The sequence below is a fragment of the Euleptes europaea genome, chromosome 3, assembly GCF_029931775.1.
Source record: "Euleptes europaea isolate rEulEur1 chromosome 3, rEulEur1.hap1, whole genome shotgun sequence".
In the NCBI taxonomy this organism is placed as follows: domain Eukaryota; kingdom Metazoa; phylum Chordata; class Lepidosauria; order Squamata; family Sphaerodactylidae; genus Euleptes; species Euleptes europaea.
The window spans coordinates 66896205-67040383 of NC_079314.1; the positions used below are offsets into that span (position 1 = coordinate 66896205).

At 41.9% G+C, this 144179-nt stretch overlaps 1 protein-coding gene across 1 annotated transcript; it reads left to right on the forward strand.

The window, feature by feature from the left end:
• The first annotated feature begins 8401 nt into the window (after positions 1–8401).
• On the forward strand, positions 8402–68815 carry ANO6 (anoctamin 6). The gene is made up of 20 exons (XM_056847137.1): positions 8402–8433; positions 13487–13566; positions 21124–21252; positions 24206–24271; positions 26694–26972; positions 34151–34264; positions 36667–36782; positions 38703–38837; positions 42087–42192; positions 44154–44214; positions 48920–49065; positions 51191–51268; positions 56353–56578; positions 57395–57564; positions 60349–60446; positions 62541–62671; positions 63384–63589; positions 67162–67361; positions 67532–67637; positions 68593–68815. The coding sequence occupies exons 1-20, from the start codon at positions 8418–8420 to the stop codon at positions 68797–68799; spliced, it is 2670 nt and encodes an 889-aa protein (XP_056703115.1). The 5' UTR covers positions 8402–8417; the 3' UTR covers positions 68800–68815.
• The last annotated feature ends 75364 nt before the right edge of the window (positions 68816–144179 follow it).

Genomic DNA, 144179 nt, shown 5'->3' on the forward strand with positions numbered 1-144179 from the left:
CAATGAAGGATGGTAACTGACAGCGCATTCCTAACCGGAATGCCTGTGCCGGGCTTAGGAGGCAATGCAGCAGTGCTGCCTCCGCCCAGCGCCCAAAATCCATGCAACCCTCATAGGGTTGCACGGGGGATACACCTAAAAGGTGGCTTATCTCAGCTGGGGGGAAAGAGGGTATTCCTGAGCCATAACGGCTCAGGAGGCCACCTAATGGCGGCCCCAGCCGGCACCATGACACCCCAGGGACGCCTCCCGGGACGCCTGCAGCAGGCTCAGTCGGCGTTCGGGCCCAGTTCTGCCACGGCAGCGTCCAGCGACTGGCGTTCGGCCCTGCACGCCAGCACTGGGGCCACAAACGCCGGCGGGCACTGCCCAGACACTGGTACTGTGGGCCCTTGTGCCGGCATAGGCCTTTGCCAGCCTCCAAAGGCCTTTGGTGCTGGCCACCAGCACATCTCAGGAATGCTCTGTGAGGGTATCTGCCTAAAGAAGAAAGGTGAAAGAAAGGTGGAGTTTGAGGAAGGTCTGGGGAAAAAAAGAAGCAGCAGCTTGCAGAATTACACAGATTGAATTCCAAGTACATGAAGCAGCAAAGGACCATAGTGGAAAGTGCCATCAAGTCACAGCCAACTTATGGCAACCCTGTAGTTTTCAAGGCAAGAGATGAACAGGATGGTTTGCCATTGCCTGCTTCTGGGCTTTGTTGGTGGTTTCCCATCCAAGTACTACGGTAACCAGGGCTGACCCTGCTTAGTTTCTGAAATCTGATGATATCCGGCTAGCCAGGTCAGGGCAAAGAATAGGTGGAATTATTTGAAAGAGCGGACATCTTCAGATAGCTGAAGATGGTGGAGCTGGAGGAATATGGCCAAGATTATGCCATGATGACCTGGGGATCCCCTGGAATTACAGCTCACCCCCTGACTGCAGAGATCAGTTCCCCAAAGCAAGGGTGAGTACTTTGTGCTGAATACAGGAGCAGACAGGAAGCCTGTGTTGGTGCATCATTACAGAGGTGAATTATCTCAATTGTCAGAGTGCTGATAAAGATCAGAGGGGTGAGGTATGAAAAACTAGACAGCAGAAATTTTCTGTAGCCTGCTGACCAGATAGTGAGGAAAGAAAGGGCCATATATTGATATGTTATCTCTTATCAAAATAATCAATATTGTACATGTAAAATGGGGCATCGTTGCCATATCAGAATATGAGTTCTTTCATGTTGTGGGGAATGGCTGTGTATGCAGATACAGTTCAAATGTTTCATGGTATAACTTCAAAGGAGCACCACTTGGGTGTTCTCTGTATTGAGTGTGGAAGGAGCACCAAAATCATAGTTCTGCTGTGTGTGTGTGTGTGTGTGTGTGTGTAAAGTGTCGTCAAGTCGCAGCCGACTTATGGCGACTCCTTTTGAGGTTTTCATGGCAAGAGACTAACAGAGGTGGTTTGCTAGTGCCTTCCTCTGCACAGCAACCCTGGTATTCCTTGGTGGTCTCCCATCCAAATACTAACCAGGGCTGACCCTGCTTAGCTTCTGAGATATGATGAGATCAGGCTATCCTGGGCTAGCCCCGTAGGGCACCAAAAAAACTTTGGGCTGGCCCTGAACGTAGCTGAAGCTTTTACTGGCCACCCACCGTCATGGTACTTCAGCACTGTTATGAGGTTAATGTTATGTATGCCACCCTGAACTTTTTGGAAGATGGGAGGGACATAGGGATGCCAACCTCCAGATGGGACATGGGTATCCCCTGAAATTACAGCTCATCCCCTGACTACAGAGATCAGTTCCCCTGGAGAAAATGGATGTTTTGGAGGGTGGACTCTATGGCATTGAACCCCATTGAGGTCCCTGTACTCCCCAGACTCTGTCCCTAAATCTCCAGGAGTTTCCCAACCTGGATCTGGCAACTCTATCCCCCCATCCCCTGCTGGTGGCCAGGTGGGACCTGGCAACCCTAAAGGAGCATAGATATGAGATACAGCAATATTTCCTGTTAAATGTCTCACACGTTGAATATAAATTTCCCCTTATGATCAGCTTTGAAGGTTTTTTTTTTTTTTTACATTCTCTGTAGAAATCATCTACCTCTTTCCACTGTTTTTAAAATGTGGTATATCTTTCCCCATGATTTTCAGGATTGCCTAGACCTAACGCTCCTTGTTCTTGCCATCATTCAGCTCATTAAATCCAAAGTAAACAGAAAAAGGAATTGCCCAAAGCTAGCCTGGTATCTGGGACTAAATCCCCATTCTAACAAAGGATTCTTTATTCTTCCCCCACTTCCTTTATCTTTTCCTTTTGCTTGTTCTTTATCTGTACAACAAATTTTAATTCTCTCCAAAAACACAGGAGCATTTTCAAGGTAAATTCATTAAGGACTCTGAAGTACTCTGTTACTATAGCGATTGGTGCCATGGAGAAATAAATTGTACTAATTATTCAGATCATCTTTATTACTCTTCTTTAATACTGGGCTGTCTTTTTGGTGTTTTATCAAGAAGTTTTAATCTGCAGTCGTCAAGCAACTCACTTCAGATTATGAGTTACTGCTCTTTCTAGAAGTAGAAAAGAGAAAGAGTCCAGTAGCACCTTAAAGACTTAACAAAAATTTCGGGCATGGTATGAACTTTCGTGAGCCACAGCTCACTTCTTAAGATACAGCTAAAATGTGATTCCATCTCCCCCTCCCCTGCACCCAATCACAGCCCCCCGTAATGCCTTTAACAGGAGAGTCAGCTGAAGGCCAAGGAGGATGTCCCAGAGTTCTCTCTACTAGGCTGTGGAGAGGCCCAGTATGGGAGAGAAAGGACACAGGGTGATTTTAACTCCCTTCTATCCCAGTACTGGCACCACAAAGACCTCCTACAAAAGAGACTGGAGGGGTCCAACCTGTCAGCCCCAGCTTCCCACATGATGTAAGCCACTTTGGATACTCATTTAGGAGAAAGGCAGGAGATAAATGGTGGGGGATAAATGTCCATGAAACGTTGGAAATGTGGACAGGTTTCAGCTCATTTTTTTTTTACATAGGTGGTAGCCAGAATTCTGGGAAAATGTTGTTTTAGAAATTAAATGACAGGAGTTAAAATACCAAGAAATCCTAAAAATATTTTGCTGGGTTTTTCAAATAATTGGGTAATAAAACCACAGCATCATGTGGCATCAGACTATAGGCTGGATCCCATGATCCTTCAGCAGAAGGCACTGACAGTAACTAGTCTTGCCAGCATTCCCCCCTCTACCCCCAGCAGCAAATTCTGACCCCAGGAAAATTTACCCTGGGGTTATGGGACCTGCATGGAGTAACAGCTGCACAGATTGGAAAGCAGCTGGGAGGAGGGGGTGAAAGCAGTCTCTTCTGCCTCTTGTATGAGCAGAACTCCGTTGATGGAAGTGGATGAAAGGAGTGACTTTGCTCTTCTCCCTCCCCACTGCAGCCTTCTGACCCATGTAACTGTTACTCCATGTGGATACCACGATCCTGGAAACAAGGTCACAAATACCTGTTAGGGGGAGGGATCCTTGCATGAATTTCACATGGCCCTTTTTTCTGCAGTAACTTCTTTGTCCTGTTGAGGTCATTGGCTTGTAGGCCCCTTGAGTCTGATGTCTGAATTGTATGTAGTGCTGTAGAGGAGCTATGGGATACACTGGGTACCTCATAGGGCCTGAAACGTGCGTAGGCCCTTATGTGAATGTTGAACAGCACAGAAGACAAAAATGAACCTTGTCGTACCTTCCAGAATGATTCCTTTCGTGAGAAACTGCAGATTTCTAACACCATTATATCTATTTTCTTTCATTAGGACACTTACAGTGCCATCTTAAGGAGAGTTACCCCTTTCTAAGACCATTAACCTAAGCATTCATAGTGTGTTTATTCCAGAATAGCCCCCTTTACGCCAGTGGGAGTTATTTCAGAAAAAAAAATTGATCTGAAGTGGTTTATAGAAAGGTAAGTACTATGCAGCTCATTTTAAGTGAGTTTCTTGTCCTCAAGTAAGCTATTGTTTCTTTGTGCTCTGCTCACATATAATTGTAAGCAAATTTTTCTTATCTGCATTAAATTTTGGGCTTGGACTTGACAAGTTAATATTGCATCTGGCCTTTTCACGTCAGGATCTTTTTCAATTTTATTTTCCTACTGAGATGTTTCCCATGTGTTTTATGGGTGTACGTTGGGCTCTGGTTTACCAAAATGCCTGTTCCATCTCAGTAATGTCACTGTTTTTCTTCAGACCTCTTTCTCTGTTTAGTAACCAGTTACATATTAATATGGAACATTTCAGTCATCTGTTGTCTTGAGCAGCAATGCAGAATGAATTTCTGTTGATGAATGATTGCAGATGGACAAGAGGGTAATTCAGTTACGGCTCAAGCAAAACATATTAAACAGAACATATGCACAGGGGAAAGGCTCAAGGGTTAATAGTCATCTTCCTCTACCATAATATTACAATGCTAGGCCCACGCTAGAATACTAATTGGAGTGACTTACTGGCACACAAAGCAAAGGCAAGAGCCAAGAAAGGAAACAGAAGGAAATCCATCTGCAATGCACTTTTTAAAAAGTATAGTAGTGGTTTCTTTATATTGAACATTTGCCTTTTGCTCAGGGCCATTTCACACATGCAGTGCAGATACAGAACCACAGGGAAGAATGTTTGCATCACGGAGAAACAGCCAGCAATCATTTCTAAGACTGTTGCGGAACTTTTCTCCACCCATTGTAATAACATAAATCATAGCCTCTCTCTCTCAGTCCTACACAGATGTATTCCATTTCAAGTCAATTGATTTCAGTGGTTGTACACTGGAGCAACTGCACAGGATTGCACTGTCTGCATACTGCCCTGTACTAAGAATATCTAACCCAGCATTCTGTCTCCAGCAGTGGTCAGCCCAATGCCAGAATTGATAGGGATAGCCATCTTCCATTGTTTGTCCATGCAGTTTGGTACCCATAGGTATACTACTTCTAAAAATGAAGGTTTCATTTTGCATTTATGAACTAATTACAATGAATGAATCAAAATTTTAGGCCACTTTCTATACCAGTGAACGATGTGGTTTACTGTGCTTAAAAGCAAACAGTTTAAAACAATAAAACATTAAGCAATGCAATTAAAAACAGCACCATAAAGGCAACAATATAAACTAAAAACAAAGAAAGCATCAGCATAATAAACATTAATATAATAACCCTGCAAAAAAATTTTTAAAAAAACCCTTCACCATCAAATATTATCTAGGTCAGTTTTTCAACACATTATTAATGTGTACCAAGAAAGAGCAGGAAACATGTACATATTGCCTTTCTGTACATTACATTAGCAGTGAGATGCTTCTTTCTTTTTTAGCATTATTATTTTTTCTCATAACATTTGTAATGTAAATGAAAAGTGGTGTCTTGGGATTCAGCCACTATGATTTGTAGAGATATTCCAAAACAGAGAAAGTAAATAGATGCCAAGGATGAGGTTCCTACTACCAGCACAAGACACATAATATTCTTTGTTTTCTTCTGTTGCTTCCTTGTTGATTGAGGGGTTGAGATGCCTGTTTGTAATTAGGAAAACATGCAGTGCTGACCGAGCCAGCACAAATGGGACTATTTTTATTGTGAGAAAGTTATGTATAGAGCTACAATGTACTTGGCACTGTAAACCGTGTATTTCAAAGTGGGATTAAAGGTTTGCTTTAAATCCACAGAGTATGAAGCTGCAGTGGATATATATAATTTAACAAGCCATGTATTTAAAAGTGTGTGAATCTAAGCAAGATGTGTAAGGGGTTTGTGATGGAGCTTCTGATTATTGATTCTCCTGTATTTTGTGGCAGGCATACATAAGACCCAAGCAGAGGGAAATTTCCTTAAAACCAACTGCTAATTCCAAGCTCTATAGCACAGTCAAAGAAAAGCTGTTTCATCTGTTTTGTAGTGCAGCTGTTTCCTCTGTGTATATCCGCTGGCAGGGAAACTTCTATGAAGTGCTGATCTATATTACAGATACATTATTCAATGGATTCCTGGCCCATAACCATTTAAACAGATCTAAAATGTGAGATAGTTCCCATGGTAATGCCCCGAGTCCACTTGCAACTGGGATTATTATTTTGGGCAGGTTTACTTTTCTAAATACAACACTATCTTTTAAAAGTGTTGCATATGGCATATGAGAAATATGATGAATTGTTCCATATTTAAAGCTTGTCGGGGCTCTGAGATACTGTTCACCAGTGTATGCTCCTCAAACCATGACAATCTTCCCTTTCACCAGCCATGCATACACATAGGCAAAGAGCCTGAAATGTTCCTATCCAAAGCCAGACTGAATTGTTCTTGAAACTTACCTCAGAGATAGGATCTTTATTTCTTTCTGGGGGCCAGTGTTTAGCATTATCATGATTCTACTACTTCAGGGTCTTTATAAATGCAGTTTTGACAGGAAATTAACCATGCAATTGTTGTGTGATTTTCCCTATGTGGTCTGATTTATACTCAACTGAGGACCAATACAAACTGGAAGCATCAGAGCAGATAAGAGAAGGGGGAGGGAAGGAGTTGAACCCCATCATACATATTTAGAAGAAGAAGAAGACTTGGTTTTTATACCCCATTTTTCTCTACCTTTAAGGAGTCTCAAAGCATCTTACAATCACCTTCTCTTCCCCTCCCCACAACAGACACCTTGTGAGGTAAGCAGGGCCCAGAGAGTTCTGAGAGAACTGTGACTAGTCCAAGGTCACCCAGCTGGCTTCATGTGTAGGAGTGGAGAATCAAACCCAGTTCTCCAGATTAAAGTCCACCACTCTTAACCACTAAACCACACTGGCTCACGGAGTCTTCTGTATAGGAAACTGTAATCCATATCCTATTTTATGGAAGGGTGACTAGATAACTAAGTGGTTGCTCCCTTTGTATTATTTCATTTATCGTAACTGTGAGGAATATAGCTTTGGTTCCCGTTTTACAGGTTGGGAGACAGTGGATGCATAACCTCACAGCGGGCCCAAGGAAAGACTGGATTTGTAATGCTGGCTGCTTCCGCACAGAGGTGAAAAAATCCAACCTCAGTGTGGAAGCAGCAGCCAGCATGGTGGAGGCATGCAGGGATGGTGTCACTCACTGACGTCTCTGCCCCCACCCCTCTGTTGCATTGACACAGAATTGCCAGTGGATGATGGTCATTCTAACGCTCCTCCCCCCCTCCCCCCACGCAGACTGACAACCCCTCTTCCCTCTTCACAGCTCAACTGTGGTATTCAAAACACTGCAGCTCGTTTTGGGAAAAATAAAAGCCTGTTTAGGGGCGTGTGCAGAGATTAGCTTTCTGGACTAGCTGCAGGGAGAGCAGCCATATGGCAGCTCCACCTGCAGCCATCCTGCAGTTCCCTTTTGAGCCAGAGCAGCGGGTGTGGTGCTTCTTTGCACTGTTCCAAGGGGAAAAGTCCGGAAGGCACAACCCTCTTGTTTTTTCTTTGTGAAGACATCAGGGCATACATTAATTTAAAATCCAGCAATAAAGTGCTCAAATGCAATTTTTTAAAAGAGGTTTGGAAAACAACCTCTTGTTTTGTATGGAACAGCTCTGACTAAAATTTGCATGGCAAGTTTGTTAAGGGCCGCCATCCTTCAAGGTTTTGGAAGAGTTCTGTCAGCAATTTTATGGGAAAAGCCAGCATTTTAAGTGGCTTCAAGGGAGATTCATGATGCAGCATGTAGAGTCTGTTAATTGCTAGATGTCCAAAATTGAAAACATAGTAAAAAAATACTTTCATACCATAAAATGAGAAGAGGTTTGGGGTACAGTTACACATATTCATAAGCATAAGTAGTCTTTGGTGATGCTGTTTACACTGTTAATTGATTTCATATGGTTCAAATGATTTTAACGAAGTTGCATTGGAACTAACACTTCCATTTAGCATCTATCATTAAATTTTCTCCAGCTATACTATTTGTCATCATACTGAATTCTTCTGAAAGCCTTGCAGTAACTGTTACTGGTTGAGCAATGTGTTCCTCTTTTTCTGTGTATTTTTAATGTTCCTTTTAGAACAGTTTAGCCCATGTTAATGTGGTCTGTCAGGTTCTTCAAGATTTTTTTACAGTTGCTCAGCACAAAGGAATGTGTATTTACACAATAAGTTGGTTGGTTGAAAAGGAATCTCTTGCTCTCTCCATTTGGCAACGGGTGCCTCATTCTCTCCTCATCCTTCACACTTACACTTTTAAAGTGTCGCTTCATGGCACTACATGTTTTGGTCTTTTTATATTTTGAGGTTTGGCTCCTTATGTCCATTTAGGACATCTTGCTTTCTATTCAGTTCTTCCATAAGAGCAGAGGGGAGCTCTCAGAGCTCTGTGTGAGAACCTGAGGCTGTAATTCAGCCAATACGAGCTGGAAACTACATGGAACAATTGCCAGGTAAGCACAACAGGTAAAGGAATTATAAAGGAGTACTCAGAAGACAACCCATGTTGTCTTAAGAAACAACAGACCCTTTCCTGTTGTTTAGCCACTGTGGTGTCATGACTGTAGCATCAGATGAAAACAAAGCAACTCAACCATGAAGCTCACTATTGTGAGCATAAAATGCATGTGGGAAAAACTGCCCTGAGCTCCTTCAAAGGAGGGCAAGATAAAAGCAGGCAGGCAGGAAGGCAGATTGATTTACATCTGTTCCAATGGGCACACGTGTTTATGAAGTGATTGCCTTTGGCAGGAGAGCAATGTAGAAGAGAATTCCAGATAGGTGGTCATTAATCTGTAGAGAAATAAAACAGGAGTCCTGTGGCATTTTAAAGACTAACAAAATTGGGTGCTTTTCAGTGGGGAAAGTGGCAGAGAGAAGGGGCCCCCACTTTTCTTCCATCTGTTGCTTTTCCACTTTAAATTCCCTTCCCAAAGCGGTAAACATGATAGGGATGGGAAATGGGTTTGGGGCTGGAGGAAAATTTGTGAGGGAGAAAAGAGAAGCAGCTGCTCTGTGCCATTTTTTCCGGCTCTAAATCTTTCCTTTCTGAAGTGGTGTTCTCTCACAACTTTTTTGGACAAATTGCAAATATCGTGTACTTCCACCCTTAACCCACAACTCCGTACTGTGTGATTCGCCATTACGTTTTTAACCTAGGTCCTTCACAGTAATGACCAAGCTTCTAACTCTTGAATAAAGAAAGAACACAACTGTATACATTGAATATAAAGTTACAAGCTTAGCATTCCATCTCATAAGTTGTCTTCCAACCTGCAAAGACACAAAGAGTCCTAGAAATAATGAACAGTGTTTATGCATATATTACATTTCTTTAACTGGTTTCATGTTGCAGGTATATTGAGCTGTTGCTACCATCGATATAAGAGGTCCATTGCTATAGTTACCAAACATGTATTTGTGTAACCAAAGGAAGTAAAATGCTGCCTTTTATTAAGACCACCCAGACTTTAAGTATATATCAGCTTCACAGAACTTTTCAGCACTTCCTTTTAAAGTGCTAGCAATATAAAATTTCTTAGTAGTTCAAAGCAATAGTTTGAAAGCACGAAAGGCAAATACAGCAGATATGTCACTGTGCTTTGAACATCCATTTTAAGATCCATTGACCATGTTAGCCAAATTCCCCTTTAACTTGGGGAATTATCAGCAAGATGGCAAATTACAATATTTATTTTTATAGCGGTATCACAACCTTTGTATACCAGAGCCGGTAACTGTGACCTTTAAATCAAGACAGAAGCAATGGATTCCAGATTAAAAGAGTTTATGCAGTTTTTCAATCAAATCAGTGTTGCATACACACATAAAAGAAATCTAGGAAAATCAAAGAGAGGAGTATAAGCACAGATGTCAATGTGGCAGGAATCGTTGGTGGGGTAACATCTACCTTCTTGAAGCGGCGTTGTCCAAGTTCACGTAGACTAAGACAGAGTGGAAAAATGAGCAAGATGGGGCAAGGGGTTCCCGTGGACTTGACCAGCAAGGCGGGAGGGAGCGTGGTCGGGCTGCGCAAAACCCAAACCAACAGAGTAACGGCAAAGGTGCCAGGAAAGACCTAAGGTAATATAATGGGCTGGGGGCACCCCAGATATACTGTTTTTCTGGGGGCGGGGAGAGGGGGTTTACTCCGCCTAGGTTCCCAGGTGACAAAAGGTGACAAAAGAATTAGTCTGTGGCTACCGGGGTGGGGTAGTGAGTATTTGGAAATCTATTCTAATTCCAATGGCTTTTGCAACCCGGGAGAAACCGGGAGATCTCTACTGAAGTGATTAACATTCTGGAACAATGGGTGCGATCTCTGCAAACGTCCGGGGATCGCTGCTGCAGAGCTGGAGGAATGACTCATCGCTCTTATCAGGATCGCTGCTGACTGCCCATTAAGCTGCAGATATTGCAATAGGGAAGGGGGGTGTTGGCACTGACTACGTGACTGTCTGCTTTCCACGACATGGCTGCGGCTGGAACAGTGATTGCACAGGAACATGGAGTCTTTCAGGTTCGCTGGAGGTTGTCCTTGCATTGGTTTCCTAGCTGCTGGCTGCACGGTGCTCGCAGGAGCAGCCGTGTCCGTTTCAACGGAGGGCGCAGTGACCGTCCCGTAGCGTTTGGGGCGGGCGCGCGGCCAGAACAGTAGTCGAGTGCCTGCATATGGGGCTGCCAAGTCCAGTCCGGGAGTTTAGGCGGCCCGTATGCTATCAACTGTATAGTACAGTGAAAAGTTTTTTTCTTGCATATTTCAAAAAATAATATGGCTTTCAAAAGGTTACGCTTTTTAAAGTCTTGCTGTAATTTCACCTTATGATCCAAACTCCACTCTTGTTCTGAGCACCAAGCAATTATAATCACTCCGCTGGGCCAACATTTTAAGTTATGACTCACATATTTGCAACTTGGGTGTTGGAATCAAGGGTGAGTGTAAGGTCTAGGCCTCCTTTCTTAAAGTGCCCCTCACACATCTTGGTTTAAGCAAAACAACTGTACTTATTGCAACTGAGGAAAATATAGCGTACGTTGTTGGTTATGGTATTCTCGACCACCAAAACTGCTTTCTCTTCCCAAACCAAAGGTCCAGAGTCTTAGGACGAGTTATCACTATCAAGGCCTATCAAGTCAGGGCCTTAAAGAGGGCAACTCTGCTAATATCCTGGGGTTTGAAGGTATTCATTTGACAAAAACTGGTGTGGGAGAAGGCAGTTTATGTGGTCCTGTAGGCAATGTTATGGAAGCAGTGTTTTGTTGTAGAAATGTGCCCTAGCAGGACCCCAGGAAGTGACTGCAGCCAGCAGAGTCTAGGAAGGAGGACCCACACCAGAAAAAATCAGCTTGGCAGCAAGGTTCTGAGTGGGAGTCCAATGAGACTTGCTTTCTCTGTAGCTCCTACCTACTGCTTCTTCAGCTCAGGCCTTTCAACAACAAAGCAGTCACTTGGAATAAACACTGGGGGCTTCTTAAAAAGTCTCTCCACCCCAGAATCATAGAGTTGTAAGGGGCCATACAGGCTATCTAGTCCAACCCCCTGCTCAATGCAGGATCAACCTAAGCATCCCTGACAAGTGTTTGTCCAGCCACTGCTTAAAGACTGCCAATGAGGGGGAGTTCCCCACCTCCTTAGGTAGCCAATTCCATGGCTGAACTACTCTTACTGTAAAAAAAAATTTTCCTAACGTTCAGCCGGTACTTTTCCACCCATAATTTATACCTGTTATTGCAAATCCTCCTCTAAGTGACAGCCTTTTAAATACTTAAAGACAGCAATTGTTTCCCCCCTCAACCTCCTCTTTTCCAGACTGAACATTCCTAGGTCCCTCAGCCTTTCCTTGTAGGGCTTGGTCTTCAGGCCCCTGATCATCCTTGTCACTCTCTTTTGCTCCCACTCAATCCTATCCAAATCCTTTTTGAAGTGACACCTCCTGAACTGCACACAGTGTTCCAGGTGCAGCCTGACTAATGCATTTTACAACGGGACTATGATATCTTGCAATTTGTACGTTACGTCTCTGTTGATACACCCCAATACCACATTAGCCTTTTTTGCTGCTGCATCATACTGACTGCTCATATTCAGGCTACCGTCCACCTGTACCCCAATATCTTGTTCACACACACTGCTACCCAGAAGAGTATCCCCCATTCAATATGCATGCTTCTCATTTGGATTCTGGGACCACAGCTGAGGTTTTCTGAAATATGACCTACTAGTATGTGATGGATTTCATCTATCAAAGCTGGGGAAGAACGTATTTGGCAGAAACCTAGAGAGATTAATCAGGAGGGCTTTAAACAGGGTCATAAGTGGTGTACAGGGCATATAGTAGTTATGTGGCCCTTTTGGGTTTTGGAAATTGTGAATGTGGCTCTGCAAGCCACTGAAAGAGTAACAATGAGTAAGATATATGGTTCATTTAACAATAAAATAACTAGTTTTTCTAATGTACTATGCCAGCAATTGTACCGTGTAGTTGGAAAAGACATAGTACAGCAGCCTTGCTGAACCTAAGCTGGTCTGGATGTGATGCAAATGCAGTCTTGGGCTGCATCAACAGAAGTATAGTGTCCAGATCATGTGAAGTGATGGTATCGCTTTACTCTGCTCTGGTTAGACCTCAACTAGAGTACTGTGTTCAGTTTTGGGCACCACAATTTAAGAAAGATGTAGACAAGCTGGAACGTGTCCAGAGAAGGGCAACAAAGATGGTGAGGGGTCTGGAGACCAAGTCCTATGAGGAAAGGTTGAAGGAGCTGGGTATGTTTAGCCTGAAGAGGAGAGGACTGAGAGGGGATATGATAGCCATGTTCAAGAACTTGAAGGGCTGTGATATAGAGGAGGGTGCTGAGTTGTTTTCTGTTGCTCAAGAAGGTTGGACCAGAACCAACAGGTTGAAATTAAATCAAAAGAGTTTCCATCTAGACATTAGGAAGAATTTTCTAACAGAGCGGTTCCTCAGTGGAACAGGCTTCCTCGGGAGGTGATAAGCTCTCCTTCCCTGGATGTTTTTAAGAAGAGGTTAGATGGCCATCTGTCAGCAATGCTGATTCTGTGACCTTAGGCAGATGATGAGAGGGAGGGCATCTTGGCCATCTTCTGGTCACTAGGGGTGTGGAGGGGGGAGGTAGTTTGGAATTTCCTGCATTGTGCAGGGGGTTGGACTAGATGGCCCTGGTGGTCCCTTCCAATTCTATGATTCTATGATCCATGCCTCGATAACAGACCTTCTGGAAAACCTACACTGCCTTCAGTTTGATGGTGGAAGAAAAGCAGGATAAGAATATGATACTTTTGCCAGTGCAGTGCCAAAATACGTAATGCGACACTAGTATTGTTGGCAGATGTGCAGTCCCAGGGCTATAGGTCATAGCCATAGATAAATGTGTTATTATTTCAGCATCAGGGTCATAAGTGCAAAGAGGAGGATTTCTTCCTCAGATGAAGAAAGGTTGATGGCTATAATCACTAACCTGAACATTTCTTTTGTGCTTTTCTAGTATTAGAAGAAGTGCAGCAAAGTATTTTCCCCAGCTACGGAACAGCAGCTAACCAGCAAGCTCTTCATACACCAGAATGGGTAGGTAGTATTTCACCTGACAGTATCTTTGCTTTCCTGTAAAAGTCGGTGTGCTGGTCCAGAGCCTACCGCATGCTATAATGAACTCACAGAGCTCCGAAACAGATTTTCTTCACATTTAATGGAAGGGACATGTCTGTATAGAAACAGTACCTTTCATTGAAATGTACTGGTAAGTCTTTGTAGGCAGCAAGCAGCGCATCATATTGGGGTGGAAGCATTGTCTCTGATGGATTAGCAGTCGTTCTCTTTTTGTAAATGAAATTTGTGCTGTTTTTCAGGAACAAAATAGATGTGGGGTCAGAAGACCTGTGTCTTAGGATCAGATTGCTACCCATTTCTGGTAAAGCAGGGCGGATGGGGGCATTAAACTCAGCATGATTAGCCAGGAGTGCCAATATTTTCAACAGTCCATAATTTTGTCTTCCCAAACTGCTGTGCCCCAGATATTTTCTCCCAGTGGGCTTCCAAGATTTGATTTAATTCGTACTAGAGAAATTACCTGGGAAGAAACAGTTTGGGGGAAGAAGCAAATTAGTTCAACACCCACTTCCACCTGCAGTGTGCTTCTAATTTCTCTCATTCCCTGCCTTATAGAAATTTTCACCTTCACACTTTGGTCTCAGATTGCATTCAGAAATAAAGATAATTGCAGACAGATAAAAATGTATATATTTCAGATGGCATTTGGAAATTGAGACTGTGATCCACATAATTGATTCCATTGACCTTCAACCTGGACTGTTTTCTACCAATTTTTGAGTTTTTTTAATGACATTGTGTATAATGTTTTAATGATCAGAAAACTTTAATGATTTTATAACTTTTATGTTTTTCATACTACTTTGAACTTTTTAATGAAAAGAAGTATATTATTTTAGCTAATAAATGAAATACATTTAAAGAACGACAACGTAATTTACAAGAATATAAATTAGGACACACATGTCCTGATAAATTACACATTAGCATGCAAGAGTTGTTTAAAGAAAAATTAAAGACATTGTGCCAAAGGTTGCCATGGTAATTAACAGTTAAATCCTAAACAGAGTTGCACCTTTCTAAGGCCATTGACTTCAACTCTGTAACTCTGTTTGCGACTGCTCTGTAGTGACCTTCCCATAAAACTATCCTTTTTAAAAATGTACTGAATACACAACACAAATCAATCAGGTATTGGGTTGGGCTAAATTTGTGGCATTTGAACATCCATGGCTGTCATTTTAATCTCAATTATTTAAGATGATTAATGGCTAGTTAATTATTCAGGGTAATAGTAGCTAATATGTGGTATGTAATATTCACAGATTACATGGCCTGTTCTCCTATAATACCTCCAGATGCTAATTAACCAATCCCTCACAAGAGCATATTCATATAAACATACAATGCCTGGGTAATTAGCAACTGGTGTAAATTACATTACATGTCAGCAAGCCCTAATTAGGAAGGAAGGGGAAAGGGGAAGCAAAGAGTAAGGTTTTGTCTAGGCTCAGACATAAACTAATTTGCTTCCTCCAGTGTATATAAGAGAGTGGTGAGGGGTTCTTAAATCACTACATTTCACCCTTCACATAATGCATGTTATAGAATTAGCCCTTCCTTTCATACAACTGATTGGATTTCTTAATAGTGTAAAAAGATTTCAGTTCTTAGTACCTACTTATTAGGAAAGAAAGGGTATAGTTCTCTGTGGGCAAAGAAGTTTCACATAATTTATATTAAGTACAATTACATTTAATGGGTTTAGTACTATAAAGCCAGTGCAGGCAAAACTGCTAGAGACAATAATGCCTTCAGCCAGAATCTGTGACTGGAATTTCAGCCTAAAGCACTGAGTATTTTAAAACATTGAGATTAAAAGTGAAAACATATTAATGAAATAGTCTTGGAAAGGGCGGGGAGAGATACCACATATACAATCGTCTGTTTGGTTGCCTGAAACATGTGTTCGCAATAAACAAATCATTGTCTTCATTTTGTGCTCCCAGCCCAATCTTCCAACAGTATTTTATTCTGCTTTGTTCCCTTCTTTTTACAAAACTGAAAGATGAGTATTCAGATGGGCATTCCAGTCACCTATAATTAACTGCACATCTTGTTCAGGTGTGTGAATCAATTTCTTCCTGGATATTTGCATAAAAGTTTTCAATTTCATCCTCATCGGCATCTGTGGTTGGGGTGTAAACTTGAATGATGATTGATACTATTTGGTCAGACTATGCATTACAGCCCCTGACTGCTTGTTATACATCTTGCCTCACTATTAGAGCAACTCCGTTTCTTCTGTGTTTGTCATTTCCAGAGAAAAATACTTCGTAATTTTCTGACTGCAAATGCCCTAATCCAGTCCACTTTAGATCATTCCCTCCCAGGACTGCAGCGTTTAAACATTCCATTTCTCATTTTAGGATCTTGAGTTTATCTTGATTCATACTTCTCATATTCCGTGTTCCTATTGTATGTATCAAACAGCTTTGGACTTTCCTTTGGATGTCAACAACTGAAGCTTTAGTCCAGCTGCGTCATTCAGAATAGTGCTATTCATAGTTGTCCTCAGCTCTACTCCAGTAGCTGACTGCCATCCATTAACATGCTTTCACCAATTTGTTTGCAATATTTCTTTAAAAATATTAGAACATAGGGAGAACAGTTAGAACATAGGAAGAGCTATACTGGATTAGGCGAAAGGCCCATCAAGTCCAGCATTCTGTTCACATAGTGGCCAGCCAGTTGCCCCTAGGGAGCCGACAAGTAGGATAACTGCAACAGTATTCCACTGCCCGTGCTCCCCATCAACTGGTATAAAGCATCCTCTTCCCTGTGCCCCTCAGCAACTGCCTCTGGTACTGGTTGGAGATAACTATCAAACTAATAGCAATTGTGACTAATAGCCATAGAAAGCCCCATCCTCCATGAATTTGTCCACTCCCTCCTTTTAAACCTTCCTTCCAAGTTGGTGGCCATCACCACATCCCATGGCAATGACTTCCACAATTTAACTATGCATTGTGTGAAGAAGTAATTCCTTTTGTCTTCCCTGAATCTCCCACCCTTCAGCTTCAGTGGATGAAGGATAAAAACTTCTCCCTGTCCACTCTGTCCGCACCATGCATAATTTCATAGACCTCTATTATGACTCCTCTTACTCAGGGCCGTAATTAGCGGAGGGGAGGAGAGCAGCTGCCGCCCTGTGGCATGCAGAGAGGGCGGCAGAAGTGCCCCCTCTTACCTGGCCTACTCCTCCTGTAGGAGAAGCAGTTCTGCCACCCTCTCTGCATGTCACACGGGCAGCATCTGTCCCCGCCACCAGCTACGACCCTGCTCTTACTTTTTTTCTAAGCTAAACAGTCCTCACCATTTTAACTGATCTTCATAGAGCAGTTGCTCTAGCCCTCTGATAATTTTGGCTGTTCTTTTCTGCACATTTTCAAGCCCTACAATATCCTTTTTCAGGAGAGGTGACCAGAATTGTACACAGTATCCCAAGTGTTCTCTAACCATGGATTTATATCAAGGAAGTATGATGGTGGCAGTTTTATTCTCGATTCCTTTTCTAATTATGGCCGGCATGGGATTTGCCTTTTTCACAGCAGCCACACACTGAATTGACATTTTTATTGAGCCATCCACTACCACCCTAAGATCCCTTTCTTGGTTTGTCTTTGCCATCTCAAATCCCATCAATGTATATGTGAAGTTGTTAGCCCCCTTGGATTTCTTTGTTAGCCCCAGATAGTTATTTTGAAAAAGAATGATGGAATATAGTTTAAGAAATAAATATAAGAGGTGGGGCAAAATTATGTCTGGAAGCAACTATAATTTGAATATTGAGTTCCGGTGAGTGGACAGAGGAAGAAACATTGGCAGAGTGAGTGACTGGGGCATCAGAACAAGAGGACAAATAACAGTTTTATTTTAAAACTGAGTTTTGCAATATGTAACACATCGTATTCCCTATTACTATGTATGGGTGTGAAAGCTGGACAGTGAAGAAAGCTGATAGGAAAAAAATAGATTCCTTTGAAATGTGGTGTTGGAGGAGAGTGTTACAGATTCCGTGGACTTCCAAAAAACAAATCAGTGGGTTATAGATTAAATCAAGCCTGAACTGACTCTAGAAGCTAAAATGACTAAACTGAGGCTATTGTATTTTGGTCACGTCATGAGATGACAAGTGTCACTGGAAAAGACAGTCATGCTAGGAAAAGTTGAGGTCAGCAGGAACAGAGGAAGACCCAGCAAGAGATGGATTGACTCAATAAAGGAAGCCACAGCCTTCAATTTGCAAGATCTGACCAAGGCTGTCAAAGATAGGACATTTTGGAGGACTTTCATTCATAGGGTTGCCATGAATCGGAAGCGACTTGACGGCACTTAACACACACACAACACAAACTATCTTTGCTGTTAACCTCTTGCCCAGGCTGAGTAACAATGCTTTACAGTTAGGTGGTTTGACAGAAGCATTGCTCAAACCATCTCTGAAACGTCATGTGTCTGGCAGCCATGTATGTGTAGATAAAAAAATTGCAAGGGGAAAACATAGAGTTAAGATAGATATGACTGCAGATTTGCAGTTTTTTCAATAATAATTAGACTGCAGGATTAACCCACCCACCCCCAAAAGAACTTTAAGCATTGCAGAGAGGAAGAACTTTGGGCAGAATTTTGTTTGCACTAACAACCCAAAATGGTGCCAAATGACAGAAGAAAGTATTGGTGGAAGCAGGGGCAGGGCATGCACTTGAATGGGAGTGAACAGCAGGGCTGTGGGGCAACAAGGGGGGAGGAGATTAGGATCTGACAAAGATGGAGAACACATGAAAGGAACCATAAGAAGGGAAGTGAGTTTTGCAGTGGAGAGGGGGAACAGGTGTGGGGTAGGGTTGCCAGGTTCCTCTTTGCCACTGGCGGGAGGTTTTTGGGGCGAAGCCTGAGGAAAATAGGGTCTGGGGAGGGGGGACTTCAATGCCATAGAGTCCAATTGCCAAAGTGGCCATTTTCTCCAGGTGAACTGATCTCTATTGGCTGGAGATCAGTTATAATAGCAAGAGATCTTCAGCCACCACCTGGAGGTTGGCAACTCTAGTGTGGGGAGAAGATGATGATGAAGAAGAAGAGAAACTGCAAGAGGGAGTAGGGCTGTTGTGAAAAGAAAAGACTGGGCAGAGAGACAGAGAGGAAGAAATATTGGCACAGGGAGTGACTGGCGCTGGAGTCCTAAGAACCATTTTCTGGGAATAAGCCATGTTGTTTAAAAATGAGCATTTCTGTTTAGACCTGCTCAAGATAGCTCTCTAGAGGGTAGAAAAGCATAGGTAGAAAGGAAATGGAGCAAGAATGGGGTGATGGGGCCAATGGGGAAGGAGAAGGGGATTTCTCCCACTTGTAGAATTTGAGAGTCCAACCACGGGATCCTCTGGCTCAGCATTTTCTATTCTTAACAGGCAGCAGCTCTCCAGGTCTGAAGGCAGAGGTCATTCACAGGATCTGTTACCTAAGCTCCTTGTAACTAGAGGTGCCAGGGACTGAACCTGCCACTTTCTACTTGCACACTTAGCTCTTTCCCAGTTCCATAGGACAATGCCAGTGAGAAGTAAGCTACACATATTGATGATGATTGAGCTAGGCAATTTTTTGATGTAAACAAACACTCCACCAATACAGTGAGGGGGAAAAGTATTTGATCCCCTGCTAAATTTGCCTGTTTTCCCTCTGACGAAGAAATGACCAGTCCATAATTTTAATGGTAGATTTATTGTAGCTGTGAGAGACAGAATAACAACAGGAAAAACCCCAGAAATCCAGAAGACAAAAGTCAGAGATCGATGTGCATTATAATGCGTGAAATAAGTATTTGATCCCCTATCAACCAGCCAGATTAGGGTTAGGGTTCTGCTGTCGACAGAAGCAATCAATCCATCAGATTCCAAACTAGCCACCATGACCAAGACCAAAGAGCTGTCCAAGGATGTCAGGGACAAGATTGTAGACCTGCACAAGGCTGGACTGGGCTACAAGACTATTGCCAAGCAGCTTGGTGAGAAGGTGACAACCCTAACTGTCAACCTCCCTCGGTCTGGGGCTCCATGCAAGATCTCATCTCGTGGAGTTGCAATGATCATGAGAACGGTGATGAAGCAGCCCAGAACTACACGGGGGGAACTTGTCAATGATCTCAGGGCAGCTGGGACCATAGTCACCATGAAAACAGTTGGTAACACACTACGCCATGAAGGACTGAGATCTTGCAGAGCCCGCAAGGTCCCCTTGCTCAAGACAGCACATGTACAGGCCCGTCTGCAGTTTGCCAATGCACATCTGAATGACCCAGAGGAGAACTGGATGAAAGTGTTGTGGTCAGATGAGACCAAAATCGAGCTCTTTGGCATCAACTCAACTCACCGTGTTTGGAGGAGGAGGAATGCTGCCTATGACCCCAAGAACACCATCCCCACCGTCAAACATGGAGGGGGACATATTATGCTTTGGGGTTGTTTTTCTGCTATGGGGACAGGACACCTTCACGGCATCGAAGGGACGATGGACGGGACCATGTATCGTCAAATCTTGGGTGAGCACCTCCTTCCCTCAGCCAGGGCATTGAAAATGGGTCGAGGATGGGTATTCCAGCATGACAATGACCAGCATGACAGTGACCAACATGACAATGACCAGCATGACACACGGCCAAGGCAGCAAAGGAGTGGCTCAAGAAGAAGCACATTAAGGTCCTGGAGTGGCCTAGCCAGTCTCCAGACCTTAATCCCATCGAAAATCTGTGAAGGGAGCTGAAGGTTCGAGTAGCTACACATCAGCCTCGAAATCTTACTGACTTGGAGAGGATCTGCAAAGAGGAGTGGGACAAAATACCTCCTGAGATGTGTGCAAACCTGCTGGCCACCTACAAGAAACGTCTGAACTCTGTAATTGCCAACAAGGGTTTTGCCACCAAGTACTAAGTCATCTTTTGCAAAGGGATCAAATATTTATTTCACTCATTATAATGCACATCAATCTCTGACTTTTGTCTTCTGGGTTTCTGGGGGTTTTCCTGTTGTTATTCTGTCTCTCACAGCTACAATAAACCTACCATTAAAATTATGGACTGGTCATTTCTTCGTCAGAGGGCAAACAGGCAAATTCAGCAGGGGATCAAATACTTTTTCCCCTCACTGTATTTGTTCCCAAGATCTATAATGACAGATTTATATAGTTCATTAGCTTAGTGCAATATTTGCAGTTCCATGGTAAACTGAGTTACACCCTTCTAAGTCTATTCAGTTCAGTGGGCTTAGAAGAGTGTAACTCCGTTAAGTATTGTACTGTTATTCTGCTATGTGTGGGATGGATGTGTACAGTGTACTCTATTTTTCTCTTAAATATTTTACTCCTTTTGTCCTGACCTTATCCACTATCTATATGTTATTTCATTAACTGTTCATTTTAGTTGTGTTGCTAGTACTGAATGTGATAGTTCCATGGAATTTATTTATGACAGACAAAAAAATGATGGACAGATATTATGTTGAAGATACTATGCTTTTTTTACAGGCAGAGTTTAACCAGAACCATGAATCCTTATACTTTAATGATGGCCAGAGAAGAATTGATTTTGTTTTAGTGTATGAAGATGAGAGCAGAAAGGAAAATCGAAAGAGGAGCTTTAATAAAAAGCAAAAGGTATGAATTGCCTTCTGTTTTATGTGGCCATTGATCGAGGCTTTGCTTTGGGCGTGTTTCCAAGGTTCTGTTTTCAGTGCTTTTTAAAATCTCTCAGTCAAAACGTCTCACAGCTTCCAGGATGTGCTTATTGTTTTAAAAATGTATAAGCTGAGTCATCATGTATATCATCTCCATTGAAAACAGGACTTGCTGTTCTCTTCCTTTGCTCATTCGTTCACTTGAAGTTAAAAGATATTGTGTTAAAATATATTTGGGGCTGGCATGCTTGGTTTCTTTTCTTAGCACAGGCTGCACAGAGACAATTAAGGCTAAAGATAGCAGCAGGAAGCTTTGCGTGTTATAAGATCTGCATAACTGTCTAAACCACAACACTGTTTCTTCTTCCTATTTTACTTTCCTGAGTACTAGAAACAATCTACACATTCAGAAGAATCACAGGATGTAGAGTCACATGATAGATGTAGTCCTGGAAACCACACCTCTTCAGAATACACATTTGAATCTCTCCTCCCTCCCCAAGCAGAACCTCTACACATAGAGACTTTGCATGGCAGAAAGAATGTGTACACTTGTACACCATTCTAATATAGCCCTATTACCTGTATAAAAATGCGCCCCCCGCTCTATTCTGTTTTACAGAATGCCAGAAACATGGGAGTCCTCCTCTGGCAGGCCATTCCACAAGGTTGGGGACCACTACGAAGAATGCACCTGTTGTTGATCTCACCCATTTGCATTTCTTCTTTATGAATTTTTTTCTACTCTATGTATGCTGTAACTTGCTCTTAGCCTTTGATAATAAGGGGTGTATTACCTGAGCCCTTTTCACTCATGCTTATGGGTAAATGTGCTACATGTGATCCTCCCACACATGCAATCACTATTTTGTGGGCAACATACATACTTTCAGCCTAAGTATACGCATACCAGAATCCTGCAAGGAAGACAAAATAATGGCCACATATATTGGGAGGTTCACTTTTAGCATGCGCTTCTGATATGTAGAGTTGTGGGGGGCTTCCAGTATGCATGATTACAACAACTTAAAAGCTCCTGAAATTCATGTTTGCCTTCTTGTTAGTCTAATCCAGTGATGGCGAACCTTTTAAAGACCGAGTGCCCAAACTACAACCCCAAACCCACTTATTTATCACCGAGTGCCAATGCGGCAATTTAACCTGAATACTGAGGTTTTAGTTTAGAAAAAACAACTCATACGTTAACATCTTTTGCCTTAAAAGAAAAACACAATAACAGAACTTTCAATGATACAAACAACTTTTTATCAAAAGACATGCTTTTGAACAATTAATGTGATTTTTGCTGTTGTGTGCATGCTGATAATTTGTCTACCCTTGGCTCATACTTTGTAAATTTGAGAGCAACACATGCAGCACTCAGGTCATCTGTTAGTTGTTTCTGGTGTCAGATTTGATATAATTCAAAGCTGAAAATAGCTGCTCACAAGCATAAGATGATCCAAACAAAGTGAGGAAAGCAATTCCAAGTGCTTTCATTGACTTAAAAATATTTGGCAGAGAATTCCACACTTTTAAGGAATTCTGAGTGGCAAATCCAAGGCAAAACCTCCCATTAATAAATGGCCAATAACCCCCCATGCAGAGTTTTGAGAATCTGGATGGGGGAAATGTGCATCTGAGTGGCAAATCCAAGGCAAAACCTCCCATTCACAAATGGCCAATTACCCCCCATGCAGAGTTTTGAGAATCTGGATGGGGAAAATGTGCGAGGGGCCAGCTTGCCCCAGCAACGGGGTGTATGGGGGGGGGGAGAGAGAGACACACACACACACCCTGAGGAAAGGTCGAGTTGTCCACAGGCTTGCATGAAAACCCACAAGGTGAACGTTTGCAACTCGCCCCCAACGATGCAAAGACACAAACACACACAAAAAAGCCTCCCGTGTTGCAGAGAAAGAGGCGCCTTTGCATCGCACCCCGGGTAAGGGGGGACAAGCTCGCGCGCTTCCCACACCAGCAGCAAAAGCCGTGAGGGTGCAAAGGGCAGCAAGTTTGCAAAAGTGGGGGGGGGGCTTTCCCATTCCGTTCCTCCGGTCCGGCTCCCCTGGCTCCCCTCCGCCGCCTGCAGCAAAATGCAAACCCCGGGATGGACGAGGAGGTGGAAATCAGCTCTGGAGCTCTGCCGTCGCCCTTCTGCATACGGTATCCATTGGCCTGGGTGTGCGGAGCGGGACTGGTGCCGAGCGGAGAAGCACACTCGGTAGCAGCTCCCGACTCAGGGGGGCTCCGAGGGGAGGGGAGGGAAAGGGGGGAGTGATTCCCAACTCGCTGCCGCCGATCACAGAGCAGCCTACCGGGGGGGGGAGAGAAAGCCCTCTTCCCTCAGCCTCCAAGGGGCCAGGGCCACTCACAGCAGGCAGAAGGCGAAGGCGCCGGCCACGCTCTTGCGCACCAGGAAGCTGCCGTCACGGGCCAGCAGCTACCCGGCCAGCCGCACCGCTACGCCTGCCGCCTCGCCTCCGCCCCCGCCCCATGAAAAGGTGGCTGCGGTGCGGCGGAAACTTGCATCGAGGCCGCGAGGAGGGGTGGAGGAGGGGCGCAGGAGGGGGCAGACGCGACGGCTCTGCGCGTGCCCACAGAGAGGGCTCGGCGTGCCGCTTATGGCACGCATGCCATAGGTTCGCCAACACGGGTCTAATCTTAGTTTCCTGTGTGTAGTGGACATATTTTTAAATATTTTGTTGTGTTCCTGCTTTACATTGCTATTTGTTTGCACATAAAATATTTTATTAGCACATTTTCACAACGATTTGTGATCCAAAAACATATGAAGTAGTCTCAACCAATAAATAAAGACAATTTTTCATTATTTATTTTTGCTGGAAGATCTATGGCTTCAACTAACGTGCATTGCTGTTAAAGAGTGTGAATAATCAGGGGTTTACTATTTTTTCAATCAATTTTAACAGAGGAAAAGAGAAGTGTATGAGTCTAACTTGATAACCCGTGGTTTGCAGCTGGAAGCAACAAGGTCGGTGAGTGCAATTCCCTTTATATGTTTTTAAAAGTGGTTAAAAAGTGGAGTTGCTTCAACTTACCTGAAAGGGAATGCTGAATCATAAGACCTCTGTGTCACACTGTAGCCCACACAAAGTGTTTCAACTGAAGGGCAGATTAATTTAATTTTAGCTGAAATCGTGTAGATATGTATTGCTCTTAGTATAGAATCTGGTCATCTGTGCCTTCCAGTGCAGAGAGTAGAATTAGCAGGTACCCAATTTAAGAAGCTCATTCTGTGCCTGCTGTTGTAGGCTGACTGCACTTTTTCACTAAGATCATTTGGCACGGTTACAGTGCATTCCTGAGTGCCGCATAAAGGTGGCATAAATCTCGGCCAAAAAAAGGGGGGTTCCCAAGCCGTAACAGCTTGGGAGGCTGCCTAATGGCGGCCCCGCCCCCCAGCCGGCGCCGGGACTCCCTGGGACCCCACGGCGGCCTTTGGAGGCTGGGCCCAGTGCTGCGAGGCCAGCGACCGGTGTCTGGGCCTGCTCGCCGGCACTGGGGCCACAAACGCCGGCGTACGCTGCCTGGACATTGGCGCTGTGAGCCGCCAGCGTGGCTCAGGAATGCGCTGTTAGGCTTCCATAAGCCTCCAATGTCTTTTTATCTTTTTACTTTCTTTTAAATCCCTGTTGGAAATTGCACAGCGCCTTATTTACTCACGAGAATCATGCCTGCTTTTTGACATCCACCCACCCTTATTATTGAAGTGCAGCGAGTTCCAGAGAGAGAGAAAATCTCCCTTATCAAACTGGCACAATTTAGAGTATCTGCGCCAATTCTACAGGCTGTTTTATTCTGTGAACGATGAAGGTCAGCTGCATATTACCTGTGCTCAAATCAGCCCTCTCTAGTGAAAAAAATCCAGTACAAATCGGGCTTGAGATCCAATTGAGTTATATTTGTAACCATACAGAATGTCATTTTTATGCTGGTTTTATCAATGGGCAACATTGGTTATTTGAAAAATTTTCAAAACAGCAGTCTTGTTTGCAGAGGTCAATTTATAATCTCATTTAGTTTTGTTGTTATTATTTTACATGACTCTGTAACATGCTTGGCAGATTAATCATCCTTGAAACAAGACTATAGTTGACCCTTTAACATATGCCTCTCTCCAGGGAAAACTTGTCTCTTTTTTCTACTTCAGCCAGGGTTTAGCCTTAAATCTTGAAATAATAATACGCTTCTGAGTGTGTCCAGTTATGAAGCCTTCTGTCACCAACGAGTCTTCACAAATGGGTCACTCTCAGCTAAGACTGAAGAGAAGGGCTTCCATGTCACAAAGATGTTTCCAACCTAGATGTCATCCTGGCAACTCCTTACTAAGACTCAAACTCGATGTTATGACTTTTAACGATTTGGGTCTGGGTTCTCCCGTGCGGCTCCAAAATGGCTGTGATTCAGGAAAATTGTGAGAGGGAGAAGCAGGAGCCTGTCCTACCTCCACATTGTGGTTCTGAACATAATTGGGTCCACGTGGCCCTTTAAAAGCAGTTCCCTGCAGCACCTGCATGACTGCAGGGAACATGGTTTGGGTCAGTGGAACCGGGACCTGACTTGTTAAAAGCCATAACGTGTAATTTGAACCTTAGAAATTAATCATTGCCTTTCCAGCACTGGCACACGCAGTGGCTCACTATCAGTCTGTCAGTTTACTCTACTGAAGCCTGCTTCAGGAGTGGGAAGAGGCTCATCGCCCTTACAGGAGAGCATCATGAAACAGTCATAAAAGCACAGGGGCTGTGCAAGCTGACAGCTGGCTCATGCCAGGTAGCAGCACCTGGCATGAGCCACTGATATCATTTCAGTCTTATACTTGATCAAACTCATTGGAGCATCAAAGTCAGCACTGTCTACTCAGACTGACAGTGGCTCCTCAGGGTCTCAGGCCAAGGTCTTTCACATCACCTCCTAGTCGATCCTTTTCATTGGAGAGACTGAGGATTGAACCTGGGGCCTTCTGCATGCCAAGCAGATGCTCTTCCACTGAGCCATGGCCCCTTCCTACTTCCCACTCAGCAGCCTGGGCACCTGCAGGATGCTGAAGTGATGGTGAAGCCTCTATTTTCCTTCTTCGTGATGCCTTCCATTAAGGGTGCTGAGTCCCTCTTCCCCCCTGAAACAATGGGAGCTCTTAGTCTGCTGATGGTACTGCTTTTGTACCATGGCAATCAATAGAGCTTGTGCAAGATAACTCACTGGTGGATTTCCCCCCGCTATGCCCTTTTAGGTGTTATATTTTTATTCAAGAGAACTTACTAGTGGATTGTTCCCCAGTATGCCCTTTTAGGTGATTTATTGTTATTTAAGAGATAAGATAGTTTTATGACTTTAAAAATGTTATGAAAAGTCTGCTTCAGTATATTTCCATATATTAATACCTTTTCGTTGTAGGTCTTAGATGAAAAGATAATCTTCGTAAAAGTGCATGCACCTTGGGAAGTGCTGTGCGCGTATGCAGAGATTATGCACATCCATCTGCCCCTGCAGCCCAATGACCTGAAAGCCCATGACTCCCCATTTAGCTGGATTACTAGATTCTTTCGTGTGGATGAAAAAATCATCAAACCAGAGAAGGAGTTTTTTACGGCTCCATTTGAAAACGACCGTTTGTCAGACTTTTACATTCAGGACAAAAGAACATTCTTCAGCCCAGCAACAAGAAGTCGGATAGTAAGTCTCAATAATATTCATATTAGGATCACTTCCTCAGGCAATGCATTAATCTCTGTTATTTTGAGCATCAAAATAATCAGTGTCAAAAATATGCTGATGGATACATACACTAGACAGCTAACTATCACTTGTGGTTGGTTCAGGTATTATTATTTTATTCGTACAGCTTTTCCTGGCCTTTGCTAAGGAAGAGCAAATGTAATGTGTGGACTATGAGGTCACGATATTGGCTTTGACAACTTTTTCTCTGAGGCCCATTTTCTAGCATTTAAGATCACAGATGTAGTATACTGGTTAAAGTATTAGATTAGAGCCTCAGGTTTAAATTCCCACCTATCTGGGGCTCACAAAATGACCTTAGGCTAGTCACTGTCTGTGAACCTGACCTACTTCACATGGTTGCTATGAGGAAAAATGGAGGGACTATGTAGCCTTCTCTGAACTTCATGGAAGAAGGATAGGATAGGAAGACTCTTCAGCCTTTAATATTTACACATTTGTTTAAAATGTATATCCTTCTGCATAAATCAAAGCTTCCAAGGCATCTTACATACCGTATTTTTCGCTCCATAAGATGCACTTTTTTTCTCCTCAAAAGTGAGGGGAAATGTCTCTGTGTCTTATGGAGCGAATGCGCGCACAGAGCTGGCTGGGCACACTGCAATGACGCGAACCGGCTCTGTGCGCCCCGTTCCATTGCGCCCAGCCGGCTCTGTGTGCCCCGCCCGCCTCCCAGCTGGCCATCCCAACGCACACGTGCCCAGCCGGCATTCGCTCCATAAGACAAGTTTTTAGAGGAGGAAAACAAGATTTTTTCTTGTTTTCCTCCTCTAAAAACGAGGTGCGTCTTATGGAGCGGTGTGTCCTATGGAGCGAAAAATACGGTAATTTAATTCTTTGTGAGGTAGGGAGAATGAAGCAACAGAAGGGCAGAATGCTGAATGCATTTTACATTCTTTGCAACCGGCTGGTAATTTCTGGTTCCTATGTTCATCGGCGTGGCTTCTGTGCGGTCCCACATGGGTACTGTGCATGCGCAGGCCAGCCGCGGATAACTTATGCTGGAAAGCTCTAGAATCTTCGGGCCGCTCTTGCCCCTCCCCCGTCCTCAGATCTTCCCGCCTAAGCGGTCATGTGACGGGGAGGGGCGAGCGGCCGTCCCTCCAATTCTTTCTTCGCCGCCGCGTGAGACAGAACATTTTCTGGTGAGCTCCTATTTTTAAGTCGTCATATGGAAGATATGATGGCCCTTTTCAAAAAATGTTCCTCGTGCGGCTATAAAATGTCGCAATTAGACGAGCACGACGAGTGCATCTATTGCCTGGGGGAGGGTCATATCACCGCGTCCTGCAGACATTGCAGCTCGCTTACCCACCGCTCCTGCCAGGACAGGGCCCTGAAACTTAAAGCTTATCTCTACGAGCAATCCCTTGCTCCCGCCAAAAAATCCCCTTCTTCATCCTCTAAGAAAAAGAAAAAGGTGGACGCCTCTACTAGCTCCAAAAAGATGGCATCGTCTACTACAGGGGCCCCTGAGAAATCTCCCCGTCGCGACAAAGAACCGAGCAGCCAGCGTCGGTCAACGTCGAGGAGGGGCTCGACACCACCAAAGAGCTCTATGTTGAAGGGATCGGTGCCGGGACATCCCTCGACTCCTAAGGAGGACTCGGCACCGAGGACCATTACGACTCCTAGAGAGGGTTTGGAGAAGACCGGATCGGCACCAAAGACTTCTTCGTCAACCTCTCTTAAGGATATACGGCGATCCCCTTCCTTGACCCAGCAGTGCGGTTCCAACGAGCGTCATCGCCGCTCCATCAGGTCTGGCGAGTCTCTCCTTCCTTCGCCAGCTTCCTCTCAGGGACGCCGCAGCCGCGCTCCATCACGAGGGAAAGACTCCAGGGAACGGAGACATTCCAGCTCCCCCAAGCGGAAGAGGTCTCCCCGTGAGGAGCAGATGTAGTTTTCCCCATCGGATCATGATGTGATAGTGATCCCGGATTTCCATTCTGACTCCGACCTGCGCTCACGCCATTCTGCCGAGTCGCACCGCAGCGAGTGTTACCGATCCTGTCGGTATTGGGATCAAAAGGGCAGCTGCTCCTGCTGCCGCTCTCCACCTCCTCGTCAAAGAGATAGCAGACGACGGGATTCACCTCGCGGTCGTGACTCACCTAGAGATCCCGAAGGAGCCCAGATCGGCACCGATCTCATTCATCTGGTGGGCGTCGAGAGGACCATCGGCACCGAGGAACTCAACCCAATTCACCACGGCGGGCCTCGACATCGAGGTGCCGTTCCAGATCACCGAGAGACAGCAAAGTGAGGGCATCAACGTCGCAGGCTTCGACGTCGAGAGATGCTGCCCGCACGATGAGGCAGGTCTTCCAGTCAGACCCCTCGGACTCTGACGAGGAAACTAGATTTTCCCATAGGGGTTCTGAAACTTCATCTTGGACCTCACCTGATGACGTGGTGGTCGATCCATTCCCTATCTCCCCTTCGGAGGATATTAGGGGCTATAATGACCAGTTGGCTAGAATGGCCAAAGCCCTTGGGGTTAAGGTTGATCCCGCACAATCCAGGGAAGAGGATCCCATAATGGATATCCTATACTCCCCCAAGTCCGAACCAGGTGCTATCCCCATGGTGAAGGGCGTCAGAGGAATTGCCCTTACTAACTGGGCTAAACCAGCTTCTTATCCGTTAATCCCCAGGAAGGTGGATAATCTTTATAGGGTACAGGAAGGTGAATTCCCATGCCTATACCAGCACCCCCAAAGTAGTTCTCTGGTGGTGGATACTCTCCCAGCTAGGGGGAAAGCCGGCTCTCATTCCTCTTCTTCCGACAAGGAAGGTAGGAAGCTCGATCTCCTGGGTCGCAGGCTTTACTCTGCAGGTTCCCTAGGTTTAAGGGTAGCCAACCACAGTGCGTTGATGGGACGTTACCAAATGTTACTTTGGGAACACATCACTGACTTATTCCCTGACGTGGCGGAGGAAACGATAAAGATAGCCAAAGCCATGCAATCGGAGGGCTGTCGGTAGGCTGTCATCAACTTTATGCGGCCAGGCACACTGCCGATGTCGCCAGTAAGACCATGGTGTCCATTTCTTGGCTCTGTTCTTCTAATTTGCCGCAGGAAGCCAAAAATAGATTGGAGGACATGCCGTTCGATGAACGAGCCCTCTTTAACCAAGCTTCTGATGAATACCTTCACAAGTACAAAAAGGATCGGGCTGTCGCCAAATCATTAGGCATTACAGCACCTGGGCCTTCAATTTCATCCTTCCGCTCCAAGTATAGACCCAGACAGAATCCCCCCTTCTATAATAGAGGGTATCGTTTCACTCCTTACCAATATTCGGGGCAAACCCGACAGCCCTTCAATCCACCTGACCAGAGGAGGTTTCCCCCCAAGAATAGGGGAAAGAGGGGTGATAGGTCTCCACAAGGCAGACCGAACCCAAAGAAGGGCTCGCAATGACTAACTGTTCCTGTTTCTGGTTTACCTGCCCTATGTTTCCTGGACAGGTTGTCTGCATTCCATTCTGAATGGGCCTTCATTTCAGTAGACCAATGGGTGTTATCCATAATAAAACATGGTTATTTTTTGGAATGGCTGGATTGTCCTCCTTTCTTGAGTCCTCCCTTAAGAGATTCTCAGGTTCTCCCCATGTTACGGGATGAGATCGCAGAACTGCTTCAGAAGGGTGTGATCAGCCAGGTTCCTAAGGATCAGATCAGATCCAGGTTCTATTCACCCTATTTCCTGGTGGATAAGAAGGGTGGTGGCAAGAGACCCATTCTGGATCTCCGGGAATTGAACAAATTCATCCATGTTAGACCCTTCAGGATGGTGTCCATCCAAGAGGTGGGGACTTTGTTGGTTGCAGGGGCATTCTTTGCAGCCTTGGATCTCAAAGATGCCTATTTTCAAATAGCCATTCACAAATCTTGCAGGAAATTTCTCTGCTTCTCCTGTGAGGGTGACCATTTTTAGTACAACATCCTCCCCTTCGGACTAGCTACTGCTCCCCGAGTATTCACAAAGTGAGTGGGGGAGGTGATAGGTCATTTGGCTACTCAAGGCATTATTATTTTTCCCTACCTCGATGACTGGCTGGTGGTCGGCTCTTCCCCCAGCGAGGTTAGGGAGAGTGTACAGGTTATCTTGCGTCTCCTAAACAGGTTGGGTCTCATTGTCAATGAGACCAAATCTAGACTTGAGCCCACTCAGAGCATCGAGTTCATTGGGGCGATGTTGGATGCTCAACGGGCCAGGCTATTCCCCCCCCCCTTCAGAGAGTGAGGGCAATTCAATCCATGGTGGAAGCTTTCCAGAGAAACCATTTTCAGAAAGCGGTACGCATACAGAAACTTTTGGGCCTCATGGCCTCCACCACAGCGGTGGTTCCCCTGGCCAGGCTCAGAATGAAACCTCTCCAATCGTGGTTTCTTCAGCACTTCCGTCCAAATGTAGATCGTCAGGGGAAGATGCTCTCTGTCCCTAGAGGAGTACATCGATCCCTCAACTGGTGGGGTCAGGAATGCAATCTCCTGATAGGAGTACCATTCGGGGTGCCATCACATGACATCCAGTTATTCACAGACGCTTCCCTAACGGGATGGGGGGCGCATTGTGGTCACCTACAGACAAGAGGGAGGTGGTCCTTGGAGGAGTCACAATTGCACATTAATCTCCTCGAGCTCAGGGCTATAAGTTACGCTCTGATTTCTTTCGTAGGGACTCTTCAGGACAAAAGGATCCTGATCGCAACAGACAGCGTGGTCGCGAAGTACTACATAAACAAACAGGGTGGTACAGGATCGCAACAACTCTGCGAGGAGGCCCTCCTCATTTGGGAGTGGGCCGTCCAACACCATGTCGACCTCACAGCCATTCACATTGCAGGGCAGTCAAATGTTGTGGCCGATGCCCTCAGCAGAGATTCCGATTGGCAACACGAGTGGTCTTTAAATGACAACATTTTGGCTCAACTGTGGGATCGCTGGGGCGCCCCTGCGGTAGATTTATTTGCTACAGGGGACAACACAAAATGCCCCGCCTTTTGCTCAAGGGCCGCAAGGGACCTGAAGTCAATAGGGGACGCGTTTCAGATCCCATGGACCGGGCGATTGATGTACGCCTTTCCCCCGCTTCCCTTAGTGCACAGGGTGGTGGGCAAGATAGCTGCAGAGGAGGCCCAGGTGATCTTGGTAGCCCCTTTTTGGCCAAAGAGGCCGTGTTTCCCCTACTCTGGAAACTGGCACAGGGGTGGTTCTGGGAACTCCTGATAACCCCGGACATTATTTCAATAGGGGAGGTGTGGCATCACGATCCTGCTACTCTCCACCTTACAGCATGGCTGATCCAATGATGGGGGACATCCCCAGGGAGGTGGCAGAGGTAATTGTGGCAGCTAGAAAGCCTTCTACCAGGTGTTCTTATAGTAGTAAGTGGAGGGAGTTCGAACTCTGGGCAACAGAGAAGGGCTTAAGTCCAAACTCGTGTCCCCTGGCCAGGGTACTAGAGTATCTCTTATCCCTGAAAGGAAGGGGACTGGTGAATTCGTCCGTGAAGGTACTCTTGGCGGCCATTTCGTCTTTGCATGATGGAGTGAGAGGTCGGTCCCTCTTCTCGCAGCCGTTATGTAAACGGTTTTTAAAAGGTCTCAATAATACTTTTCCCCCTGTGAGGGCGCCCTTGCCACAATGGAACCTTACAAGGGTGTTGGCCCAACTGATGACAAAACTGTTCGAGCCGTTAGCATTTTGCCCACTGTATTATCTTAGCTATAAAGTGGCATTTCTGGTAGCCATTACTTCCGCCAGGAGGGTCAGCGACTTGTCTGCTCTACGTCATGACCCCCCATTCCTTAAGGTGCATAGTGACAGGGTGGTCCTTCGCACCAGTATTGATTTCCTCCCTAAGGTGGTTTCCATGTTCCACATGTCTCAGGAGATAGTTTTACCCACGTTCTTCCCAGATCCACAGACGGACGAAGAACGATGCCTGCACACATTAGATGTCAGACGGGCTCTTTTATTTTACTTACACAGATCAAAACAATATCGTAAGGAGGATAATTTGTTTGTGTGTTTCTTTGGCCCAAAAAAGGGACGTAGGGCCTCACCTCAGACCATCTCATGATGGGTGACCAAGGCCATCTCTATTGCCTACCAGTCGGCAGGCAAGGAGTGTCCCCTCAATCTTCGAGCACACTCAACCAGAGCAGTGGCCTCCTCTGCCACTTTCCTGGGATCCACTAGTCTGTTGGATATTTGCCGGGCTGCGACCTGGTCCAGCCCAGCCACCTTTGTTTGCCACTATTCCATGGACGTTGGCACCCGCGGTGACTCCGCGGTGGGGGTGGCAGTTTTGACCACAGTTCTGTAAGGGAAATTAAAAGTTATTAGTTGCAACCTTACTCCTGCCTCCTGTGTTTCATTAGCGTGCTATTCTTCCATGTGGGACTGCACAGAAGCCACGCCGATGAAAAACAGTGTTTCTTACCTGTAACTGTTGTTCATCTAGTGGTCTTCTGTGCAGGCACGAATCCCTCCCTCCATCCCCGCTGTGGTTGCTCTCTTGCAGGTCAATTCCGCGGCGGCGAAGTGGAGAACTGGAGGGACGGCCGCTCGCCCCTCCCTGTCACATGACCGCTTAGGCGGGAAGAGCCGAGGACGGGGGAGGGGCAAGTGCGGCCCGAAGATTCTAGAGCTTTCCAACATAAGTTCTCCGTGGCTGGCCTGCGCGTGCGCAGTACCCATGTGTGCCTGCACAGAAGACCACTAGATGAACAACAGTTACAGGTAAGTAACACTGTTTTTCTCAGCAAACACTGTCCATCTATTGTCTAGCCTTTCTCTAAAAACTAGAAGGAATTAAAAAAAATACAAGTGAAGGATGTGTTCATCTGTTGTTGTTAATTCACAATATTGTTTTTATTGTTGTAATTACACACTAGCTTAATAATTATCTCACTATGAGCAAATGTAATGTTATCAGATAAGAATTATTTAGAGTCTCTGCTGGATGGTCAGCCTAGGATTGTGTGGTGCATATTTCTAACCCCCCCCCTTTCCACATCACATCTCACTCCAGAGTTTACTGTGATCCAACTCCTATAGGTTAACTTTGTTCTTAACTAAGAACTCTGGCAATTTTCAGGTTCACTTTATTCTTTGCCGTGGGGAATATGCAGTAAAAGACAATGTGAAAAAGTTTGGCATCAACAAGTTACTGGATTCAGGAATCTACAAAGCAGCCTTTCCACTCCATGATGTAAGTCCAATGTCTGAAGACAGTCCCTTTGAAAACTAAAGGTATTATCCTTAATACTTTGATATAGGAGGCCCAATAGAAGTCAGTAGGAAAATATTAACCATCCCTTTACTGTGCACCAGATTGTGTCCAGCTGTGTTGCAACCTACTGTTGTGGAGCAACATTATTCTTTATAGTGCACAAATTGGCAAAAACAAAGTATCATGTATTGTGTAAGCCATCCAGAATCTTAATCTCTCTCTCTCTCTCTCTCTCTCTCTCTCTTTGTTTTTTTACAAAATGTGAAGTATAATGTAGAAAAGAAAATGACAGCATTGTGGTACGTGAACCAAACACATGAAACAGGACTATATATTTTAAACTGTTTTGATTGGTGGAGTTTAGAAGTAAAAATTTAATTAAAACCTCAGTTTTTTTTCTGATGGTCTAGCTGTTGCTTAAACAGCTGGATACTAGGAAGGTATTAAATAGTCCATGCCAAAAGCAGTGTTACTGCACATGAGATCAGCTTTTCCACATATAAAATTTCAAAAATCTTCACTTTGTAATTTTTTTCCTATGGAGCTTGAAAAAATCAGTAAAAAAAATTAGGGAAGGCAAAGGTCACTAATTACTTCAGGCGTTAGCCTTGATATGAAAATTAATCAAAGATTCTGAACATTGAAGACTATTCAAAATGAATGCGGCCCTACTTTTAATCTTCTAAGTGAATGAAGCGAAGAATCAAAAAGAGTATCTTTCTGTTTAAGTCAGAAACAAAAGAAGGGAAATTCAGACATTATATTCCACAGTTTGTAACCTTCCTGTTGTTCTGGAAATTCTCACTTTGTGTTGCTCAGAAATGCAATCTTGCTCCTTACGTCTCTGAAGCCATTGGCCTCACTGCGCCACCACTGGCAAAAAAAAATCTATGTGCCATTGGGGTTGGGAGCTGTAGGGAGAGAAGATACACACACACACACAAACGACATTGCACCCCAAGGGGCTCATCCCTCGAGAAGAACCAGTGTGTGCACCAGAAGGTGAAGAAGCTGAGGTCAACGGGGTTACAGGGGCATAACTTTGCTTAGGGTTGTGCTGTATATTATTTAGGGAGACAACTGGAGTTGCCTACCTGGAATCCCACCAGAGCCAGTTCTCACCTTGTGGAACAGACTTCCTATGGGAAGTAAGGTGGCATTGTCCTAGGAAGTTTTCAGGATATGCTGTAAGGCTATTTTAATTGCTAGGGCTTTTCATGGGGTTTCAGCTGCAGGTGTTTTCATAGGGAGGACTAATGAGGGTTGATGGTATTATTTACAGTTTTATTTTAGAACTGTAAGCCAGTTTAAGCCATAAGAGAAAGGTAAAGTATAAATAGTTTAATAAGTAAATGAAAAAGGAACATTTTACATCTGTTCCAAAATGAGTGCAATGAGGAACAATTCCTCGGTTCTAGAAGAAGACTGTTCTGTAACTTCAGGGGCACAGCTATGAAGTATTTGTTTTAAATGGCAGAAGTACAGTCTGCAAACAGATATAGTAACTAAAGCAGGACCTGATTTGACAAATAAAAGTGATAGGAGGGCAGAAACAGAAAGAGGCACTCTAAGGGATGTAGTCTCAGGCTGCGCAGAGCATGAAAGTAAAAACCAGCACCTTGAATTGAGCTCACAAGCGCTGTGGCAGCCAGCAGTTTGCAACGCAAAGGCTGCATGTGCTTCCGCCTCTTGATGTCAGATAATATATGACAGCTGTTGAACATTACCGCAGTAGCCCTATACAAATGACCTATCTGTGCCTTGGCTTATGGTGCATGGAGGAAGAGCAGGGCACCAGCACACTGGCCCTACCTGCCACTTCCCTATGATTGCCAAGTTGTCTGCACAACTCAGTGATTGTGCAGAGGTGGGGAGTGAGGTCAGCGTGCTCGTGCTCTGCTCTCCCGCCACATGCCGTCAGTCAACACAGGGACAGATCGTCTGTACAGGTCTCTTTCTCTTTTTTTGCCATTAAGTCGCAGATAACTTACAGTGATCCCCTTTTCAAGGCAAGAGACATTCAGAGGTGGTTTGCCATTGCTTGACTCTGCATAGCAATCCTGGACTTCCTTGGTGGTTCCCATCCAAGTACTAACCAGGGCTGACCCCACTTAGCTTCTGAGATCTGATGAGATCCAGGTCAAGGCTAGTATCAATGGGGAAAGGTTCCAGTTTGTTGCATTGGATAATATCAAATGTAGAGCAGGTCAACCTTAAGTAATTTCTTGGCACTCTTTGCAGTTGCTTCCAGGGCAGTGATGAATGTTTGAGCAGGACAGTGTGAACATGAGTAGGTTCCAAAGCAATGAGAGGAGAGTTGAAATTCCAAGAAGAATGGGTCTCTTTAATGATCCACACTAGAAACACATTCTCTTTTGCAGTCCAGATTCAATCACCAGTCACAGGATCCCAGCTGCCCCAATGAACGATACCTGCTGTACAGAGAATGGGCTCATCCTCGAAACATTTTCAAATTGCAACCCTTACATTTCATCAGGTAGGTATGGATAGCTATCAAAAGCATTTAAGGGCTGCTTAAGTGACTTCTTTTTTTCTACACGGATAGAAAGCAACTCTAAACAGGGAAAACAAAACCGTTTAATATCAAGTAATTAGCAGGCACGCAAAGTGAATCAATATTTATAACTTGTTCTGTCTTAGCATCACAGTGTAAATATGTTCAAAATGATATTTTTATAAATTACAACTATTATATTGACACCGCTATTTTATCCTTTTCTAAAATTGGACTCAAACGTTATCTAGGGGCCTTTGAGAAATATTGTCATCTAAATCTTCTTAAAATTAACTACTCCAAGACTAATGTCTTAATTTTCTCAAAGAATTGGTCGTCCTCTAGTTGGCACATTGGAAAGGCCAAAATTCAACAGGTAAAGAGCTACAAATACCTGGGTATTACCTTTAATTATAACCTTAAATGGGCAGTACACAGAAATAGGACTGCCAAACTAGGGAGAATCTCTTCAAGCCAACTGAAGTCATTCTTCTTCTATAAGGGCAATCAATTTGTTCCTGCAGCAGTCAAGGTATTCAACTCCAAAATTTTACCCCAGATTTTGTATGGTATTCCTATTTGGGTCAATGCTTTTAATCGTGATTTAGAATCTGTTCAAGCAAATTTTTTTAGACAAATCCTGGATCTCCCTAAATGTGTTTCTTATCATGCAATTTGCTCTGAACTAGGCCAAAATTTGTGTGAAACCAAGGTTTGGTTATTAACTATTCGATATTGGCTCAAACTATATTTTAGAACTGAGCGTGGTTCCCTTTTATCACTGTTGTTAAAAGAACTTCACAATACCTCCTGGGATTGTATAATTTTGACCAAAATAAGATCTATCGGAGTTTCTTTGGAAGATTTGGCTCCAACTACTGAAGCCCACATTTTTAAAATTATTAAACAATGTCTCTTAGATATGGAGCTTCAAAAGATGCACCCAATCCAACCTTATGTTTGCTCTTCAGCAATGTTGGGTCTTATGAATAAAATTGACAGTATCCCCCACTACTTTTACAATCTGGATATCCCTATCCTCCGTAGAGCATTCTCTCTTGCTAGGGTCAATGCCTTTCCATCAAGGATGCTGTATGGAAGGTACCACCAAATCCCAATACAGGAACGGATCTGTCCCTGTGGTTCCAACTCCCTGGATACAATTGAACACATACTGTTTGACTGCTCTCTATACAAAACATCCCGTGGGAAATGGTTAAAAACTTGGTTTTATTCAAAACATCACCTGTCTAATAAAGTAAAATGTCAATTTTTATTGAATGATTCAGTACCTGAGATCACTGAGGGTGTTGCCAATTTTCTAGTGGATGTGATGAAAGTGCAAAAACTTACAAGCTCTGATATTTGATTATATTGTTCTTTGTTTTATTTCACTGATTTTATGTTTTATGATCCCTTTTTGTAACAATTGTAATAATTTTTATGCCAATAAAGGTCTATGAATGAATGAACTATTATATTGCAACAAAATCAACTTAATTAACAGCAGCTGTCAGGATTTCATTCCAGATAAAGAGGCCACATGCTGTCCCCAGGAGATGGCCAAGCCAAAGCTGTAGCAAAAGTTGAGAGAAGGGTGTTTCACCTCTGCGGTGGGCTCAATGAGAATATCTTTTACAGGATTGCATTGTACAAATATGAGCACAAGTGGGATTGCCATTGTAGGCTGGAACGGGGTTCCTTTCAGGCAGAATGCCTGTTCCTTTAACAGCTACGTGACAAATCGAAGTGAAACATGGGAAGCACAACAGTGACGGTGGTAGACGATATTTTGAGTTTGCTACCATGCAGCATAAAGGGTATCCATCCCCCTCAACTGTTTGTGATGCAGGGAAGTACAGTTGCTTTGTATTTTCAAAAAATGTTTTTTTTTATCAACAGGAAATACTATGGTGAAAAAATTGGAATCTACTTTGCTTGGCTGGGTTTCTATACTCAAATGTTACTCCTGGCAGCAGTGGTTGGACTTGGATGCTTTTTGTATGGGTATTTTACAAAGGACAATTGCACTTGGAGGTAACCTATAACATCTCATGTTAATGTTATGTGAAAGAGAAATAGTAACATAATAGATGTATGTTCATATACACATCCTACACTATATATATATTCCTAAAAAAAAGTTCTATGGTTGCTTTTAATGAGCACCTTTAATTGTTTTTCTACTGACATTTAACAGTACAAACAATTGGAATCAATTGCTTAGGAGCTGTGCATATGGCCCAGCATGAAGGTTACAGTACTGTGGATAGACCAGCTTTACCGTTGGGAGGGGCTGTGACTCATTGGAAGAGCCCCTGCTTTGCATGCAGGAGGTCCCAGGTTCAATCTTTGGCCTCTCCAGCTGAAAGGATCAAGAAGTAGGTGATGTGAAAAACCTGTGCATGAGACCTTGGGGAGCTGCTGTCAGTCAAAGCAGACAATACTGACCTTGAAAGATCAAAGCAGTGTAAGGCAGTTTCATGAGTTAAAGTAGTTGTTTTACAGTATTTTTTTTTTTTTACAGACCCTGGTTATTTTTGAAAGTTTCTAATATTCTTTGGAAGGCTATGAATAGATACAGTGAGGGGGAAAATATTTGAGCCCCTGCTGAATTTGTCCGTTTGCCCTCTGGCGAAGAAATAACCAGTCCATAATTTTAATGGTAGGTCTATTGTAGCTGTGAGAGACAGAATAACAACAGGAAAACCCCCAGAAACCCAGAAGACAAAAGTCAGAGATTGATGTGCATTATAATGAGTGAAATAAGTATTTGATCCCTTTGCGAAAGATGACTTAGTACTTGGTAGCAAAACCCTTGTTGGCAATTACAGAGGTCAGATGTTTCTTGTAGGTGGCCACCAGGTTTGCACACATCTCAGGAGGTATTTTGTCCCACTCCTCTTTGCTGATCCTCTCCAAGTCAGTAAGATTTCGACGTTGATGTGTAGCTACTCGAACCTTCAGCTCCCTCCACAGATTTTTGATGGGATTAAGATCTGGAGACTGGCTAGGCCACTCCAGGACCTTAATGTGCTTCTTCTTGAGCCACTCCTTTGTTGCCTTGGTCGTGTGTTTTGGATCATTGTCATGCTGGAATACCCATCCTCGACCCATTTTCAGTGCCCTGGCTGAGGGAAGGAGGTGCTCACCCAAGATTTGACGATACACGGTCCCGTCCATCATCCCTTCGATGCCGTGAAGGTGTCCTGTCCCCTTAGCAGAAAGACACCCCCAAAGCATAATATGTCCCCCTCCATGTTTGACGGTGGGGATGGTGTTCTTGGGGTCGTAGGCAGCATTCCTCCTCCTCCAAACACAGCGAGTTGAGTTGATGCCAAAGAGCTCGATTTTGGTCTCATCTGACCACAACACTTTCACCTAGTTCTCCTCTGGGTCATTCAGATGTGCATTGGCAAACTGCAGACGGGCCTGTACATGTGCTGTCTTGAGCAAGGGGACCTTGCGGGCTCTGCAAGATCTCACGGCGTAGAGTGTTACCAACTGTTTTCATGGTGACTATGGTCCCAGCTGCCCTGAGATCATTGACAAGTTCCCCCCATGTAGTGCTGGGCTGCTTCATCACCGTTCTCATGATCATTGCAACTCCACGAGATGAGATCTTGCATAAAGCCCCAGACCCAGGAAGGTTGACAGTTAAGGTTAGGGTTAGGGTTGTCACCTTCTCACCAAGCTGCTTGGCAATAGTCTTGTAGCCCAGTCCAGCCTTGTGCAGGTCTACAATCTTGTCCCTGACATCCTTGGACAGCTCTTTGGTCTTGGTCATGGTGGCTAGATTGGAATCTGATGGATTGATTGCTTCTGTCGACAGCAGAACCCTAACCCTAATCTGGCTGGTTGATAGGGGATGAAATACTTATTTCACTCATTATAATGCACATCAATCTCTGACTTTTGTCTTCTGGGTTTCTGGGGGTTTTCCTGTTGTTATTCTGTCTCTCACAGCTACAATAAACCTACCATTAAAAATATGGACTGGTCATTTCTTCGTCAGAGGGCAAATGGGCAAATTTAGCAGGGGATCAAATACTTTTCCCCCTCACTGTATCTGAGGGTGAAACTAGATGTAATGGGGTGAACATTTACTTATTTATTCATGCCTCTGCCTCGTTCATTTATAGTACTGGAGGGGGAGTGTTATTATTGAAGCACTTTATTCCCAGCTCAGCTCTGATACCATAAATGTCCTGGGCTAGAGGTCAAGGTGCTTCAAGCAGTAGTGCAATTTAAGATAAGGTGTGAGAAGAAAGGAGGTTGGTCCCCCACCTGTGTGTGTCCTTTTGTGCAAAAAGAGATTCCTACTTCCTGTTTTATATGTGAACAGGGCAGACACATGATTTTTTTATCCATCATCTCTAGACAGGCCCATAAACCTCCTTTTTTGGTCTCATATCTTGTTGCTTTGCTTTATATTTTTTCTCTAGTCATACCTCCTAGTATTTTTTATACTTTTAGTCATCCTCTTTTCTGGACATACAGATGCACACAGGGACATCAGCAAATGTGCATCCAACTCCCAGCTAGAAGCAATGGGGAATTCTGCTGTGAAAACTAATAGCACAGTATAAATACTTATTTGATTTATGAATCAGAACTTCCTGAGAACTTCTGACAAAGGCAATGAAATAAGCACTGATTCAAAAGAAGAAACAAATGGCTTTGTGCTATGTTTAAGGTGTTTTAGCATGCCAGCCCAAGAGCAATAGCAGATAATATATTCCAATCTGTATGTTGGATCTACACTAAACTGGCAATTTACGCTGATTCTTGCATCCTTCAGCAGCCCCTCTTGAAGCCATTGCTTGGGGTCTCCAGTCACCCTGGAGAAGCATTTTGTGGAGATCAGTTGGCTGCAGTGGGAGGGAGGACATTGGAAACTTCAATTCAGCCATTAGAAAATTTAGCCTAGAGTCAACCCCATATATCTGAGGCCAAGCAAGCATTTAGAACTCTCCTCTAGGGAAAAAGGCCACTGGGGGAGGCATGTGATTTGGAGAGGAGAAACCACAAGTGAAGGAGTGTTTAACCATCTCCCGACCCATTAATAGAAAAAGTCCACCAGGGTAACGTTACGTGAATCTGCACATAATGCATGAATAAATAAGTATATGTTGACTCACTCCATTATATCTGTTTTGGCTTGGAAGTTTCAGTAAACTGGAATCTAAGAGAAGATGGTCACGATAGTGGTTTATGAAATCAGTGAATTTAGCAACTTGTTCATTGAGTTACACAATTTATTTGACAAATGCATTCTGTTTTTAGCCAAGAGGTATGTGACCCTAACATAGGCGGCAATATTATCATGTGCCCACAATGTGATAAAGAATGTACATACTGGAACCTCAGCATCACCTGTGAATCATCCAAGGTAAAAACCTTAACGCCTACAGCAGCGGGAAATACATTTTTAACTCTGAGCATCAGGGAATTAAGTCTTATATCTTATATTACAGTGGAGGCAGCCTATTGTAGCAAAAAGATGTCTTTGTGGCACCTTCAAGACCAACATATTTATTATAACAAGATTTTGGAGATTAAAACCATTTCATCAGATACAATGAGGTATAGCTCATAAAAGCTTATGCTACAACAAATATGATGGTTTTGAAGGTGCAGCAAGACCTCTTTGCTTCTCTTTTTCTTAATTCTTTCAAAGGCAGAGTGTTGGGGGCGGGTATTACATTACTGCTGTGAGGTTGTAGTCTGATTAATATGAATGGATCTTTCTCCATGAGTAGAATCCAGGCCTTGACTCCACATATTATTGGATATTGCACTATTGTTGCATTATAGTGGTCATTTGCAAGTGGGTAGGCTGATTCACACAGTTGCAAATGATTGCTATTGTGCAATGATCCAACAATGTGATGATCCAACAATGTGTGAATCCAGCTCAGGATTTCACAAAACAACATTAAAGTTCCTTTAAACATCAGTAGTCCTCAGAATGAATAATTAATCTGTAGGTGCTGGACCTCAAAGGATGTTTGGCAGATTGTGTCTCTGCTAGGAATGCTGTGACTAGCAGTGAAAGAACACTTGGTAGATCCATAGCATCATCCTAAGCAAAGTTACACCCTTCTAAGCCTATTGACATCAGTGAGCTTAGAAGGATGTGGCTTTGCTTAGAATGACAATGTGGATCTCCTGAGTGTTAGTTATTGTTAAATAGCAGCTGTGTGTGGGGTGTGGGGTGGGGATTTGTATTGAGGATGCAGAGGGAAAGATGGGATTCCTAACCTGAAACAGTCCCCAGAGTTTGGAAAATAAACAGATAACCAGTTGCTGTTTTTGTTTTCCTGAATAGGGCAAGTAGCTGCTCTAAGAGGCTACATGAAAAAGGGAAAACAACATGGCAGCTGTTTATTTATTAGGCCCATGGCAAAAATACCATTGCTTCTCGGAATAGTCAGTAGGCTTTCAAATAGTTGTTGTGCCTTCTTCAGTTCTATGTACAGCCCGCTTGGTAATTTTTTTTACAATAAGGGAGTTGATTTATGGTACTTTTTTCTGATTTATAAAACTTGGGGAAATAACTGGAAATATAAAGCTGTTTCTTGCACGATAAAACTCAAAGGACCTTTTAGGTCTTCTCATTTAGGAGAAGGTTGTACACACCTCTCTGATGACACCTTTTCACCCCCTAACTAGCAGATGATCAGTGAGTGTCATGTGCTGATCAGCTCAATTTGAAGAAAACAGGAAGAGGAAGCCCATGTTGAGAACTATCCCAACCACTAATCAGTGCTGTAAGGTGACGGTACCCACCTTTGGTTTGACCCTGTGTTTGGTGCAGGAATTCTGAGTGCACAACCCAAAGTGCTGTATAGGGAGTTAACTATCGATTGTTTGAATTCATTGTTGTTGGTTTGAATGTTTATGATAGATGTAGAGCTGGAAACTGCTTTGGGTATATGACAGAAAAGCAGTATATGATAATATTTTTAATTAATGAACAAATGCTCCACTGATGCCATTTGTATGGTGTAAGGGAAAATTTCTTAGGCCCAGTATAAACTTGTAACACACCCACACGTGCAGGACCTTTCCATACGTATGACTTATGAATCATGAATTAAAATGTTTGTTTTACTTCTAAAGGATATAAAAAGACCATATAATCCTAACAGGCTTGTGGCAGGCCCAGGCTGTCTGAACCCCGGAGTCCATAAAATTGCTAAAGTGAACCAATTTATCCCCTATGCTTGAGCTGTGCTAATGGAATTAGTGTGGTTGTATACAACAATGATAAAAGTGTTTGTTCTTTTCCAGTGTGAAAAATAATTCAGCTTTATATTTTAAGCATTTTTTTTTCTTAATCTCTTCCAGAAGCTGTGTATATTTGACAGCTTTGGAACACTAGTGTTTGCAGTATTTATGGGAGTATGGGGTAAGTTAATTTCTAATCATTAATTATTAATGGAGTTTCATTTAATTCATCCAAGTCTAAGCAGAGATGTTGGTTTCAAAATGTATCTATGTTTTGTTTTGAATATTATTTTATAGTAGTAAAAATTCAAATAAAACACAATGCATATAACAAAACAGAGACATTGGACATAATATCAAATCCTATGCTCATTAGACCAAGCAAGTAAAATACACAATTTCAGGGATTATAAATTGAACAGTTATGAAAAAAGAAACCTATAATTGGAGGGAATTTTCCACCCTTTATGACTTTTCATTCTCTCCAAATAAGAAATAAAAGGCATACACTTGTCCAGAAAGTGAGATAACTTAAAATCTGAATCCATAGGATTAACCATTAAAGAGATCTTCTCCATAACCATAAGATCACATGTTTTTAGCTTTCACAGTGTTAAAGATGGTGGTTTATCTTTCTTTCAATTTGCTGCAATACCCATACGTGCCGTTGCCAATAAAGCTGAAATAAGTTTAAGCTTTGGAGTATCAATATCCTTTCAAGAAGGTAAATCCAATAATTACGATTTGGGAGCTAGTTCTAAATTTACATTACAGATCTTGTGAATCACCATAACTACTTTGTTCCACAACCCTTGGATGATTGGGCATTGACGCCAACAATGATAGAAAGATCCCACCTGTTTACATTTGGAATCTTTCTACAGAAACAGTGCTGGTAGGATACCAACTTGACCTACGTAATTTTGAAGGATAAAATTTGGATATTTAATGCCTCTGAGGTGAATACTAACATTGTCCAGACCTCATGCCAGTCATTATCAGTTAAAAGAAACCCAAGATCTCTTTCCCATGTATTCATAATGGTTACCCTATTCTTATTAATAGTTTTTGGTTAACATAGAGTACAGTTTTGAGATAATACTTCTATCTGTCAAATCAGGGGCAAGCATCTGTTTTTTTAATGCAGTATCTGCCCTTCTGTTGGCCTTAGTAAAACCTACAATGCAGTACATATTTATAAGTTGGAAATAAAAGAACCAAGGATTTCTCAAGCCTGGAAAATGTTTTCTAAGGCTTCTTTCCCCAAAAAATGACCCTTCGTTTGCAGATCATAGTAGCTGTAACAACCATGATGAAGCTATTCTGACATTATATTTGCTTTCCTGGTGGGAAACTCTCCTGACCAAGAAATGCTGCAGCAATAGAGTTCTCAGGAGCAAGTACTTTATGATATTAGTCCCATATTTTAATTATGCATGCCAAGTAAGGATTTTGAATATTGTCTCTATTATGCATTGACTTAGTTCCTCATATATATAGTTTAAGATTTTATGTGTTAATTCTAAAACCTCTATTCTACTCAAAATGTATCTATGTTTATAACATATTCTATTATACAGATTCCATTATCTTATCCATGATATAATTCATATGCCTTCTCTGCAGAGGTTTGCTTGAGAAAACTCACTAAGTAAAAACCATATAATTAAATTGTGAAACAACATATAAATATTAATAACAAAATAAGCTAGGGGCATAAAAACAGCATAAAATGGCATTCAGCAGCCTAAAATGATATTCAGAAAACACTCCATAGGCTAGAAACAAAACATCAAAACAATCAGAAAATTCTTTAATTGGTAGTATGCGGTTGAATGACAGGAGAAAGGCATGTAAATATTTAAAGTAAAATTAAATATATTCAGAAAAATTATTCAGAGTCTGTCAGAATCAACAAACAAATTGAAAAAAAGATTTTATTCTATACAGACTCAAATAAGCTAGCAACTGGGGAATCTAAAAAATGAAAAGTACAGAATAGAGAAAATAAAAGCTGGGGTTTTTTGCTAACTAAAACACTTACAATGCTTCAGGTGTTGCCCTCTTGGAGATAGATCACACTTCACGCAGCAAGCGTTTGGAAGGGGCCTTGCTAGCCCATATTTCAAGGGAACCCTCAGAAGCTAGGAGTTTCTCTTGACCCAATCAAAAAGCAGGGTGCTCGTTCAAGCTTCCCACCAAAGGAAGATCAGCCCTAAGATCATGGAGCTCTGTGTATAGCCAGTGCCTGTATTGCAAAGCGCGAAAGAAGTGGGTGGGGTGCAGAAAGGGATTAATGGGTGTCAGAACAGAGAAAATTTTCCACTGATCGTCCCCCAGTTGACATTTGCAGAGTTATTGTGCCAAATGGCCTGTTGGACATCTATATGCTGGTATTTATGTACACAGTAAAACGACCTCAGCAATGGCAGTCCAAAACTTTAAAAAAGCAAACAAACAGAGCATAATTTACAAAAACTAAGGAAATTGCCAAGTTTTACCTAGTGAATAGCTAGGGTTGCCAGATAACAGGTCATGGCACACAATTGCCTGCCAATTAAGATGGGTGAAACCAGGCCAGCTGAAGGGGGGTGATTAACGTCACTTCTGGGTTTACCCTGGAAGTGACTTTATTGCACCAATCACCCCCCCCAAGCCCCACCACAACAAAGCTCCCACCAGTGGCGCAGGGGGACCTGGCAGCCCTATGAATAGCTGTAAGGAGGTCACTCAACAGTGTGATGGTATCTTGGGAACTAGCTTGTATATATTTTCTCCTGGAACATAACTTTGAAATCTCCCACACCAAGCAGCACATCACCTTAGCAGTGGGTGAGGCAAATTGGAGCATGAAATGGAGAATCTACAGTCAAATTGTTTTTCACACACACCCACATTTTTTTTAAAATTACTTGAGTAGAGCTTCTAGAGGACAGGATGTTGGTGTGGATATCTTATCTCACACTTTGTTTCCTCTGCAGTTTCAGCTATGGGGCTGTAGAGTGCTATTTAAACTATTTCTGTATACTTTGACATCACATTCCATCATGAATGTGTTCTACATATTATCCAGAATGTGTGATATATTGCAAGAGTGGGGAGGAACATAGTTATTTATTTTATTAATGAAAATACCAATACCCTGCTTTACCCATTGTCCACAATTATTCAAGGTGCCTTACAAAGGCAAGATAACACTGAACAAAACAGTTAAAATTTTGTAATATTCTTGTACAAATACAAGAAAAAACCACCCAACCTACCATTCTCTGACTGCTACCCAGCCAGAAAAATAAAGGCTCCTTTTAACAGAGAGGCTTTAAAAGGCCTTTGGAATCATACTAAGGTAGGGCCCCTCCAGAATTTTTTTAAAGAAAATTCTTATATGCAGCCAACTAGAACATCAGAAAGCAGCTAAGTGACAGATCAAAGGATTCTGGAATGATAACTGTTATAATGATCCCTTCTTTCTTCATTTCATTAGTTCATATGCCAGGCATGCAGCAACTGTAAGCAATAGGGACATCTCGTGGTAAGAAAAAGGTTTCCTTAATCAGAGTGCTCCCAGTGACTGACTAATGTTGCATGCTGTGGTCAAAGTAAAGTTCTTTACCCACAAAGCATTTTGTGTCACTGAACTGATCCTATTTACAAGGTCACTAACTGGCTTTAATCATTCCTGTGTAATTGCAGTACTTGCTTGCCGATGATTAAAATCAGTGCTGTATTGGAATTTAATTGCACTGTGTGTGATGTTAAGATTTAGATTGCCATTAATGCTGTATCAAGGACAGTCTATGAAAAGGTGCTGTTGTACAGTTTTAATTACCATGTTGTAAACTGACAACATGCATTTAAAAAAGTATATTTCATCCTCTAATGCTTGACTTTAAAATGGACCCAAACAATTTTTTTCTAAAACATTAGTATTTATTATAATCTAAAGCCTTTGAAATAATTTACTGAACTAGACCGGTGCTGCACAAATATTTATTCCAAATATTTATTAATAATGATAATATAAATATAATAATGGATGTATGACATAGTCAAATAGCTATGGGTAAAGTCACACATCAACAAACTACTTAACTATGCTAAATAGCTTCCTGGCATTAAACAGCATATTAACTCTGATCTATATTTATGAACATTTTCATTTATTATAGGGACTCGTAATAACAAAGATTTCACAGGCTTCTGTTATTTTAGTGACTGCTGTTTTAGAACAGATAGCATACTCTTGGCAAGCTTTGAATCCTGGTTTCAAATCATGATTAACAGATAACTAATTACCTTTGCCCTGACCTGAATAGCTCAGGCTAGCACGTTCTCATCAGATCTCAGAAACTAAGCAGGGTTGGCCCTGGTCAGTGTTTGGATGGGAGACCACCTAGGAATACATGGGTTGCTATGCATAGGCAGGCAATTGCAAGCCACCTCTGAACATCTCTTGCCTTGAAATGCTTACAAAGTCACCATAAGTCTGCTATGACTTGATGGTAACAAAAAAGTTAACTTTAACCATAATTAAGAGGTGCCAACAAAAGCTGTTCCTGACGAAGGGAGAAGGAGTCATGCCAGAAAGTAGAGAGGCTGGGGTAATTCCATGACCTGATCCTGATCCCTGACCATGGTTAATGGATCTAGAGCACTACATTTATATCAGGCTCATGAAATTCACCATAGTGTTACTTGTTTCCATATTTCTGACCCATTACCACATGTTGTGATTATAATTTCAGTCTTTCTGCAAAAATGAGGTTTGGAAACATGCATTTAAATAGTATTTGGTCTTTCAACCCTCTCTGTCTCCAGAACAGGAAATAGTTAATAAAGATTAAAAAATTAATCTTGCTACAGCTCTACCCTGTTTTTTCCTTCAGTTACTTTATTTCTAGAATTTTGGAAACGACGGCAGGCTGAGTTGGAATATGAATGGGACACAGTGGAGTTCTTAGAGCAAGAAGAACAAATACGCCCAGAGTATGAGGCAAGATGCCATCATGTTGTAGTGAATGAAATCACACAGGTGATGTATTTTTTTAAGTCATGTTTGTAAATATAAGAGAAAACTTTCAGATCAGACAAATGAGGTCAAGTTCCTTGTTTATCAGTGGGCAGAACCAGATGCTTTGAGTAGCACCTGTGATACAAACATACTAGGAGAAAAGAGCCAGGCTATAGCTTACCCACAGAGTTCCATGTTTTGCATAAACAAATTCCCCTCTTGGGCAAAAGGATCTAAGGCCAAATGAAATGAGACACTGGGAAATCTGTGATGAACCCTAGAAGCTGTTTTAGTTCAAAGGAGCTGGTAAGGGGTGGGGCAGGAAGTCAGATCAAACTGGGGAAGTGAGTGTTTGATCTTTGTTCCATGCCATTTCCCCCAATCTAAGTGCCTCTCAGACTTGCCATTTGTCCTCATCATACAGGTCCATGTATGTTTTCCCAGAAGATCAAATAGTAACTGAGGGGGGAGGCATTTCTATCAAGAAAAGAGTTATGGAGAGAAGGCTAAGCACCCCTATCTTTCCCAACATCACTTCTGTAACCCAGTTTGCTCTTCTTACCCACTCTTCCAGCCAACTTGAAGTAAAGGGGGGGGAACCACTATGAAATATGATCACCCAGTGTCTCACCTTGGGTATGTCTTGTTATAAAGTAGCTTCTTACTGCTTGCTGCATACCAATTCCCTTTATCCATTCTCAGTCTTGAGCAGATTTAGAACTCATATCATGAAGATATAAAATTAGAATATCTGAAAAAGCCATTACAGATCCTAAGCAGAGTCACCTTCCCCCACCAGTAAGTCCATTGAACTCAGCAGGCTTAAATGGACATATCTCTGCTTAGGATTCCACTGTAGGTGATATCAGTTAGTAAGGTAGGAATCAAGGTTGTACTCAAGGTGTCACAATCAGTGTGAGCTTAAGGAAGTGATGTTTAGCCACTTTCCTTTCCCTGGCTATTCCCTTGGAATAGCTGGTGATGATGATCAGGAGAGTCTCCAAAACATTGTGGGATGCTGCAACAAGAAGGAGGAACTGGGTGAAGTCCACACACACCCTGCTGCGAGTATACAGTGATGTGAACAATTCTTTTGGTTCCATACAGGCAATCCTGTAAAAAGAAAAGGGCCATTCCTGAGTATTTTAAAAACCACACTTTATAACATAGCTATGGGAAAAGACAAAAACTGATAGAGCCGTTAATGACATAATGTTTTATATTGAAATTTGGTTTTATCCCAGAAGGAAAGGCCATTCGAAAGGTGAAGTCTTACTGCCAATAAATAAGGCTCACTAGCTATAACTTCAGGCTCAAAGAACGCGTGTCCTAGCAGACTATAATTTATATGGTGGAACACAAAGTGGAAGATAATTGATTACGTGCCTTCCCATAGTCCCCATCTGAAACCGATTGATTTGTATTTCCTACAGTTAAAATGAACATATTCCTTACAGAGCTGGAAGTTAGCCACTGTCTTAATAGCACAAACCTGAAACGACATAATGATTGCTATAATCGTTCCATAATTGGAGAGCATATCATGTGATCAAAAGTTGGCTCAGTGGGGGGGGGGAATTAAGTCCTCTGAGCTTCCTTTATCTCTTTCATTCCATAGCATAGTCCAACCACAATATGTTTAATCATGAGTGGGTAACATGTTCAGCTGATGGCCACACTGGAAATTGCAGTTAAGTGGCAATTAATTTGAACATCTTCTTGAACTTGGTGGGCGTAAAAATACTGTTGAAGAACATTTTGCATTGTATTTCCCCTCAATATTTGTATTAAACAATGCAGCCCTTTGAAAAAACAATAGATTTGTTTTCCTTCTTTGTTGCTGATCCTTTAATAGCATATCTCTGAAAGCAGACATATTTATTGTATTTTATTCTCAACAACAGGAAGACACCGTTCAGGTTCCACTATGATGAATGATCGGATATCTGATTCATTAGTACTCATTGGTTGTTATCTACTTTCCACATAAAGCAGTTGTTCTAAATTTGCCTGCATGTTGTGTTACACAATATCTAATATTAGTGGGAATGTTTTGATATTGTATTATTTTCAGTATCATAGGCACACAGTCTGCAATTGATAACTGAGCTCCAAATAACCCTTTCTGAATGAACTTTCTTCACAGAAAGAAGAGCATGTCCCATATACAACCTGTGGAAAGTGTGTACGGATGACCTTCTGTACAAGTGCTGTCTTTTTCTGGGTAAAATTACTACTGATGTTTATTGTTCATTTCATTTCATCAGCATTATCGGTGGTGTAAAGAGCAAAAAAAAGGGGCAGGCAGTCTCTGTGTTACAGTCCTTTCCCAGGGTTTCTCTGAATGAACATGAATCATAGCTTTTTTTGAAAACACATGGGAAGTTTAACAACTAAAGAAGACTTCTAGACTAACCGTTGAAGTTTTTCATACAGTTTTTATACAGACATATTATATATATATCCCTGAGCACTGTGGGGGAAAACCCATCTCCAAAAAGCCTAGAGAGTCTGTACAACAAAATGGGAGGATTGTGCCATGTTACCACCTGTCTCTAAGACTGCAAACCCAAACATACCCAGTGGAATAAGCCTAATTGAATTCACTAGGATTTACTTCTGAGTAACATACTGCTAGATGGGGAGGAATCCTAATTTTTCCTTCTAAAACAGTTTTTATTCCAGACCTATTCCTTATTCTTGTCCTGTTTCCTTGTCCTGTTTCCTTTCACTTTCTTGTGTGGAATTCCAGATGTCATTGTACTGCTGAACTTGCCACTGATGGATCCATTTCTAGCTTTGTACCGTCTGATTCTGGCTTAATTTCTTATCTCCTTATCCTCCTGACACACCTTATACATCCACTTTTTTAAGCTTGATATCTTGGATTGTGGCCATTGTTTCAGTAGGAAGGGGGAAATGGTGCCTTTCCTTGCTGGGAATCTCCCTTAGTCCAAGGGTTCCCTGGAAAATACCCTGGTAACCAGCCTCCACCACTGAGGACTTCCTGAGAACCTCTAGGCTGACCCTCTAAGAAGGTAGTCTTCCAATGTAGTTCTAGAGCAATAACAAAATGACTTATTATCATAATAACACCTGTGCAGTCTAGCACAGGGGGAAGCGATCAAGAGAAATATGCCAGACAAATAGATTGTACTAAGTGAAGCCAAAAAAATGTCTTTATAAAAAAGGTTTATTGTAGAAGAGAGGGGGGAAAGGGTGGTTGGATTCAAAAGGGGGGTGGGAAAAGACAAAACAAAATACAGGGGAAAGCACTCAGCAGCAGCAACGCAGCGATATTCAAATGAAAAGCAATGCAATTGCACTAACTAAGCTAAACACATTATTTATGCTGTAACTGGTTCCTTAGAGCCTGTGCAGAGTTCCTTGTGGTAACAAGAAGGAATCCTTAACCCCTACCCAGCTTCCTGTGAACCTGGCTTCCACTGAAAACTGAAAATTGAAGACAAGGAAAAATCCCAAATGTCCAGATATTTATGCTAAATGGAGTTGGACCTAAGCCAGCCTCCTTTCTAAGAATGACAAGTGTATTTCTCCAGTACTGTGCAAATTCCCATCTCTGATGTCACAGGCTACTTTTACCAATCAGAGCCATATACGATATAGTCCCACCTCCATCAAGCATTTGGTAATGGCTCTGAACTTCCATGAAAAATAGATGGTCTGGTCCAACCCGTATCATCCTTTGCCTAAAAGGGATTAAGTCTGCCATGATGGTCCAGTATGGAATGGAAGTGAAGACCTCAGTCTAATGGAATCTAGGGGTTCAGGCACTCTAGGTGGCACTCTTGAGCCTTAGTAAGTTTTCAGATTTGTCACAGTTACATTTTTAAGGTATGTTTTTAAATGTTTTCTGCGTACACATAAAAAAATGAAAACATGTTATCAGCCATATTTAATAGGGGTACACATGCCAGGGAGCCAGAAATGGCAATGGCTTTCTGTCACATAGTAGAAAATGCACATTTGTCATTGATCGAAGCCTTCTGACTGAGGCCTTGTTTCAGTCACTGAATCCAAAAGCCCTTTTGTGCTGACTGGGTCAGAAGAGTGTGTAGTACATGTGCATATAAACTAGTTATTCAGTTGGCATTTGCTTATACAAAGCAGATACTTGTGTATACAAATCTGTTCTTAGGCAAATTTGTTTCAGACTTGCAGGTCTTTGCTTGTAAATTGCGTGAAAATTTAGTCTCTTGCTTCTTTCAGCTGCAGTTTTGATTAAATTCCATGTTAGGTTCCATGAAAGCAAAGAGAGTTGTATTGAATTCCAAACTACTCTCCCTCCTACTTTCCCCCCACCCTTACTTACTTGTGGTCATTTGGTTCAATATCATGTCACAGATGAATGGGCCTTCTTCAGCTTTTTCATTTCAGTGAAGAGAGCAAAGCTCAGAGCTCTTTAATCTTCTCTATGTTGCTCCCTTAATTAAAAGTAAAAGTTAAAAGAAGTCAAGCCAACCATGAAAAAAAAATACACAAGACTGTCGAGTGTCCAAGGAAGCCATTTCACACAATAAAGGCTTTACTATGACATTAACCCAGAGCTTGGCCTACTATAGACTGTTGTCAATTTTTCCACTAACCCAAACATGCTTTAGGTCATATTTTTGGCCTAAAGTCCTTTGCTGATAACAAGAAAGAGATTCTGCATCTGAGAGTAAAGAATGGACGCAGGTAATTTTGGTTGATTGCTAAAGAAGATGTTGGCTGGCTTTGAACAAAGATGATTTTGGATAAACTGTTGCACCTGTGGTGATGACGTGATATTCCAGTGATTCAGAGCCCCCAGTGGATTGACCTAACTTATCCCCTGAAACAGATTGCCCCCAGCAGTTTTCCACTCAGTGGGGCCCCCACTGGATGTGAGGGAATAGGAAGGGGAAATGGCACTGACATGGGCAGGGAGGTTCAGTGCCCATCCACTGTTTGACAACAGTCTTCCTGGAAAGATTGTAGCAAAGCAGGTTTGAAGAAGAGACTGTCCGGGATGGGAGAGAAGATCCAACATCATGTGGATAGTAAAAAGACAACAAAAGCAAAACAACACAAAATGGGACCAAACACTCTGGAGTGGAAGCAGCCATAGACTCTAATTTGAAAACATCTTTCCTAATGAATTGTTCCCCCATGGGTATCATGTTAATGTGAGTGAAAGATACTTTCCCATGGTGGGATAAAAACCCTTAGATTTAAGATGCTGCTAACAAGAACATCCTGCAGAAGCACAGGATTTTGCTTTCTTGAAACCAGTGTGTCATTCCTTCCCCTGAGTCTTTCACAGCTCACCCACCGTTATTATCAGGAGTATGTTGCCTTTGCTCAACATGTTCATAGGAATATTGAGTGTTTAATAATATTTATTGATTTGAACATAAAGTATATTTAGAGTAACTTGAGATAAAAAGAATTAGTGTTCCAAAAAAACCTTGCAGCTTGAGCAAGATACAAGAGAGAGGCTTGGGGGAAAAGAATTGAAATAGAGCCAAAGACAAACTTTAAATACTGAAACACATAATAATAATAAAACAGCCATTCTTTGCTTCCAACAGAGCATCAGGTTCCTTCATTGCTGCTTTGGATGGAAAGGTACAGCTTCACTTATTCTGCACTGCAGCAAGCATAATGTTGCGGAACTGAATGGGTGCAGGGGATTCAGTTAGCCGTTTGCTTGCTTGCCTGGGGTATGTAGGTGAGTGGCCACACTTTCTCCTGGCTTGCATTGGCTGGTGGGGGAGAGTTTCTGTCTGAGTTGTCTCCCACCACTGTAAAACCTTTCCAGCAGAGAAAACGTGGGAAACACTGTGTTGCCATCAAGGCTGCAAACTTGCTTCCAAATGAGTCATTTTATCCAGAAGATGGAGAAACACGGTTCTTTCACTCAGTTAGTGCGGATAATCCAGAAAAAATCACAACCCAGTCATTGTAATCAATTGCTTTCTGCGCTGAGTTCCTGTATCTTTAAGACATGTTTGTGTGTCCGTTTTGCTGTATATGAATGCACTTGTAGCACTTGTAGCTCAATGAAGCTTCTCATAGCTGCCAGCCTTTCAATTTATTGTTTTGTGTTCACGGTGCCATATGGCATTACTGCATCGTCCGTATGGAATTACTGAATTCATTCACTGTTACCTGCTGGCAGACCCTTTAATTTCTTGTTTCATTTCTGCAGCCCAAGCAATTGCATATTTGTTTGTTTTTTCCATAATTTTAATTTGTTGATTATTGTAATTGTGCAACCTTCATAATGAAAAAATTAAAAATTGAACGAGCTATTGTTTTACATGAAGAAGAGCAATGAAGGGCTCACTGGTGCATCCTTCATCAGCAAATGACACATTAATACTGTGACCAGCGTGAACAGGGAAACCACCGATTAAAGGGCCTGCTCAGAGGAAGCAGAAACTCCTTTCAAAGAAGAAGTGAGACATTCCCTAAGCACACCTGCAAGGGAGTTAGTCCCATTTAACCAAATTGGACATTATAGTGCTAATATTCTGTAGTGGGTAAAGTGCTAGACTAGGATCTGGGAAACCCTCATTCCAATCCCCACTCTGTCATGGAAGCCCACTTGGTGACCCCTCACAGCCTCTGCTACTTCACAGGGTTGTTGTGGAGATAAAATGGAGGAGAGGAGAATGATGTAAACTGCTTTGGGTCTCCCACTGGGAAGGAAGCAGAGTATAAATGAATGCAATTCTCAGTAAACATATTCTTGTGTGTTAGAGCAGGCATTATGAGATAGTTATGGGAAATACAGTGCTATATTAAGGGCCATTTGGAATACTGAGGGAGCAATCCTAAGCAGGTTTCCTTAGAAGGCCCGTTTTATTCAGTAGTGACTAGGAAAGTGTTCGTAGGCAGCCTTAATCCTGCTTTCAGCAAACTAGGATTCTGGGCAGATCTGTTTAAGATTGCTCTCTTGGAGAGGTAAAGAGATCAGATAGAGGAAGGAGGAAGTTCATGCCGCAAAGGAAATTAGAGAGGGAATTAATATTTTTTACATGGAAGATTGTGTACTATTCTTGCACTTTTCAAAAATACTCCTCTTCCCGCACACATTTCTTTACATCTTCCTTATTCCTTTTTCTTTTTCCCTTTCCATATCCTGTGACCTGGTTGGACTGGGTGTTGTTTTTGTTTTGCCTTTTTGCACAATATGGATTTTTTGGGGGGTGGTCTGGATTTTTATTTTTTCTGTAGACAAAAATTAAAGGGTTTTAAAAGACACGTATGTGCATATATAGCATGTTAATTCAGAATACATTCGTTCTTTTCTGCCTTCAGATCTTGCTGATTATCGCATCGGTGATTGGCATAATTGTGTACCGGCTGTCTGTGTTTCTGGTGTTTTCGGCAACACTCCCAAAGCACATTAATGGGACAGAAGCAATCCAGAAGTATCTAACTCCACAGGCAGCAACTTCAATCTCTGCTTCAGTCATCAGCTTCATAATCATTATGATTCTGAACATGATCTATGAGAAAGTAGCAATCATGATTACTGACTTTGGTAAGGTTGTTGAGTAGCCCAACACAGAAAATTTGCAGTTCAAAAATGAGGAAATGTTATGCTTATAAATGGAAATGCTAGCAAATCAAGTACCTCCACCATGTATTTTCTCATTTTCCCTTCCTTGCTTGCAATGACTGTTAAGCGTTTTAAAATGCAGACTGTCTGTTATCAAAGAAATATGGCATTCATCTCCATGCCTAAGAAGTCCTGGTGTAGCCAGCATGAAAGATCAGTTGTTTACGAAGATATATTTATGAAACTGACAAAGCACAGAAGATTACTATAATAATTCCAGGTTTATGAAAACGGATCAGTACTGCATAACACATTCAGTTGCATTAGCTATTGTTTATAGTATCCATTTTCTTGTAAATAAATAAGAAAAGAACCACAGTTCTAAAGCTTTCGTTCCTTAGTAAATAGATACACTATTGAAAACATGCTGGTTTTCTTCCCATCCAGGTCGTTTCTATTAAACGAACTGTCCTATTTTGGTGCACCTAAAGTAGCTGTATTTAAATATCTTTTCATTTGCATCACATCAAAATGTTATGTTCATTATGTATTGAATCTGCTGGAGGCATTTTTGCATTGAGAACTGCTGCTTGTTCATGTGCAGAAGAGCAAAAATCCCCCCTTCTTTTGTAACACATAGTCATGGAATTAGCATAATGGCTACAGAATATTAGGCAACTCTAAATAATCTATGTTATAATTATGTAAATTGCATTCAAGGTTGCATGTCGCATATGCATTTGTCTCCAACGCTGTTCTCAGGTTAACAATTTCTCTTTCTCACCCCATAAACTGCAGAACTACCAAGGACGCAGACCGATTATGAAAATAGCCTGACCATGAAGATGTTCTTATTCCAATTTGTCAACTATTATTCTTCATGCTTCTACATTGCATTTTTTAAGGGTAAATTTGTAGGTTACCCTGGTGACCCAGTTTATTGGCTTGGAAAATACAGAAATGAAGAGGTATGAGTGAAGTGCCTACTGTGCGTGTGTGTGTTTCCCAATAACTAGAGATATTAGGAGTAAACTAGATGTTAGATGCAGGTAGCTTACACATGAACACATGAAGCTGCCTTCTACTGAATCAGACCCTTGGTCCATCAAAGTCAGTATTGTCTACTCAGACAGGCTGAGGCTCTCCAGGGTCTCAGGTAGAGAGGTCTTTCACATCACCTACTTGCCTGGTTCCTTTAACTGGAGATGCCAGGGACTGAACCGGGGACCTTTTGCATGCCAAGCAGAAGCTCTATCACTGAGCCACAGCCCCTCCCACTGTAGCCTTTTCAAAAGCAAAAGGAGCTTTGTGAGTGGTGAAGGGGATTCTTAATCCTTTCCATGCTCATCATATTCCACAGGGAAAACCTGTATCTGGAGACTGTATTTGGAAAAACAGCAGTGGGGGGCCTATTGGGACTGGAACAACTGCCAGTGGGTGAAGGGCTAAAGGCTTCAGTGCTAACCCAAAGCTGCTATGCCCTTTTAGAAAGTCCTTCAAGGTAATGTTCTATGACTTCACGTAATGTTGGTCCTCTGCCTAGGCCACTTTGTCAGCTCCAAGGTGACATTGGAAGTAGTGATAGTGCCAAAGTTCAAATCTGGGAGCTTCTAATGATGAGCTTAATGTTTTGCCACATAGTACTCAATACAAGCTGGCCTCAAACTTCACCAAAGTCCAGGCTTAACTCAGCAGAGTTCTCCACATTGCCACAGCTTTCCTGCTGCTGCAACAATTTCCACAAAATTTCTAAGCTGTGGTGATAGAGAAACCTCACAGAGCCATTTCCATGACTCCCATGGATAACACTGAAAACGCAATGCCCTAAGAGCTGGGGACCCTGGAACATGTCCCAAGTCTCCTGGCATTCACTGTCATGAATATGCACAGCACCATCTGTGCATACAGGGTCCTGATATATGTAGCTTCAGGGAATTTGATGTCTGTGTTAAGTACATCCTGGGAAACAACATGTTAAAGTATCTGTAGGTTGCATCCAGCCAGCTTTTTCACTCTGACCCAGTTCCTCTCCTTACTACAGCCCCTTTCTCACATGGCATGTTTCCATCATGGTCCCATGATCCATGGCATGGCCCTTTTGGTGGTCAAAGGGGACTCTACCCACCCTTTTCACCAGCCAAGCAGGATTCAACCCCCTGATGCTTGAGTTGCTGCCATTTCAGTGTTTGAGGCTAACACAGAGAGGCTTTCTACAAGGCCTCCCAGTTACTGAAGGTGTAAGTAATTTGGAGAAGATGCAACAAAGCAAGATTCATAGGTAGACTGTGGGAGGTTTTTTTGATACCCAGCAATGTTATTGGAAATGTGCCAGGGTCCGTCTTTAGAATCAGCTTAGAAATACTATGAATTTTATGCTTTCTTTTTCTTTTTTTGTAAAACTGTCACTAGTTGAGTTCATTCCAGATAGGTAGGGGGTTGCCATCACTAATTGGAAGCAAACAGTCTGAAGACTGCTGCTAATGTTTAATTAATTTCTAATTATATTACTTTGCACAATGTTGCGAATACAGAAGGGGCGAAACTGTTATGGAAAATATTGCCACTATTTTGTGTGCTAGTATTCTGAAACTGTAAAATACTTTGAAGTTGTCTCAGTCCAGAACACAAACAAACAAAAATACAGACCTAGATCCAGCCAGCTTTTTTTACTCAATCTCGCCTGATTCCCCTCCTCACTCTAGCCTCCATGGCACACCCCTTTAATCCATAGGAGCTTTTAATTATGGTCTTAACAGTTTGTCACATAGATATCCTAAAATCTGTATTTATTTTATTTTACATAATTTGTATCCCACCTTTCTGCCCTCACAAGGGCCACTAAGGCAGCTAATAATTTAAAACATACATAATAAAACCATATTTTAAAACCAGCCCCCCCCCAAAAAAAACACATTAAAACAATTCAAAACAGCTAAAATACATAAGAAGACATAAAAATAACAATTAAAACATTGGTCAGGAATGGTCATTGAGGGAATGCCAAACGAAACAAAAAAGTCTTCACGTGCTGGAGGAAGACAGCAACAGAAGGGGATAGATGAATCTCCTTAGGGAGTGAGTGCCAGAGCTTTGGTGTCATGACTGAGAAGATCCTCTTCTGGGTTGCCACTAGCCTGATCTCAGAAGGCGGAGGCACATGAAGCAGGACCTCTGAAGATGACCATAGTGGCTGGGCAGGTTCGTAAGGGAGTAGTAGGGCTGTCCTTCATGTTTGCTTGTCCCAAACCATATAGGGCTTTGAAGGTCAAGACCAGCGCCTTGCTCAAGAATGGAACATTTGAGACAGGTCAACAAAAGCTGTCCCATGGTTCCCAGCATAGCATTTTCCGTGGTCAGAGGAAACCCTCTCCTCCCTTTTTCATCAGCTAAAGAGCTAGATGGATACAAACTATATTGTTTAAATCATAGGAAATATAATTGAGGTCAGGGAACTTATGGAAGCAGGTCATGCCATTAATACCCAGTGAAAGAAATCATATGCCCAGACTTCTCACACATTATCTTTGTCATCTCTACAACAGCTCTATAAGGTAGGCCATTTTATTACCCAGTACTGCAAGTGGGGGAGCTGAGAAAGAATGGTTTGCTTGAAGCCAGCTAGGGAGATCTTGGGTGCAACTGCATTTATACAGGGGACTTCCTAGATCACGCTTAGCTACTTCAGTATATCAGTTCATGTAAGTTCATTCTTTTTAAAATGTAAAGCCTCCTCTCTGCTATTTCATCTTAAGTGTGATCCAGGTGGATGTCTTCTTGAACTTACAACACAGCTGACAATAATAATGGGAGGCAAAGCGATCTGGAATAACATTCAAGAAGTGCTTCTTCCGTAAGTAAATAATGCTGGCAGGCAAAAGACATCTTTTCCATAAAACCACTGAAAATGTGTGAGAGAGAGAGAGAGAGAGAGAGAAGCAAGGGGAAGACATTTAGATGGGTATTTTTCTTCCTCCCTTTCATATGCCAAGTATAAATCTAGTATAAATGAACTGTGGGCTAATTTGGAATTTCTAAAATATTATATTCCAAATTATGAAGTATATTTTACAAAACCCTTTGTGTCCATTGCATGTCCACCCTGGTCTTTTCAATCAGATATACACTCTGGGAGTTCTGTGCTCAGAACATAATTCCCTGACAGGCATGGGCTCAATTTAGATTGGGAGCATGGCGAAGGGGACGTAAGCCTCCTCCCTGACACAGAACAGCCCTGGGGAGTTGCTGTTTGCATTCTGTTCTCTCTGAAGGGTGTGGTATTAGTGCATACAAATAGCATATTGGGACAACATTATACATTTTCTTATTTTAAATATTTCTCAGTATATTCATTTTATAGGAGTTGCATTCTACAATTGCAAGTTTGTGCCATTAATCTGGAGTCTGTGCAGATCTACCCAATGGGGAATTCAGTTTTAAACAAATTAATTTGAGAGTATCCTCTTTTGTCTTTTAATCGATTGTCAACATGGTTGATAGCATATTAAAAGTATTTAATATGCCACTGAAGGTCAGCTGTTTGGGAGAATATGTTCTGAAGTCTGCCATTTTTGCACTTACTATGAATTTATTTGTTAAGAGCAAACATAAGAGGTCATGGAAATAATGCAAACATTTTAAAATTGGTTAAATAAACGGATTCTGGGATGAAGGCTTACAACAGCAAAGATATTCTGGGGCAACAGTTCAACTGGCCTCACTATACATAGTTTTAAATAGCATTAATTGGCTCAGTGTAGATGTTTCAGAGCCAGATTGATTACTTACAGAATTAGAGGCTCTGTACTAAGTAAATGACACTTTTGTTCCTGTTGACTACTTTGGAAAACATTATCATCTACCTCATCTACACTATCTTGTGCTGAACAAAGGATAGCTGCTATCAGACAGAGAGTTTGCATATTGTATTGATTCACAGCAAATTCTGAAATTACATTTTGCAATTCCCATCTCTGAGACACAAAACACAAAAGGAAGAATATTGCCATTCAAAAAGAATTACTCTATAGAATCATTATATTTTTACAAAGATGTTTGAAACTCTACGTGGTGGGAGTAAAATGGCACAGTTCTAATTGACTCTACCTACGCGGCGCTGAGGGTCAAACTATACATTGAACACAGTTAGAAATATCTTTATTCTGACATTTTCTTGAGGAAAATGAAAATAGAGGATTGGGGCTGCTCCATCTTTTTTTCTGTGGCTGTACCGCTCCCCAAAGCTGTGTTTCATCTCATAGGGGGGACATATTGGGGGGGGGGGTTTAATCCCTCGTGGGTTAAAGAGGAGTGTGGGGAAAATTTAAAAAAATAATGGGAAAGGAAAGGGTCAAACTACTTCCTTCCCCTACTCTGTTGTCTTCCCCACTGAAACTCACAGTTGTGGTAGATACTTTTAATTTTAAATTCAGTGTCAAAGAAAAGATACATGTAGCCATGAGTGAGATTCAGTTTGATCTTGATCTTTAGTGCAAGGCAGTGAAAAATCATACCCATTACTGCGTAAGTGAGCAGTCAAACCTATCCTATATGTAGTCTGAACCTGGCCCCCATGCGGATCAATAGACTTAGAGAATGGGGCAAGGTTCAGGATATGGGGTATTTTGCAGACATGGGCAACCTGGAGCTGCTGCTGCATGCGGCAGGCAGGTGGAGGCAGTGGCATTGTGTGTGGGGAAAATGGGGTAGTTGGAGCTGTTCCCCCCCCCCCCACTATGTGAGCCAGGCAGTCATTGGTAGTGGCTCTGCAGGCTGGTGGGTGGGCTGGCTGGTGAGTGAGCAGCCCAGTAAGGGGGGGGGGAACAAAAAGAATGGGATCCCTCCACAAGTCTCACAATCCCCTGTTTGTTATTCCATATGAACAAAATATTTATGGTACACGTTCTTTAGAAGACAGACTAAATCTTGGTGTGATCCAAACTCATAGATGGTTTAAGAACCTTATCGGAAGATGTTGCAGTGCTGCTCGGTCGGAAATTATTGTCCCACGCTGGGAACAGGACTACCACCTGCAACCGATTGGCAAGCTTGGATTGTTTTATGAGTATCTTGAAATGGGTAAGCCAGCAATTTACTTCTCAGACTTGTGGCATAATTTACTGGATCCAATTTTTATCTAGAGTGTCACTAAATAAATAAATAAGACTGAAGAAGTAAACATTTACAGACTTGCACAAAGTGGAAAGGCTAGATTATTTGTTGAGTTTGTTATTTATTTTTTTAAATCTTGATACAAAGAAGTTCCCTGGTCTTCTATGTGAGACATTAGATGCGCCAATGAGAAACATGATTAAGATCATATGGGTGTACAGGTGTCTTTGGCAGCAGAGACATGCACAACAGAGAATCCTAAAAACCCGTGGAGCATTTTCTTCATTAGGTGAAAGCTCTACACGTGTAAGGCTTTGGCACAGAATAGATACATTAGCTTCTGTGTAAATGCTAACATCTAAACTGTATATTGTTGTTTTCTTGCAGCAAGAAATAAGCATAAGGCCAAAAGATACTTGGGAGAGTCACCAAAAAAATCTGCACTTATTAGTAAAATGGATTCTATTTGAATTTTTTTTCGTTGCTTGAAGGTTGCAGAATGGTTGTATTCTATAGTTTCACATTTCTGGGATGTAACAGCCCATGTTTATCAAGGAACTTGTACTTTTGGGTAGCCTAGAGTAGTTCTGTGGTTAAGCACAGGGATGCACTGCTCTGACCTCTGAAAAGACACAGTGTTAAATGTTTCACCAATGCATGTTGCATTTCTCTTTGACAGTTATACAGTTTGGATTTGTGACCTTATTTGTGGCATCATTTCCCCTGGCACCCCTTCTGGCTCTTATTAACAATTTGCTGGAAATACGTGTGGATGCCTGGAAGATTACAACACAATTCAGGCGTATGATTCCTCAAAAAGCTCAGGACATAGGAGCATGGCAGCCAATCATGCAAGGAATAGCCATTCTTGCTGTGGTCACAAATGTAAGTGCAGTCTTACAGCAACAAAAATCTGTACCTTAAATGTCAGCGATTTCAATCAAGGAAGTAATCTTTAGTCCAATTTTTATGCTTTCTCTCTCTGTATTTTCTCTTAATTACTTGTTTGCCAACAGTGTGCTGATGTGGCATAGTGGTTAGTATGTTGGACTAGGACTAGAGACAAACCTGTACAAATCCTCCCTGTACCATAGAAGCTTGCTGGGGGACCCGCCATAATTTTCAGCTTAACCTAACTCACAATGTTTTTGTAAATACAAGAGGGGAAATTAATGTGATAGGCTACTTTGGGTTCCAGTTAGGGAGAAAAGGAAAAATTGGGGAGAAAAGTGTATAAATACACCCCATCACTCTCCCGGCTGCCCACCCAGCAACAGCAGCGCTCCTAGCCACTTGCCTACTTCCTCCCCCCCCACAACAGTGGTGCCTGCTTGCTACCTCCCTCCCCCACAGCAACAGCAGTGGTGGCGCTCCCAGCTGCCTGCCAGCTTCCTCTCCCACCCCCATTGCCGAGCCTGACACAACTCCAGGCCCCACCACTCACCTTGGAACCTGGCTGCAGCGGGAGCAGTACCTGGGAGCTGCTCTGAGCTCAGAGCAGCTCCCAGTGTCTGCCACAGCCGTGGCTGGGCCAGAGTGGCTCCCAGCCTGGAGTGGCTCCTGGGCTTTGCCGTCTCTTGGGCTCTGCTGCTACTGCTGTAACCAGGCCCACCACAGATCCCAGGCTCCACCACTGCCAGGCCCACGGCAGCTCCCAGTGGCTGCCGCAGAATTGCTTTGTCACACTAACAGCCCATTCCTGAGCCTTTGGCAGCTGGGGATGGAGTGGCCAAGGCACCATTGCGGTGCCTCCAAAGCCGTTCCCCGGGCATTGAAAGGCTTTGAAAAGCCTTTTGAAGGGTTTTTTTTTTAAGGGGGGCATTTTGCCCCATTGAAAACAGCAAGGCTGGCGCAGCTCTTTTAGTTGTCGTACCTGGGGCGAAAGGGTTCAGGAAGCTGCCTGCTTGCAGCTCTGCCCCCCAGAATGCCCCGGGAACACCCCCTGGAATGCTGGCGTGGGGCTTTACGTCAGTGGGACACCGGCCGAAGGCCCAGCCGCATCCCTGGGTGGCGCTGCTGCGGCAGCACCGGGAGGATGGCGTCCGGGTTCCCCCACCGGCGTCTGTGCCATCTGGGATGGCGGAAGTGGCATGGGTGCTGGCGTAGGGGGCACGAATGCCGATGCAGCCCCTTCCTGGCCTCCTAAGGACTTTCATCAATTCAGGTCAGGAATTGGCTGTAAAGCCCTGATCAAGAATATTTGCAAGGTAGCAGCTGGGCCAGTGGCACTGGTATAAATTAATCCTCCAGCCATGTTTATGCTTACCTAAATTCTTCAGGATAATATAAAACTTCAAGCACAGAATTGTCAGCATCCTATCTCTGCCTCCTAATCCATCCCCAGGAGCTGATAAAAGAAAACTATGTCCAAAGAAAAGGATTACAAAGAGATGTGTGCAAGTAGAACAACTAGGGCTTCAATATTTAGGTGTTTAATCAGTTACATTAATTGACAAAAAGTTTTATTTTGTTAAAAAGCTGTCCCTGGTGAGCAGCAATATATATATAAAAAGATGTTAAATGACTTAACTGTTAAAAAAACACTGGTCTCTTGCAGCATCTTAAAAGAGGCATTCTCTCCTATGAGTGAAAGATGACGTCTGCTGGGAACAAAGAAATATTATTTTTTCTCTTGATCTAATGTTTATTCATATTCAAATATGTGCAAGTTTAAGTGATCAATTACCATTTTTTCTATCAGCTGATAGCCAGTAACAGCATCCACAGTGACTGGAAAATTAGCAGTTTTGGAAAATGTCTGGTAGCTTTGCCACCAACAGAGGTTCCCACTAACTGGAAATCTGTGCTTTACCCATTCCCTACAATTATTGATTTAGTGTATCCTTTATATAGTATATCTTATTTCTTTCCGCTTCACATATTAATTTCTGAAATACCCACAGAGCTACAAGGGACTGTTGCACAAAACTATCTTGGAACGGGCAGTATCATCCAACACGGCTGACCTCAGTATACCAGAACATGTTGCCAGTTTTAAAACCAGTTTTCATTTGTTCTCATATAAACGGAAAAATGATTATAACTTGGAAAATGGAGATCATCCCCCCCTCCCCCCAGTATGATTCTCTAAAACTCAGTCTATGGATCAGGGGCATGGGAAATGTTTCCTTTATAAATGCACAGGATAATTAATTCTGCTTATGTCCCCATGGTTGTATACAGCATATCTGGAAATAATTTGAAAGGAGGCTGAAAGTGAAAGTTTATGTGAAAAGCACATTGTAAAAGAAAGGCAGTACCACAGTGCAGATAAAATACTTTGAATTCACTTTTTTTTTAAAAAAAGTTCTTGTTTAATCATATGTAAGAAAAGCAGCAAAATATTTTGATCCTGTGGAGTACCAGGAATGTAGAATATTGTAACTACCATTTATTAACATTTTGCTTAACATAGAAGATCTGGTCCTAATCTTTGTTTCTGTGAAGTCACAGTGATGGAATTGTAACTCATAATGTTCCCATAGTAGATATTTATTTTGAATCTCACTAGGGGTTTATCATGATGTGGCACAAGAGAATGGTCTGAAGACACCTGACATAGTTTTGTCTGTGAAGCTAAGTAGGCTGGGACTGGCTAATAATTGGGTCATCAAGACTCTGAAAGCATTACTCTCAGCTTCTTGAAGAAGAATCAGGGTACTTTTTTAAAAGAACATTTAGATCAGTCCAGTGATCTATCTGGCATACTATCTTGCCCTCGTGGTCAGCAAGTTGCCCTGGAGCAACAACAGGGCATAGGGACCAAGACTTTCCCCTGATGTGGCCTCTGGGCACTGGTAATTCACAGGTGTACTGCCTCTGAATATGGAGGTTCCCCTTATTTCCCATGGCTAGTAACCATTGATGGGCCTACTCTCCATGAATCTTCCAATCTTCTTTTAAAACCATCTATGCTTATGGTCATCACTGTGTGCACTGGCCAAATAAGTAGGTCCTTTTCTCCACCCCAATAGCTCGTCAACATTACTGGGTGCCCCTAGTGTATGAGAGAGAGGGAGAGAGAGAGATCTAAAGCTCTTCAGTTGATATACAAGATGTAGGAAGTTGACAGAAGGAAAAGAAAGAAACACGATTAGGTTTATGGAAAAAGCTATAGTGGGGGAATAACAAAATAGCAACAGCTACTAAGTAGTAGTGATCTGGGAAGGAAGTGCTATTTGGTTCTGTAAAGGGAATCTAGAAAGGGCAGGCTTATTTTATTTTGCTTCATTTGTATCCTCCCCTTTCCTCCAAAGAACATACATAGCTTGTTACAGCTACCACAGTAATAACAAAATAGGTTTCCTTGGTAGTCTGCCATTTACTGGAGAGATTTGATTGTGCTCAGCATTAAAATGGTATAATATATTTTTTCCCAAGGAAGCTGCAGAGAAAAATTGTTTCTCTCCAGGTCTTTTTGTTAAATTGTACTTATTGTTCTCTCTTTGGAAATGCAGGCAATGATCATTGCTTTTACATCAGATATGATTCCCCGCCTAGTTTATTACTGGTCATTTTCAGTCCCTCCCTATGGGGATCACAGCAGTTATACCATGAAGGGGTACATAAACAACACGCTTTCCGTCTTTGCTATATCAGACTTCAGAAATGAAAGCAAGCCGGTCTTTCCATGGTTTAAGAATCAAACAACATGCAGGCAAGTTCCATTTTAAATGGATATCCTTAATTTTTTTTAACTATCAGAATGTCATCACCTGTCAATTTGCTTCATAATGCAATATAATAGCAAATGACAACTGACAGAAGATTTCTGGCCTAAACGTGTTATTACAGAAAGTGTTGAAATGACTGCTTGAATTTCTTTAGATACCGGGATTTTCGATACCCTCCTGGACATGAACATCAGTATGAACACAATATCTATTACTGGCATGTTATTGCGGCCAAATTATCATTCATCATTGTCATGGAGGTCAGTATGTTTCATCCTGAGCTGTACCATTCAAGAGTATCTTTAACATTTTATATTTAAAAGAATAAAATGATGAACATGTATTTCATCTGTTTATTCCAAAGCTTCCCTAACATCCCCTTATGAACCCACATAGGGATGCCATTCTCCAGGTAGGAGCTGGGAATCCCCCAGAATTACTGCTCATCTCCATACTACAAAGATCAGTTGTCCTGGAGAAAATGGATGCTTTGGAAGGTGGACTTCATGGTATTGTACCCCTCTGAGGTCCCTGTCCTCCCTCAGCTCCATTCCCAAATCTCCAGGAGTTTCCTAACCTAGATCTGGCAGCTTTACCCCCCATCCTAAACCCATGTGACTGTCTCTGCCCCACTTACAATCACATGGACTGAGGTGCAACTTCCTCAGGCCTGTCTCTCGGAAACTGATTCAGTAAAAAAAATAATCAATGAGAGAGATGTTGAAAAAATCAGCATCTAGTACCCCTCTGTTCCCCAAAGCCTGTACACAGTGGTAACTCTAGTGCTAGCCCTTTCTTTTTCATAGTACCATAGCAGAGCTTAGGTTGTCGGTCTGCCTGGCAGCTGTCACATTGTGACAGCACTGATTGTAGCTTCTTTCAGACTCCTGCAGCTGAGCTAAAAATGCAAGAATTTGTCCCCGGACATGTTTGGGAAAAGTCCCTTAGTAACCAGCCAAGCAATTCTTGGAGAAATGCTTCCACTGTCATTTCAGCAGCAGAGCCTTATCTGTGAGCACCTTTCAGTTTATGTTCATATTGGCTCCCTCTATTGAAATGAATGAGGAAGCCCACATGCCCAAAGCTTGATGGGTGTGTAAACACACAGAGAAGTCTGGATTAGGACACATTTCTCAGTGCCTCGACTATGTACTTCTCCCTAATAATGGTTATATAATCTGAATAACTGACCTTGTTTATATGAACCTTCTCCAGCATATCATCTACTTTGTGAAATTCGTCATTTCCTACGCCGTTCCTGATGTGTCACATAAAACCAAGAGCAAAATTAAACGACAAAAATATCTAACTCAGATACTCCTGCATGAGAATCCTCTGAAGGCTATGAAGAAAAATATGGGGAGCATCGCCGATAAAATATTCAAAGGAGCAGATGGCAGTTTCCGGCCTAAATATGAATAAAAGCTTTGCACGCTGATGGTGTCTTACCCTGTGGAATTGCTACTGAGATGTGAAAGTTTCAACCAGAAAAAGAAGATTGGGACCAACGACTTGGTAGAATAATGAAAAGGGAAGAAGCTAATATTTAGAAATCAGTTTACTTACTTGTTGCAGGCTGTTAAAACATAGGAGAGTTTAACATGTGATGCGTCTTTCAGTTCTAGGCCATTTGATCTGCTATTCAGTTCCAACAGCACTTCAGAAACTGAGTCTTAAAAATGGTACCAATTCAATATACAGGTTTTGAGTACTTTGATCAACTTATCCAGTTTTATCAATAGTCCTATGCAGACAGTAAATCGGGTAAGAAATGTTCACGGGGTGGGGAGGATCAGGATTGTGTCTACTCAGTCCCCATCCCCCTTCGTACCTTGACAGATCCATGCACCCAGCTCTTGAGTATGTTGAGTGTACATGGGCATACCTAGTGGAAAAACTATGAGCCTGAGTGTCTTCAGTGGACGTTTATGAAGATATGGACATTTTATTTCTTCAAAGGGCTGATGTGAAGATATTCTCTTTTGACTGAAAGCGGTGTGAAACTTGGAGTGTGCTGTCATCACCGTTGCAGAAGGGTACATTGAGAAGCATCTCAATTGGTGTTTTAAGGCTGGCCCACACACACTGAAGTCCCTCTTGCTTTCTCCATATGACTTCATCTACAACAGCGAGGTGAAATGCTTATTTAAACCAGCTAGGACCTCTAGACAGCTACAGCAATTCTTGAAAAATAGGGGGAAACGCAGCTACAATGACTGAAATAGTGGCAGAGAGTCTCTGTCTACCACCTTGTTCATGTTCACTTTAGCTTTCTGTGGGAACACCAGGATTTTCAGACCCTCCCTTTTAACTGTACTCTTGTTTGCTCTCTGCTCTATAAATATGTTGTGAAATGGGGGCTCTCTATAGAGCCAGAGACTCCAGAGGTTTAACTGGGAAGCCCAGAATCTAGGGCTGTAAAGATGTAGAACATTGACCTCTTTGATTGGTAGGCTGTTTGAAACCTCTGAATTGGCCAAGGCTGATGTAAATACTAGGAGAATAACCTTTGATGGAGCAATGCAGTGCAGTAAAATCAGCTTGCTTTATTTCAGGCTCTATTGCCAGACAAACAATTCACTTCAGCATGGTGTAGTGGTTTGGAGCTGTGGACTCTGGTCTGGAGAACCGCTTGATTCCCCACACCTCCACATGAGCGACGGAGGCTAATCTGGTGAACTGGATTTGTTTCCCTACTACACACGAAGCCAGCTGGGTGACCTTGGGCTAGTCACACACTCTCAGCTCACCTACCTCTCAGGGTGTCTGTTGTGGGGAGGGGAAGGGAAGGTGATTGTAAACTGGTTTGATTCTTCCTTAAGTGGAAGAGAAAGTCGGCTTATAAAACCAGCTCCTCCTCTTTTTCCTCCTCTTCTTCTTCATGCACCTTGAGCTGGAGAATATCAATTAAATTTTATCTCACTCTTCTTCCACAAAGCTCAGGGTTGTGTACATGCTTTTCATTTCATCTTCACCAAAAGCCTGAAAAGTAAGTTAGACTGAATGAGTGTGAATATGGCCCAAGGTCACTCAGAGAACATCATGGTCATTTATGCATGGGAGTTTTACCTGAGGTTCGTTGCTGGCTAGACCCACACTTTCTAGTTGGGAATCTGCAGCAAGCTCTCTCCAAGCTCAAATCAAGTCCTGACCCTTTAAATGCTGCTTTGTAATTGTCTTACTTCTCAGTGCTCACTGTGAGAAAAGATTCCCCACCCCAAAACCCAATTGCTGCATAAAAAAGCATTTTAAGAACAAAAAACGGAGCAATCTGAAAGAAGGGGGGGGGAGAGAAATCCAAGTGTTGGTTTTAAAAAGGCTTTCTTTTGCTCAGAAAGAGCCCCCAGGAAGCAGGAAGCATTTGAATCCTCACCTCTTTACATGCTGCTTTGTGATTGGCAGTGAGAGATGCCAATCTTTCTGTGGCCCGTGGTTTGCCTTCTGCACAGAGATTTCATCCAGGCTGAGCTCAGGGGAGAGAGATGAGTCGGGTTAACAGAGGAATGGGAAGACCCGGACATTGTGAGGGCTGGCAGCGAGGTCATTTTAATGGATGGAAAACACATGCAGAACTCAAAGGAACAACTGAGTCAGACGGGGCAAATGTGAGTTCAAGTACCCATGCATAAATGACCCATGTCTGAGTTGGATCTTGAATCCACTTGGAGACCAGAACACCAGCTTGTCACCACACTTGGGCTACCATGCAAGTCTCAATTTGATATGACCATGCACTGCCCCATCCTGGCATTCTGTAGTAGCACCCACACAACAGGAAGGGTTGCAACTTGAAGGGAACATCAACACTGCTTTCATAGGCATGCAGAGGTACTCTAGGCCCACTATATGGCTGTTGGATCTTGGCCTTTTTCTCCACGTAATGGGATCCACTATAGATGATAATATAGAGAAAGAAAGAGTATACGTATGGGAAAACTCCCAAAACATTCTGGAGAGATCCCTATAGATAAGGTCTGTTCTTTTGACTTCTGAATCATAAGCAAGAAATACTTGTGCTGATTGCTGTGTCAGGTTCATCACTATAGAGTAGACTACCATTAATTCAGGAACACCTAGGTGTCATTGTAGGAGGGCAACTAGTTTTCAGCGCATTAGAAATGTTAGGTAATGCCTTCAAATCAACTGACTGTGCAAAATGTCTGACTGACTTCATAAATATCATGATTAGAGAAACATTCAGTTTCAGATTACATCTAACAGACATCTTTATTAAGCTGCTTTCCCAAAATAATAGACAAATGTATGATGACAATGTACACTCTACAATCAAGACCACTAACACAGTGCCATCCTAAACAGTTATACCCTTCTAAGCCCATTGACTTCAATGGACTTAAAAGGATGTAACTCTGTTACTTATGAGTAAGATCCATTGAACCACTAGTATTTACTCACAATTCATTGTGTACTGTATCTGTGACAATATGGTTAACTTTACATATGTATGTACTAAGAGATGCCAAAACTGTTTATCCATATAAAATTATCTATTTTATGAACTACAGAGTTGGGAAGCTACTGATATAGTGTCATTTTGTTTTAACCCTGGTAAGGGAAAAGAATCTCAATAAGTAATACTTATATGTAGATAATGTTCTCTATTGCTAATTCATTATATCCCCTTCAGTGCTGCCGGACGTATTTTACTATGGTCATATAGATCGCTTCAGTGAAGTCTAGTTTTTGGAATGCTGAGGAATGGAAATCGGATCTCCAACTCAGGAACCAGACTAGAAATAAAACAACTTTATCCATATATAGTATTCTATGCCTAGCCTTCCATACCTCTCAAGATTTACCCAACAGTTTACTCCTGTCCCTAAATATTTGTGGATTTTATCCAGTAATAGTTATTACTTAGAGGAAGGGTCCCCAACATGGTGCCTGTCAGCTCCATGGTGCCCGGCTGATGTTTTTAGAAAGCAGGCAGGGCCATGTGGAGCTTTTGCTTAGAAGGGCTTCTGATTATCATTACTAGTATTAGGGAGGAGAGTGGAAAGAAACAAAAAGAGGACAAGGGAGATGTTTATGGAAAAGGGCAGATGCGAGTGAACTCGGTAAGAGGTTGACTGACTCAAGACAGGAGCTCCACAACCATCTTGCCACTCCCCTCCCCATTCCTTCCTTAGCCACTAGGCAAGATACCATTCTTGCATTTCCACAGATTAAAGGGTTTGAGACTTGGTTGGAGAAGGGCAAAAGCTTGAAAGGGATATAAAATGCATTGTCTTCAGAAAGGGGCCTTTTTCTGTCTTAGTTTTTCTTAGCCAACTGCTCAGCCAAGGAATCATCTCAGATTTAGCTCCTTTTTCAATGGCAGTTTTTCTAAACAAAGAAAATGGAACCCTATCTATGAAACAGAGGTATGAATCATGTCTGGATGCGGGTGACTCCAAGAGAAAGAATCTGTCCTTACCTTTAGAAATAAGTAACGAACAGAGTCCAAGGATATGCAATTATATCACGTTTCATTTGATCTTGCTCACATTTGTTGTGTATATAGGCACACAAGCACTTAACAATAATTTCCTTTTATAATTTGGATGCTGCTGGCCTGATCTCTGGAATCCTTTCAGATCCTGTTTGGACACACTTACCCTGGGGGAGCACAGGGAGGGGGCTGAGGTTGGTCCCACAATCTCCAAAGAGTCTGTGCACATCTGTTGGTCCCCACAGCAGCTAGACAGAACATGCCAAGTGGAAGATGCAATTGCAGAGTGGACCTTTTAATGGCAATGAGGTAAGCAGCACTAAAGCACCCTTTAGCAGGAGATACTCTTTTGAGGCTAGGAGGCAGTAGCACCCCAGAAAGAACAGAACAGGGGAAGCAGAAAAAGCGGGGGGGGGGGGCTGGATGGAGGATCCAGGATGACTGGAACATTTTTTGTCCCCACATGAGCAGAAACAGAACTTGTGAGAGCCATTATGCCACAGTCACTAAGCTTTCTATAGAAAGTTTTACATAGTAATTGGACTTTAAAATTGGACTTAAACACCAGGAAAGAAGATGCTAAAGAATGCAATATATGGCATGCCCTCAGACACACTGTCACACTGGTGACGAGTTCTAGCTACACAATTCTTCCCAGTCTGTTCACAGGGTTGTTGAAATCTTTGTACCACATTCGTATAGCTCAGTGGTTCCTAAAGCGGGCAGTACCAGCCCCTGGGGGGCAGTGGGATTACCTAGGTGGGCACTAAGAGGCAAGGGAGCAGCGGGGGGGTGCTAGAGGTGGGCCCCTTCAACTGTGTTGTTCTCTAATTTACAACAGATCAAGCAATGGCACCATGCTGGCAGATTTGGTGGAAACTATCAGAATTTTTTCCCAGACTTTGAAGAGCTGGTACCAATGGATCAAGTTCATCAGTTTTGTTGAATAAATTTCAACTAAATTTTTTAAATTTGATTTGAATAGATGTGCAATTAATTGTTACTGTTTTGAAATGTTATTGTTATTATCTTCTTTAGTGTGCCATGCAAACCCCTTTTTGAATAATGCTTTTTACAGGGTAGGGTAGGGGACACTGGGGTTAAGTTTGTGGAACCAAAGGAGCAGTGGCCCGAAAAGTTTGGGAACCACTGGTATAGCTGAACAAGTTGACTAAACACCAGTTCAGAGCAAACATTTGTTTGGTGCTTTTTAAAAAAGCTGTTTTCTGGTTCACTTAAACTTTGGGATCTGCTCTGATAGGACAGTGGCTTTGTTCATGATGCACATGGGTCAGCCAATTAGCACTGTGCACACAGCCCTGGTTTGAAAAATGACCAAGATGTTAATGGATTGACACATGGACTATTCAACACTGTTTCAACCTCATTTCTGTTCTTAGAAAAAACAGGTTTCCACCAGGCCTGAACCTGAAAAGAAGCTGTATGTGTGTCGACAGGCAATAAATGCACTTCCCCAGGAGGCTCACAATGTTACGTTTGTATTTTTCTAGAGTTGTTTTAAAATAAATGTTATACTGACATACCAGAGTTCCCTGTTATGAGTTTGTTTGATTGAACATCCCATTACGGGGGGTGGCGGGGAGGGTGTTCTACCATATGAGTGGCCGAGCGCTCATTTCTAGAGGGTACCTTTGGATGTGGTGCCTTAGTTGCCCTTCATTGCCATTAGTGAAACTTCATTTAAGAAATCTGTCAAGTGAGTGTAACCTACCCATTCACCACTTGGAGTTCATTAAAGCAGCAATAGTTCTTCCAAAGCAGAGGGGACCCAATAGCACATTCCATTCTACTGTTATCTACATTGAACAAAATATAAACAAAACCGATCAAGATGCTTTGGGCTGCGCTGATTTTAATTTTTCACTGGAACGGATCTAAATAGAACAGGAATAGCCTTTTAAGTTGTTTTGAAACAAGCTGTCTTGTTAATCATCAGCATCTCCCTCTGAATGATCTTTTCCCTCTTTATTCACAGAGTGGGTGAGCAAACCAACAGGCTTGCTTATTTCCACACGTGTGCAACTATCCGCTGTGCCGCCTCCCATTTTGTGCAATCTGGAGTATGCTGGAATAACGATCATGCAGTGTTACAAGGAGTGTGACAGATAGTTAATGAAAGAATTAAGGATTGACAATGTTACTGTGCTAGATTTTTCCCCAGAGTTTCTCTGGAAAGTTCAGCCATGCAGAATTCTTCTGCTATGCTGTAATCAAGCTGTTATTTTCTAAACCACTCGGTCTACTTAGCACTATCCTCAGTTGACTGACTCATATTTAGTCAGCCACAACAAGAAAGCAGAAAGGGTGCACTTTCTCCTTTGCTGTCCTGTCAGGAACCTGTGAGAGTTGGAAACTGAGATTTAAAGGCAGGCAGTTAACCACTGGCAATTCAGTCATTTGTTTCTCACATTTCTATCTCCTTTTTCATCCACTTAGCTTAAGGGAGCAGAACATGTAATGGATTATCCTTTCCTCCCCTCCCCCATGCATACCAACATTATGAAAAAGCCTAAAGGCAATCACTTGTGGGTTGGAAGAACAGATAAAGTAGGCCTTACCTTGGCAATACCTGAAGTCATATTGTGTCAAATACACAGTGGAAAGAGCAAGGATTAAATAGCATTATTATGCTATAAATGTTTCACATAAAATAATATAAATGCTCCTTTAGCAATAGGACGTTTGAAAATCTTGTTGTTCTGAATATTGGTAAAAATATATTTAACCAATTGTAATAATTTTTACAGCTTCCATGAATAATCAGCTTTTCCTCTTACCCTAGCACATTACCTAATTTGTTTTTCTCCCCACCCACCCACCCACCCTCAAATTGTAACAAATAAAAATATATGAAATTTTAACAGTCAAAATTTCCCAAAGGTGACTTGGGATTCTTAATAGCAAAATTAAATATAATTGTTTGAAATACAACTGTGGGAAGGAAAAAAGGCGTGTCTTGTCTATTAGTAATAATTAATTGGTAGCAAAACAAAGCACACGTTTCTTATGTGGCACAGGGAAGGATTTTAATCCTCTCTTCCATGGCTGATGCATATATATGTGTGTGTGTGTTAAGTGCCGTCAAGTCGCTTCCGACTCATGGCGACCCTATGAATGAAAGTCCTCCAAAATGTCCTATCTTTGACAGCCCTGCTTAGATCCTGTAAATCGAAGGCCGTGGCTTCCTTTATTGAGTCAATCCATCTCTTGTTGGGTCTTCCTCTTTTCCTGCTGCCCTCAACTTTTTCTAGCATGACTGTCTTTTCCAGTGACTCTTGTCGTCTCATGACGTGACAAAAATACGACAGCCTCAGTTGAGTCATTTTAGCTTCTAGGGTCAGTTGAGGCTTGATTTGATCTATAACCCACTGGTTTGTTTTTTTGGCAGTCCACGGAATCTGTAACACTCTTCTCCAACACCACATTTCAAAGGAATCTATTTTCTTCCTATCAGCTTTCTTCACTGTCCAGCTTTCACACCCATACATAGTAATAGGGAATACGATGGCATGAATTAATCTAGTCTTGGTGGCCAGTGACACATCCTTACACTTCAAAATCTTTTCTAGCTCCTTCATGGCTGCCCTTCCCAGTCTCAATCTCCTTCTGATTTCTTGGCTGCAGTCTCCCTTTTGGTTGATGGTGGAGCCAAGAAATATAAAGTCTTGAACAATTTCAATTTCCTCATTGTCAACCTTAAAGTTGTGTAATTCTCCTGTAGTCATTACTTTTGTTTTCTTTATGTTCAGCTGTAGTCCTGCTTTGGCACTTTCTCTTTTAACTTTTTGTTTCTCCCGATTGCTCTCAATGCAGCTTTCACTTCACTTTCTAAATTTGTAGGTTCTTCTTCAAAAGATTCTTCTTGGAAATAATCTTTTATCCTTTCATCTCTTTTGTATAGTTCTTTAGTGTATTGTTCCCACCTTTTCTTTATTTTGTCCTGTTCAGTTAATGTGTTTCCATGCTGATCTTTCAGCATGCCTAACCTTGCTTTAAATTTCCCTTTGATTTCTTTGATCTTGTGGAACAGATCTCTTGTTCTTCCTTTTCTGTTGTTCTCTTCTATTTCTTTACACTGGTTATTATAATAGGTCTCTTTGTCTCTACGTGCGAGTCGCTGGAACGTTGCACTTAGACTTTTGATTCTATTTCTGTCACCTTCTACTTTTGCTTCTCGTCTATCTCTGGCAATTTTAAGAGTTTCCTCAGACATCCATCGAGGTTTTTCTTTTCTTTTGGCTACAGGAATAGTATTTGCACATTCTTCCTTGATAATATCTCTAGTTACCACCCATAGTTCTTCAGGTTTACATTCACTTGAACTCAGTGATGCAAATCTGTTCCTTACATGGTCTTTAAACTCTTCCGGAATATTGCTTAGATTGTATTTCGGTGCTATGAATGTTTTGGTATTTTTCTTAAGCTTTATCTGGATTTTCGATATTAACAATTCATGATCTGTACCGCAGTCGGCTCCTGGTCTTGTTTTGGCTGAGAATAGAGCTTCTCCATCTTCTGCTTCCAATTATATAATCTATTTGATTTCTATACTGGCTGTCTGGTGATGTCCATGTATACAATCATCTATTTGGTTGCCTGAAACATGTGTTTGCAATAAACAGATTCTTGTCTTCACAGAATTCTATGAGGCGTTCTCCTGCTTCATTCTGTGCGCCTAGCCCAAATCTGCCAACAACATTTGATTCTGCTTTGTTTCCTACTTTTGCGTTCTAATCACCTATGATTATCAGCATATCTTGTTTAGGTGTGTGATCAATTTCTTCCTGAACACTGGCATAAAAACTTTCAATTTCTTCCTCATCAGCATTTGTAGTTGGGGCATAAACTTGAATGATACTTATGTTGATAGGCTTTCCCTGAAGTCTGATTGATATTATTCGGTCAGACTTTGCATTATAGCTCCTGACTGCATTTGCTACATCTTGCCTCACTATTAAAGCAACTCCTTTTCTTCTCTTTTTGTCATACCCTGAATAAAACACTTTGTAATTTTCTGATTGAAAATGTCCTAATCCAGTCCACTTTAATTCACTTACTCCCAGGACTGAAATGCCAATATGTTCCATTTCTTGTTTAACAATTTCAAGTTTACCCTGATTCATGCTCCTCACATTCCATGTTCCTATTATATGTGTCGAACAGCTTCGGACTTTCCTTTTGCATCTATTCATGCCAACCACTGAACGTCCTTTCTGCTTTAGTCCAATCGCATCATTAAGAACAGCGCTACTCATACTTGTCCTCTGCTCTACCCCAGTAGCAGATTGAGTGCCATCCGACCTGGGGTCCCATCTTCCAGCACTATATCTTTTTTCATTTTGGATTGTCTCATCATAGGGTTTTCAAGGTAAAGGTTGGTCAGAAGTGGTTTACCAGTGCCTTCTTCTGCACAGTACTAACCAGGGTTATCCATAGTGGCACTGCTGTTATCTATGAAAGATCTTCCGCCAGTGTCACCTTCCACTACTGCTGCTGCCCAGTAGCTAAACTTCAGGGATTCCTCTGCCCCCATCCCCATTGGAACTGCCTGTTCTCTCCTCGGATGTGGCCATTGATCCCTTAAGGGGGTGGATGCATCTTCGTCTGGTGTCTCAGCTGTGACCATTCCGTCTTGAGTGACTCTGCTAGGAGTTTAGTCTCTTGATAGAGTCTAGACCCCTTACGGTATTGCTCTCAGCTTCCCTGACACACACAAACCCCCTCACCATGTTAAGGTGTGCATCCAGAAGGGGGATGCATATATATACAAGTATGAAAGACAGAATGGAGTTTAACATTCACTTGGGTAATTTTTATTGATTGATGGCAGTGTAGGAAGATGGATTTGGAACTACCGGTACATTTCTGCATTCCTCCGTATTCATATGTATACCACTCGTGAGTAGATGCATCTGTTAAAAGTGCTTCTTTCACCACTGTGTTCCTCTGTTCCAGTGCCAGCATCAGCATGAGCGAGGTCAGGCACAGGCTGGGGGGGGGCACCCCTGCTGTGAAATAATTATGGGGTTTGTTTTCACACTGCAGTCTTCACACCACAATGAAGTGGAGAATGGCAACTTTAATATTTATGGTGATGGATGCTAAGCTCTCACCAAGGTGCCAAGGGACAATTTGCCCATTTTAATGAAACACGCTCTCTTTGTTAACGGCAAATCAGTGGACATCAAGGAGAGTTTTTTTGGAATTTCTGCATGTCACAGATAAACAGGAAAAGTTCTTGCAAACATTGTGTTGGACAGAGTGACAAAAAAAGTATGGATTGTTTGTGTCTAAGGTTTGTGGCCAATGCTATTATAATAGTGCCAGAGGAGTACAAGTTATTGTTCTAGAAAAATATCCTCCGGCTTTCTTTATATCTTGCTCTCCCCATAACTGGAATCTCGTGTTGGTGCATGCTGCAGAGAGTTCTAGCAATTTTTTGTAATATTCCATCTCAATTATTTGTCGTTGTCCCCCTGCCCCGGAGCAATAAAATGCTGGGAAGAGGCCTCACAGCAAATATCTCAAATCCAAAACTTTAATTATTGGTTTTACACATATGTATTGTTTTTTAATTGCTATATTATCTGTTTTTAACTTTTCATTGCCTTAAGGGCCCCTAACAGCCAAAACTGACCTTGTAAGTTCTGTCTCAGACATCTTAGAATACTACATGTTGGAGCAGATGCTGTCAAATTGGTTTTGCTGCAGTTATCACAACCAGGTGTTGCTTTAGAGGTGCTTTCTCATGGTACGCATCTTGATTGTTATAGGTACACACAGGCAAAAAGCATACTTCGCTGTCTTTGTGCCGTCAAGGCAATGAACAGTTAAAAAAGACAATAAAACAATTTAAGAAGAAGAGTTGGTTTTTATACCCTACTTTTCTCTACCCTAAGGAGTCTCAAAGCAGCTTACAATCACAATTCCTTCCTCTCTCCACAACAGACACCTTGTGAGGTAGGTGAGTCTGAGAAAGCTTGAAGAGAACTGTGACTGGCCCAAGGTCACACAGCAGGCTTCATGTGGAGGAGTGAGGAGTCGAACCCGGTTCTCCAGATTAGAGCCCTCTGCTCTTAACCACTACACTATGCTGGCTTTAAAAACAGTACATATGTGTACAACCAACAATTCAAGATTTGGATTGTGAAATTTGTTGGAGGATTACATTAGCAGCACAAAGATGTTATTCTTGGTTTAAAAAAAACTGAGTGATGCATTTCTCAATATTAAAAATAGGTACAGTCACACTAACACTGTGCTGGAATTCTGTAACCGCACACATCCAGATCTGAAACACAAACTAAATGTAAGCCAAGGCCATAAGGAATGCTGATTTAGTAGAAATATCCATGTGCAACACTTCCCATTCCACCTCATATTATGTACAGGACATTGTACATGGCAGCATGCCCAAAAGCTTTGAGATTTTAAGCATTATACCACAAGCTGAATCCTGTGCATGAAAATGGAGACACATGACCAGGAGCCAGTACCTAATGGCTACTGTGTAATACACTGACCATGTGAGTGGGACCCTTTTCACTCAGGAAACTAACTTAAACTAAATTCAAGTGCTTTTGCCTAACAAGATTCTAGAGCAAAGCTGGGATGGATTATTGGCTTACATCATTCGCCCTTTCTCCATTTTATCCTCAAAGCTCCTGTGAGGTAGGTTAGGCTGAAAGCCTGTGATTGGCCCAAGGTCACCAGGTAAGTTTCCATTGTAGGAGGGGATTCAAACCTGGGTTTCCCAGATCCTAGTCCAGTACTCTAACTGGTGTATCATTCAGACCACAGTTAAACGAGAATTTAAAGTTACTTAATAATTACTTATGTAATTATTATGTAAAGTTACTTAATAATTACTTTAAAAACATGCCCCTGTTCTCCAAATAGACCTAGAATGTATTAAGAACTGGTATTCAGTTAGCCAGCATTAAATTTATTCCTAATAACTTTGAGACAAGTATGAGTAACTTTTCAGATTTCCTGAGCATTATGTGAATGTACTGAAAGAGCCATCTATTCATGATTACAAATAGATGCAATCAAGTGCAGACCCATAAGAAACTTGTGGGAGCAGCTATCCCATTTCCTCTAGGAGGCTGGGAACTGGGAACCAACTTCAGCCTGCTGATCCTTTGGGTGAGGACTACATCCTCTAAGAAATCTGGTCCACTTGGGTTAGGTGGGTAGAGAGATGTTGAACCTGAAAATATCTTTCCCTCTGAAATGGTTGGAAAAGCCAATTGGATAGTTTTCACAAATAAAACTAACCAGTGGGGTGAAGTGGTTAAGAGTGCTGGATTTGTATCTGGGAGAGCTGGGTTCAAATCCCCACTTTTTCCATGGAAACTTACTGGGTGGTCTTGGGCCTCAGCCTAACCTACCTCACGGGGTTGTTATGAGGATAAAACGGAGGTGAGGAGAATGTTGTAAGCTGCTTTGTGATCCCATTGGGGGGGGGAAGGCAACGTACAAATGGATTAAATAATAATTATTTTTTTAAAAAAACTCAGGTTAGTAAAATATAAAAGGATTCCAACCAGTTTTGAAGGGGTTTTTTTTTGCACACCTTTACTACACAATGGGAAGCTGCACCCAACAGAGTTTATCAGTGTACACATTCTGCAAAACAAACAAAAGATCAAGCCCCAAATATGTACATTTATCACATGTGACAATCTTCATAAAGGTGTTTTCTTAGGCAGAAATTGTTTTTTGTACAGGAAAACATCACATGCCAGTTGTCTTGGTTTCCAAGGAGATCTGTAATAAATCACTGTCATTTAAGATACATTATTTCCTTTGCCAATCAAGTTATTGTCACCTCATTTAACCAGTTGCAAAAATGAACCTCTATTTTCCTGTTTGCAGACAGGGATTAGGTTCTTGGCACATAATGCACACATGCTGCTGATGCCAGACTCTGATATTTAATTCCATAGTGAACTCCTCTCCAGATGTGAATAGCATTATCAGAAAGCCCTGGGCATTTCCTCCACCTGAGCAAGCAGAGGGAGGAGGAAGATTGTTAAGTCTCACAGCACAGTCAGCATGATAAATCACTCATATTTGTCTAACATTGTCCTTAGCAGAGGTGGTTCTTACCTGGCTCCTTAATGGAGTGGGTAACAGGTGAGAATAAGAGTCACAGGAGGTATTTGCAGACAGTTCTTTTCTTTTTACATGGCATGTCTCTTCGCAGCCTCAGGGTATGGAGGGAGAGACTGCAGAGAGGATTAACAGGCTTTCTTTTCAGCATTACTGATGTGCCAGACTGATGACTATATTAGCATTGTGTCTAGTGAAAGGTTTGTTTCATGCAGGTCTTCAGAAACCCATTGCAAAGGTAGTAGCCCTGCCACTTTCCAGGATCCATTGTTGTGCTTTTTTCTCCTGCTGTGGACTAATCATGGATTATAGTGGCAATTTGGAGTGCTGGTGATCACAAAGATCTCAAGCATTTTCTAGGGACTGGGGCAGCATTAAGTATCCCATAACTCTTCATTCAAAGGTCTACCTCCAATTTCCTGCTACTCTGTCTGACTGTTGGGAAGGAAAAGAGTCATCATTACACACTTCCTAATACTTGCAGCATTGCCTTAAATTGGGTCAAAATAAAAAGTTTAAATCTTACTGGCTGGTTTAAAGTTAACTGCTGTCAAACTTTGATTGGAAAAATACCTTGATTAGGCTCTTGTGAGCCAAATCTGTATGGGTAAAACAAAGATCTCTCACCATGATTATATGCCAATAATAAATTATATAAAGAGATTTAAATATATAGGTTCTGCCACAAGTAATTTAATGAAAACTGAATGAAGCCCAGTCATCAGCCCCTTTACTCAAAAAGTTCCACTGAAGCCAATGTTATTTAGTCTCAGGTTAGAATGCACAGGATTACAGCTGTTATATTAGGATAAGACTTTTTGCATAAACAGGGTAATCTGAGGCAAGTAAAACTTCCAACTTTCCGTTGTTTTATTTCACATAGTTTATCTAGAATTCAAGTAGACTTAAACTCATGCTCTTTTATACTGGTTACCATTAATTCATCTAAACTTACATTAGGGACATTAGTACTGTGCTGTCAAGAGAAGTCAAACAATAATGTGTATGTAAAATATGTGGGAACATAATGAGGTCTTCCTTGTTGCTCCATTTTTGTAAGTTAGATTCCTTTTCATATATAAAAACCTTGAAAAGCCTCTTTTAGGTTCATTCTGTCTCGATTAACAAGTTTAAAGCAAATATGACTTTTTATTTTATTAATGATGTGCATATTAAAAAGAGAAAATGATACCGTAGATAGCAAATGCAGGAGTAAAACCCCATGTTTTTTAAAAAGGAAAACATACTGAAATAGCACACTTGTAAACTTGCTGTCATTAGCAGAAAACACACATAACAATTCTGATATTTAAAACAGACTTTATTGAAGTAGTTTACAGAATGTATTTCTTACCCATAGGAAAAATCTAACTATGCTCCCTTCCCCCTCCAAATTAACTATTACTCTTTCAAGCTTCCTGTAGAGGGAGCACTTCTTTCACATACCAGTCCAGTTCCTAATGCAAGGGGGAAAGGCAGTCGGAAAAGGAAACTATGCAGGAAATATTAAGCAATAAAACCGAGGGAGGCAACACTTTATAAAGTATAGTACTGGAAATGGCAATTGGCAATACTTCTATGTCCAAGTGTGCTGCTTTGGGATGATGCAGATGTACAAACACACATTTCTTTGCAAAATTAAACAGATCAATGTGTAAACAGTGCCTCCATTTTATTTAAAAGATTCTCAAGTTGGAGAGTTTAAACAGGCAGCTTGTTTGATTCTCAGAAGACAGGCCTCCTTAAACTGGTTTTGGGCTTGTCTTATGGGACGAGCACATTCCTGCTTAACCTTTTCTACTTGATTCTTGAGTGTGAATATAGCAAATTCCTGAACTCCACACAGTTGATTTATCTATTCTTGAGCATATAATGTGGACACACTTTAATGACTGATCAACATTCCTTAGCTATGAAAGTGACAACAAGCCCACCTGCTAATCAAAGAATGACATGTGGCCATGTCCAAGCAATGTGTTGGTTGGTTTGGTAGGGTTTTTAAAAAAAAAAATTGCTTACTTAAATTTCACTGACACTCAAGGCAGATCACAGAGTACACAGGGAGGGAAAAAATGTAGCCCTACAGTACAGGACATCAAATTAATAATGCCATAGGACTAGGAGAACGGGGTCATCTGCTAAAGCTGGAGGGTGAGAGATTCAAAACAGATAAAAGGATGTATTTTTTCACAAAACGCATAGTTAAATTGTGGAACTCCCTGCCCCAGGATGTGGTGATGGCTGCCAGCTTGGAGGGCTTTAAGAGGGGAGTGGACATATTCATGGAGGAGAGGGGTATTCATGGCTATTAGTTAGAATGGATACTAGTCATGCTGCATACCTATTCTCTCTAGTATCAGAGGAGCATGCCTATTATCTTGGGTGCTGTGGAGCACAGGCAGGATGGTGCTGCTGCAGTCATCTTGTTTGGGGGCTTCCTAGAGGCACCTGGTTGGCCACTGGGTGAACAGACTGCTGGACTTGATGGGCCTTGGTCTGATCTAGCAGGGCCTTTCTTATGTTCTTTTGAGAACAAAACGCAAGCAACAATATCATCATACAGTGCAAGATATACAATAAACAATGAAAGTGAAAAATACTATAGGACTAAGTTCAGCTGCCTGTGACTATTCATAAACTAGAACAGCTTTAAAAGAGGAAGAGGATGTTCTCATTTCAACGCAAAGGATATTTAAGTGAAAAATTCGCAATAGCATCTGGTAACAGTTGTTGTTTCTCTAGAAGAAGAAGTTGGTTTTTATACCCCAATTTTCTCTACCTTTAAGGAGTCTCAAACCGGCTTACGATGTGTCTTCCCTTCCTCTCTCCACAACAGACACCTTGTGAGGTAGGTGGGGCTGAGAGAGCTCTAAGAGAACTGTGACTAGCCCAAGGTCACCCAGCAGGCTGCATGTGGAGGAGTGGGAAAACAAACCCAGTTCACCATATTAGAGTCTCCTGCTCATGTGGAGGAGTGGGGAATCAAACCTGGTTCTCCTGATCAGAGTCCACCTCTCTTAACCACTACACCATGCTGGCTCCACACTGTAAAATCCTGTGCATTTAAATAAGAATATAACTTCAAAAATCTCAAAAGCACTTAGGAAATGTGATGAAGAAGAAGAAGAAAGTCACAAGAGAAGCTGATGATAAATGTAGTATATAAAAAAGGTAATACCACATTGTTGGGAATGTACTATCAGTTGTCGTCTAATGTACCTGTGAATTAAACACTGATATTCAACAGTTGGCCTAGTGGCAAAAACCACTTTCTCTTGCTGGGAAACAAAAATACCCTGAGGATGGTTGCCTAAGTTCGGAGGAGGTTGTGCTGCTTTCATTTCAGGCACTTGCTATGGGCTGTCTTGCTTCACATTCAGAAGAAGAAGCAGTAGCAACTGGGTAGGCAAGTATGACATAGTAGCAGTCAGTACTCTGGTATGCTTCAGAGAGATGTAAATAAAAGGGAACTGGCAGTACACTGCCTCAGCAGCGCATTTCCTTTTTACATCATGTCTGTCTTCATCTTGAGAACCTACGATGGCTAACCACGTATGTTGTCTGCTAACAGAAGACCAAATTTAGTAGTTTAATCCTTATAGACAGCAATAAACCAAGAAAGAGTTTGACACCAGTTTCCACAGGGAGTCCGGGCCAGGTGGACAGAGTTATCATCAACAAGGAAAATAACATCTAGCAATTGTCAGCAAGCTTGAAGCACCAGGGACATCAGCATTGCATTACTGGACCCAGATGACATGAATGCCATGCTACATACTAAAAGAATCCGAGAATCAACCCAATCCCTGGATGGATTTTCTGGAAAGAGACTGTAAATCAAGCTGGGAAATTTCAATGGAAGAGCATGTGGAAAACTAGTGGCAAAAGGTCTTCTATAACAAATGAGCCACAGCTACAATGAAGAGCTTCTGTTTTAAAATCTGGGCTGTGCCTCACATCATGCAAATGAGCCCTAATAACCCCCGCACCTGTAATCAGGAAATCGTCAGGCACAAGGCTGCTGACTCATATGCCAAAACTTAGCTCCAGCAGACAATGGGACTGGGATCTGAGACACCTGCCTTGGGGAAATTGCCTTAAATAGGAGAAGCAGAAAAGCAGGGCTCCAAAAAAAACAAAAAACAAAACCAGCAGCGGCAACATTAACCAAAAGGAACAGTTTGGGGGTTGTATTTCTAGCTATACTTTCGGAAACCTACTGTGACTAGGGCTTGCTGACCAGACAAAATCTAGGAGCAGGATATTTAGCAATTTGCACAAATGCAGTTTTGCTACAAAGCATAGACTCTGTGCAGAATCAGGTACTCATTCAGGAATGCTATGACTGAATTTTCATTTGTTAAGAGGAACAAATTAAAGAAAAAATAGCAAGTTTCTAGTTCTGACATTTCTGAAAAACACATTTAGGAAATAAAGGAACTCGGTGCATACTTTGATCATAAGGGAATATGTGCTCTATCATACAGCACAGCTGCCGATCCCTTAGCATCTGCTCTGAAGCATCAAAGACCCAACTGACTAAAACTTTTCTTATTCCCAAAGCAAGCAACATAATTGATCTTAACTTCTGCTACCACAGGAAAGACTTAGAATTAGATGGCAGGCACTGTTTGGTTGCCTTCTTTCTAGTAACCATTTGTCAAGTAGCAGGAATATATTTAAGCACCACTGGAGGGGCTAGGGTTGCCAATCTCCAGGTACTAGCTGGAGATCTCCTGCTATTACAACTCATCTCCAGTCCATAGAGATCAGTTCACCTGGAAAAAATGGCCGCTTTACCAATTGGACTCTATGGCATTGAAGGCCCTCCCCTCCCCAACCCCCGCTCTCCTCAGGCTCTGCCCCCAAAACCTCCTGCTGGTGTTGAAGAGGGACCTGGAAACCCTAGGAGGGGCCTTTCCCACCGCCCCATAGAGCTTCAGTCAGCAAGACTAGGCATAGTTTGAGACGGTCAAACTCTACTGAATATTATATCAATGAAGACGGTACCTAATTAGTAGTCTCAGTTTTATTCTGTTGATGACATTTTTATCTTGCACTTCCTTCAAGGAGCCCAGGACATAGTACATCATTCTCCCCTCTTCCATTTTATCCTAAGAACCCTGTGAAGAAAGGCTCAGAGTATGACTGGCCCAAGGTCACATACAGTGCAATCCCTAGGCAGATTTACTCCAAAGGGCATAGAATGTAGCAACTCAGTGTCAGACTGCACTGCTAGTCAGATTCATGACTCACTGGGGAATTGTATCTGGGTCCCCCCAGTCTCAGCCCAGTGTCTTAATCACAACATCACCATACCAGTTTCCAAGGTTTTTGGAGACCCAGGTGGGATACCATCAAAAAGAGGCAATTCCCTCTCCAGCAGCAGCCCTCCATCTCCATCCAGCTGCTGCCGGGTATCCACTGTCCCCCAGAAGCACATTTTAGGGGGAATTTGGGGCTGCTTTGTGAGGAGGGAGGAATGAAATTTGGATCCTGTGCACAGAATTTAGATTGGATGCAACCCCCCGCCCCCCAGATTTCTCATGTAAGTACAGAGGAAGGTTGTTTTATCACTCATTCAAAAGGACCAATAGCCCCAGTTAACTCTCAGTCTTGGTTTTTTTTTTAAAGGCCAAAGCAGTTACATCTGCTACCAGAACATAATGTGTACATAGAATGTTGGAATCTGGAGTGTAGTTTTTAAAGTAAGTTCTAAGCCCAGTTTTGTACGGGCTCCATTTGCTTGGTAAAATGGTTAGGTCACTGCAATTATTTTGGAGAAGAGATGGGAGCTAACAGATTTATTTACTTCAGTTATATCCTGCCTTTCTCCCCAGGGGGTCCCAAAGAGACTTACCTTGTTCTCCTCTTTTCCATTTTACCCTCACAACCACCCTGTAAGGTAGGTTAGGCTGCAAGTGTGCGATTGGCCCAAGGTCACCCAGCAAGCTTCCATGGTAGAATGGGGATTCGGACCTGGGTCTCACAGATCCTAGTGCAATACTCTAACCACTACAACATATGTCTGCATTAAACACTTAAGAGACTATATCAAAACTACACCATCTTACTTTATGAATATTCTTAGATCATAGAGGTATGCCACAATATACAAAAACTCTTTTAAAGACTTTGTACCAGAATTTGCCACATTTAAACTAAGACCCTTTTCATCCTTGATGTTGCTGACCCTTTCCTGACCTTGGTGCATGACATTTTATGAATGACCCTAACAATGTGTTGTTTTTCAGCTAACAGAAAAGAAAGCATTTAGACTTAGAGGGTTTTAGGAGGAAAGTGCTTTAGCTGTAACACAGTCCTCATACTTTCCATTAAATCAGCATACAAAAACAAAAACAGCTAAACTGATTACGGGTGAACTAGGATTTCCTGAATTGCACACCTAATGAATCCTTGGAGTTGCTTCAGTGAAATCTGCCATATTATCTATGGATAATTGTATTCCTCTCTCGTTAAGCAACTCAGCCAGAGTACCGTCTCTCTTGCATTGTTGACACCATCAAAATTACTTGCTGCTGACAACAGGTGTCAGCAACAGGTGCAGCTCTGCCAAAGCTGAACACAGCTGGATAAGAAGAAAAGAAAGCAGCAAACAACTTTCTGCATCACTTCTCCAACCACAGTTAATTCGTGCATATAGAACAAAAAATGCATCCGAGATGTTTAGCAACAAAAACCCAAGATGAAAGGAGTAGAGAATGAGATCGTGGCCAGCCTCCTATTTTGGTTTCAGCTGCAGACGTTTTTGTTTTAAGAAAACATTATAGATAGCTATTTGTAGCCATTGTAATGATGGCATTTATCTGTATACTGTCAAAGCATCAAAATCAGCCAATGCACTGATTGTCTGAGTCAACCAATGCACTGATTTTAGAAATTAGAGTTGCCAACTCTGGGTTGGGAAATTCCTGGAGATCTGGGCGTTGTTGCCTGGGGAAGGCTGAGTTTGGCCAGGAGAGGGAGATCTTCAGTGATGTCATGCCATAGAATCCACCCTCCAAAGCTGCCATTTTCTCCAAGGGAACTGATCTCTGTCGTCTGAAGATAATTTGTAACTCCAGGAGAACTCTAGGCCTCACCTGGACATTGGCAACCCTAGCAGAAATCTGGGTACAGTACAGTTGTAAGAAAAGGAAATAGTATCTGGTATCTAAGTAGGCTTAGGAACCTGAAAGATACCACTGACCTCAATGACAGTGAGAAATGATACATAGAAAACATGCCTAAAATATTGAGAATCAGGCAAAACACTTGGTAAAAATGCAGACATAAATTAACATCCATCAGACTATTTCAGTAAGGTGACATAGAAACATCTCACAGTCTCAGAAGAGAGTGAAAATGGTCATCAACTTGTTTGTGTAGAATGTATTTTTGTGTAAAGTTCCATCCTTACAAGGTAATTTCCCCTCCCCGCAAAGAATCTCCTTCCTAAAATCACCTTTACATGTGTGGCTATTTTCTATTCATCCAAGACCCACTTGGCCCAACATCTCATTTTGCACAGCGGTCAGCCTTTGGAACTTCCCAGACATGAATGTGATGGTTGCCGTCTGCTTGGCCTAAACCAAACTGATGTTAGACCCAGCGTTTAACATTCAGACATGCCGCCTCTGTAGACAAGAGGTTTCATTTAGATATCTTCAGTAATAACCATGGCTTGGATTTTTTCCCCTTGTATTTGCTTGCAAACACCCATCTTTTGCACACTTAATTTTACACACTTTTTTTAACCCCCTCAGAAACTCAGGTTTCAGTGGTCTGTCTGACGCAATCAAGCTCTGTTGGGAGCCAAAGACTTTACGAAGCCTAATTCGAGGGTTTGATGGATTCACATGCCTCTAAAACAACAATGGGATAAACCAGAGCAGCTTAGAAGACAGCAGTGGATATGAATTTTTGCTAAGCACAGGCACTATTGACTGGATGTGGCTGGATGCGACTATCAACGAGTTTTCTTCCCCTAATTACAGGCGGCCTTGGAGAGATGTTTAGTGATAATACTAGCAGCTATGAATCCCATGCAACAAGCTGAATTCATAAAGCAGCAACTTACAATGAATTAGATTGTCCTCTGTCTCCTCATAAACAGGAAACTTACCACAGAATCACCGCAACGTGTGTGTGTGTTAGATGTTTTTCGGGATAGAGCTTAATGTATTAGCATCCACCTTCCTCATTGCCATCTTGGCCTCCCAGTCCCATAGGTAGCCTTCCTCAAGTTGGATCAGACAAGCTTAGAAATTGTACCACCTCTTAATCTTTCTCAAAACCAATAGCACTGGAAGAGTTCATAGAAGTAGAACTGATATAGCCAAGACCGCACACCACTTACAATTTGACCTATGTTTGGGATGACCTTGAAAAACTAAGCAAAATAAGCTCCATGATGTAGGAGGAGAAGATTATACTTCTACCATTGTAATATACCTTATATGCAGGTAGACAGAAATAGCTTGTTAACAGCAACAGAACTGATGTGAAATCTAGGCACCCCCACATGAATACTAGGTTGCACAATACCCAGGGGAAATAAGGCTCACAAAAAAAATGAATGGCTAAAATATGTAATTTTAAGCAACAAAAATATTTGTCTTAAAGGAAAAAAGAAAATACAGCTCAAGCATACAAGAAAATAAACAGAAAATAGCATGTTAATTTAGCAAAAAAAACACTGATCTAATACAAGATGGTTAAAAACAAGATGGAGGCTATGATGAATGTATTAAAAGTCAAAAGAGGTTTATGTGGTTATTAATCCATTTGCAGTTAGAAAATGTTCTTTGTTTTCTGTATTAAAAACCCCCATCTCCAGCAGATGACCATCTGGTATCAAATGGGTATGCAGTTGTCAAGAGAGAATCATATCCTTTTTATGGAAGGAATGCACAAATCAGCTGGTTTGGAACCAATAAAGAGTATTTCAATTACTATTTCAATCTGAATAAATGTGTAGGTTTGATCTTAACTGGGAGCCAAGAGCCAAACACCAGACAGATCGAATTCACATGTTTTCTCACAGGGTGGTTTCTTCCAGAAACTGAGTTTAACAGCGTCAAGATTAGAAGTCTAGATAAAAACGCTTCACATACTTTTTCAGAACAAAGACTGTCCCAGTCTGAGTAGGTGTCTAGGCCAACATGTACAAAGCACTACCAGTATTGTTTTTAAAGACAGTTAGCCAATGTTTTCTCAAAATACTCATACAAGAGCAAAGGAAAGGAAGCATAGATTAGGTATGAAAAGTTTACAGAACTCACATGGAGTCAGTGAGAAGATGATCCCACATTAAAATAGCCATGTGATGTCCTAGTTTTATTGTTTACCCTTGAGTGAGGGGGAAGGGAGGTATGTAGGAAGTAACAGGTAGTTTATTGCAGTTCCACTGTAATCTCCCCGAAGGAAGAATTCTAGGAGGGGAAAACCATATGAATAAGCCACCACATTACCCTCAAGACTAAGCACAGTTCTGAAGATGAGTATCCCACATCCAAACACAATGCTCTCTATTGCACCATACTAGCAGTGTAATCCTGTTCACAGTTATTCCAGCCTAAACCCATTGAAATCAATGAATTAGACTCTGTATCGGAGGAACTCTGTATCGGATTGCCCTGTACTTCTCCAATGTGTTCCCTTCTCATTAATGTTGCCATTATAAGTATCCCACCACCAATAAATTAATCAAAACATTTCATGGATTCCTGCCAACATTTTAGAACACTGAAAAGGATGATTTGGCTCACTGTTCTACTGACACAGAAAGAACTGTACTGAGCAACAGTGACATTCAGCATTAAACATTGGCTTTAAAAAATCAATGTATGAAATCCAAACTGATGAAAGATTTACTTCCACATAATTTGCTGGGATATAAGTATAGTTTTTAAGCTCAGAATGAACAAAGGTGTTCCAGAAGCAAAGATTATGTACTTTCACAAGACAGAAGAAAGTTTCATATGTGAAGAAAAGCTGTTTGTTAATTAAGTTAGTTATAGAAAGACTGGGAAGAAAATAGAGAAGATAAAGTAAGAGAGTGCATTAACAGAAACAACCTTTTAAAAACACACCTTTAAGTGGCAAAAAGGAGTCCAACAATAGTTGAATGATCAGAAAGCACTGGGGGGGGGGAACACGTGCAAAATTTTATTCATGACCATGGATTGTATTTCAGATGACACACATTAACATAGGCTTCCTAACATCAAACATCTTCCTAAGAAACTGTCAGATTGAGAGAACTATTTCTTTAAAGCAGAAAGTGCTCTGACCGCTCCGTAACAGAGCAAGTTTGGTTAATTTGCACTGCAGTTGATCAAGCAGCTACTGGAGTATCAATAGCCATCTGTATATTAGACCACACAGTAAAATTTACAAGAGGAAGGAGAGTCACTGAACCTTGGTATGAAAACATGCTTGGGAACTACACCAACCACACAACTGACTGTCATCACTTCTGCGGATCCTGCCTGCTCAAAATCTTTATTAAACAATAAGGCTAGAAATGAATGTTACAAAGGGGAAACAAGCTGTTACTTAGATTCACATGTTCTGCTTTTCCCTTACCATTCGCAAGGCAACTAAAATTTTCATTCAAAACAGTAGGGGAAATTTTTCAGGAAATGTAAGAATAATTGCATGGATGCTGATCCTGAAGGAACCTGGGAGAATTGGATTTAGCTCCTCCCTCGGCTGCTATTAGGTAAACGATTTTTCAGGGGCAACAGCTATGATGAAAGTCTGGCTTCCTTGGTGTCTGTCTCTGCCTGTAGCAGTAGATGTACACAGTAACGTCATCTCAGATGTCTCACAGAATCTTCCTTAGGAAATGAAGCTAGGTTGATTTCAAGGGAGCCTTGCTCCACCATATTAATTCGTCTTCCTATTGGGCATAGTGAGTAGGGCTACCAGCTCCAGGTTGGAAAATACCTGGAAATTTTAGGGGTGGAGCCTGAGGAGGGAGTGGTTTGGAGAGGGAGGGCCTTCAATGCCATAGAGTCCAATTGCCAAAGCAGCCATTTTATCCAGGGGAACTGATCTCTGTTGCCTGATGATCAGTTGTAATAGAGGAAGATCTCCAGCCACCACCTGGAGGTTGACAACCCTAATAGTGAGGAAGACATGTGATAGGCTCATTAACATACAATCTCATGCATACACAGATGTCTGTCCACACACACTTTCTAACTTATGTTCCCCCTTTTGTTTAAAAGGAAAACAGGGTGCTCTAAACAAGCCCAGACCTAACATTGTTAGCAGTTTGTAGCCCATAGGCATGCCTACTTTGGGCTCACATAAGTTGCCGTGCATTTGCCTTTGATCACCTTAGGATTACCAACTCTAGCTTGGGAGATTTCTGGAGATTTGGGGGTAAAGTCTGGGGAGGGGAGAGGAGGTATGAAGTCATACAGTTCATCCTCCAATGCAGCCATTTTCTTCAGGGGAACTGATTGCTGTCTTCTGGAGATCAGCTGGAAATCCAGGAGATCACCAGACCCCATCTGGAGGTTGGCCACCATAGATCATCTGCAGGCCTGAGGTCTTTCAAAAGTTTTATTTTATTCAGTGAGATTTACTCTCAGGAAAATATTCTTAGGATTGCAGGCATACATACTCACATTATTGGCTCTGAAACATTCCTCAAAGTTAATAGGGTATAGTGAGGAAGTGAGAAAGAAATGTCCTTCCCTGAGTACATTGCAAAGGGGAGGGGACACCTTCAGGAGAAGTTCATATGCCTTTGTACCTCTCTTCAGTGATCCAATTTCGAACTGCAGCTGTTTTTTTGCAGGTGCAACATTTTGAATGCAAACCCAGAACATTCTCATATAGGATCTATCCAGCTTCCATTGCTTCAGTCATCCAGTTGCTGCAAACCACAGTCCCAGGGGGTTCATGGGGCATATTGGAGAGTTTGTAGAGTTTGTTAATAAAGTTCAGTTCAGAAGAGAATAATATGTAGAAAGAAAAAAACTGAAAACAACAAAATTCAAAAATGTTTCTGAAATGAACTGAAGGAACGTTTAAACAAGTATGATCAGAAAAATACAGACAACTAAACCAGAACTTGTAAAATAAACAGTGATAATTAACAATAGCTTGGCATTTTCAAAGTAATATATTTTAATCATTTGGAAATGCAGGAACACTCATTTAAGGGCATTTTAAGGGAGAACAAATGTGCTTCAGATAGGTCCTTCAAAGAAAATGTGAATGTGTGGATGATAATAGCTATTGAGCAATAGCAATTAAGGAAAATGAAACAAAAGACTGTGTTTTAGACAATTGCCACCAAACCAATTATGAATTCTGAAACATTGATTTTAACACAGTGAAAAGGTAAAAACCCTTTTCAAAAATGAAGAACTAAGATAACATTGATTTAAGAGTATAGGAAAAAGCAAAAGAAGAAGAAGAAGATGATGATGACGACACTGAAGAAAAAACAACTAACAGAATTTAAAATATGTTGACAAAGTGTCTGCTTAACAAATATCCTTTAATTAGGAAAGATAAATAATAAGAAAAAATTGAAAACCTAAAAACAAACAAACAGAAAGGTAAGAAAAGTTACAGTCTGCTTCTACACAGAGGAGATGCAGAGGAGGAGATGCAGAGAGTAGAGTACAGAAGAGTGGGGAAATAAAAGGAAATTTGGTAACATAAAGAAGAATCACACATGATATAAGTACCCTGATGTTCAAAGAGGTATTTAAATTCTTCATAAGCCTTTTTTAAGTTCGATTCCATACATTTTCAATTTTTTTAAATAAGATTAGGGATGAACTTTATGTTATATATCTAGAGTTCTGTTGGCTTAGAGAAAAACAAAATATAAATATTTTAAATAAACATTAAATACACAAATATATTCAACTGTATTTATAGCAGGCTCTTTGTTTTCCACAATGGCTTGCAAAATTAGCTCATATTTCCTGATACAAAATATTACTTCTACTAGAAAGACGTTTATTAGAAATTTCAGTGAATTCCAATAGTGATAAAGGCAGTTTGGTACACATCTTACAAGTTTGGTGATCAGAGCCGAAAGGAAAAAAGATAACACATACACACTGGAAATGCAATATACCATACATAATTGGGGCTGCCAGGTCCCCAGTGCCATCGGTGGGAGATTTGGTGGGGAGGGGGGTGATTTGCAAGCACACAGCGCACACACAATAATATCCCTTTCAGGGAAACTCCGGAAGTGAAGGGGACGCTCTAGCACATCCCTAAAAACTCTATGGAAACCATAGAGTTTGTGGGGGGACATGTGCTACTGCATCCCCTTCGCTTCTGGGTTTATTACAGAATGGACGTTATTGTGCCACCTGTTTCCGGCCAGTTGAGGGGCGGCAGGCAGGCCTGTTAATTGGCGGGTAATTGCCTGCCATTAACAGGTACCTGACAACCTAATACATAACCAGTTTGAAACAATCCATCCCACTTTCAGTGGCTGGGGTCATTCAGAATGCACCCCTTAACTTTCTCCTACATAAATGAATTATTGCCATTTACTTTTATGGGGATATGTACAGCACTTAGATACTATTTCAGTAGGAGCAAAACCTACCCTATACACTTGACACTGGCAAACCCATCTCATACTGACAAAAATACACAGTTTTACAAAATGAATATAACTGCTATACCAATATATGATCCGTTGAACATATGAAGTTGCCCTATATTGAATCAGACTCTTGGTCCATCAAAGGCAGTATTGTCTACTCAGGCTGGCAGCAGCTTTCCAGGATTTCCAGCTCACCAGTGATTTATCCCCCACCCCACAACCATATACATACACTCACCCCACTCAGCATAATGGTGGGCAGGGTGAGCCTGAAGAATGGGGTACCAAATAGGTACAACTAAAATGCAAAAGAAAATTCAAAATTATTAATATATTCTTGAACATTGCTTTACAAGAAGGCAATTTGAATTATGTTGAGTTCAAGTTCTTTCACAGTTCATATGTATGAACTGGTATGAATTCAGTGGAGGGGATGTTATTCTACTGCCCATTTTGGTCATGCTCTTACTAACCTGAAGTCAACCAAATGGATATAGAAAAAGAATAATCAAATTAAATTAGTTCTGTGCAAGAGACAAGCAGGGCGACAGAAGGTCTGCGGCCTGCCATCTAGCTACTTTCCTGGGCCTATAACTGTAAATTCTAACAGCAACAACAAACCCCCCAAACATCAAAGCCAATTTGAATGGGGGGAGGAGAGAGAGAATGGGTAGGGCACACACACATGTGCACATATACACAGCTACATCCCTCATTCCTCCAGACGTGTATACTGCAAAGTGCTACTAAAGAGGCACATACTGAATATTACTGCTGTAATTTGTTGATGTGAGGAGTTTAAAAAGAGTACACTTTTGAACAAGAAGTGGACAGATTCTTTTCTGAAAGACTTATCCTCACTTTCTTTGTACTGTGATTTGGTGCAGGGATTGCAGAATAAGATGAGCAGAATAATATCACAATTAGTTTCACCAAGGAGAGTGAAGGGGTCCCTTGGCATTTTCCCAGTCCAAATGCTGGCCACCAGACCTATTTAACTTCACAGACAGATTCACAGCAGATGCCTTCAAACTCGTCTCTAAGAAAAAAACAAAGATGATCCCCTTCTGCTTGCTAAAGTAATCCCTGTTCACAAAGAAAAGTACATAATCAAATATCTTTTTAAAAATTAATTCCCAGAATATAATAAGAGTTTAGGGACAAGGAAACACTAGTATACTAATTTGGTCTACTCTATGCTTTTATTTACCGGTATCCCACCTTGCAGTTCAAAATTCACGAACTGCTCTATAGCAGTAAATTCCAAGGAAACTCTGTGCTGTCATTGCCTGAAGAAGCTGATAACAACTGCTATAGTTAAGAGACAGCAACGGCACCCAAGGGTTTAATTACAGGAAACTGCATCTCAGTTACAGATGTGGAAGGATGTAATTAGCTTAATTCTGTCTCTTCATTATTTGGGGGAGTCCATAATGGCCACAAACTCGCCAAAATGTTTGAAAATCCAGAAAGCAGTAAAAGGGGTATGTAATAATTACGAGGGCCACCCACTTGACTCCATTGATTTAACTGGGGGGGGGGGAATCAATTAATTCTTACAGAACGATAATTAATTCTTTGTATATTGCATTGTTCAGTTGCCAATCTGCTATGCTTGTGGTGGCTTCCATACGTTCAGGGCTCCGCCTTCCCATATTTTTCTTTCGCTCAAATTATATCCTGACCCTCCAAAGTTTATGGAAGCTAATAGCTTAAAAATAAGGCAACACTGAATTAATAAATGTGAAAAAACCAATAATTTCTCTTATTGCAGCTTCCAAAACCAAATAATGAAATAAGAGACCAAGCACGGCAAAAATAAAAAAGGGGACAGCTGCAATTATATAAAGGTTAGCACCAAATGTGTGTAAGATTCATACTACTACTAATGTGTGTAAGATCCATACTTCTACTACTTCAAAAGATGAATAACGATGAGTATCTATACACCTCTGATTGATGCAAAATTCAACCTGGATGGATTTCCAACAATTTTGCTTCACCTAGATTTTCAGAAATTGCAAGAAGCCCCCCACACACACATACACCCCACATGGATCAGGTTCTTTTATTTGCTGATCAGATTGTGATATGTACGGTATGTACATGTATAAGTGAGCTATCAAGAACTAGTCTCTGTTTCTCTCTCAAGGTTTGTATGGGTGGCACCTCGCCTAGCTCTTTTTCTTGGTTGCAGTCACTCTGTGTTGACCTTCTCTCCCAGTTGGGAGCAAAAAAACCCTGCTTTTGAATTAGGGTTGTCAACCTCCACACAGGGCCTGGAAATATCGTAAATTATAATTGCTCTCCTGACTATAGAGATCAGTTTAACTGGAGGAAATTGCTACTCTGGTGTGTGGACTCTTTGGCATTATACCCCACTGGGATACCCCCTCTTCCCAAACCCTTCCCCCCCACAAGTTCAATGCACAAATTTCCAGGAACTTCCCAACTAGGAGGTGGCATCCATATGTTGAAGCTACTAGAGTCTCCTGGTAAGCTGGCTCCAGAGCAGGGGTGAAGCAGGATAGGTACACTCACTTCTACCATCCACTCCTCAAAGGATACTACACAGGTAACAAGCATCATTCCATCTTGCCACTAACCCAAAGGTATACCGCTGTTCACAAACCCTCTAAGGATTGTGCTAAAGTGTCTCTATCAGGGTTGCCAACTTCCAGGCGGGGCCTGGAGATCTCCCAGAATTACAACAGCTCTCCAGATGACAGAGATAAGTTCCCCTGGAGAAAATGACTGTTTTGAAGTGTAGACTTGATGGCATTATGCAACTGCTTTGGAGATTTGACTGTATGGTGTTATACCCTGCTGAGGTCCTTCCCCTCTCCAAACCTCACCCATCCCAGGCTCCATTCCCAAATCTCCAGGAATTTCCCAGTCCAAACTTGGCAACCCTACTGTGTTCAACTGTATACCTTCATTGTCTTTCCTTGTGGCTTCTCTGTGTCAAATCTGAGACTCTAAACTCCTTGAATCTGGGATCCGTCTTGTTGCTCTGTAATGAATAGCATTGCCAGCCTCCAGGTGGAGCCTGGAGATCACCCAGAATTACAAGTAATCTCCAGACTACAAAGATAATTCCCCTGAATAAAATGGCTGCTTGGAGTGTGGTCTGTTACTGCATTATACCCTGCTGAGGTCCCTCCACTCCCAAAACCCCACCTTCTTTAGGCTATACCCCTAAATCTCCAGGAATTTCCCAACCTGGAATTGACAACCCTAGTCGCTATTATCTTATGAGATCTTTTCCTCTCACAAACAGAGGCAAAAGGAACTCTATTTCCCACCATCCAAGCTAATCCAGTCATTCTTTGCCCACTTAAAGAAATTTAGATTGCTCAGAGCTGAACAGTCTCTGGATCCTTTTTGGTTCTCTTAGTGATCGCTCAAACAAAGGGGAGTGGGGTGGACAATCCCCACAACAGTTGGGCAGCAATGTCTCAGAAACAAGACCAAGAAAGAGCTGGGGGATTTGTGATACCTGGACGCCATGCAAATTCTGACCTTCACCTGCTCCTTTATATATATAAATGACTTATTGCCAATAGACATTTGAGCTGGCTCAGAAATTTTCACTGCATAACTAGATGTGATAGGGTCCAGGCATGGGGGGAAGAGAAATTGGTACACTTTACCAGGTTCTGGACTACAGCTGCAAGCTCATTTACAAGGTCTATCAATGTAATTTCAGAATTAAAATAGACATTTTTGAAAATAATGTTTCTCATATGGCTTCTGCTGGCCCTCCCAGCTTGCCTTTCTAGGAAGTGCTAGAATCCAGCCTCTTAGCAAGGTCATCTACACATTGTAAAAGCAAGTCACATTCCAGCTCAGCTGAAGGCTTCCTCTGAGGGTTGCCAGCTTGAAATAGGGAAATAGCTGGAGATTTTGGGAGTGGAGCCTGGGGAGGGCAGGGTTTGGGGAGGGGAGAGACTTCAGTGGGGTATAATGCCATAGAGTCCACCTTCCAAATCAGCCATTTTCTCCAGGGGAACTGATGTCTCTCATCTGGAGATCAGTTGTAATAGCAGGAGATCTCCAGCCACCACCTGGAGGTTGGCAACCCTGCTTCCTCCTGATGCATCATTGTGGTTAAAATTAAGTTATGTGATGGCTATGTACCTCTCTGGGCAGCCTCCTCTTCAAGATACAACTTAGCACAACTCAGTCTTGTGTGTTGGGGAGTGTGTGTTCGGGAGGCACTTGTTAAAACTTTGTATGGGGCCTGAAACAAGTCATGTTAAGGATTTATTAGTCACATTTTTAACTCACAGGCCTGTCCCATTATCCTCAGCCTGAGTTTCAGTGCTGGAGCCAGGATGGAAGTGCCTGTGGCAATGGGGATCCTCTCAACTACAAATAGATTTTTGTTCTCATGATTTAATCACTTACTCCTTGCTTCAGATGCAAATGAAACAGAATTAAGGGGGAGGAGGAGTGGCTATCCCTATAAAAATGTAGTTTGCCCCCCTAAGGTACCAAGCTTTGTGCAGAATAAATGAACAGGTTAACTAATTTTTTGCAAGAAATCCAATGGGCTATCTAGGTCAGGGCTGAAACCTCTATACTGGTAGATAAAAATATACTAGTAAATAAAAAATATATGGATCCATGGGATCTTCTGCAATAACCTTTTCCTGCCACCTGCAAACTAAGCAATGACTTAGGGCTGACAAATGATACCTGCTGATTGTGAACTTTATGGAGTAATTGGGCCTGATTTACTGAATATGCAAGCCCTACTAAAATGAAGTTTTACAGCAGCGGTGAATATAGGGAATTTTGCAGCAGAGACTACAAGCCATCTAAAGAGAATAACTGAAAGAGACAAAAGCATCTTCTTGTAGGATATAGATTGGCAATTTATTTGCATATATGTTCAGAATGATAAACATATGTTAAAAGTCAAACAACTATCAAGTGACATTTTTGGCTTAGTGATTGTTGACAGAGTGCTTCGCAATTAGTTGTTTGCTTTGTCTATATTTCTGAAGGAAGTACAAATAATTTAATGTAGGTGGAGATATAGAACTTGGCTTTCAGAATTTTGAATGCTTCCAGGCAAATAACTGAGATAGTATTACTAAATGCATGTTTAATGGGACATATCAGGTGGATTGTGGTTTAGTGTTAAGTTATATAAACAAAGAAACATCTTATTTTCATAAGTTTTAAAGTAGTGACATGCTGATCAAAGCTATATTTGTGGGGTCTCATGACCTAAATTACCATAACTTCTGTGTGTTCAAGAAAATGTGGGTGGAGCAGCACAAAACGAGGCAATTCATATTTGTATATGCCTTAAGGAAAGACAAATTATGGTTTAAATTACATGGATTAATTACATTACAGCCAACATGATGTCATGGTTAGAGTGCTGGACTACAGTTCGAATCTCCACTCTGCCTAGGGCTGCCACCCTCCAGGTGGTGGCTGGAGATCTCCTGCTATTACAACTGATCTCCAGCCGATAGAGATCAGTTTCCCTGGAGAAAATGGCCACTTTGGCAATTGGACTCTATGACATTGAAGTCCCTCCCCTCTCCAAACCCCGGCCTCCTCAGGCTCGGCCCCCCAAATATCCAGGAATTTCCCACCCCGGAGCTGGCAACCCTAACTCTGCTATGGAAGCTCGCTGGGGGACCTTTGGCCAGCCATGCTCTTACAGCCTAACCTACCTACCTCACAGATAATAAAACACAGGAGGAAGGGTGATGTTTTAAATTATTTGCTGTCCTTGTTGGGAGAAAAACAGGGTTATAAATATCTTTTAAAAATCGATCAATAAACATCAACCACTTGTGAATCCTTTGCAGAAAGAGTCCCACAAGGCTTTTTCTTGAGTGACAGATTAGGGCTCATACCTGTCCCCCAGAAGGATCTGAAAGATGAGGAAAGAAGATGAGGAAACTCACGCTTGCAGCAATGGGACTTGGCAGTAAGTGTAAATGGGACTACTAGGAGCTGCTTAGCCCTCATCCCCAACCCTTGCTTAAACTAAAATGGTCCACTAAAAAAACTAGTTGCTGAGAGAAACTACAGATCTCAAGATGTCTCTCTCCCCGCCCCAACTTCCCAGGGAGAACAACTACATACCTTAAGATCAAGCTTGCTTTACCCTAGAACAGTGTGGGATTTTAGTTGGAGGGACATTACTATTTAAATCTTTACTTGTAATTTTGTGTACTATGGATTCTCATTTCAAATGTTTTATAGAAAAACAACTGGAAGTGTGTTTTAGGTAATAGCAGGGAAAGTGTACCCAAGAGGTGCAATTATCACATAATTAAAAAGAAAGGGGAAAGTAGTGCTACTCAAACATTCAGTGATAAATACAGATAATGAAAAAGTTGTTTGTAAGAAAAAATTAAATAAGCAAAATTAAGATTATTTTTATTACAGTGAGAATTCATTAGATTTACATGGGAAACTATCTGTCCTTCGTTATCACAAACTAAAGGACGGCTACCAAAAAGACAAAGAAACCTGTATAAACAACCACAAGGAAATGCTTTTAATGGTATCTGTTAAAAGGAATATATGTGCTCTGTACTCTGCAATTTAGAGATAGTCCCTCTTTTATTGGGCTTACCTTTTTGAATCCCATTCCTGCTGTGAGCATTGCTTGGATATACTATAAAAATAGCACAGATAACCCAGAATGCCCCTAGGAGACCAAACAGACCCATTGCCTTAGAGATTATTCTCAAAGGTCTGTTTCAGTAGATACCAGTTTCAAGCTGCAAGATTCTAACAGGTTCAGACCAACATGAAAATACAGGCCTAGACAAATGGCATGGACTCCCAGGTTTAATTCTTACCAGTCTTTTTTAAGTTGTCCATTGGGGTGGCAAAAGCAAACACTGAAATCTTTTTGGCAGGAACCCCTCCCCCAACAGGCCTGGGCCAGTTTCCTCAATGGTAGCATGTATTTATTTCAGGATTAATTAAAGACTACCACCCACACCACATTTCCCCATCACACCACCAAGGATAGCTGAGAAGAGGCTAAGGTTGCCAACTGCCAGGTAGTATAGGAGCGAAAAACATTTACAAATAAGGTGCAATTTTTATATAAGCTACTGAGATTCCTATAAACATACAATGTACAAATACAAGTAACCACACTATAACCAACACATAGTATGTACAAAATATACAATAAAGGAGCAAAAAATCTTTCAAAGGTCTCAGCAGAGTTCCAAGTATGTATAAGTTCAAGTTCAATTTTCAGATGAATAAGAAGCCACAATCTTCAATAGGATACGGCCGTTTCAAATTCACAATAGTGTAGAATCCTTCTTAAAATTGCAGTACAATACAGGAAGGACTGAAGAAGGATTCTACACTACATACTTGGTACTCTGCTGAGACCTTTGAAAGATTTTTTGCTCCTTTATTGTATATTTTGTACATACTATGTGTTGGTTATAGTGTGGTTACTTGTATTTGTACATTGTATGTTTATAGGAATCTCAGTAGCTTATATAAAAATTGCGCCTTGTTTGTAAATGTTTTTCGCTCCTATACTGTTTTCCTAACCTTTGGTATTAGTATAGAGGTGCCTGTTTCTCCCCCAACTGCCAGGTAGTAGCAGGAGATTCCTGCTAATTCAACTGATCTCCAGCCGACAGAGATCAGATCACCTAAAGAAAAATGGCCACTTTGGCAATTGAACTCTATGGCACTGAAGTCCCTCCCCTCCCCAAACCCCACCCTCCTCAGGCTCCGCCCCAAAAATCTCCTGCCGGTGGCGAAGAGGGGCCTGGCAACTAGAGTTCAATTGCAAAAGTGGCCATTTTTCTCCAAGGGAATTGATCTCTATCTGCTGGAGATCAGTTGAATTAGCAGGAGATCTCCTGCTACTACCTGGCAGTTGGCAACTCTACTGGCAACCCTAGAAGAGGCCCAAGGAATGTTTATTTACTGGCCTGCCATTCTTGGCACTATTTACTCCTAGCCACCTCTGAGGTAAATTGTAATGGTGCTTCTGAGGTACCTTACAGCCTTTTCTGCCCTCCTTACCAAGGAGGAGAACAGATTTAAATACAACAGAAGATTTATTTTACTGACGGGGGAAAGTAGCTGTGGAGGCTCAGAATCAAATTTATACAAATGTAACTTATTGAGAGATTATTGGAGATACTGTTTCTTGATGGAATGTGCATGTGTCTCAGGATAGAGACAATGCCAGAAACTGCCAGACTACCATGTATTCTAAAAGCTGCTACTTTCCCCACAGGTTTCCCAACTTTTAATATTCTTCACTAGAGCCTTTTTAAACTGCAGGCCTCCATCTGTCCTGTACCTTTCAAGTATTTCTAAAAGACTATGTATGAGAGCCATAAACTGGTGCATGTCATACTAGGCCACTATACTAGAAAGCCCACTTCCACCAGAAATGACTGATTCACATGTTGGAAAATCCAGACAGTGGTCATATGGGCTATCAATAGAAGGATGCCTGGAGTTCCATGCTGGGAACTCAATTCCCAGTGTGCTAGGGTTGCCAACCTCCAGGTACTAGTTGGAGATCTTCTGCTATTACAACTGATCTCCAGCCAATAGAGATCAATTCCCCTGGAGAAAATGGCCACTTTGGCAATTGGACTCTATGGCATTGAAGTCCCTCCCCTTCCCAAACCCTGCCCTCCTTAGGTTCCGCCCCAAAAATCTTCAGGTATTTTTCAACCCGGAGCTGGCAACCCTATGGTATGCAGAGGCCCAAACTGGATTGGGACCATGGGACAATTTTTTGTAGCACATTCCCCCTTCCCATATAAGGTTAGAAATTTTCCAGAAACTGAACACGAGACTTTAAAGAGATAGAAAAAAGAGGCTGTTCCTAGATTTTTACATTCTTGTATATAAATATCATAGCATGGACTGTAGCACATAAGCTGCTAGTCTAGAGAAGATCCAGTTGACTAGGCTAAAACTGGCCATTACTGCTGTTGGGCATACTGTTCAAACTTTCCTACTTGTACAATCTTTATTATTTATTATACTGCTAAGATCCTTTGGGACAACTGACTTCCCTTTTTCATTATTCACCCTCAACCTATATGAAGATCATTCTCTAGTTGCTTATCAACAAGTTGTACCTTTACTTGCAGACTTATATAAATGCAGTAAGAGATGGTGGTACATTTGAAGACACTTGCCTTTGATCACCACTCCCAATCCTCCTCATCTGCCTTGATTAAATCATGCCATCTATAAATAAAAAGAACTCTTTTTATATTCTAGCTTGTCACTAGCATCTTCTCCTTTTTCTCTCACATACCTATTTTTTAAAATTTATACTAGCAGACGTCTTGGCAAGATACCTTAAGGGAAGCTTAATAGTCATAGGAAGTGACTGGAAAGAAATTAATACTACCAGTGTAAGAATGCCTGTTGATTGTCACAATATTATGACATGCTGACCTCTAGGGAAGTTACTGTTCAGTATTTTTAAAGTATTTGGGACAGCTACAAAAATAGCTTCCAGTTGAGCGAGTTCATTTGAATTTGGTTTCTTTATATGGTAATTGAATGTATTCTGAATGTTAGCTATCACACTATAAATCCTTAACAAAAAGATAGGTGCTGCCAGATCAGTTATAAAAGGTACTGAAGTTAAATTCAGAACAATCTTGTAGCAGATCTACCAGATTTTCAGTGCAGCTAGACTTGATTAAACAAAGTCAACTTTTGTGAGAATTATTTGCCAGTTCAGGAAGTCGCTCCAAGAAGAACTCCCAGATTTCAATCTATGGCCTTGCAAGTAGGAAAAACATCATAAAATTCAGTACAAGATGTGTATTGTCATTCTAGAAAAACTTTCTTCAAATGCATGTAGCCTGTACAACACAGCTACAAAAAATACTATTCCTTGCTGGAACAGAGTGTGCGGGAACTGTAAGTATCAGAGGGAAAGTCATTTCATTTCCAGTGCCAGTAGTTAAACTTCATAAATATTTTTTAGGAGAAATATCTGGAAATTTGGGTGGTGGAGCCTGCAGTGGGTGGGGTTTGGGGAAGTGAGGGACTTTGGTAGGGTATAATGTCATAGAGTCCACCTCCCAAAATGGCCATTTTCTCCAGCTGAATAGATCTCTATTGCCTGGAAATCAGCTGTAATCCTAGATCTCCAGCCACTAACTGGAGGTTGGTAATTCTATGTACAATTTATGTTAATGCAATATGGCAAAAGGCATGCAATAACATCTTGTTGAAACTTTAACGTAATTTTCTTGTACTATGGTTGAAACAAACTTATCAATGGGGGGGTCAGTGCTGTTAAAGGTGTTAAATATCTATATGAAGCTACTGAATGAGATCACCAATAGCTTCAGGATTCTGTGTTATCAACAAGCTGATGGGTTGCCAGGTCCCTCTTCGCCGACGGGAGGTTTTTGTGGTGAAGTCTGAGGAGGGCGGGGTTTGGGAAGGGGAGGGGCTTCAATGCCATAGACCCCAATTGCCAAGCAGCCATTTTCTCCAGGTGAACTGATCTCTATCCGCTGCAGGTCAGTTGTAACAGCAGGAGATCTCCAGCTAGTACCTGGAGGCTGGCAACCCTACTGATGGAATATATTCCATTTCACTAACTGAGCATTTGGAAGTTGCTCTACCTTGAACCCATGCCTAGATACAGGGGTCAAAAGGATGAGGGTGAACAAGCTGAAATAAATCAAGACAGTGGGGGATTGTCAGTATTCTAAGGGAGACATATATCTGACATAGATGGAATACACCCCACCCCATCTGCCCAGCTAAGGACCCTAAGGTGCTCCAGGAGCTAACCTCTCTTATAAAAAGAAACCTACCTTGCCTGTGGGTGGCCTTGTGCTGCTGTGTTTGACGCTTGCATAAGCAACCTAACTTATTTCAACACTCGATGATCATTCAACAAATCAAGACTTTTAATTAGAGATTTCACCTGCAAAAATGTGGTGCTGAGAACCCCCTCACACACTGCAATTCAGTGTACTGACAGTGTATATAATCATATGAAACTGTGACATGACTACTCCACTTTTTGGAAATGAAGCAGAAGGCAACAATCCATCCACAGGACACAAGTGTAACAGAGAAATATACCGTAGACACATATAGCGTACGGTAATGTTGTATACTTATTCCTCAATCTAGAGGTGATTTGTGTTTTTGAACCCATTTCAGTAGTCACAGAACAAAATTATATGCACAACACCTGCACTGTAGTGCTTAAATCTTATTCCGGCACTACATTAGCCTTCCCTAAATGCACAGGAATGCCCATTCTAATAAGTATCCAAATGTGTATCCCATTTCTCATCTGGATGCTAATCAGATAGATACAGTTCATGCCAACTCTGAAAAACCTGCTTCAGTAGTGTCATGATTAGAGTGTCAGACTAGAATCTGGGAGACCTAGGTTCAAATCTCCACTCTGCCATGGGTGATTGTGTGCCAGTCGCATACACTCAGCCTAACCTACCTCACAGGATGATGGTTCTTTGGATGAAGCAGATGAGTGGGAAAAGATGTTGTAAGCCATTCTGGGTCCACATTTGGGAGAAAAGTGGAGTATAAATAAAAAACCCTACATAAATAACCCAATAAACCTCCGGGTTATGCTGCTTCAGGGTTTCCAGTGTCCTTCTCTTCCTGCTCTTCTTGTAGCCAAATGCCTTATTTGCCTCACTGTCCTCATGTATTGCATCAATTTTAGATGTCATCTGCATGCAGCGCTGCCTCACCTACATTGTTCTTTGTGCAGTATTTAACTAGTGTAGGCTGTTCATAAAAATGTTGTTATTTCTTCCAAGTATCTTTTAACAACCAGCTTATGCTATATGTCATTTCATTTACTAAGTATGGCATTAGAATGCAGTAGTGAAGCAGTTCATCATGCTGTAGGTCATCCCGTTTGCTTCCTGCAGAATATCACTCCATGTGTGTGCATGCTACACAAACATATGCATATATTACACACAAACCATTAGTTTAGTAAGCAACAATTTTGACAGTGCCAATTATGGCACTGTTAAGTCAAGACAAAACTTGTTTTTTCCTGTGGCTGCCGGCCATTTTAACAAACTCTTGTTACCAAGCACATCACTTGATTTCTGAATTATTTGCTGCAGTCCACAGAATAGCTTCATACTCTTCTGCTGGGTTTTCTCCAGTTCAGTTTAACAAGTGACATAACAGTGAGGGGGGGCCTAACAGCCAGGACCTTGGAAAGGCAGATTTAAATTCTAGTTGCAGCAGCGACCAATGCCTACCAGCCTCTTTCACATGCTTGTGGCAACAAAGGTGGCTTAGCCTGGGAGTCACTTAATTAGCTAGCATCAGAAGGGCCATGCTACACAAACTTGGCAGAGGTCAAAGGAACTCACAAGTACAAACAGAGTGGACAAAGTACAAATGAACTAGCTGCATTTTTTAAAAAAAGATAGCACAGCAGCAAGTTTTTAAAAAATCTAAATAAATCAGAAGACCTGAAACACAGACTCTTGAAAATATCACAACTGGAATAAAAGACTGTAGTCCAAGGAAAGTATAGTTTAAATACAGCCAAGCTTCCATCCCCCCGCAATGCTAGTGAAGTATGTATACTCAGAATGTAAAGGGAGTGATTTCCGTTATAGCCTATGAAATGTAAACAGGATTGTGGAATGAAAAACAAGTATCCCAAAGTATTCTTAAGCTTGCATGTCAGAATTTTTTTGTGTCTTACCACCTTCTCCGATCTACTCATGCCTCCATCTGAGACAGAAAAAAAAGGGGGGGAAGACACTGCCATCCAATAGCAGAGAATTACTGAAGTACTGTTTTAATATGAAAAGGCTTAGGAAAGGTGAGGGGCTGTGGCTCAGTCGAAGAGTCTCTGCTTTGAACGCATATGGTCCTAGGTTCAATCCTCAGCAGCTCCAGTTAAAAGGACCAGGCAGTAGGTGATGTACAATACCTCTACTTGAGATCTTGGGCAGCCACTGCCAGTTGGAATAGATGGTGAGATTTAGTATAAGGCAGCTTTGTGCGTGTTCATGGGTGAAACAATATGGCCAGAACTACAACTTGAAGACAACACTGACCACTTTAATTATTGACCTCCTATATGATGGAACAATTTTTGCTCCTTGTTTGCTGTTTCTGTCAAGAAATATAGGCCTTGCCGATGGCAGGTATACTGTTAGGAACCTTTAAGTTTAGGAAATGCCAGCAGCAGATTAAGTTGAAGCAAGTACAGACACTGGTATAGAGATCCAGTGACTTACTCTGTCTCACGTCATGTAATGCACAAATACATTTTTTTAAAATAAAAAGGGGTTACCTAAAAATGCAAAGTGTGACTATGGCAAATAGTTGTTTCCAAACTTGCATCAAAAACACACACATTAGGAAATCACAACTGGCAACAACTTCTTGTTGAGAGTGCAATTTGTGTTAAAAATAGAGACAAAAGGGCTGAAACATGAATGCTTGGCATCACCAATATACCATCACCATAAAGTGCCCACATAAAACAGTGCCCTCCAAAAGGTATTAGCAGGTGGTTATAGAATTTTAAACAGCTGAAATATGAAAATAAGAGAGAGCACAAACAAACACGATATTTCTTGTGTAACTGAGATTGTGGAAATTCCCATTTTTACCATTGCAAGACCCAAGCTCTTCATTACTACTTATCCTATTTTCCTGAAAGTAGACTGTGTCATTTGGGGACTGCATTCATTCCACTGAACGGAAGAACAAAGTCACCTCCTACCAAAAATGTATTAGACTCTGCAACTGCAGAGGCATCTTTAGTTCCCCAATGTTACACGTGTCACTCCTATTGTGTAGCTAACCTCCTAGAAATGGACTGAATTTTGCCTAGATCTGCTGCGGAGAGTGAACCTGTTGATTAGGAGGGCTGATTCATCCCCTTTGGAAATCTAAAATGCTTCTTAAATTTTTATTTATTTAAATCATGAACAAAGTTACTATATTTAGTACAAGCTGGGACCCACAAGAAACTTACAGAGAGGGTTCATTCCTCCCTACGGTTGCCAACCTCCAGGTACCAGCTGGCAATCTCCTGCTATTACAACTGACCTGCAGCTGATAGAGATCAGTTCACCTGGAGAAAATTGCTGCTTTGGCAATCGGACTCTATGGCATTGAAGTCCCTCCCCTCCCTAAACCCCGCCCTCCTCAGGCTCCACCCCAAAAATCTCCCACTGGTGGCAAAGAGGGACCTGGCAACCCTGTCCCTCCCCCCTTTCTTCCTTCCCTCTTCCCTAACAATCTTACCCCTTTCTCCCCTTCCCTTCTCTGTCAATCTACCCCTCCCATCTTTTTGTCCCACACCTTCTCCATCAATCTACCCCTCTCCTTTTCTGTCAACCTATCCCCTATTTCGCCCTTTCTCCCATTCCCTTTACTTGTTAACCTACCCTATCTCTTTTGCCCCCCCTTTTCTCCATCAATCTACCCCACCTTTGCAGCTATTTCCACCTACCCCAATCCTTGGCTGTTCACTCATCCCCACCTTTGCAGCTCTTCCTATCTACTCCCCCACTCTTGGCACTCTACTCACCCCCACCTTCCTTCCCAGCTCAGTGGGAAGCCCCTGCAAGACTCAGAGGAGGGGGAATCCCATCTCCCTTCCCCTACTTTCTCCCCAGGCTCAGCATGGCTCCTGGGCTGTGCCACCAAAGGTAGGTGTGTGGAATTTAAAACCTCCAATGTTCTTTTTTTAATGTCAGATTTTTCAGCAAACCTAGGGGGTTCCCCAAGTTTGCAAAAACATCAGTTTAATGCAAGTGTGACCCCAATCTGCAGATTTAGATATCCACTGATAAGGGCCATACTTGGAAAACAGTATATAGATGCCCTTTGGAGTGTTGCACTGTGGAAGGTAAGCCCAAACTGAAGACCTGCCAATTTCTATGACATAAGGTTGTTAGAAATAATACAGGGGAAAGCAGTTATATTAGGAAAAAATCCCCCCTCCAAAAGTGAACATGTGGTGACAGATGGACAAGAGTCATTATGCAGTGCAGGAACTACTGTCATCATAGCTCATAAGCATAAATCAGATTAATTTGTAGCGTTTATGCCAATACTGGTATGTAATTATTCCTTAGGTAATGTGCTTAGTTTTGCTAAACTAGATCCAAGGTGAAAGTAAAATACATTAGGATTCACACCCAGATGTGAAGACTGTTCTTATATTCTACATTTGTAGTTAAAAATAATAGAGTATCTTCAAGTATCTTACTAGAGAAATCCTCATTGGTGCAGTTGAATTTTTCACATCAGAAACTGTAACACATCCCTCCCCTCCTTTTCCTTAAAAACTACCTTCAAATGCATTTTATTTTGATGTTTTTAAGTAAAGAATCCATTTGTAGGAAGGCACTTACTATAAATTAATAGCAAAAGCATGACAACATTTTTGAGAAAAGCATTTTTAAATGCACTGAGGCAGTGTAGCAAAAATAGCATTTTATCCAGTAATCTTATCGCTATAAGATTTTTGTATCATGTGTGACAAGCAAGATCCAATTTTCTCTTGCAGAAAATAATTGTTCTGAAGTCACATGCAATCTTTAATTAATTCCCCTTTTATCTATATTAGGGGATGGCATAACAATTTACATTAAAAAAAGACTGAAGAAACACTTTGAAATAAAGCAAAACCCACTCCCAGGAGTTTCAACAAGTAACTGTTATTATTGCATGATCAATAGTAGTGACTTTTGCATTTCCACACACTGGCTACCATGTTTATCTTTCATTACCATTCTTCAGCTAAGGATAATGATTTGTAGGAACGTGATTGGCACCAATCTGCATTATGTGCTGGTGATTTACCATTAATTTGTTAAGATGATTTGTAGATTATATCAGCTGCAGTCTCTACCATCCTGTGGCCATTCTTCAACATTGCTTCTTGCTTGTTCACATCACTCATCAATAAAGAGCTGCTCGCTTGCCACACTATTATTATTTAGATATTTATACCCTGCTTTTCTCCCCAATGAGGACCCAAAGCAACTTATAATATCACTTTCTCAGTCCTCCATTATATCTTTACAACAACTAACCCAAGTTACCCAACAAGCTTCCACAGCAGAGTGGGAATTCAGACCTGGGTCTTCCAAATCCTAGTCTGACACTTTAACCACTATACCACACTGGCTTCTGCTGCTTAGCAAGACTGCAGTTACATTTTTGTTGTAGTAGTCTTGCAGTATGCTTCAAGCAAAATTCTGTGCCGGTTGGAACATTGCCGTCTGCAAGAAACAGTTTCACCTGGGCATCTTGACAGCCAGTATGGTATACTGGTTAGAGTGTCAGACTAGGAACTGGGAGACTCAGGTTCAAACCCCCACCCTGCCAGGGAAACTTGCTGGGTGACAAGTCATACACACTCAGCCTAATCTACCTCACAGGGTTGTTGTGAGGATAAAAGGAAGGAGAGGAGAATGATGTAAGCCACATTGGGTTCCCATTGGGGAAAAGGGCAGGGTATAAATAAAATAAATAAATAAGCAAACTATGATGGTAACAGACTACTGACATTTGTCATTTCTTCCTGTGAAATCACAAAGCTCAGCAAAAGCACCTCACCTGATAGGATCTTGCCAAGCACCTGTTGAGAGTAGAGCAGAACCTGGTACTGTTTTACTTGTGCTGAATCTTGTGTGGCAGGCATAGCATTCTGCTCCTATTGCAGCGAAATCAAACACACCCATGTGCAAAAGAATGTTTTCCCCCACTCGTTACTCCCAGCAACAACACTGATAAGGCTCCTATCAGTACAGTAGCTATTTCATGGATTCTTTTTCTCTGAGACGGTTGTTCCTCCTTGGCATACACTTCAACTCAGTCTTCACAAAACCAGCACTGCCTCTTAAGACAAAACAGTGCCTTTGTGCCTCAAGACTAAGCTCCATAGCTCCACCGTTGATGTACAAAGAGCCAGTGTGGTGTAGAAGGATCCAGGAGACCCAAGTTCAAATCCCAGCTCTGCCACGGAATCATATTGGGTGACACAGACCCTTAGCTTAACATACCTTACAGAGTTGTGGTGAGGATAAAATGGAGAAGAGGGGGGTGATGTAAGCAACTTCGGGTTCTCATTGGGATAGGGTTGCCAACCCCCAGGTGGTGGAGATCCCCCGTTATTTCAACTGATCTCCAGCTGATAGAGATCAGTTCCCCTGGAGAAAATGGCCACTTTGGCAATTGGACTCTATGGCATTGAAGTTCCTCTCCTCCCCAAACCCCACCCTCCTCAGGCCCCACCCCCAAAACCTCCTGCCAGTGGCGAAGAGGGACCTGGCAACCCTACATTGGAAGAAAGGATGGGGTATAAATGAAGTAAATAGATATAAACCAACTAGCAATTACTGCATCCCTTTTATAAAAGTGTTTTGGTTTCTATAGTTAAAATGCAAGCGGAGCTGCTGCCACCTCCAGATGATGATGTATCCCATAATTATGGTCCTTATTTGCTATACAAAGTGCCATCCAATGAAGAGTTATTCTTCTTCATGAATTAAAGTCAGCAGGCTTAGAAGAGTGTAACTCTGTTTGAGATTACAGACAGAGCTGCAAAGTCCTCTTTTTTGTCAAGTTCAGTCTTGTTGCTACTTAACAGTTCATTAAATAGTAAGCACAACGGTCTATAATAGAATGACTGAGATGGGCTGCTTGGTTTATCAGCTTAATTCGCATACCTTGGATGGCCCTAAACAATCAAAGTATTAAAAATAACTGCAAAAATAATACTGTAGGAGATAGGTGCTTATCAAGTAGAAGTCGCAGTGCTTGTAGTTGAAGCTCCCCCAAGTTAAATAATGAATTCTAATTTTGAGGAACAAGACTATGATTGGTTCTTGTAGGTTATCCGGGCTGTGTAACCGTGGTCTTGGTATTTTCTTTCCTGACGTTTCGCCCGCAGCTGTGGCAGGCATCTTCAGAGGAGTAACACTGAAGGACAGTGTCAGGGGCGAAACGTCAGGAAAGAAAATACCAAGACCACGGTTACACAGCCCGGATAACCTACAAGAACCAATGAACTCTGACTGTGAAAGCCTTTGACAAGAGTATGATTGTCCCCCAGAATTCTTGGACTCATTAACTGCATGATTATTCCCCTGCATACATAAAATTAGCATGTCAGGTTGAAAAGTGTCACATTTAAAATTCTGACACACTTTATGAAAGATTTGTTCTTGAAGTCAGAGTGTAATAACATTGAACAGGAACAACATTGAACATAGTCACTTCTTTAAGGAAAGAACAGTTTCTGCAAAAGACTTAAAAGGGATTCAAGATGTCAATGGAAAAAGCAGGAAGGAACATAACTATTGCCACAGTACAGCGTTATCAGACCAACAAGAATAAAAAATGATGAAAATGAGTTTGAATTGCTTTGGTCTATGAATCAGGTGTTTCACATTCACCTTTAACAGAAGCCCTAAGATATATTTGCACTAAATACCCAGGTAGGAAAAAATATAAAATGTTGATTATGAGCAGTTCTACCCATCAGTTTTACACACATGCTCACAGTGACAAATCTGCAGTCTGAACTGGTGTGGCCCCACCAAATTTCTCCACGCACACGTCTGTCTACTCTGTATTTTACTTCAAGATAAGGACAGTATTTGGCTTTCCTTCAGAATTCCTCAGTATGCTAGAAAAGCAGATAAAGCAGATGGCAGGAGTAGGCAAAAAACATTCCAATAAACTTGTCTACAGGAGGGTTGTTCAATGAAGGCTGCACTATTTTAAGAAAATAGTAGGAAGAGTGGGATGAGAAAAGAAAGGGCAGCAGAAGGTAGTCAATGGACTGGAAACTGCATGTTGTTGTTAGTCAGCTATTGCTGTGTTTTGAATCTTTCTGCACTCCGACCTTGTAGCTTCTGTAATCAAGGGCACTTTCACACACACACGCAAATAAAAGGACTTGAGCTTCCCTTAACACAGGACAGAAATCATGTGTCAAATTTCTATTGGCTAGAATATACATCACATCCTCCTGTCCCCCCACAACATTTCACAGAACACTCCTGTGCATGAGTGTCAGGACCTATGGGTGCAGTCTAGCAGCAAGGCCTGGTAGAAAGCGGTGGGCCCAACACAATCCAGGCTCAAATGTGTCGCAAGTTGAAAGCAGGCACTGAACTGCATGTGTGGCGATCACTGCAGATGACAAGGAGCAAGGCACATGTATCAATAATATACATACATGCTATACTGCATCTTCGGACAGTTCATATGGCATAGTGGCTAGAGTGCTGGATTAAGCAGGCCCGGGTTCAAACCCTCATTTCTGCCATGAAGCTCACTGGGTGACCATAGGCTGGTGACTCTGTCTCTCTCTCTCAGCCAAACATGTCTCAGTGGAGGTTGGAAGGACACAATGGACAAAGAAGAGCAATGAACACTGCCTTGAGCTCTGTGGAGGAAGACAAGACATTAGTACCCCCAGGGTACAGAACTCTACGCAGTTCATGAAGTACCTGGACAAATGCAGAGCAGTTTTCTGTCACTACCAAGCAACTGCAACCTCTTCTCCTCACTATCCCACCCCAAACTAAGCAGCAAAGTGATGGCACATCTTCCTTTCAAATCAGCAGTGGCAGATCTACTATGAAACTAATGAAGCTTAAGTTTCAGGGCCCATAATCCCAGATAGGGTTTCCAGGTCCCCCCTCTCCTCTGGCGGGAGGCTTTGGGGGCAGAGCTCGGGGATCGTGCGCACGCACCAACGTGTGTGCCACTTCCGGTTTACAACTGGAAGTGCGGACCTTCACTCATCTGGGGAGCTGATTTGGTGGCCCAGGTGGGGAGCGGGGCTGGGCCTGCCAACTGAGCATCGGGGTAGCTGGGCGCTGCGGCGGGAACATCCTGGCAGGCAAGCCGCTGTGGGACAAGCATTGGGACAAGCCCTGTCCTTCCCTGTGGCACCGCATAATGGCGCCCAACACTTCCAGGGGCTGGGGCAGGGCTCTGCTGCACCTGTGCCGTCCTCCTGCACTTCCTTGGCCCTGGCCAAGTTCCATGCTGCGGCGTGCACGCATGCACATTTGCCCGCCGACCCTCATTTTTAAAAAAGTGTTTGTTATTAAAATAAAACTATGTTAGTGATAGAATCATAAGCCAATGGGTTGAAGTACTTAATATTGACAGAACATGCTTTAATACCCACTTCATATGGCCTCAAAATGTCTCTGTAATTGGTCAAATTTCACAATTTTCTTGGGGGCTTGCAGCGCCCAAACCCCCAGCTGTATGGGCTTGCTGAGCTCGCCAGAATCTGTTCATAGCCTTTATTTTGACAGCTGGATCCTTGAATCCTTCCTTGGTGCATAGCTTAATAGTTCTATAGCTCAGCCCTCAGGCTAGAGCCAATTGGAACCATTAAAAAAAATCTGAATTCTCAATTTAGGCTGCACTCATCTCACTTGTGCATTTTAACACCAAAAATCAGATTTTCACCTCTCTATCCTAATGAGCCCCCTCTGATGACCTTCTACCTCTCTATTAGATAATGAACCAATACATCTGCCATAGAACCACCCTACTGAAGAAGATAACAGCGGTTACCCAGACCTTGTTGCTGGTGGGAAGGGGCTCACTGTATGCCCCATTTTAAGGACTCCACCCCACCACCCTGTTCTCCGCCATTTGGGCAAGAAATCCCCCCCCCAAAAACCCTCTTTATCTATTCTTCCAAGCCTAGGAGTCTGCTTTCTAAGCCAAGGTTCAGTCTTGGGATGTGGGAAGAAAAGTACCTGAGAGCATGCAGAGTGCTCCTTCCTTACCATTGATTTAGCTGTAGCATTGTGCCTCCCTACACACTTAAAATTCAGGAAAAGATTGCATCAGAGCAAGTGCCTTAGGCAGGATTTTCATGCATAAATTCCACAATGCATTTTTCCTACAAAAAAATTCCTCTTTGTTCTCTCCACTCCGTTTTCTTTCTTCTCGCATTCGCTTTACAACAAAAATTTTAAAAACCAACTTACCAGAAGAGTAGAAGGGAACACTTTCATTTTTTAATGCTCATCTTGATATAGGACATGTCTTTGTGAGTACAAGGATAAAAAAAGCCCCTTTTGCCTGATTTCTCCCTGCCTTCCTTTCCCTACCTATAGTAACTTCCTATCTTTGACTGGGAAGAGGCTGCCAATACTTTAAAAAGTAACTCCAAATTTTAACATTGAGGCTTTAGGGAAGAAGCTTCAGAGAAAAGGAAAACTCAATTAAAATTATGTTACTTTCTTTGCTTGCCTTAGTAAGAACTGCAATATTTTTGTCATAATCATTTTTAGCTTTTGGGCATCACCAAAACTTGTGGGATGAGTGTTTATAAACATTGAGACATTGATTCCTGTAGTCTATGTAGACTTCAGCTAAGGGGGAATTTATGGTAACTGAGCTTTGAAATTGGGACATGGCAGGGGGAGAGTTTTTTTTCTGGGGATGGGGGTCTGAAAAGTGGGACATATTTACGCTCATTTTATAAACTAATTTAAGCCTACTATGTTAAAAAAAAACTAAAGGTAGGCACAGTTTAAGCTGGAAGACTCTAGGCAGCATGAGGCACAGCTGCATCAGATGGGTTACAGATTGAAGCCTGTGCTCAAACACCTGCACATTTGGGACTGTTGTAGGATTGCCAGGTCCCTCTTCACCACCCGCGGGAGGTTTTTTGGGCAGAGACTAAGGAGGGTGGGATTTGGGGAGGGACTTCAATGCCATAGAGTCCAATGGCCAAGCGGCCATTTTCTCCAGGTGAACTGATCTCTATCAGCTGGAGATCAGTTGTACTAGCAGGGGATCTCCAGCTAATACCTGGAGGCTGGCAATCCTAGACTGTTGCCAGTTGCATATATATCCATAAAAGGTACCTAAGTTAGTTTGCCAAGGAGCCCAGTGGCGCAGAGCGTTAAGCTGCAGTACTGCAGTCAAAAGCTCTGCTCACGACCTGAGTTTGATCCCGACGGAAGTCGGTTTCAGGTAGCCGGCTCAAGGTTGACTCAGCCTTCCATCCTTCCGAGGTCGGTCAAATGAGAACCCAGCTTGCTGGGGGTAAAGGGAAGATGACTGGGGAAGGCACTGGCAAACCACCCCGCAGACAAAGTCTGCCTTGGAAACATCAGGATGTGACGTCACCCCATGGGTCAGGAATGACCTGGTGCTTGCACAGGGGACCTTTACCTTACTTAAGTTAGTTTGCCAAGTGTTAAAATTGACCTCTGCAGCAACCATGCATAGAATCCATTCAATTACAAGCTTTTCTGTGTATCATTTTCTGTGACTGATTCTAGAAGACTAGTGGAACACTCAGATTTACTTAATTTACAGATAATATTGTCAAGTAATCCTCATCTTTACAGGAATACAGCATGCTAGCCTATTTTGGCAGATTCATTCTGCTCATACGGAAGCGGTACCTACCTCATTTGTCAGTCACACTGTTTCCCATCTGCCCCTTAATTACAGAATGTCAATGCAATGTGGTTATGCAGTAAGTCTCTGGCACTTTATTAAACTGTTTGCTACAAATGATAATAGTATTTTCCATTTAGATAATTAAAACACAATACTTATAAAGTTTTTATTAGACATGGCTGCACAAATATACACATGCATACACACACAACATAGTTGCTTCCATTATCACAGGTCACTCAAGATAAACTTCTTCCACCAAATGCTCCTTAAAAACAAAGAGGTTTACATAAAACAATATAAAGTCTTTCTTGACAATACAAACTATTAGACATAAAGCTCAAAAAGGAATAGAAGCTAAATGATAAGCTAACAGTGTGATCCTAAGAACACTTCCCTGGAAATAAATCCCATTGAATAGACCTCAGTAGGATTCTGAGTAGACCTTCTTAGGACTGTTCTCTAAGATAACCCTATGTTTATGCTGTATTGAGCTGTCAGCACGTTTGTATTTTTTTTTACCAGATCTAAAAGCCTGAGGAAAATGGACATTGTCTTATTTGAGAGGGAAAAACCTCCCAACAGGCCACAATCAGTAAAAGAATACTTCCATACAGTTGTACATAACAAGATAGCTTTATGCTCATTTAGCGACATACAAGGGAACGGTTAACATGAAGGTTCTCTGATTTTCCTTGTGCAATGTACTTATCGACTTAGATATTTCAATGAGATTAAATTGCAAGTTAAAGAAGGCTGAAGATTGCAACCAACCATTGGATTCTGATACAATTTTGATCAACTTTCTGTACTGTATTTCTCCTAAATAACGAAGGAGATGTTTGTTTGTTTTTGCCATCAAGTCATATCTTACTTATCGCAACCCCTGGTGGGGTTTTCAAAGCAAGAGATGTTCAGAGGTGGTTTTCCATTGCCTACCTCCACATTATGACCGTGGTATTCCTTGAAGGTCTCCCATCCATAAGGTTGTCAACTTCCAAGTAGTAGCTGGAGATCTCCCGCTATTACAACTGATCTCCAGCCGATAGAGATCAGTTCACCTTGTGAAAACGGCCGCTTTGGCAATTGGACATTATGGCATTGAAGTCCCTCCCCAAACCCCAGCATCCGCCCCCAAAAACTCCAGGTATTTCCCAACTCAGAGCTGGCAACCCTACCCATCCAAATACTTGCAAGGGTTCGACCCTGCTGAACTTCTGAGATCTGATGAGATCAGGCTAGCTGGGGGGGGGGGGGAGGAGACAGAGAATTAGCAGTTACAGAAAGGGCAATGTCCTGAATGTGCATGGTTTCACCTGTAACAGCACAATCACCATACATTTTAACACCATATATGTTAGACATAAGTAAATCCCAATCATTTCAGTGATGATTACTTCCACATTTAATGTGTTCAGAACAGAGGCCTAAGAGAACTTACATAAGCATCTCTGTCTGGCTAAGAACCAGTTCAGGAATGACATATCCAGATAAGGAATCCGTCTCACAAGCATAACTCTAATTCACAGAGAATCACTTATGGAAAAACCATTTTAATGTGGAGTCCCAAGTAGCTACGGAGCAGGGAGTCATCCATTTTTAATGTACATGCTTCTTTCATGGTGTTAAAATAAAAAATGCAAAAGAGAAAACCGCATATACTGTTATTCAGTGATATACATAGATTCCATCCCAAATCAAATTTCCCTTTTACTAATCACATTTTACTGTCTTTGTAACAGATTAAAAATCCCCACATAACTGAAGCATGTATCTGGGAATTTTTTTAACACTAGTGTATTTTAAAGAAAAGTAAGAAATGTGTGATCTCAACTGTGGTTCTGAAGATACTTGCTATTAGACATCAAATAATGCCATTCGTTTGTATAGATTTAGCAATACACAGTGATTAAACACACTGTGCCTTTTAGTCTAATTACCCAGAAGAATAAATTAGCTTAATTAGAACCCAATTTCCTCAAAAACAGCCCATGTATACAATTTCATCAGTAACTTTGGTGTCTGTGTGCGCCTAACAAACATCAAATCATCTTCTGCCAGCATCTATTCTATCCTGATAACTAGAATTCCAACCCCCCCCCAAACATTTACTTATTAATTTGTACTCTGCTGTTCCTCCAAAAAGAACAGAGTAACTCAAATATTGGCAAGAGTTTCCTATCTACCTTTCTGCTTAAATATAGCAGCACATTGATGATAGTGTGGCCAAGTCTCAAGGCATGGCTTGAAGGAGTCACGTCCCCTTTGGGAGTGTTTCCCCTTGTGTGATCTTTAATGACAGCATTATTTTACAAAACCCAGACTGTAATTAAGTGGAAGTAGAAAGCTGCTCATATTGTCCATGTCCTAACGAAAGGGAACATAGGGATAGGATTGAGAAGACCGGAGGTCAGCTGTATTCATCTGTTACTTTTGCATATGAGCTAGCAGGGTCAGGGCTAGCTGCAACGGTAGCAGGTTATTCAAACACAAGAGGAACCAAATTGCTATCTCAACCCATGTCTGCTTTTCAGGTTGCCATCTTTATGCCACGGGAAAGGCTTGCACGCTTAGTAGGGTTGCCAACCTCCAGGTATTCGCTTAGGGTTGCCAACCTCCAGGTAATCAGCATAGATGCAAAAAGATATAACCAAAGTGCAAAAATTTATATAATGCTAGACAATGACATAACACCAAACAACTTATAAATACAAATATGACATATACAACATAGATATGTGCATCACCAACAAGCAGTCCAAAACCAACATATGTGGTCCAAAAGTTACACAATCCTTCAAAAGGTAAGTGTTCAGTAATCCCTATAAAGGTAAGTGTATATAGTCAACAATGGTCCCACAAAGGTTTCCACGAAGTGCAGATGTAGACCGATGGGGATACGGCCGTTTCGATTTCTTATATTGATCTCTTCTTCAGTTCCCCTTAATAATATAATGTTGTGTATGTCATATTTGTATTTATAAGTTGTTTGGTGTTGTGTCATTGTGTAGCATTATATAAATTTTTGCACTTTGGTTATATCTTTTCGCATATATGCTGATTTCCAAACCTCAGGTACTAGCATAGAGGTGCCTTTTTCCTACAAACCTCCAGGTAATAGCAGGAGATCTCCTGCTGTTACAACTGATCTCCAGCCAATAGAGATCAGTTCACCTGGAGAAAATGGCCGCTTTGGCAATTGGACTCTATGGCATCGAAATCCCTCCCCTCCCCAAACCGTGCCCTCCTCAGGTTCTGCCCCCAAAATCTCCCGCCGATGGGAAAGAAGGACCTAGCAACCCTATATTAGCTGGAGATCTCCTGCTATTACAACTGATCTCCAGCTGATAGAGATCAGTTCACCTGGAGAAAATGGCCGCTTTGGCAGTTGGACTCTATGGCACTGAAGTCCCTCCCCTCCCCAGGCTCAGCCCCCAAAATCTTCTGTTGGTGCCAAAGAGGGACCAGGCAACCCTAATACTTAGCCTCCCTACATACACTGAAAACACTTTTTACTCTTGTGGGAACAAGGGGCGTAAAAAGTCCCCTTGTTTGCTCTAGGTTACACTGATTTAGAATTCTGCTCTACTTGACCAGCCCTCACAAAATAGCCCTTGCTCTGGTTGCCAACTGCCAGGTAGTAAACTCAGGAAATATAAGTAACTGTACTGAAAAATAGAATTGTATAGAGAGGGCAGCACGAAGCTCAAACTAAATCAAAAAAAATTTTGTATAATAAGACAAGGCTTATTGGGAAAAGTAAATTACTTCATTTACTAATATATCAAATGAGCAAAGAAAATATATATATATATGTATACTCACTCAAGAGTGGTACACGTTATTCTATACGTTAAGTGCCTCGCAGGGCTTAAGGCTGAAAATATCACACATAGGTTAGTGATTCAAAAAAGAAAGAAACAATAACATTTCAAATGTCAGCCACTAGGGGCTTATAGTCTTACAACCGTGACGCACTACATGGATAATATTCGTAATGAAATGAATAGTGCTATCACGTATAATTAATCACAAAGAAACGGAAAATAACAGCAGGTCGAGGCAAGAACGTGTTTTGGGTAGCCTTCTTCAGCTTGCCGACCCAGTTGCTGATGTGGAGACAGCCGTTGTGAATGCTTTCAGTGGTTAAAATGTTGCAAATTTCTGTAGTGTAACAGACAGAGTGCAATGTAACAGAACATCTATAGATATTAATAAGAATTACATATTAGAGATACACAATATATAAGGATGGTTTACCCACTGCATCAAGAAAGTTATAAATGCCAGCATAGCTCCATAGGTTTCCAGAGAATCTTCAGAATGTGAGAATAACATGAGAGATTCTTCAAATACATTCAGCTGCACGGACTTAGTAACTTTGTGATTCTTTATACGTTTCTTTGTGATTAATTATATGTGATAGCACTATTCATTTCGATACAAATATTATCCATGTAGTGCGTCACGGTTGTAAGACTATAAGCCCCTAGTGGCTGACATTTGAAATGTTATTGTTTCTTTCTTTTTTGAATCACTAACCTATGTGTGATATTTTCAGCCTTAAGCCCTGCGAGGCACTTAACGTATAGAATAACGTGTACCACTCTTGAGTGAGTATACATATATATATTTTCTTTGCTCATTTGATATATTAGTAAATGAAGTAATTTACTTTTCCCAATAAGCCTTGTCTTATTATACAAAAATTTTTTTTATTTAGTTTGAGCCTCGTGCTGCCCTCTCTATACAACTGCCAGGTAGTAGCAGGAGATCTCTTGCTATTTCAACTGATCTCCAGCCAATAGAGATCAGATCACCAGGAGAAAAATGGCCTCTTTGGCAATTGAACCCTATGGCATTGAAGTCCCTCCCCTCCCCAAACCCCGCCCTCCTCAGGCTCCGCCCCAAAAATCTCCCGCCAGTGGCAAAGAGCGACCTGGCAAGTGGCAACCCTAAAAAGACATGAACATGCACGCAGTAACTGATTTTAATACTTTGTTGATCCCATTTAACTACACTTGAAAGTACAAGATGAGAAGAACACAAGAAAACACAAATACCGCTAATACTGGATATACTCTGCAGAAAAGCACAGAGAAACCCACTTAGAACATAAGAAAAGCCATGCTGGATCAGACCAAGGCCCATCAAGTCCAGCGGCCTGTTCACACAGTGGCCAACCAGGTGCCTCTAGGAAGCTCGCAAACAAGACGACTGCAGCAGCGTCCTGCCTGTGTTCCACAGCACCTAATATAATAGGCATGCTCCTCTGATACTAGAGAGAACAGGTATGCATCATGGCTAGTATTCATTTTGACTAGTAGCCATGGATAGCCCTATCCTTAGGGTTGCCAGGTCCCTCTTTGCAACTGGCGGGATATTTTGGGGGTGGAGCCTAAAGAGGGCGGGGTTTGGGGAAGGGAGGGACTTCAATGGCATAGAGTTCAATTGCCAAAGCGGCCATTTTTCTGCAGGTGATCTGATCTCTATCGGCTGGAGATCAGTTGAATTAGCAGATCTCCTGCTACTGCCTGGCAATTGGCAACCCTACCTATCCTCCATGAACATTTCCACGCCCCTCTTAAAGTCTTTCAAGTTGGCAGCAATCACCACATCCTGGGGAAGGGAGTTTCACAATTTAACTATACTTCGATTCAAAGCAAAACATGTTAGTTAATGGAATAGAGCTGGTTTTTGCAAAACAATCTGGAAAATCAACTTATGAACATAGTGTTATGAATACAACAAACAGGTACTTAACTAGTTGAATAACTATCATGAGTCATTTGGGCGCTATGATTTTGTGCCAGTTGTACTAGATTTTTTTAAAGACTTTGCAAGTACGCAATTGTGAGTGGCTTGAAGAGATGCTTCAGAATACATTTGAATGTCATACTATGGTTTTCAAGAGACTTTCTATTTTCCCCGACTACTACTATACCTCCTCCAGAAGTCATTGGCAAAGAAAGATTTGGATGTTTCTCTCTTATACACTCCCTTACCCTTTTGTTTAATTTCTGACCGATTCAGTGCCACTGCAGTTTTACATAACCATCTGTTATGAACACCAAGTTATGCTGTCATGTAATTTATAAGTATATGTTTTTAACGCAAGTTTCAGTTTTGCGGCCTAGGAGTAATTTCAGTACAGATAATTAGGAAATTTCCATATGCACAGTCACAGTGACACACTGTTGAGTTCTGGGACTCAATAACTTTCTACTCACCTAATTCTGAATGACAACAGTCCAGGTCCCCACTTGTCCATTCTATTTAAGCCCCCTACTCTGCCTTCTCTCTGGAAAATTTACTTCTTCGTTCTCCGTCCAATTGAAACTAAGGGATTAGACATAATGTCGCATTACTGGAAAACGTTAGAGATATAGAAGAAAGTCCCATTTCTATTTATTTATATTTGGACTTAGAGACCGCCCTCTATCCTCAGCCAAAGTCAAATCATTACGCTTACAATAAAATGGACACACTGGGTTACATCAAACGTTGGGTTTCCAGAAGCACAAGGACTTCTAGCCACGAATTGCAGCTCCCCCCTCCTGTGGCAGCTCCCCCCTCCTGTGGCAGCCCAAAATGGTCCTCTGAGATCTTGAAGCTGTGCTGGATCCACTCCATGCAAGGTTAGGTCCAATTTTTGCTATCTTCATGGCTAAATGGGCACTCAAGTCTTCATGTTTCACTTCCCACACAACCCAGTATGTATTGTATACCTTCAAGATGCTGTACTAGAAATTGCAGAATTAGTTTTTCTAACAGTTTCAATTTAATGAAGCCATCCTATAGAATCAACTCAGAATTGAATTTGGATGCAATTGTTAACATTTATGTTTCAGAACAACTGATATGTGAATCTTCATTTTTACAATCTGCAGATAATGTTGCTTTGTAAAAATGTACAAAATGCTGAACATACACATTTTAAACAAATGTGCTTCGGCCTTGATCACACAGTAGGTTTTTGTCCTCCAGCTATAGCAACGTTTGCCAGCTGTGTTAATACAGGCGCCTTAAAGGTAAAGCAGGAAACTTTATTTTGTTAATGCTACAGCAAAACAGGGCTTATTCCTTCTCAACATTTTAAGTGAAGTAACTGAGCCCTCTCCAAAAAAATAACTACATGAAGGCCTAAGAGCATTGAAAAACCAACCAGATACTAATTGCCCAATGATTTTCCCCCCTTTAAAATCAGGTTTGCCTGGGAAACAACAGCACAATGCTGATGGCATTGTTATAAGCTGATCCTCTGAGATTCAAAGTTACCACATTAGTTGAAACAATGCAGCCCCACAGGTAATGTTTGAGTGGCCCCTTCTCTAATCACTCTCCTGGCTTGCCACCAACTACTGTTAAAAAGCCTCCTGCCTCCCCCCTCCAATGTAGTTTTTCTTCCATGGAATGAAGCAGAGTGACATATTCTGGTCATGACTTCACCATCCCAAGGCACATCTTTAAAACACTAAGTGCCATGCTGGATTAGACCAATGATCCATCTAGTCCAGCACCTGAAGACCCCAGAAGGCCTACAGTAGGGAATGAAAAAATTAAAAAATAAAAGTCTTCTCCAAAAGCTGTCCTCCAGGGGCTGGTACTCAGACGTACATTGCCTCTGAGCATGAAGTTCCATTTAGCCAGAACAGCTAATAGTAATGAACAGACCTATTCTCCCTGACTTTGATAATAGATCTGTCCAGTCCATTGTCTGAAATTTCATTTTTAGTTTATTTCTTCTAGTTACAGAAAAAGATGGAAGCAAAAAGCATGGTACTCAGCAAAAGCAACGTACATTGTCAGCATATAGCCAGTTCTTCTTCTCTGGGGCTCCCATTGTGAAGACAGTGAGAGCACAGGACAATGCTCTTTTGTTTCCATATCTTAAAGCCTGCCAGGTTCATGGGAAATAGCAGCTGAAGCAAAAAAGGAGGGGAAAGGGACAGGAGGGACAGGAAGAAGGGCAGCCAACTTAAAAAGGTACTCAAAGAGGATCCCAGTGGCCACTTTCACAGAAGTGGTCTCCCCAGCATCCTACTGCTCTTGCGAGTACATCAACTGTGCAAACATCTGCCCACCACACACAAATATGCTGGCTAAAAACCATTTGAAACCGCTCACAGTGTTTTTCATTCCACAAGACCACCCCTTAATATATTAACAATTTTTTGTCTTTCCAAAGGTTCGGTTTTTTTTTAAGCTACCTCTCCAATTTGTCCCTCAGCTTGCTGAGGCTGACCTAGCAAAAACCCTAAATGAGGCTAAACAAGACTTTGGTCAATAGATCACAATATATTTCTAGTTTTCATATCCTTAATATTCTAGAGTAGCAGTAGCCAAACTTACAGACTTTCCAAACTGCATATGAGAATCTTCAGAAATAAGAGAGCCAAGAGACATATGAGGTTTTTTTTTATATTAGTCCAAATAAAATATTAAGATTGTACTCAAGTATGTTAAGTATAATTAGGCCTTGTTCGAAATCAAAATATTTGTCCACAAGACAACAAAGAATGAATTAATGAGCCTCCCATCTCTGAGAGGCAGGGGTAGGGGAGAACTGAAAATCATTAAAACCATTTCAGCAGAGGAGAGAAATTTCTTTGCTATGTGCAAAAGCCAATCACAGGAATTCAGTAAAACAAATACTATTTACAACCCTGTTCTCCCCAATGGGGACCCAAAACTGCTTTCCACTTCTGTTCCCCTCTCTGCCATTTTATCCTCACAACATCCTGGCGAGGAAGGTTAGACTGAGAGTGACTGGCCCAAGATCACCCAGCAAATTTCCATGGCAGAGTTGACATATGAACCTGGGTCTCCCCATTCCGAAACTCTAACCAGTACAAAATACTAATTAATGAAATTTCAGTCAAATGGACTTGACAGATCTATTATCTAACTAATACTAAGAATGTGAGGCTTTTTCAGCCCTGGCCTGTTGGAATAGTTCTCCCAGGGACATCAGGGCCCTGCAGGACCTTAAGGAGTTCTGCAAGGCCTATAAAACAGAACTATTCTGCCAGGCCTACAACTGAGGGCAGCCACGAATTATCCATTGTTGCTGGTCTCCCCATCCTCCCCCCCCCCCACTCTTGTTATCTGTGGGGGGGGATCTGCTGTAATCCAGTTTGTGGCATAAATGCCATCTTTTGTTTATCTATACAATGTTGTTTTAAATTGATGTTTTTATGGTTTTATGTTTTTAGACAGTGTAATCCGCCCTGAGCCCAGTATGGCTGGGAATTGAGGACCAAAGACTAGCATAAGATTAAGGTACTGCTCCGACAGCTGAACTTCCCCCCTGGCCCGAAGGTGTGCCTGGCTGGACAATGGGGCTAGCTAAACCCCATTGTGTCACCTTAAGGTGACTTAATCAGCACTCCAAGCAGACCATTGCTTACCCTATCTGCACCCATCCTGGTAACCAATCGGTATTCAAGAGAATAGCCCAGGCATTCTCATGGGACCTGGCGACTAATCAAACCTCTCCCAACTCTTTGTGCAAACCCCGAGAAAGCAATCAATTCTTTGTCTCTGGCTTTCCCTCCAGCTTACCTCATACTGCCTCAGGACCCATTTTGGGGTATAAATATTGGTCCTTTAGCCATACATAGCATGTGTGTGTGTTCTGGATCTGTGCATGCAAGCCACTTGCATGTGGGTTCTTCGTTTTGCTCCTGGAAATCCTGGTTGTTTTCCTCTTCATTGTTGCTTTCCCTGGACATCCCTTCAAAACTGGTAACTATCACCCATCCCTGAAACCCTATCCAACTTCCTGCCTTTTCTCTTAGTCAGCTCTTACATGCTTTGGGTACGTATGCTCTTTGCTTAAAATACATTTCTTGTTTTACTGTTTTTATTCTTTAATAAAACCCATTCAATTATACAACTGCTTGCTCATTTAAGAGTTTTCACCAGGGACAATCCTGGTATACATCAGTTATCGATCCCAGTTACTCCCTCTTGCTCTCTGCCTCCAGCTAATTCCCCCAAACTTAAGTGGAGACTACCTGTTAGCATAACACCACCACCATACCTTTCACTGAGGTATCCATCTTATGTTCTTGAGTCTTCAATCGCATGCCACACATGCTTGGGAATAACCAGTGAACACAAGGAAACTTACTTCTGAGTAAAAATAATAGGGTCAGGCATATTCTGCACCATTATTTCCAAGTAAATAGGTGCAGGAATATGGATAGAATCCTCTGTATGTTGGCTTGTGAATAACCCATTGAAACTAATGGGATTTACTACTGACTAACACAATATCAGACTGAAAAACTGACATCATATGCATGTTAACTGGAAGTAAGTCCCATTGAACTCAGTGGGACCATTTCAAGTATATATGCGTAAGATCATGGTGTAAGAACAGATCTCTTCTTTTTGAAGTTCTTTTTTCCCCCACAGATGGTGATTGCTATAGGTCTCCTGCATGAGGAGAGAGGAAGGGTGGGCAAACCCCCTGCCCAGAAGAGGCAACTTTAACAACAGAAGACAAGCAGAAATGAGTGAAGGGAGTAGACCTAAACCTCTACTCTCTTGTTTTACTCCTGCCATTGATGGCTCTATCTGTCTGTCACCACACACAGCTAACGATTGGGGGGGGGCAGGGTTGGGCAGAATGGCACAACTACTAATATGGTTTCTCTGGTCATTTTATTCCACTCCTCTTCCTCATAGGCTCTCAAAAAATTATTGAGAGCTAGTGCAAGATCTAAACCACCATGGAGGTAGGGAAAACCACAGATATCTTGCTTGTAAGAATTAGCTAAGCAGGTGTCTCCCTGCCTTCCCTTTCTATCTTGGTAAGTGTGAGCTGAGTATCCCTGCCTTCCCTTTCTTCTATCTTGGTGTGAGCTGAGTTAAGCTTTGTGTGGGTGCAGAGACCACCTTAACACTGATTCAGAAAAAAAATGTAATTTTACTTGTACAAGCAGTCATTGGTCAAAGGGAAATAAAACAGTTAATTAAAATAGCCTGCCTTTAGAGACCAACATTCAGAAGAAATCCTGGGATGCTTTCCAGATGGAAGCCCGCCATCCTGCAAGCTCAGTGTGTGCTTGGAAAAGGAGAGACACCTTCTTACCCAGTCCCCCTCCTTTCCATCATGGCCCCAATGCCTGAAGGAATTTGCCTTCCAAAGCCAATGAGCATGTCAGGTGTGTCTTTGGCACAGATATCTCTGCTGGTTGCAAGGGATATTAGAGAAAAAGCTGACAACTCCTATTAAAAAAAGAGAGGATATAACATTTGGGGCAAGATGGTAAAAGACCGAGCTGAAATTTTCTCAATAACTTCCTTTATTCATCCTTTTTTAATATGTTGAAAACATAACAGTAACTAACCTTACTGAAAATAATAGTGATCACTCAGGTAGCCATGTTGACACACACATACACACACACACAAATCCAAATACAGCAATAACACAATAAGCAGCAACTAAAACATCACTGAGAAAGGAAAGCTTTTAAGTTCCTGAGAACTCCTTCATCAGACTGGATATTCATTACAAAGGGGGGGATGTTTAATAAAGTGAGGGAAAAGCATCAAGTCTGTGGTTTGTAAAAGTCTTAAAAATGCAGAACATGAGCTATGCAGACTTAATTAGAAGGTATTGGGTGCAAACAAAGAGTGCATATGGCACAAAACTACTGAGACAATCTCCTTTTGAAGACAAAAGTCATTGGTTAATGGGATTTTCCTCCAGTACTAATCAACAGGCAGAGTTAACTGAATTTAAGCGCTAGCCTTATCCATCCCCTCTTTCTAGCCCAGTGATGGCGAACCTTTTAGAGACCGAGTGCCCAAACTGCAACCAAAAACCCACTTATTTATCGCCGAGTGCCAATGCGGCAATTTAACCTGAATACCACTCCCAGAGGGGGCCCAGAGGGAGAGGCTAGGGTTGCCAAGTTCCTCTTCGCCATGAGTGGGAGGTTTTTGGGGTGGCGCCTGAGGAGGGCGGGGTTTGGGGAAGGACTTCAGTGCCATAGAGTCCAATTGCCAAAGTGGCAATTTTTTCCAGGGGAACTGATCTCTATTGGTTGGAGATCACCTGTAATAGCAGATCTCCAGCTAGTACCTGGAGATTGGCAACTAGTTCCTTAGTGTTTTCTCTCTACATATCAAGACAAATGGAAAGGTGTTTGGAGGATAGCTTGTGGGCACTTCAAAGGTGGAATAGGACTGCACGCCCCTCCGCCCGCACAGACCCAGAGGGTGCCGGAGAAGCCGCTGGAGGGAAAGAAGGAAGGAAGGAAAGAAGGGAAGGGAGGGGGAAAGGGAAGGAAGGGAGGGAGAGAAAGAAAGAAAAAGAGAGAGAAAGGGAGAAAGAAATGGAGCAAGGGAGAGAAAGAAAAGGACAGAGGGAGACAGAAAAAGAAAGAGGCCATTTATGCATGGGAGGTTTTGCCTTGGATTTGCCACTCGGTGGGGCGCGGCAGCAGGCTTGTGAGAGGCGAGCAGGGTGGGGCAGAGGGCGCCTCCTTCGCACCCACCAACCAGCCATGCCCCTCCGCCCACACAGGCCCAGAGGGCGCCGGAGAAGCCGCCGGCCATGCCGAGTGTGAGCGCTCGGCTTCTGTTCCCCGCTCTCCCACCCGCCTGGCTGGCCGCGCACGCCCCAGCGGCGGCAATGGCGGCAGCTTCTGTGGGAGAGTCCGGGGGCCACCGCCAATCATGTCGGAGGTTCCCCACCCCTGGGCTACAGCCTCCCCCATCCGGGGTGGGGCAGAGCCGGAAAGACCAGTGACTTGGAGGAACCGTGCGTGCCGGCAGAAAGGGCTACGCGTGCCGGAAGTGGCACCCGTGCCATAGGTTCGCCAACACGGTTCTAGCCAAAGGAAAGCCCACATCTTATCAGTCCAACAGCAGCCTGTGCTTTAAAAGGTGGCATCTGATCACATCAGTATGAAGGCATACCTAAGACAACAAAACCATCAGAAGAAGAGTTGGTTTTTATATGCCAACTTTTCTCTACCACTTAAGGCAGAATCAAACCAGCTTACAATCACCTCCCCTTCCCCTCCCCACAACAGACACCCTGTGAGATGGGTGGGGCTGAGTGTGACTAGCCAAAGGTCAGCCAGCTGGCTTCGTGTGTAGGAGCAGGAAAACAAATCCAGTTCACCCGATTAGCATCCCCTGTTCATATGGAGAAGTAGGAATCAAATCCAGTTCTCCAGATCAGAGTCCACCACTCCAAACCACCACTCTTAATCACTTCATCACACTGGCTCTTGAATGCTAACCACTGGTCACCTTGCATATTTGACTTCCAGCATGCCACTCCAATGCTCATGTAACTTTACAAAATGTAAAGTATAGTCCTGTGCAAAGTTACTGCCATCTAAGCCCAATTAAATCGATGGTCAGACTGAAGAAACTCTGCATAGGAGTGCACTGTAAGTTACTTTACAGAATGGCACTTGGCACAAATATAAAATAACTTTGACCACTGTGTAAACAAGTTGAGGACAACTGTTTGCAAATGAAAAAGTTAGCAGAATGAAAGTCTGTATATATTAAAAGAGAGTGCCAGTGTGGTGTAATGGTTAGAGTGTCAGACTAGGATCTGAGAGAATCAGATCTCCCCTCTGTCATGGAAACTTGAGGGGGGGCCTTGAGGCATTAATAGATAACACTCATCCTAACCTCCTTCACAAGGTTGTTGTGAAAATGGAGGAGAGGGGAACAATGCTTTGGGTCTTCAGTGAGGAGAAAAGAGGGTTATAAATTAAGTATATCAATGAAGTACATAGGAAGCCAAACAAATCAAGTTTTTGAAAAATCAGTATTGGCAAAATTAATGTTAATTACAGAGCAAGGAAATAAACTAGTGGCTTTTCCAGTGATTGAAGTGAAAATCATTTTAATAAGCCAGATGACTTGAGGCAATAGTTATTGTTGACAAAAGAAGCTACATTCTTCTGTCAGCTCAACTTCAGTTATTCAAAAATTCCTTTGATCGGATTTGAACTATTTTTGTGAGCTGCCTCAAAGCCTGCACTTCAGTTTATCCAGATGACACTACAGCGATGCTATTTTCTTTCTATTATGTTTTAGTTCCTTACAAAAGTAAACCATCCTGTCAACAGTAAGAACTTCTTCTTTTCCCATGTATAGTGCTTGAAAAAGTAGGGGGAAATCATAGAAAATTTCTTTAGGAAGCATGCCTTGAATTGCCACTGAATGCTGGATAAGTGGTCTTCAGACGCAATAAAAGAACAATGGGAAAAAATGAAACCTTTAGAGTGATCCAAAACTCTAATCTTTTAGGTAATTTGGAATTAAATATTAAGAGGGAAGGGCAAAGACTAATTTCCCAATACACCCAGGCATAGAAAATGACAACATTCAAAAATACTCAGTATGAAAAGCAAGATTGTCGTCTTTGCTTCTTCCAGGACAACAGATGTCAGATCACAGAATCGCTACAAAATGTTATCAGCAGGGCCAAACCACTCCCAAGGTCCAATTAAGTGATAATCAGCTGTCAACTAGCTGTCAACTAATGTTTGTCCCGCAAGAAGTTGTACACTTAAATTCCTTTTTGCATAAAAAGATACTTCACGCCATCTGAAGAAAAATTCCTCTAGTTAACTCATACCACAGAATGACAGTTGACTCTCTTACCCTGACACCAAACACCTCTAGACAGTTTGCCAGGTGTAACTTTTCTGAAGTACTATAGAGGCTGCTTTGCACTATGGAGATTAACACACAATTCCTTTGCTTGCAAGATTAACTTTGCTATCCCTTCAGTAAGTCATGGCCAATTAACATGAAACAACATATAGAAAAGAATAAAGCTTGACTACTATTAGAATAGCAAGGCCTGTGTTCGGAAGGCAGCCTTTGGAAGGCGGGGGGGGGGAATAGAGAATAGAATTTTGGGCTGAAATGGTTCCGTGACAGTTGGGATTGACTGTTATGAAGAAAACACTGCATGGCCAGCAGTGGGACACCTAATGGGGAATGTAATACACCAGATCCTTTTCAGTGGCATTCAATATTCGAACGCCACATATGAAGTAACAATTGAGGGAGGAAGTCACCAGCTAATGTGAGTACTATACATTTTAACTGTATTTGGAGAGGTTCTTTTCCAATGCTTTACTGGTATAAAATGCCTGCCTCAGTTATATTTATGCCTTCAAAAAAGCAGTAGACTTGAGATGTATGTAACTCAAGCAGCTATTTCTGGAAACCTAGCACGTAGCAATTCCCAAGAGTACTAACAAGTGTGTATATGGGTGAGGAAGAGGAAAACCATTTCCATATCATTGTGTTAGCAGATTTATCCAAGACAGACCTAAGACCACACAAATGTAAAGAAAATAATTTGGGCCTTTGTTAAGATTTTCCTTATAATCATGGGGGCTAGAGGAGCCTTCTCTTATTGTCAAGTATTTTATTTTTTTAAAAACCCACTTCTTTGCAACCCCTCCTGAAGAACATCAGAATATCACAGTTGCTGCTATGCTTACCACTGTACACAAAGATCTGTTTGTATAGTGGAACACTGTGGGAACACAGAGATCAACAGCCCATAGCAATGTTAAGGGCAACCAACTCATTAATGTCAGATTTTAATGTCTTCGGGTTTGTATGAACAGCATTCACAACTATAGCTAAAAATAATTCTTTGTTTTTATGGGAAACAATTCTGAGCCAGCATGGCGTAGCGGTTAATACTGGCAGACTCTAATCTAGAGAACCAGTTCGATTCCCCACTCCTCCACATGAAGCCTGCTGGGTGACCTTGGGCCTATCACAGTTCTCTCAGAGCTCTCTAAGCCCATGTGGAGGCAGGCAAGGGCAAACCACCTCTGACCATCTCTTGAATCGAAAACTCTACAGGGTTGCCATAAGTCATGGCGTGCGCACTCACACAAATGCTAGGAAAAGGCAAGTCTGAAGCAGGAAATGCTCAATTCACACATTATAATTACCACATTATTCAGAGCCTTCTTTGCTTGTTTGGGAGGAGATGAAACTGCACACACCGCCTCCACCTCAGTACTTAGGAAGTGGCTACTCCCAGAGTAAGCAGACTTCTGTTCTTTATCAACAAATGAGGCATTGAGGCTGCTGGCATATAAGGGTAAAGATGAAGAATGGGTACAGCTGCAAAAATAAATAGGAAGCCTGTGCATCCTAAAGGCTAAAAAAATTAATGTTTATTAACTCTGCTACCCCTCATGTGCAACAGATGCTTCTCTTCCAGTGCAAGGCAGTTCTTCAAGTACTGCAAGGCAGTAGCCAATTCTTACAAGCCTCTTCCTGTGTCTGCTGAACCTGAAGTGATTCTGCTTCCCTTCACTGGATCCCAAAATTAGCAGAGGAGGATGGATTTAGATGGAGTAAGGATACCATGTTTAAAACCCCTAGGCAAAGGTTGTGTGATCTGAAGGACATGCATTTTAGCTCCGCCGTCCCAGAACAATCTTCTGCAGTAGTTATTCTACCTGGTCACTATTTGTAACATTAATGCAGTAGTACCTAAAAGTATGGGATTTACTGTCACAAGGTAGTGATGGTATAGCATCCTTAAATACTACAGCAGCTATGAACAACAGTTGAAGTGCTGGTTGCTATGGTCTGGCTGGACAGGAAACAGGAATGAGAAGGGAATAGGGTTGGGTCTGGGCCTATTCTGTTTTACTGAGTGACAATACAGCAGTTGTGCCTGTTTAAGGTCTACAATAGTTTGGAACTGAAATGGTACATCGTGATAGCAAATATGGATAGGTTCATCAATGGCTATTAACTATGATTAAATGGAATGTCAGTTGCTGGGAAGCAATAAAGGGGGAAAGCTTTGGTTTTATGCCCTGGAAGCATCTGGTTAGCCACTGTGTGAAACTGGATCAGATGGACCACTGGCCTGATCCAGCACAATAGCTCTTACATTATTTTCCTCTTTTGTCCCTACCCCAGCTTTGTATTGTGGCTACAAGGTTGTGAGCCATCATGACAGGGGACCTGACTATTTGATTCTTTGCAGTGTTTCATTAGCAGCAGTAATATGGAACTTCTGCTGAAATCAGTGTTGTTTACCTTCAAGAATTATACTGTAGGTACTTTTAAAATACTAATGCTATATAAAAACAATAAATTTAATGAGCAGTCCCTCTGCCCCCTCACCCAGATAATTTATAAAAATATCAGAAAGTACCAGACCCAGATGACCAGGGGCCTGGAGACCAAGCCCTATGAGAAAAGGCTAAGGGACTTGGAAATGCTCAGTCTGGAGAAGAGGAAGTTTAGGGGGGACATGATTGCTTTCTTTCAGTATTTGAAGGGCTGTCACTTAGAGGAGGGCAGGGAGCTGTTCCTATTGGCAGCAGAGGATAGGATTCACAATGATGGGTTTAAATGATGGGCAGAAAAGTACCTGAAATATATCAGGCATTTTGTTTTACAGTAGAGTAGTTCAGCAGTGGAATCAGTTGCCTAGGAAGGTGAGTTCCCCCTCACAGGCAATGTTTATGCAGTAGCTGGACAAACACTTGTCAGGGATGCTGTAGGCTGATCCTGCATTAAGAAAGGAGTTAGATTAGATGGCCTGTATGGCCCCTTCTAACTCTATGATTCTAAATACAGCTTTGATGTACTGTGGCCCAGATAAACACCATATTGCTTTCTTTAGCAAACAGGTGCATAGCTTCACCTTCCAAAGCCACTAATCTCTTGCTAGTGTAGAACAACAATTAGTTATATGGAATCTATTGTTATAAAGTGAGTAAGAGTTTAGGAAAACATGAAAGTCTGTACAATTTGTTGTATTATTTTAGTTGGTCCTAATAAAAGATATTACGCCTATTTTCAACCAGGTCCCTTAATATGCAATTTCATAATGTTACCTTGCTGGGAAACTCCTTTTGAATAAGGGTTCCCTTGAAATCACACTGGTAACCTGCTGCCATCATTCAGGGATCTCCTGAGAACATCTGAGACTGATACTTTGAGAAGGTATCCGTCTTGCCTAGTACTAGAACAATAATGAAAGGATAGGGTAGAACCCCTTGAAAAATACCTTATAACAAACTACGTAGTGACATGGAGTATAGCATGTAGGGAAGAGATTCAAAGAAATATCCCAGAGAAATAGATTACTAAGCAAAGCCAAAAATGTCTTTATATAAAATGGTTTATTATAAATACTGGGGGGAAAGGAAAAGGGTGGTTGGGTTCAAAAATGGGTGGAAATAGGACAGAACAAAACAGACAGAAAAAAACAAGACAAGGACATAGAACACAGAATTCTAAAATAAACAGAAATACAGTTAAACTATCTCAGCTAAATACACTTTACTTAGGCTGTAGTAGGTTCTTCCAAGCATGTACAGAGTTCCTTGAAGTAACAAAACATTGGTGGAGTCCTTACCCAACCTCCTGTGGACTTGTTTCCGCTGAAAATAAGGGAAAATCCCAAACATCCAGATATTTAAGGTAACTGTAACTGAACATAAACCAGCCTCCTCTCTAATGTGTGTGTGTAAAGTGCCGTCAAGTCGCCGCCGACTTATGGCAACCCCTTTTGGGGTTTTCATGGCAAGAAACTAAGAGAGGTGGTTTGCCAGTGCCTTCCTCTGCACAGCAACCCTGATATTCCTTGGTGGTCTCGCATCCAAATACTAACCAGGGTTGACCCTGCTTAGCTTCTGAAATCTGATGAGATCAGGCTAGCCTGGGCCATCCAGGTCAGGGCCCTCTCTAATAGTGACAAGCTAATTTAGCAAATCCCTTGCAAAGCCCCATCTCTGTTACCAATCAGAAACCCACTCCATCAAGAATCTAGTAATGGCTCTGAACTTCCATGACAAATAGATGGTCAGGCCCAAACCAGATTGTTCTTAGTGCAAAAAGGATTAAGCAGGATCACCTAGTGTGGAATAGAAATGAATGGGTTATTTTAATGTAAAGGCCAGGTGTCCAAGATCCAAGATACTCTAGGTCAGTGTTTTCCAACCTGTGGGTTGGGACCCAAAAGTGGGTTGCCAAACCTCTGAAAGTGGGTCATGGCCCATCCCTCCCTAATGGCTGCTCCTACTCTTTCTATTGCTCCCTTTGTATTTTGGGAACCAAGGTCTGACCTTGGAGATAATTCATCAGTTGGTACTTTTCTTCACTGCCTATACATATGCATCAAGTAAAACAAGTCCTGATGGTTACTTGAGTGAAGTTCTTAGAATCTTAGGGGGGATTACAGGGAGTAATGGAGAAGGAAAGATGGTCAAAGGCTGGAATGTAATCTCCATATGTAAATGCTGCATATGTCAGAATGCCACTTGCTTAAGATTCGTAGTGGAAGCAGCTGCGCCCTTTGTGTAATATTTGTTGGTTTCTCAAAAACATCTGGTTAGCCACTGCAGAAAATGGAATGCTGAACTAGATGGGTGCCAAAAACCCTTGGGCCAGCCTTGGATGGGTCACCATACCAGGTAAATTTGGACTTGTGGGTCACCATACCAAAACGGTTGGGAACATCAGCTCTAAGTGGCACTCTTAAGGGAGTTTCCCATCAAGGAAAGGCACCGACCTCCTTCCTTTTGTAACACATACATAGTGTGCCCTTTTAAGATATCAGCATTCAGTTTTTAGCTTTAAAACTGCTTATTACCACACATCATCTTACTCGGCTCAGTAGTTTCACTGCTGCTGATATACAAATGAGATTTCAGACTAGGTACATCTGAGCACACAAATGTAATATAATTTATAATGGTGTTCTAACTGCCCCAGAGCTTGGCCACAGAGCTTGGCCCAAATGCAAAGATGTGCTGCTTGAAATCTGCTTCCAGCCCAATGCATGCAAAGTCATGTGAGCCCTACCTAGGAGAGGCAAGTCAAGATTTAGTCTTGCCTTGATTCCCAGGGTAGGAGCTCTTCAGCAGCCAAGTGACTGGTGAAGATTGTAAGAACTCTTGCAAGACACAAGAGACCACACCAATCTACGGCATCAGTTTAGATACTGCAATGCAAACTACTGGTTTTTTAACAGATTAATTAATGCACTTACAGGCACTGAAATGCAGAGGGCAGCACACATTTACCATATTTTAAATCACTTAGTGTTTAGTTTATTTATGGATATACAGGAAGCTGGGAAGAGGATAGGAGAAGACACCCACACTTCGATTGTAAGCAGTTACACCCTTTTAAACCAGCGCTCAGAAGGGTGTACCTATGCGTAGGACAGAAATGTAAATTTCTCCCATTCCCCAGCTGTTATAGGCAGAGAGCCTTTGACAGGAACAAGGTGCAGCATAATAAAGCTGCACTGTTTAGTAAATAAAATCACCTTCTCAAAACATCCCCACATATCTCCCACTTTCAGAGAATTCAGACTAGACCTGAATTTCCTTTGCAGTGAAACACTTTTACCTTTCACTGCTAGAACCAATCATTCTTCGCATTAAATAGCACTGCTTAGCCAGAACACATTCAGCTCACCATTAGGTTGTATGAAAGGAACACATGATTCTGCATTATTTTCTGCAACACTCAGACTTGCAGTTTACCCCTAAGCAGAGTCACATGCTTTTAAGTCCATTAAAATCAATAGGTTTAGAAGGGTGAAATTCTAGCAGGTGTTTAAGTCTACCTGATTAAAAAATTCAGGAGCCCCCTCCCCCAGTTTTGGGTGACTCAAATTTTTTATTTAAACTCAACTGAACCTACACTGATGTTTGAAATACAACCCACATTTATACATCAACCAAGCTAAAATTCATAATAAATGACAAATATTGCTGAAAAAATATATGTACAGCTGTCATTCTCTGGAAAGCATGCCAGGTATGCCTCAAATTGACATAACGTAATCATGATTCTTCAGTAGCAGCTATTGCTTCCCAACTACGGAAGAGGGCTGTGTAAATGCTTGGAGTTATTTAACCAGCAACACTTCATGCCAGATAGTTTAGGGTAATTTCTGTAAGAATGTACACCATCCTATAAACAGACTCCAGGAGCTCCACAATAATCACCAACAGGAAATCATGAATATAATTTCTGAGTCACATGAACACAACTAGTTCAGTTGCTTTTTCAAAAGACATCTGCTTTGATTACATGCAAATTAGTGCATGGATTAGTAGTATGATGGCTTCGGAGGTTAAAGCTGCAATCCGTGCACACTTACTTGAAAGCAAGTCCCACTGAGCTCGGTTTAGAATGAAGCTGCATAAGAGGCAGACTAACAGGCAAGTCATAATCAGTTAAGTGATAAGATTCAGATGGTTTTTCCTATTAAAAGGAGCAAGAACTACCAACTTAAAATATATCATGCAATGAAAGTCAAGCAAAGGACAAGAGGTGGTTTCCAACTACCTTGAACAGAAATTCAATTTACATTAGCATTATAGGACATCTCAATTTGAAATCTAAAGAAAAGTTCTGTGCGATAAAACAAGTTACTTTAAAATGCTTTATACGGAAGCTTCAACATAGAAATATGTCCTTTAAGAAGTCAAGGGCTATGAAAGGGCTATCCAAACCATCATAAAACTGCAGCCAGAAATATTTCTGTTGAAGAATAGCTAGTGAAGAACTGCAGGTAGATCTATCTGAATGACTTGCATTAAGAAATAGTATCCTAAGCCAAAGCTGGAAATTTTACTAGCATGAAGTTCCAAGACCCAAACAAAAACTTTTTACTCAAACTTACCTTTGTTAAGATCACAAGGACTAGAAACGTTCACCACACTCCTAAGCATGGGAGCCAAGCTCCACCAAGTTCTTCTGATTCAACATGCCTGGAACTAGCTGCATGCAAGCCTAATGAATACCATGGGACTCGACTCTCTATTAAGCATACATAAGGATTGCAGCCTTGGTCTGTTAAATAGAACTGTCAAGATTTTAACAAAGACAGTGGTCACATGAAAGAAGTTACATATTTCTGGTGTAAAAACATGTTACCACCTTGTTGAATAAACAACATATTTCAGGGTTACAACCTACAAAAGCCAAAACAAGGCTCGGTCTTCAAAGAACTGATGTAACACATTAGTTACATTAATTCCAACATAAAACCCACATTGCTACCAACAATGGTTACTATGCACACTCACCAGGAAGTAAATCCAATCGAACATGATACTTGCACCTGAGTAACATACATAGGCTTGACCCTCATCCTAGCAAGCTTGAAGTTCTTTAGTAGCAAGAACAGTGTCCATACTTAAAAATGAGACCCAAGATATCTAAAACCGAAGTCCACTCCTCTAGAACACCCCCCCCAAAAGCCTGACACCTTTTCTAGGAGCAACAGCAAACCAATATGACACAAAAAAAAGACAGAGCAGACAAGAGAAGTAGATGTGTTAGACAAATAATGAATTGTAGCACTGGTGAAATACCCAAATAATTTTGTTTTGCAATAACCTTGTAAATTATGGTATTAATGTCTGGCAAAAATCACAGTACCTGCATTCTGAGAAAGTTAACGCTCCCATTGATAAAATTACAACTATACAGCTAAGCAGTGTTACAGTTCTGCTTTTATTTTAAATTAATATAATACCAAACCAAACAGTTTTAACTGTTTACATATGGTCTAAGACAGTTGAAAATCTTATGCTTTGATTGAGCACACACAAAAAACTTAAGTTTCAGATATAATGAAAAACGTTTCAGAAAAACATTTTGTTTCTCGATGAACGCGAACCATGAATTTTAACAATACGTTTCAATGCAGAGAACCTACATCTCATCAGCTGAGCCTCAATCTGTACGTTTTCATCCTTCTGAAAAATCATTTCCGTGGGTTGGAGATACTAAAATTAGCTTATAATTAAACCAAGCAAAGCCAGAAGGCTAAAAATAAATAAATAACGGAAGGCTTTCTAAAGTTTAAAAAAGGGGTAAAGAAAAATCCTTTGTTTGAAAAGATATGCCACTGACGAAGCCCTGGCTTTTAATTCTGACATATAGATGGAATAACACCGTGCAAGCTGGCCAGCAGTGCAACTCGAGGAATCAGTTTAACTCAAGGAATCAGTTTAACAAGACGACACATTCAGAAAGGCACAATAAAAAAATTAAACAATAATAAACTCCCAAACGTGATCAGTATTAATAATATAATCTTATAATTACTCATCCTCCGGAAGAAAAAAATGTGGATAAAAAAGCTAGAGGAAAAAAGTAGCGCTCTAAATCAACGTAATTTTTTTAAAAAAGAAAAAACTTCGAAAGTAGCCAACATGGAAATGGGAAGGAGACAGAAACAGCGACAGACGCTCTTATTTCATCCCACTGTTGTGACCGGCACTCAAGTCCCTCCACGGGGTGGAGACCTGCGTCGCGGCGGAAGGGGAGGAGGCGAAAAATCGCGAGGCTGCCGAGCTGAGAAGACATCCGAAATACGACGGCGGTGCCCACAATCCAAGATTTAAAAAAAAAAAAGACCCGACAAGAAAAGAGCAACCAATCCAGAAGGGCCCCAAAGCAACACGAAGTCACAGCAGGGACTGGAGGTGCACCAACCTCCCCTCGTTTTCACTTCGGGGGGAGGGGGGCTGCTTTTTTTGGCTCCGCCCCCTCCACCTTGCCACACTTTCACATGAAGTCTCATCTCCTGCACGAGACAGCGGCGAAACACTTCGGCCCTCGTTCTTCCTGGGTTTGCTCGTAACGTGACCCGGCCGCCGCCTTCATGCGCTCTCTTCCCCTCCCCCCCCTCGGAGCCCATAATCCACTGACAGCTCCACGGGCACAAAATGGGGCTGCTCCTTCCGTGGGCGCCGCCATTTTGTGAAGCGCTGCTAGGCGGCCGTTGGCGCTGGTGCCGCCGCAGAAGCAGCCTCGGTCTGATAACAAGGGCGGCAGCGAGGCAGGCGCGCTGAAACGGCTTCTGGGGTCTGTAATGGTTGAATAAAGTGACCCCCTCCAGGGAATCCCCAGCTGACAGTTACGTAAGGGACCGTGCGCAATTGCCTGCGCTGAGCCTGGGAACCCTGCTTGCCTTACGCAATGTGACTAGCCTTGCCTTCTTGCTGCTCCCCGCCACAGTAAACACACATGCTAAGGCGAGGATACTGAGTCACTCACCTCTGCCAAGTACCAGTCACTTGTGGGAGGGAGACCCTTAGTTTTTGAGTCATTCGAGGACTGTTTACAACTCTCCCTCCTGAACGGAGGACGATTTAAGCTGAGGTTCCCACGAGGCGGTAAAAAGTCTCAACTGGTCTGTGGTGCTTCTAAAAAAATTGATGCAGACACTGAAGGCAAAATTCGGCAAGACATGCCATAGCAGCTTTTCGAAGTAGGGACCTTTATAACTGATGCACGTTTACTCTAGAAGTCCTGCTGATTCAACAGGGCTTTTCTCCTAAGGAAGTGTGCATACAACTGCATCCTTGGGCAGTGAGATGTGTGTAACCTTGCAAACCACTTATAAGAATCTAGGGCGGAAGACTGCCAATGCTGAGAAGTAATCCAAAACAGAAGTTTCACCCTCTTCCCTATAATGAATATGGCCTGGAAGGCAGGTTTTCCCCAAGCATCTCTGGCTATTGAAGATGAGGGGGCAATCTAGTTGGAAGTAAAACATAATCTTAGACATTAATTTAGTAGATGGCATAAAGGGATGTAGGTTTCTTTAAAGGGCTCAATACAGACTATAACGTGTAATTGATTTTTAAACAGAACTCCTTCCTAAGTTTAGTCACCTGGTCTAAAAATTGATAACAGGATGATATAAGGCTGGGAAGAAGGGTACCCTTTGTCCTTTAAAATAACCAAGTATCTCAGAGATACAGAGAAAAAAAGTGTTCACCTGTATAACTATTTTGTTAAAATTAAGATGGCATGCTGTTAACAGTGTGGTTCTACCCCCACTCTATTTTAAATGGGCAGAGTCCTGATTGGGAAACATACTAAATTTGCATTCCCAAGGACAGCAAAGTGCTTATCTGAAGTCCCATTTACTTTGGGGCAGGAATCTCTTTTAATGTAGATGAGTGACATTGTCTTCCATAAATAGAGTCTTTACATTGTAATTGGAATTGGGAGACCTTTTTATTATTCTTTACAAGTTCTGTCACCTGCATTTAGAAAAGTAAATGTTTGGACACAACGAAGCCAGTCATTTCTGAAAATTAAATGCTTCTCTGCTTATTTCTATGAAGTAGTGTCTGTTTGCCAGAAATATACCCTTCTGTGTGCAGATTAAAGCACCAGCATATGAAATTTTAGAGTCTGACATGGTAAACACACACATAATAGTTCCCGAAGGTAAGCAGAGATCAATTCCTACAAACATACCTTGGAGATATTGTGGGTTTGGTACCAGCTTACCCCAATAAAGCAAATATTACAATAAAGCGAATCACACAATTTTTTTTGTTTCCCAGTGCATATAAAAGTTTTTGTTTTGTTTGTTTCCCAGTGCATATTTATACTTTACTGTAGTCTTAAGTGTGCATTATGTCTAAAATAACAATGTACTGTAATAATGTTTAGGACTGTTCTGTGGACCTACAAGGACTCACAAAACTACTCTTTTAAAGATATTCTAGAGGGATGGGATTGCAACCCATATTTGAGACTGGGAAATCATGAGCCTTGATTGTTAAAAGAGCTAATAAGACTTGCAAAATTATTGAACCCTTTCTCCATAGGCATACCACACTCTCTGGTCAGTTTGAGAAAACTGAATATATGCATATTATTTATACACATACAAACAATGAATACACAACTTTGTCAGGTATGACTCAGAGCAGCAATTTTTCTTAGCAATTCTTGTTGTCTAGATATATGTACATTATTATATAATATTAAAGCATAATAATGTAAACCATGCATCTCCATGTGGTGCCCATGGACGCTATGGTGCCCGCCAACACCTCTTCTGGTGCCTTCCAAATGTTTTTAGGAAGTGTGCCCATATGGAGGCAGGCAATGGCAAACTACCTCTGAACATCTCTTACCTTGAAAACCCTATGAGGTGGCCATAAGTCAGCTGTGACTTGATGGCACTTTACATACAAACACACACACACAGGCCCAGGTAGGGCTTTTGCCCAGCAAGGCTTCTGATTGACTATTGGGAGATTTGATTGGCTGTGTAGATTTTTTATTTAAAGTTGCTTTGGCAACAGCTCCCACCACAGCACAAGGATC

Bases quoted from the DNA above. Each gene is read 5' to 3' on its own strand.
- ANO6 (XM_056847137.1), top strand. The intron at 38,838-42,086 runs GTAACCTATAAC...TTCTGTTTTTAG, and splicing joins AAGGACAATTGCACTTGGAG to CCAAGAGGTATGTGACCCTA. The intron at 62,672-63,383 runs GTAAGCCAGCAA...TCTCTTTGACAG, and splicing joins TTATGAGTATCTTGAAATGG to TTATACAGTTTGGATTTGTG.